General features: G+C 41.6%; 1 protein-coding gene across 1 annotated transcript; it reads right to left on the bottom strand.

Moving 5' to 3' along the window:
* Positions 1 to 23256: 23256 nt before the first annotated feature.
* LOC106612930 (2-(3-amino-3-carboxypropyl)histidine synthase subunit 1) lies at positions 23257 to 141931 on the bottom strand. The gene is made up of 9 exons (XM_045687017.1): positions 141913 to 141931; positions 141399 to 141553; positions 138885 to 139000; positions 86194 to 86262; positions 78230 to 78386; positions 45237 to 45337; positions 35853 to 35931; positions 26344 to 26478; positions 23257 to 25934 (listed from the first exon to the last, which is right to left on the bottom strand). Exons 1-9 carry the CDS (start codon positions 141929 to 141931, stop codon positions 25836 to 25838), a joined length of 930 nt encoding a protein of 309 aa, XP_045542973.1. The 3' UTR covers positions 23257 to 25835.
* Positions 141932 to 144179: the final 2248 nt, after the last annotated feature.

Here is a 144179-nt window from a genome sequence, read left to right as displayed (position 1 = left end):
CTCAACCTTTAAGTCTTCACTGAAGACATCTCTTCAGTAGGTCCTATGATTAAGTATAGTCTGGCCCAGGAGTGTGAAGGTGAACGGAAAGGCTGGAGCAACGAACCGCCCTTGCTGTCTCTGCCTTGCCGGTTCCCCTCTCTCCACTGGGATTCTCTGCCTCTAACCCTATTACAGGGGCTGAGTCACTGGCTTACTGGTGTTCTTCTATGCAGTCCATAGGAGGGGTGCGTCACTTGAGTGGGTTGAGTCACTGACGTGGTCTTCCTGTCTGGGTTGGCGCCCCCCCTTGGGTTGTGCCGTGGCGGAGATCTTTGTGGGCTATACTCGGCCTTGTCTTAGGACTAATTCTCTCTCTCGGAGGACCTGAGCCCTAGGACCATGCCTCAGGACTACCTGGCATGATGACTCCTTGCTGTCCCTAGTCCACCTGGCCGTGCTGCTGCTCCAGTTTCAACTGTTCTGCCTGCGGCTATGGAACCCTGACCTGTTCACCAGACGTGCTTGTTGCACCCTCGACAACTACTATTACTATTATTATTATTATTATTATTATTATTATTATTATTATTATTATACCATGCTGGTCATTTATGAACATTTTAACATCTTGACCATGTTCTGTTATAATATCCACCCAGCACAGCCAGAAGAGGACTGGCCACCCCTCAGCCTGGTTCCTCTCTAGGTTTCTTCCTAGGTTTTTGGCCTTTCTAGGGAGTTTTTCCTAGCCACCGTGCTTCTTTCACATGCATTGCTTGCTGTTTGGGGTTTTAGGCTGGGTTTCTATACAGCACTTTGAGATATCAGCTGATGAACAAAAGCTATATCAATAAATTTGATTTGATCAGTCTATAATTTTAATGGTAGGTTTATTTGATCAGTGAGAGACAGAAAAACAAAAAAAATCCAGAAAAACACGTGTCAAAAATGTTATAAATTGATTTGCATTTTAATGGAGGGAAATAAGTAGTTGACCCCCTCTCAAACAGAAAGATTTCTGGCCCCCAGGTGTCTTTTATACAGGTAACGAGCTGAGATTAGGAGCACACTCTTAAAGGGAGTGCTCCTAATCTCAGCTTGTTACCTGTATAACAGACACCTGTCCACAGAAGCAATCAATCAATCAGATTCCAAACTCTCCACCATGGCCAAGACCAAAGAGCTCTCCAAGGATGTCAGGAACAAGATTGTAGACCTACACAAGGCTGGAATGGGCTACAAGACCATCGCCAAGTAGCTTGGTGAGAAGGTGACAACAGTTGGTGCGATTATTCGCAAATGGAAGAAACACAAAAGAACTGTCAATCTCCCTTGGCCTGGGGCTCCATGCAAGATCTCACCTCGTGGAGTTGCAATGATCATGAGAACGGTGCGGAATCAGCCCAGAACTACACGGGAGGATCTTGTCAATGATCTCAAGGCAGCTGGGACCATAGTCACCAAGAAAACAATTGGTAACACACTACGCCGTGAAGGACTGAAATCCTGCAGCGCCCGCAAGGTCCCCCTGCTCAAGAAAGCACATATACATGCCCGTCTGAAGTTTGCCAATGAACATCTGAATGATTCAGACGACAACTGGGTGAAAGTGTTGTGGTCAGATGAGACCAAAATGGAACTCTTTGGCATCAACTCGCCGTGTTTGGAGGAGGAATGCTGCCTATGACCCCAAGAACACCATCCCCACCGTCAAACATGGAGGTGGAAACATTATGCTTTGGGGGTGTTTTTCCTGCTAAGGGGACAGGACAACTTTGCCGCATCAAAGTGACAATGGACGGGGCCATGTACCGTCAAATCCTGGGTGAGAACCTCCTTCCCTCAGCCAGGGCATTGAAAATGGGTCGTGGATGGGTATTCCAGCATGACAATGACCCAAAACACACGGCCAAGGCAACAAAGGAGTGGCTAAAGAAGATGCACATTAAGGTCCTGGAGTGGCCTAGCCAGTCTCCAGACCTTAATCCCATAGATAATCTGTGGAGGGAGCTGAAGGTTCGAGTTGCCAAACGTCAGCCTCGAAACCTTAAGATGTGTGCAAACCTGGTGGCCAACTACAAGAAACGTCTGACCTCTGATTGCCAACAAGGGTTTTGCCACCAAGTACTAAGTAATGTTTTGCAGAGGGGTCAAATACTTATTTCCCTCATTAAAATTCAAATCATTTTAGAACATTTTTGACATGCGTTTTTCTGGATTTTTCTGTTGTTATTCTGTCTCTTACAGTTCAAATAAACCTACCATTAAAATTATAAACTGATCATTTCTTTGTCAGTGGGCAAACGTACAAAATCAACAGGGGATCAAATACTTTTTTCCCCTCACTGTACTCTGCTGCTACTCTTTATTATCTATTCTGTTGCCTAGTCACTTTATCTATACCTATATGTCCATATCTACCTCAATGACCTTGTACCCCTGCACATGGACTCGGTACTGCTACCCTGTGTATACAGTACAGACAAGTTATCACTACTCACTGTGGATTTATTTCTCCTCTTATTATGTTTCTATCTTTCTCTCTGCATTGTTGTGAAGGGCCCGTAAATCAGCATTTCACTGTTAGTCTACACCTGTTTACCAAGCATGTGACAAATAAAATAAAATAAATAATTGACTTATTGATACAGTATCTCTCTTGGCTATGTTTTGTTGTGCTACTCTGCAGATAGACGGAAACAATTGTCAATGTTTGCTTCAATGCAGGTAAAGCTACAGCTCCAGAGATTTGGTGTGTGTGTGTGTGTGTGTGTGTGCGTGTGTGTGTGCGAGCGAGCGAGCGAGCGAGCGAGAGAGATGGAAGGAGGAGAGGCAATGCAGAATACTGATGAGTGATGTTCCTTTCTGTGAGAGTGACGCGATGAGGAAAGGTGGAGATGATGGGAGGTGGAGGTGGAGATGAGGGGAGGTGGAGATGAAGGGAGGTGGAGATGAAGGGAGGTGGAGATGAAGGGAGGTGGAGATGAAGGGAGGTGGGGGTGGAGATGAAGGGAGGTGGAGATGAGGGGAGGTGGGGGTGGAGATGAAGATGAGGGGAGGAGATGAAGGGGGGTGGAGATGAAGGTGGAGATGAAGGGGGTGGAGATGAAGGGGGTGGAGATGAAGGGAGGTAGAAATGAGGGTGGAGATGAGGGGGGGGGTGGAGATGAGGGTGGGGGGTGGAGATGAGGGTGGGGGGTGGAGATGAGGGTGGGGGGTGGAGATGAGGGTGGGGGGTGGAGATGAGGGGGGGTGGGCAGCAGGAGCTCTGCTGGTGAATGCTGAGCCCTGTGGGGTCCCTCCCCTCTGCAGATGATGTGCATGTAACCAGCAGCAGGGAGGAATGAACAGAGCCAGGCTGGGGGGAGAGAGAAAGAGAGATTCACTAGTGATGCAGAGAGAAAATGACAGGGGATGGGGTGGGTGCTCAACACATACAGAAAGTGGCTTCCCCAATCCCTGCCTCTCCCTCTCTGACAGCTAGATGTGATTAGTGCTGCATTGGCAAACATTCTGTTGTAAGGAAATGGGGGGGGGGAGTGTAAAGGTAAGAGAAAAGGGGGGAGAGATATATGATGCTGAAGATCACACAGAGAGATTGGAGAAGAGGATCTAAGGAGTAGCAGGGAGGCAAAGCAGACCCGGTGACATATTTCCATTATACTTCAATCATGATCCCCTTAAGAGTGAACGTGTATACGTAGGTATGAATAAGAGAACTGACCAGCACTACCTTCGATATGGCATGACTTATTAAAGAAGGCTTCAACTCATCTACAACATCTTAGGTTTCTCTCTGACAGCTATTACTGTAGTTTTAGGAGGGATGTGTTATATGCTCTATTGAGAATGGGGGAAGAGGGGTTAACCGTTAAGATATCTCGGGTGTAGGAAATGAACAATTCCACTCGGACGGAGAGATGGTAAAAGAGGGAGAGAATAGAGACGGAGTGGAGAGATGAAAGCGATGGTGTGAATAAAGAGAACAAATGAAAAGATGTCTATCCACCATGTCAGAGCTGACTAAGCAATACTACTACACACTGGCCCTGTTCAATTAAACAGGTAGGTTAACTACATTTCCCCGGAAGTTTACACATTTTCTTGTAAAAAACATACAATTAGATCAATTTTCTTACAGTATACAATGTCAAAAAACCTTTAGTGGAAGTTGACTAAAACCGTCAGAAAGCACTTTGGTTAAATATGGTTCACATTGATCTGCAATACAAAGTAGAAGCATAGCTTCTATACAGTTCTATAGCTTCCCAGAGGTGCTTCTAGATATTAGATGGCATTATGTGATATCTGCAGGGCTGAAGAGGGAAGAGAAGAGGTGAACTCAGTGGCTTTACATATCATTTTCTTAACCACTGACCAGTGCTTTCAAGAACTTCCCTTTACTCATCTAACGTCCCTTTTCCGCTTTTATAAGACTTCACCATTTATAGTGTCAGTGTATTTTATACCCCTCAGTATCCCCTGGGCTTTTACTCCCTCCCTGTGTCACTTCCTACCTTCATTACTAATGAATCATCTGTCTCTTCCTCCATCCTCTCTCCTCGTTTCTCAGACACTGCATACTTTCTCACTAAAACTCATTAGACACATCAGCAGCCAACCAGAGTAGGAAGAAAACACAAATTAGCCTAGATATGTAGAAAGAGTGGTGGAGAAAGTGAGAGAGGAATATACAGATAAAGAGGAGAGAAAGAGAGCGCGATAGAGAGAGAGTGACAGAGAGGTGTCAATACCAAATGAAGAATATAATAAAAGCTTGGCAGTCAGGTTGACAGCATGATGAATAAATTACTAACAAGAACAATAAATGTGTCAAATATCACATGTAAAAGTAATGACAAGATTCTTTACTAAATACAGTTTCCGACAAGATCTCAAATCCAAAATGCTGGCGTATAGAACCAAATTCACAATTTAAACATCGCTGTCCAAATACATAGGTTGGGGATGGTATATGCAGAGCTATCTAAATGGTAATTTCGCTTTTTAAATGTGCCCTGCCTTTTGTGAGTTTCCGAGGGCTGGTCTGTCAGTAAATTGCATTTATTAAACACATTTGCAAATATCTGGCATACGGTATTTCAATGAATGAAGCCAGAATATATATTCTACAGTAATTATCTAATTTAGGATTATGACTGAACTTGATTTGGTCAGTGGCAAATACAGGACACGCATTTATGATCTGTGTGGTTTACCAATACCTCCTCCCCATAACAAGTACCATTATCACAAATAGGTAAAAGCCAGAGGGATTATTAAGGATCCCACTTGGGGGATATCTCTTCTGAGTAATCCATGATTTCTCAGAGCTGTGATGTACAGAGGAATGGCCTACAGGCCCGATCAAAAATAGTGCACTATATAGGAAATAGGGGGCCATTTGGGATGGTTCCATGGTTTTTGAGAGCTGTAATGAGATAGGTTTTATCCATGTAATAACTGGTGATTGGAGAGGTTGGTGCTAGTTAAATCTACAGCTCAGGTTACAGACACTGTTTACTATCACTTTACCCATCAGGGGTACATGTAACATCTATGACAGTTGAACAGCCTGGATTAAAAACATTTAATGGGAATCCAATGAGGATTGGTTCATGTTAAAATGACCTGTAAAACAATGTTCATACAGTTCATTGTTAATTCTTCATACATACACTCCCACTTATTAACATTATGCTTCAGTTTTTGTTACAATAACACAGCAATGATGCATCTTGTAAGATATTAACTGTAAATTAAACATGACGACTTCCTGTTATATCACAGGATTTCGTGTCTAATTAATTACAACTTGCTGATGAGTTGTCAGTCAACTTTGGCTAAACTTTTTTTTTTTTTATAAAAAAAAAAAATAAAACAGCCCAACTTCTCATCTTTCTCAATTGGAGTGTGCCCTTGGTTGTTCATCGATGTGTCATTCTGGTCATGCACGCCACGACTGATGTAACAAGTTCATTAGCGAAGCAAGCCACTTGTAGCTAGCCAGTAACTCCTCCAGTGTGATGTACTGTATACACAGTAAGTCAGGAAGCAGGTTCAAAAAGAGAGTTTAATAATAAGACAAGGTAGATGAACAAAACAGGAGTAGTGTACTGAATATGAAAACAAACCAATACTGCATGATGACTGAGGCTACTGAGGGCTAAATAAAGGGAAGGTAATCAAGGTGATGAAGAAGTCCAGGTGTGCGTAATGATGGGGAGCAGGTGTGCGTAATGATGGTTGCCAGGATCGGTGGTTAGTAGACTGGTGACGTCGAGCGCTGGAGAGGGGGAGTAGGCGTGACAGTACCTCTCCCCTACACGCAGGTCTAGCCGCAGGACAACGTCAGCCAGGAGGATGGCCACAAGGGCGAGGAGCGGGCCGGTTCAGACAGCAGAGATGGGACCCAACAGCGTTCCTCTGGACCGTACCCCTCCCAATCCATCAGATACTGAAGCCGACCCCCACAACGTCGGGAGTCCAGTAGGGACCTGACAGCATAGGCAGGGGTCCTATTGATGTCCAGGGGAGGTGAATGTGTATCGCAGGGGACGGCATCAGCTAGGGGACAAGGATCCACTGTCCAGAGGAGGGAAACATGAAGAGGGTGAGATCCTGTTGTTGTTGGGGTGTTGCAAACGGTATGTTACCTCGTGTTCCAAACCTCCTGGGGCCGGAACCACTCGTCCACAGCAGGGGCTTTGGTCTGGCTCGTTGTCCATGGGGCCAGGGTCAGCTGATATCCCAGGACGCACTGGAAGGGAGTCAGACTGATAGAGGAGTGACGAAGTGAGTTCTGGGCATACTCCTCCCCCCCCCCCCCCAGGGAAGGAACTGGGCCCACGCCCCCTGCTGGTCCTGACAGTGAGTCCTAAGGAACCTCCCCAGCTCCTGGTTGGTCCTCTCCACCTGCCCATTGGACTGCCGTGGCCCACAGCTTCTCCATGAAGGCTCTCCATACCAGTGACGTGAATTGGGGGCCATGGTCGAAGACAAGGCCATAGTGCCGGAAAACCTGCTGGAACAGTTCCTCAGCGACCTGGAGAGTGGTGGGGAGACCAGAGAGAGGGATAGAATGGCAGGATTTGGAAAATCTGTCCACAACAACCATAGTGGTAAATCCATCAAACGGAGTGAGATCAGTGATGAAATGAATGGACAGATGGGCCCAAGGCCTCTGAGGCACCGGAAGGAGTTTCCCTGCTGGAGAATGTTGAGGAGATTTGGTTTGGGCACATACGGAACAGGAGTTGACATAACGGGTGACGTCCTGCGCCAAGGTGGGCCACCAGCACTTATCGCAGATGGATTGAATTTTGCGGGTGATACCTGGGTGTCCAGTGGAGAGCGATGTGTGTCCCCAGGTCAACAGCTGATCTGTTACTCCCGTGGGGACATAGATGTGTTCAGGAGGGCAGGTAGCAGGAGTAGGTTCCCTCTCCAGAGCCAAGCCGATGTCCACATCTACATCCCAAAACACAGTACCAACGATAGAGGAGGACAGAATGATGGGCTGGAGGGCACTTACAGGACTCTTAACCGAAGTAGAACAGGGTACCGGAAAGCAGGTCTTCTGGCATCCTGGTGCCCAGGCGATGATTTTCATCCTCGACCAGGAGATGGTGGAGTTATGACGTTGGAGACACGGGAGGTTGACTTTGTGTACGGGTGTGGTGATGATGAGGAAGGGAAGGCTTTCCTAGTGCTTGGGTCCCACGGTGAGGGGTGCTGTGATGTGCGTGATTGTGCCAGATCCCAATGGTCCATTATCCAGGGCTTGGACTGGAAAAGGAGAGGACAGCGTATACGAGGTTATGTTCAGGGAGGCAAGGGCCTGGTCAATGAAATTCCCCACGGACCAGAGTCCACTAGAGCTGTAGAGACAACACCTGAGGGATAGCCTTCCAGTGAAATGGAAACCAGCAAGGGTTTGGTGGAAAATGATGTTGGAATACTCGTGCCTACCCTGGGAGAAGGAAGATCACGGGTCCGCCACTCTGCACTAGTGGACCCGGGTTGGGACTCACCGGACACCGCTGAAGCCCCTCCTGGCCGCAATAGGAACTAAGCCCCAGCTGTCTCAGGTGACGCCGCTCTGCCGTGGAGATGTGTGGCCTCTACCTCTATGGTTTCAGGCTCTGCCTCAGGACAGCCAAAGGAGGAAAATGAGGAAAGAGGTAGGCGCCGGCGCTCCCGAAGAAGATTGTCTAGACGTATGGCCATCGCGATGAGCGCGACCAAGGAAAGGTTGTCATCCAGGCACATCAACCCCGTCTGGACCTCCTCGCACAGTATGGAATAAATCAAATTTTACTTGGCACGCGCCGAATACAACAAGTGTAGACTTTACCGTGAAATGCTTACTTATAAGCCCTTAACCAACAGTGCAGTTCAAGAAGAAAATATTTACCAAGTAGGATAAATTAAAAAAAAAAAAAATAGTAACACAATAAGAAAAACAATAATGACACTATATACAGGGGGCAACGGTACTGAGTCAGTGTGCAGGGGTACAGGCTAGTTGAGGTAATCTGTACATGTATGTGGGGGCGAAGTGACTATGTATGTATAGTCACTTCGCCCCCACCTACATGTACAGATTACCTCAACTAGGTAACAAACAAACAGCGAGTAGCAGCAGTGTACAAGAGGGGGGGTGTCAATGTAAATTGTCCGGTGGCAATTTTAATGAATTGTTCAGCAGTCTAATGGCTTGGGGGTAGAAGCTGTTGAGGAGCCTTTTGGTCCTAGACTTGGCGCTCCGGTACCACTTGCCGTACCGTAGCAGAGAAAACAGTCAATAAATTAGGAGACTGGAAACTCTGACAATTTTACAGGCTCTTTTTTTTGTAATTTAGCAGATGCTCTTATCAAGAGCGACTTATAGTAGTGAATACATACATTTCATGCATTTTTATTTTTTAATTTGTATTTTTTGTACTGGCCCCCCGTGGGAATCGAACCCACAACCCTGGCGTTGCACACACCATGCTGGCGTTGCAAACACAATGCTCTACCAACTGAGACACAGGGAAGGCTCTGACACCGCCTATTATATAGGTCCTGGATGGCAGGAGCTTGGCCCCAGTGATGTACTGGACTGTTCGCACTAACCTCTGTAGCACCTTACGGTCAGATGCTGAGCAGTTGCCATACCAGGCGGTGATGCAACCGGTCAGGATGCTCTCGATGGTGCAGCTGTAGAACCTTTTGAGGATCTGGGGGCCCATGCCAAATCTTTTTAGTCTCCTGAGGGGGAAAAGGTTTTGTCGTGCCCTCTTTACGACTGTCTTGGTACGTTTGGACCATGATAGTTTGTTGGTGATGTGGACACCAAGGAACATGAAACTCTTGACCCGCTCCACTACAGCCCCATCGATGTTAATGGGGCCCTGTTTGGTTTGCCTTTTCCTGTAGTCCACGATCAGCTCCTTTGTCTTGCTCACATTGAGGGAGAGGTTGCTGTCCTGGCACCAAACTGCCAGTTCCCTGACCTCCTCCATATAGGTCGTCTCATCGATGTCGATGATCAAGCCTTCACTGTTGTGTCGTCAGCAAACTTAATGATGGTGTTGGAGTTGTGTTTGGCCATGCAGTCGTGGGTGAACAGGGAATGCTGTTGATGTGAGCCATGACCAGCCTTTCAAAGCACTTTATGGCTACCGACGTGAGTGCCACTGGGCGGTAATCATTTCGGCAGGTTACCTTTGCTTCCTTGGGCACAGGGACTATGGTGGTCTGCTTGAAACATGTAGGTATTACAGACTCGGTCAGGGAGAGGTTGAAGATGTCAGTGAAGACACTTGACAGTTGGCCCGCGCATGCTTTGAGTACACGTCCTCTTAATCCGTCTGGCCCAGTGGCCTTATGAATGTTGACCTGTTTAAAAGGTTTTGTTCACGTCGGCTACCAAGAGCGTTATCACACAGTCATCCAGAACAGAATTGCTTGCCTCAAAGCGAGCATAAAAGGCATTTAGCTCATCTGGTAGGCTCGCGTCACTGGGCAGCTCGCGTCTGGGTTTCCCTTTGTAGTCCATAATAGTTTTCAAGCCCTGCCACATCCGACGAGCATCAGAGCGGGTGTAGTAGGATTCAGTCTTAATCCTGTATTGACGATTTGCTTGTTTGATGAGTCGTCCGAGGGCATAGCTGGATTTCTTATAAGCGTCCGGATTAGTCTCCTGCTCCTTGAAAGCGGCAGCTCTAGGCTTTAGCTCGATGCGTATGTTGCCTGTAATCCATGGCTTCTGGTTGGCCCACTCCAACGCCCGCCCAGTCAGCAGGGAAATGACCGTGGCAACCTTGGGCCTTTCGTGGTGGGGGCTTCCATCTGGTGGGCGAAATAGAGGGAGCACTGGAGTAGGAAGCCAAGGCATTTGGATGGGGTGTCGTCATACTTGTCCGGGAGGGACAATCAAGCATCGCCTCCCTGGGCAGACTGCTGGGTAGGCTAGGGGACTGGCTCGCTGAGACGGCTCGTGGCAAAAGGCCCTCCGCTAGTTGAAAGTGAAACCTCTCGGGTGGTTGAGGCGGTGGAGGACATGGAGCCACACACAGTTGCACCATCTGATCGTGGTGTTGGCGGAGTAGGTATCCCTGATCACCAATTGTCTGAGAGAGGACTTTTTCTTCTGCTGCTTCCATAATACTGAAGCAGTATTCTGTGTGTATATGCAGTGAGTCAGGAAGCAGGTGCTGAAAAGAGAGTTTAATAAGACAAGGCAGATGAACAAAACCGCCTTGATTCAGTCTTATGTTGCAAAATTATTTAAAATTGTGTTTTTTACACTGGATAACCTGTTATGGCTAGGGGGCAGTATTTTCACAGCCAGATAAAAAACATACCCGATTTAATCTGATTATTACTCCTGCCCAGAAACTAGAATATGCATATAATTATTAGCTTTGGATAGAAAACACTCCAAAGTTTCTAAAACTGTTTGAATGGTGTCTGTGAGTATAACAGAACTCATTTGGCAGGCCAAAACCTGAGAAGATTCCATGCAGGAAGTGCCCTGTCTGACAATTTCTTGCCCTTCTTGATTATCTCTATCCATTACAGAGGATCTCTGCTGTTGCGTGACACTTCCTAAGGCTCCCATGGGCTCTCAGAAGGCGGCAAAAAGCTGAATCGTGGCTTTGCAGGCTCTGGCTGAAAAAAAGTAGCGCGTTTGGGTAGTGGCTGGTTACAGTACTGTGAGACTCAGGCGCGTGCCCGAGTCGACCCCATGCTTTGTTTTCTTTCGTCTGTTTACCTAAACGCAGATTCCCGGTCGGAATATTATCGCTTTTTTACAAGAAAAATTGCATAAAAATTGATTTTAAACAGCGGTTGACATGCTTCGAAGTACGGTAATGGAATATTTACAAATCTTTTGTCACGAAATGCGCCATGCTCGTGACCCTTATTTACACTTCGGATAGTGTCTTGAACGCATGAACAAAACGCCGCTGTTTGGATATAACTATGGATTATTTTGAACCAAACCAAAATTTGTTATTGAAGTAGCAGTCCTGGGAGTGCATTCTGACGAAGAACAGCAAAGGTAATCCAATTTTTCTTATAGTAAATCTGAGTTTTTTGTGAACGTTTATCGTGAGTAATTTAGTAAATTCACCGGAAGTGTTCGGTGGAAATGGTAGTTCTGAACGTCACATGCTAATGTAAAAAGCTGGTTTTTGATATATGTACTTGATTGAACAAAACATGCATGTATTGTATAACATAATGTCCTAGGAGTGTCATCTGATGAAGATCAAAGGTTAGTGCTGCATTTAGCTGTGGTTTTGGTTTTTGTGACATATGCTAGCTTGAAAAATGGGTGTCTGATTATTTCTGTCTGGGTACTCTGCTGACATAATCTATTGTTTTCCTTTCGTTGTAAAGCCTTATTGAAATCGGACAGTGTGGTTAGATAAAGGAGAGTCTTGTCTTTAAAATGGTGTAAAGTAGTCATATGTCTGAAAAATTGAAGTTTTCGGATTTTCGAGGAGTTTGTATTTCGCGCCACGCCCAATCATTGGATATTGGAGTGGTGTTCCGCTAGCGGAACGTCTAGATGTAAGAGGTTAACAACCAAAGATTAAGACTAAAAGTGATAAAAGTAGTAGCCTACAATAAGTAAACTCCAGGTACAAATACACTTTGTAGTCCTTGGCCTATATCCTAATCTGACTTTGGTGCATGTCATGTTGTTCTTCACATTACCGTTTCTGTTAAACACACACTATATCAAATAAAATCCTAATTTATTTGTCACATGCACAGGATACAGAAGGTGTAAATGGTACAGTGAAATGGTTACTTGCATAGTAGCAATAGCAAAAAGAGAAAGTGTCCAGCAAAACAATGAACCGGCATAATCCCAACTCAAACTACTACCAATACAAACATTGTCATAGCTGTAGTATGAATCTACAGGTAGCTAAAGCTAACCAACTACATTCAATGTTGGCTAGCTAACATTAGGTCATAACTTGCAATGCAAATGGATTTCTGATTCTAATAATAATACTACACAGATCATACATATAATGTTAGCTAGCAAGTCAGCAAGCTAATGTTCGCTAGCTAACAGTACACTTTAACTTGCAATGAAAACAACTTTGACAAAATTAGAAATGTATAATATCTGAAAATGTAGCTAGAATCTTACCCATATACATGGATGACTACTTCACGGCAGACTGGAACCTTTTAACTCTGCTTTGTTTGTAGTCAAGTCACTCCGTTTCACACTGACCGTGGCGTATGCAGAAAGTAGCCCATCACTTTTTCCAACTGATCTGTTGATAGCGCCTGCTAAATTCAGGGCATCCATGTTGTTGAGAAAAATAGCAAACTTTAGTGGTTCTCAATGGCTAACGTTATCTATTTGAAAATGGCGTGGTAGAAAGGTTTATCAACACATACTGAGCAGCTCACGTTGCAGACAGAAGCACGTTAAATGGCAGACCAATCCAAAGTCATCTCCTGACATGCCCAGCCCACCAATTATCTCTGCCAATCATGACTAACGGGAAGGTTCCTGGCTTTTTCCGTGGCTAAACCAACTAGGCTCATAATTGAACAATTGTATTCATATTTACAGATGGAATACACGTTTGTCATTAAGGCACATGAAAGTTCACATGTTCCAGATGGCATTTCTGCCAAAAAAACAAATTTTGATAAAAAAATAAAGAAATTACATTCAAATGCCTCTCCTGTGAAGTAGTAAGTTAAACAGTTTTCCTTCTAAATGTTTTTAATTAAGTATGTTAAAAAGCAGCTTTTCTTTGTTGGAATGGTGTGGGCGTACCCCAACAACAGAATGGTGTGGGTATATACCGGTCATTCAAAATATTAATGTGAGTAGACCATTGATTGGCCAGCTCATCCTCCTCAGGATGATGACATCCTTTATGAGGAAATAGCAAGCATTTTTGAGATACAAGTTTGTGGGGTTTTTGAAGTGTTTATTCTCCAATTGATGCTTTGGCTACAAATATGAGTATAGAATGAGTTAACATTATTTGTGTATGAGTTAACAGAATATTTTCACTGGACATTTACTTTAAAAGTGCAAAAACAATTCTCAGCCTCATGGCAACATGTGTAGAGCAGCAGGAAATGTGCATCATTTTCTCTCATCCTCATGGCAAAATGAAAATAATAGCATGAGATGAGCTATAAAACAACACATTTTTATCTCTGTCCTATGGCAAAATGTGTAGAATTGCATGAAATTAGCGTTAAAACTGCAAAAATGTATCTCAGACTCGTGATTAAATGTGTATTATAAAACTGCACATTTTTCTCTCTGCCCCATGGCAAAATTGTTGAAATGCGGGAAGTTAGCTGTTTTCCCAACAAACAAAAAAAGTCCCCCCCCAAACTTATCCTTCCACTTATAGTGTGATTTTAAAATACCCCTCCATATACTCCTCAAAATACCATGTCAGGAAATGCGTTTTAAAATGTCCAAAAAGTATCCAAGGGAGAACATCCAGACCCACCCCCCAATATCTACACCACAATTTCGCCCATGCCTCATAGTGAACAATGATGCTCATCACTGCCTTTCTAAAAGTGCAAATGAAGGTCCTTACTACACCCCATCCTCCCTTCATACCTCTCTCCCTTCCTTCCTCATAACGGAACCCTAAAGCGTCCTCCTGTTGACTACATTTCCTCAGTGACGTAGGAGTCTACGTACATAATCCATGTAGGTGATGCTTTTCGATGAATGAGTGCCCCCTCCCATCCCCATCACTAGTACTATGGCTTGTCTATAAAAACAGAACGCGGGGAGAGCCCACTTATTTTCACCGGTAGGCTATCCACGATGCAAGGGGGCAATGCATGTGGATCAAACAGAGAAGCTGTCACCTATTACAGATGATCTGTTCTTCTGATGTTCAGAATGATGATGCCATGCCTATGGTTTTATCTAATGCACTTACATTTCAATGGTGAGCTACAATCATAAAGAGAAGCATCGTTTTCAGTAGAATTGGGTCGGTTTCTACACAAGATGGGTAAGTGGCTTATTATTGTCAGTGGTTGTTTGCATAATATTTTATATTGATTGTCACAGCTGAAATAGTTTGTCAACCACGTTTTAAACAACAAATGTAAATAATTCACGACTGTTTAAATCAAGAAGACTAATTTGCAAGCAAAAAGTACTTTATTTCTTCGTGTGAGCCTTTTCCTAAAACTGCGGTAGATATAGAGGCTCAAAGTTACTGCAGTGTGAGTCACTTTGGCGCACATGTGCAGTGACAGTTGATAAAAAGAGACGAATTTCTTGCGTTTACGCTGACTGCACGTTATTAACCAGCCAGCCAGCATCCGAGACCGACCGCAGATAGCAAATCAATCACCAGTTGATGCGTTTCTGTTGTTTGGGTACCACCGAGTTAAGGCTATCTGTGTAAAACCCTGTGATTCATTCCCAATATTTAGCGTAGGCTACCACTTCGGTCTTGTTAAAAAGGTAAAGTAGGCTAAACAGGAGAATGAGATAAATATTCAAGTGCTATTCAGCAACAGGCCAATCATTATAACCTCTAGCCTATACATTAGATTGTAGGATACCAGGCTATTTTACATGTTGACACGACAGAATCCCATCAGAATGTCATTGAGTGCATCATCCTATGTCATTCTACCTGTGCCCGAGTGTTCATGTGATATTCCAGCAGCCTATCTATCGCTTAGGCATTAAGGGGCTCTCTTCATCTCTTCGCCAGCTATTTTTTTTCACGTTGACATGGCATCGTGACGCGTTCTCAATTCTGCGTCATTCCTGCGCACACGGAGACAACTTCCAATCACCCACCAGAAGTCTTTAAAGAGACAGCGCGAGGCGTGAATAAGTCCGCATGCTGCAGTGCGAGCTCACCCAGATCTGAGTGGAGCGCGGGAGATGAGAGGTGGGGGGGGCAGCGCCTGGGGGTCCTTTGAAATCTCCCAAGGTAACAACTGTAGAACTGCACTGAATGACAACGACTTTGGGTCGTAAAACTATTCTCTCTGCTGATTATAGTCTTTTTCCTGTTGCTGGCTTATATCCACACCCGTACAAATGATATGACATTGTAGGTTACTCAGAAGAAGAAAGTCCCTGTCTATGCTCCAGCGAAAATGTATCACTAGCTACAGTATCTCTATGGAAAACCGAATAGACAGGATACTCTGAGGTAGACTTCCATTTGATCGTAGCTGTCCATGGTGCTGAAAAGTTACCTAGCCTCTTGCTACTAAAACATTCAATCTCTTCGAAACAAGATATAGTACACCCTGAGCAGCAAGTCCCTCTGTATGCTCCGAGAAAAGAAACGAGTTTGTCCTGTGGGAAAACAAAACATAGGCTACTCAGACTGAGGTAGCCTACTAGAGTGGAGCTGAAAGACTGATACTCTCCTGCTACAGTGTCTTGAAACAAGAGGTGTACCTGGCTCCTGAATATTGATAGTCTTAGGAAATATAGGCTAATAAGACCATCAAATAGGTACTTAATTCTTCAAAAATAACAATTAGACTCAGACAACCGATGCATGCTGGTGTCCTACTGTTCCCGTTCTGATTTGGCCAAGTATCACTTCCGTCTGATCATTGAGTTTTAGCTTTTGGTTAGAAAATGGATTTGACCAGCAGTGCCCGTCAACATGCCCAATTCGGAACACACGTGCAAAGCTATCGAAAAGAAGGTGAGCATTTTTAGAGGTGTTTACGGTTCTCGTGACAGAAACTTGGCCAATGGGTCTCTGTCAGTGGGGTCCTTTCTCTGTGCCTCCTCAAATCCTATTGGAGAAGGTCAGAGGGCCGGAATCTCTGGCTTTCTCATCCAATGGGTTTTGAGAAGGAGGCGAGGAGAGAGGACCCAATGGGTATGCAATTGAGATTCTCCCAGTGCGACTGCATACTCGTGCGTAGGCACTGGTCAGGCGTTGGACAGCGACACAAAAAGCTCTAAAATCGCTGACTTTTGTAAAATTTTTGGTGTGGGAAATGTAAGGTTATAACTTCGAGTTCTCTCTTATCTTCTTAGATAAACCCCTATTATATATTCAGTGAAAAACAAATACAATAAATACCAATGAACTTTCAAACCATTGAGTCTCAAAATATAAGATAATGTGGGTATCTTGGTCATTATTTGTTCACTACTATGTTGTCACATTACATATTCTCTAGGTCAGACAGAACAGGAGCTATGGCCAGAGTAGGACAAGACAACTACATCAGCACCACTAAAACACTTGAAGCTGTATCACAGGGCCAGAGCCAGTACACTTACACAGCTTTTTAAGAATGGCTTCAAGCTTATTTCTAAAATACCAAAAGTAATTGATAATAATGTTGCATGGGTTTATGTTTTTGTTCCTATATGTTGTGATATTTCAGACGTAGAAATGCAATGTGACTGCTATTACAGTCAGTGCATCAATACCTTGGCTCTAGACTGCTTACTGCTTAAAACTCATTGTAACAGTCTACAGTCATGGCTACTGACGTCTGGCAAATCTCTACCCCGTCCGCCCACCAGGCCCATCCAGCTGTCTTCATGTGTATCCCTGGTGGATTGAGTGTCAGAGAGCTAACATGTGTAGTTAGATCAAGTGTGAAGGTTCTACTGCAAAGCCCTACTCTGCAGTCTGTGGGGTCCCTCCACACACCAACAAGCCAATCCTCATTCACTATGCGTTTCCACAGTAAATCCCGTTCTCCCACTGTCTCCATGGTTACCGTGGCATTAGATTGTTACTGTAGCAACAGCACCACTGGTAACAGTCTACAGCCATGGTCGCTAGGGGGCAAACCTGCATCACATTGACAGGGGTGTGTAAGGAAGGCTGTGTGACGAGTTCCTCAGAGAAAGACTGGAAACGCCTAAACACCTGCAGTGATGCTGTGACCTTTAACCTTAGAAAATTATTATATTGTTTGAGATTACCAGGTTGTGATGAGGGTAGTGTTTGTTACCAGCACTTTGGTGCATGGGCTGACTAGTGATACAAGTCTGTTTAGAATGCTGTGATTCGCTAATGAAGCAACCAAGAAATGTAGAGATCTACATTTAGACAAATAGATGGCTCTGTTCAGGACAAGCCTGACATTTCAGCAGTTAGACAGTGCAGAAAGAGCCCTATTTGCAGTAGCATAATACAGGACATTGATCCCCCAGGCCTGTGAAAGAGAGCAACGTGAACTTGATAACTTGTGCATGACAACAGTGGTGTTATCTGGATTCTGATGTATTCTGCCAATTGAGATATTACCCTTAATCATTCAAGGATCCGTCACAAATATATATTAAACACATATCCTTGAGGGGAGAGGAAAGAAGTGGAGCTGATGAAGGAGATTCCTGTAGTTACTGAGTGTTTATCATCAGAGCACAGCCCTGGGTTAGGTACACACTTATAAGCTAAAAATGAAAGACAGCGTGAAGCACAGGGAGTACACTGAACTCTAACATGTCATCTATTTTTCACCAGCCCACATAAGCCCTGGTAGGAACAGAGCAGTTCTGTAGAATACAGATCACGTCAACAGCTACAATCAGTTCTTCATGAGGATACTGAAGTATGTTTTTATCTCCATTATGTCTGTAGATCTTTTTCTGACTTCCTTCTTTATACAGGTGGTTCTGATCTTCTATTTCCTACTGTCTCTGGTTGTCCTGCTTCTTCTTCACCTAAAAGCAAAACAGTTTAATACAAATAAATGTTATGTATTCAATTAGCATTTTATAAAATGATGAACATGCATTTTGTCTTTGTCTTTTTTTTTACTCCTGTTGACCTGTCTGCTTTGGAGTAACAGCATATACAGATAACTGCCAAAATAATGGAAACACTTGAGTAAATGAAGGATACAAAGTATATGCCCCCATAGGGTGACAATGCCCCCATCCACAGGGCATGAATGGTAACTGAATGGTTTGATGAGCATGAAAATGATGTAAACCATATGCCATGGTCGTCTCAGTCACCAGATCTCAACCCAATTTAACATGCACGGGAGATTCTGGAGCCACGCCTGAGACAGCATTTTCCACCACCACTAACAAAACACCAAATGATATAATTTCTCATGGAAGAATGGTGTCGCATCCTTCCAATAGAGTTCCAGACACTTGTAGAAACTATGCCGAGGTGCATTGAAGCTGTTCTGGCGGCCCAATACCCTATTAAGACACTTTATGTTGGCGTTTCCTTTAGTTTGGGACCTGTATATAAAGCATCTCAGAGTAGGAGTGGTGATCTAGGATCAGGTCCCCCCTTATTCATTGTCATCGAAAAGGCAAAACAGACCCTAAAATTAGCAATACTACTCTGAGACGCTTGATACATAGGGCCCTTGATAGGATCTGCATTACGTACGCCTGTAGATGTGGTGTGAACGTCCTCCCAAGGCTGCTAGGCTGAGTGCAGTCCTCATGATTAGGAGTGGCCCTACTCCCTGTACTGTAAGAGGCTATATGCTGATGCTCCACTTTGACAGCACATAAGGTCTTACTGTTCAGAGAGGAGAGCTCAGACTAATGGTCGAACAGACAGACAGGGGATTGATGAGCACCAATTCCTTCTACACAGACAATATATACAAAAGTAAGTGGACACCCCTTCAAATTAGTGGATTCGGCTATTTCAGCCACACACGTTGCTAGCAAGTGTATAAAATGAAGCAAACAGCCATGCAATCTCCATAGACAAACATTGACAGTAGAATGGCCTTACTGAAGAGCTCAGTGACATTCAACATGGCACCGTCATAGGATGCCACCTTTCTAACATGTCAGTTTGTCAAATATCTGCCCTGTTAGAGCTGCCCCAGTCAACTGTAAGTGTTATTGTGAAGTGGAAACGTCTAGGAGCAACAACGGCTCAGCCGCGAAGTGGTAGGTAACACAAGCTCACAGAACAGGACTGCCGAGTGCTGAAGCGTGTAAAAATAATTTGTCCTCAGTTGCAATATAGCACAAGAATGGGTTTACATGGCCGAGCAGCTGCACACAAGCCTAAGATCACCATGCACAATGCCAAGGGTCGGCTGGAGTGGTGTAAAGCTCACCACCATTGGACTCTGGAGCAGTGGAAATGCCTTCTCTGGAGTGATGAATCACGCTTCACCACCTGGCAGTCCAACGAACTAATCAGGGTTTGGCGGATGCCAGGAGAACGCTACCTGTCCGAATGCATAGTGCTAACTGTAAAGTTTGGTGGAGGAGGAATAATAGTCTGGGCTATTTTTCATGGTTTGGGCTAGGCCCCTTAGTTCCAGTGAAGGGAAATCTTAAAGCTACAACAAACAATGACATTCTATACGATTCTGTGCTTCCAACTTTGTGGTTAGAACCTCCTAACAACCTTCCGTTCCTGTTTCAGCATGACAATGCCCCCGTGCAGAAAAGTGAGATCCATACAGAAATGGTTTGTCGAGATCGGTATGGAAGAACTTGCCTGGCCTGAACAAAGCCCTGACCTCAAACCCATTGAACACCTTTGGGATGAATTGGAATGCCGACTGCAAGCCAGGCCTATTCGCCCAACATCAGAGCCCGACCTCACTAATGCTCTTGTGGCTGAATGGAAGCAAGTCCTTGCAGCAATGTTCCAACATCTAGTGGAAAGCCTTCCCAGAAGAGTGGAGGCTCTTAGCAGCAAAGGCGGGGACCATCTCCATGCCCGTGATTTTGGAATGAGATGTTCGATGAGCAGTTGTCCACATACTTTTGGTCATTCAGTGTATCTTCAATACATGACAACTTAGGACACTGTGGGTGCATCCTAAATGGCCCTCTATGGGCCCTGCCCCAGGGCAAAAGGAGTGCACTATAGGAATATGGTGCCATTTGGGATGCAGCCTGTAACAAAGTGAATGGCAGTAGCCTGAATGCCAGTAGTGTCTTCTTACCAGTCCTGAGATAGGCTGACCTTTCATCAGACTGAGGGGCACGACAACCACATGGCAGTAATGCTAATGTCTACTAGGGATTCCCTGTGTGGACTCTCCATACTTCACCTAGGGGTTTTGTGTGTGTGTGTGTGTGTGCGCATAAATGCAGGGAAAATCATTCTCCAATTATTATTATTACTAAGGCACTATACCAGTTTACACTATGTCATGTCAGCACTTCAATAATGCCCTAAAGACACAGTTTGTCACTAAGGAGATTAAGTGTGAAAGAGAGTGTGAGGAAATTATTGAATTATAGAGAGACTATGAGAGAAGAAAAACACAGACAATGAAGCAGTCTTTTTCTACAGGTATTTAAAAGCACTAGAGGGATAATCCATGGCAGCATTGTGCTGGGCTGGCATTTGGAAGGCTGATAAGAGACAGGCTGACCTCCCACACAGAATTACTCATATCTTTACAACACTTCATTTTTCCTCCATCAAAGTTTTTTATCCAACCTCCTAACAACGTTCCTTCACATTCCTATCTATTCCGTCCGTGCCCACACACATTCTGCCCACACCCACACACATCAGCTTTTTCTCACATTAACACTTACAGATCCCGGTGGAGCTGAAAACACTGAATAATCATGAACATTTATGACAATAAACTTCCCCCTTAGTTAACTTCCATCTGATTGTATGCTGATGACACGTGTACTAATTATTTGGAACTGCAAATAAGTCAGGCCAAGATGGTCCTTTTACATTGTATTCTTCCTTGATCAATGTCATGTGACATATCTTACCCACTGAACTCGTCTAATTCCATCGTTCCTCCCCTCAGGAATGCCCACATTCAGCTGTTTGTTTTCCTACCAATGTGGCAAAGGCCTCACCCAGCCCTCAACCTCCCACCCCCCTCTCCCTCTCCCAACCCCCATCTGCCAGCCCTCAGCCTCCCACCCCCCTCTCCCAGTCTCAAGCTTCATCTTCCACCCCCCTCTTCGCTCTCCCACCCCCCTCTCCCAGCCCCAAGCTCCCTGTCCCCAGCCCGGGGTCTCTGTAACCGTCTCAAATGGCACCCTATTCCCTACATAGTGCACTACATAGGGAATAGCTTGTGATTTGGAATGCAAGCCTGCATTCTGAGTCTTTAGGCCTGCAGCCAGAGGGCCAGATGTGGCAGCAGGATACAGTAGAGTTGTTCTGCCAAGGCCCTGCCAGCCTTGCCCCAGGCCTTCATAGATATATCACCACACAGACCAGAGGCGTCAAGCATTTTGGGCACAGTGGGCCACATAACATTGGGGAAAGTAGACGATACTGGATAGTATTACACATTATACAGTAGCAATCTAATTTGACAGCAATACTCTTAAATTGAGACTGTTAGTATGCTTATAATCATATTTTTCCACTGTAGATACAACATTGAAAATGCTGCCACAAATGCCATGTTAACATACCAATGCTGCACAAAGAGTTGGGTTTCACAACATACAACACAATACCTACCCGTAGTCACACAGTCTTACCGACATAACGAACAACCAGGTCACCAAAATTCAGCAGTCAAATGAACCAGATCCTCTTCTTTGTAGTGATATAATATTCTAAATGGAATATTCCAGGTGTGGAGGGACGGAGAGACCTTGGGCTGACCGTTACCCTCGACAGGACAGGAGCCTCGCTCTTTTTATACAGTCTCCGGACACGCCTGCGCTCCTCCAGCCGTGGCTGGCCCAGTCACATGGTCTGGAGTCCACACACATAGCCTCCAAGTCACTTTGGCAGAAAAACAACAAAAACAAAGCTCCCTCACTCTCCCCTTTGTTGTTGTGCAACTTGTCAAAATAGCAAAAGTGTGTCTAGCGTTTGTAGATGAACAACCCCGGAAACAGAAGGATGACAAAATGAAAGAGGTGGAGCGAGGATGGCGCTAATGACGATCAGTCCCTCTAAAGATGTCTGACCTCTGAGTGAATGTTCTGTACACAGGAGGGCAACAGGGACTGATGGGGTCATTGGAGATGAAGGGAGAGGGGAAGCAGGCTACTGTGACTCAGCTTCTCCGCTGTCATGAAAATAAATGAGTAGATGAATACATCACGTGGAGTGTTGCCTCTTTCCTAACAGGTGACAAACACCCACCACCAGACCAGTTGTGGTCGGTGTCGTTTATGATGAGGACAATTTTTATTTTTCATGAGCTCATCTTATTTCTATTACAGCATATTGGATGACTGTCATTCATATTCCAGACACCCAGCTCAATGTAACAGTGATAAGTTTAGGTTACTACATGATTCTTGAATTTTCCCTGTACCCATCATGAGGTTGCTACAACCTAGCCTATGAATGATAGTTTACAACGTAGGTGGATACAGGTCCAGGGAAAATGTTGAGGTGACAGACAGTGACACATTCAATACCACCTTGCACACTCTTCCCTGCATCTAGCTGATCTAGGGTAGAATCATTAGTCCAAACCATATAACCACTACACACAGCCTACATTGTGGTCACCATATTAGCTAAAGTAACGTCATAGTCAACATAGCTAATAGAACTAACGCATTAGTAAACCCGCTACAATTATGCAGTAAAGTTACAGTGTACAGTCAGTAAGCAGTTCATTCATTCTCTGATCCTTTGATTGGGTGGACAACATGTCAGTTGATGCTGCAAGAGCTCTGATAGGTTGGAGGACATCCTCTGGACGTTGCCATAATTACTGTGTAAGTCTATGGAAGGGGGTGAGAACCATGAGACTCCTAGGTTTGGTATTGAAGTCAATGTACCCAGAGGAGGACAGAAGCTAGCTGTCCTCCGACTACACCATGGTGCTACCCTACAGAGTGCTGCTGAGGCTACTGTAGACCTTCATTGCAAAACAGTGTGTTTTAATAAATTATTTGGTGACATGAATATATTTAATACAGTTTTATCTGAAAAGGATCACTTTTTAAATGTTTTACAATTTTATTTGCATGAAATTCACTGAGGAGAATGGTCATCCCCTTCCTCCTCTGAGGAGCCTTCTCTGGACCAGAAAAACAAACAAGCACATACTAGGAGTCTGAAAGTAAGCAATCAGCTGGTGCAACACATCTTTGGGTTTTACAAAAGTGCTATTTAAGATATACTACAGTGGAGGCTGCTGAGGGGAGGACGGCTCATAATAATGTCTGGAACAGAGCAAATGGAATGTCCTCAAACACATAGAAACCATGAGTTTGATATATTTGATACCATTCCACTGATGCCGCTCCAGCTGTTACCCTGAGCCCGTCCTCCCCAATTAAGGTCCCACCAACCTCCTGCGATACACTATGACCTACATATTAACACATATCTTAAGAGGTCTCAAATGTTTTATTGTATTTGGGGGATATCGATATTGCAGAAGGTTTTATCACCATATAATGGTTTTGGGTGACCAACATAGGGTCTGAGGCTACAATAAACACCAGCTGACCGTACAACGCACACTGATAGCAGTCAAACCTTCCGTGATCCATGACACCTTTTGTCTTTGAGAAAGGAAAGGGAAATACCAAGACAGTTGTACAACTGAATGCATTCAACTGAAATGACTTAGCCACGTGACACATGTGCACAGGAAGCTCATAAGCAGTCAAAAGCAGTCATAACCCCTCTATAACCCCACCCTGGCCAATCCTGCCCTCCGGGACAGGAAATGGGGAGCTGCTGGCAGAAGAAACATGATGGCAAAAACATTTGGAGAGAGAGGGAGAGGGGGAGGGATGCCAAGGGAGATGGAAGAGAGTGGAGTCACATTCCCCAAACATCTGGAAACAATTACACACAGTGAATACAAAAAGCACACAGGGTTCTTGGAAGGACACCCCCAAGCACACTCACCCACTACACTGCCATACAAAACACTGATAAATCAATCCCCCATGAGCTCTGGTGATTTAGCAGCACTATCAGAGTGGGGCTAAAACACACTGGCTATGCAGAGAGCTCCATCTAGTGGCCACTGCCTCCCACTACATCTCTGGTCCAATGAACCAGTGGTGCAATAAGTCTGACAATACACCACATCATATGGGGAGACTTTTCTCACATAACATGTTTGCATTTGGCCATATATATGCATTGGATCAGAGTCTCTGTGGAAGGCAAGTCTGAGAGCGGAGGTGGTGCAAATACTTGGGTTACTTCAGTTACCAAGAAACAAAAGCAAATAGTTTGAAACAGAGGAAGTACTACCTAGACATATTGATTTAGCATGCTCATTTCTGTCTCCATTTCAAAACATTATTCCCTGCCTGTGCTTAATAAACATATCCCAGGGTTGTGGTAAGGTACAGTGCTATAGTGTTTATGTTTTCAAAGATGTAGGTAGGGATTCTCTGTGGGTAAGGATCCAGACACTGGACAATAAAGAAGTAAACGGCGAAGAGAGACACTAGAGAGGATATTCAGAGTTTGGCTTTGCAATCCACAAAAGTTTACTCAGCTTAATTAACTTTGATATTTTCTCTGCAGATCCTACAAGCATTAGGGAGGGAAGATTCTTTATTTAGCTGTTGAATGCAATCTCCTGCCAAATCCCCACCTCCCAATATGTCAATTATACCTCAACTGAAAGAACTCTGTTTTCCAATGCTTCTATTCAAACCAACAAGACAACAGCCAGCAAACAAACACCTTTATAACTCACTAGCTAGCCTTGTGAGGGAAATGTTGAGGTGTCGAGCATGGCGTAATGTGATATTATATACAGTGACGTAGCACGTTACCCAATACAACATCGAGGACCTGGGCATCTGGTGGGACAAGCCATATCTAGCACCTTTGCTTGTGTTTCGAATGAGATGCCGCTGTGACTGATCTGAGTAGAAGCTGCAGCACAGCAGCTCTTGTGACATCAGAGGGGTGCTGTACGTGTGACATCAAAGAGACTGTGGTAGATCACCTAGGGAGATGTACTCAGGGAACCAGCCTAGACCACATCACTCACTCACTCACACACCTCTAGTGAGTCACTCACAATGTTCCATTGAAAGACTCCCGTCATCAATAAATGATGAGTGGAGAGCAAGTCGTGACTGACTAATACACAGCCCTAACCAGGAGCTCCCTAACCAGGAGCACTCACTTCTAACTGCTACTGATTGGTAGACAAGTTGGTTAAAATATAGAATATCCTTCTGTATTATCCTCCTGTCTGTCTCGCTCTCTCTCAAACATTGATGCAGTACAGTCTATTCCATCAGGACAGTAAATATAATGGAGGGGTATGTGAGGTGAAGTGTCTCTGGTTCCCGGTCTCCTGGGGGAGGTGAGGTGTTGAGCAGGGCTCAGAGTGAAAGCCCTCCTGAGCGTGGTAGATAGACTCACTCTAGGCTGGCCTGGCTCCAACAGATAGCCATGATAAGAGCTGGTTGGCAGCCAGAAGTGGAGGTGTACATGTCATTCTCCCTGACAGCCAAAAGGGGCGCACTGGTTCTGTCCACACAGTTTAGACTGCTGTGAGGGAGTGGAGGTAGGGTCTGGCTGTGAGCCAGTCTTCTGTAGGGAAACAGTGGGAGAGAGTTAACATTTGGACTGTGACAGTGCCTACCCCTAATAGTAACTACCCCTGATACAATGACAAGAAAACTCACAAGGAATGTTCATAGCAAGGAAATATTCATCCAAAGGGAATGCATACATTTGATTGTTGACATTTACAAGTCATTAAACATAATTTCAAACAGGGTCAGATATGCAACTTTGAATCAACACAAATCAAAGAAGAAATGTAAAATCATTAAATGTTCTGTTGTCAGTGTACCGCTTGGTGTCACCATGGTGACGCGCTCGCTCTCAGTAAGTGCTTCCATTTAAGGCACATAACACACACACACGAGAGGCTTCAAGCATTTTGGACACACTTGATTTCACCCCCCCCATGTCATTCATCTTCTGCCCTACTCACCTGTGTCTGTTTGTGGGTGGGCCGAGCTGGTTGGTTGTCGGGGTGGTTGGGCGCCCATGGCCCCAGGCTCTGATTGGAGTAGAAGTCCATGGGGTACACCTCCTGCCAGCCCACCTGCTGCAGAGCCACAGCTGCCTGGTAGAGGAGAAGAGGGGAGGGAGAGCAGAGCAGAGAGGACAGGACAGCAGAGGGAAAGACAGGAGAGAAGACAGAGGTTAAACATAGATCATCTGCAAACACAAACAACACAAACAAGACAGAGGGCTTCTAGCAATCCATTCATTAGTCCTGTCCTTTTACTACAGACCAACATACTGCCCATCATACTGCCCAACATACTGCCCATCATACTGCCCATCATACTGCCCATCATACTTCCCAACATACTGCCCATCATACTGCCCATCATACTGCCCAACATACTGCCCAACATACTGCCCATCATACTGCCCATCATACTGCCCATCATACTGCCCAACATACTGCCCATCATACTTCCCAACATACTGCCCATCATACTTCCCAACACACTGCCCAACATACTGCCCATCATACTGCCCAACATACTTCCCAACATACTTCCCATCATACTGCCCATCATACTGCCCATCATACTGCCCAACATACTGCCCATCATACTTCCCATCATACTGCCCAACATACTGCCCATCATACTGCCCAACATACCGTACACACAGCCCATCATACTGCCCAACATACTGCCCATCATACTGCCCAACATACCGTACACACAGCCCATCATACTGCCCAACATAATGCCCATAATACCGTACACACAGCCCATCATACTGCCCATCCTACTGCCCATCATACTGCCCAACATACCATACACACTGCCCAACATACTGCCCAACATACCATACACACAGCCCAACATACTGCCCATCATACTGCCATCCTACTGCCCAACATACTGCCCAACATACCATACACACAGCCCAACATACTGCCCATCATACTTCCCATCATACTGCCCATCATACTTCCCAACATACTGCCCATCATACTTCCCATCATACTGCCCATCATACTGCCCATCATACTTCCCATCATACTGCCCATCATACTTCCCAACATACTGCCCATCATACTTCCCAACATACTTCCCAACATACTGCCCATCATACTTCCCAACATACTGCCCATCATACTTCCCAACATACTTCCCAACATAGTGCCCATCATACTTCCCAACATATTCCCATCATACTTCCCAACATACTGCCCAACATACTGCCCATCATACCGTTCACACAGCCCATCATACTGCCCATCATACTTCCCAACATACTGCCCAACATACTGCCCATCATACAGCCCATCATTCAGTACATACAGCCCATCATACAGCCCATCATTCAGTACATACAGCCGATCACACTGTACATACAGCCCATCATACAGCCCATCATTCAGTACATACAGCCCATCATACAGCCCATCATACAGCCCATCATTCAGTACATACAGCCCATCATACTGTAGATACAGCCCATCATACAGCCCATCATACTGTAGATACAGCCCATCATACTGTAGATACAGCCCATCATACAGCCCATCATTCAGTACATACAGCCCATCATACAGCCCATCATACTGTAGATACAGCCCATCATACAGCCCATCATACAGCCAATCATACTGAACATACAGCCCATCATACAGCCCATCATACTGTAGATACAGCCCATCATACTGAACATACAGCCCATCATACTGTAGATACAGCCCATCATACTGAACATACAGCCCATCATACTGAACATACAGCCCATCATACAGCCCATCATACTGTAGATACAGCCCATCATACTGAACATACAGCCCATCATACTGCACATACAGCCCATCATACAGCCCATCATACTGTAGATACAGCCCATCATACAGCCCATCATACTGAACATACAGCCCATCATACTGCACATACAGCCCATCATACAGCCCATCATACTGTACATACAGCCCATCATACTGTACATACAGCCCATCATACTGTACATACAGCCCATCATACTGTACATACAGCCCATCATACTGTAGATACAGCCCATCACACTGTAGATACAGCCCATCACACTGTACATACAGCCCATCATACTGTACATACAGCCGATCATACAGCCCATCATATTGTACATACAGCCCATCATACTGTACATACAGCCCATCATACTGTACATACAGCCCATCATACTGTACATACAGCCCATCATACTGTACATACAGCCCATCACACTGTACATAGTTCATAATCAAGGCTTGGGGCCAGTTCCATTGAAGTCATTTTCCATTGAGAACATGTATAGAATTTAATTACTGAGCTGCCTGTAGTTGTCATCAAGGTCCTTTTCAATTCATGATTTGAATTCCTACTAATTTCCACAAATGACTGCCATTGGTATGTCATTGAAGGAGGGAGTGGGCTGATGGAAAAGGCAGAAGTGTTAGTGTTGGCTGAGAAGGAACAGTGAGGGAGAAGAGTGCTGTATGGGGCACAGCTTTATTCAGAGAACCATGGGACAATGTCTAACTTCACAGATGCCAGACAGGCGTCAAAATACTGAGCGGAGATGTCACTTTATTTCTACCTACCTAACTGTCTGCTTCCTAAATGGCACCCTATTGCCTTAATAGTGCACTATATAGGGCTTTATAGTGCACTAGATAGGGAATAACCTTTATAGTGCACTATACAGGGAATCGCCTCTTTATAGTGCACTATATATGGAATAGCCTTTATAGTGCACTATATAAGGAATAGGGTGTCATTTAGGACACACACACTGTAGTGCAGAGAAAAACAGGTGTTGCAGAGGAACTAACACACAGTGCATTACCATGTGCGAGAATTACTTTGAGCCAATGATTCATACTGGCTATGAATGGCATTAGTGAACATTAAGATACAGATAAAAAGAGAATTCAATTTATAATACAGATTTTCCAATTATCTCTATTAAAAAGACACGGGTCATGGAGAGATTAAATTTGATAAACAATTATGTAAATGATAACAACTCTTGTATTGTACATGTTCTGCCTACAATTTCAATAATTTCCCCTTTGTTATCATGTTAAACCATGTCAATACTAGAGCCTGGACGATACCAGTATTGTGGCAAGGAAACAAAACACAAACCGGATTTAACTTCAGGAAAACAGCCCTAATGCTGGAAATAAACTTCATTTTGTTGTCATCCAGAGTAACATTTATTTATTTACCAAGATATATCACACAGTATTTTACATACAGCAGGTTTTTAAAGGACCAGAGTTGTCTGCTTCGTGTTTTCATTTTTGCCATGGAAAGAATAACGCAATACTGCTATCATCACAGCCCTAGTCAATAATGTAATGTATTCTTATCAATCACTCATTTTTCTTTCATCTCTTTTCCCCTTTCCTTTCCTCTCATCTCCCCTCTCCAGCTCCCATCCATCTCCTCCCTCCCTCCCTCCCTCCCTCCCTCCCTCCCTCCCTCCCTCCCTCTCCCTGTGTAAACTAGCTGCTCCTGCTAATCCCTTCACTGACAGGAGGCAAGTGTGTCTTATTGACTATAAATATAACATGAGACGCTCTGAAAATAACCACTGCTCCCTCTCCTCCCATCTCTCTCTTCCCTCTCCTCCCTCATCCCCCCATCTCTCTCTTCCCTCTCCTCCCTCATCCCCCCATCTCTCTCTTCCCTCTCCTCCCTCATCCCCCCATCTCTCTCTTCCCTCTCCTCCCTCATCCCCCATCTCTCTCTTCACTCTCCTCCCTCATCCCCCCATCTCTCTCCTCCCTCATCCCCCATCTCTCTCTTCACTCTCCTCCCTCTCCTCCCTCACCCCCATCTCTCTCTTCACATCTCTCTCTTCCCTCTCCTCCCTGTCACATCTCTCTCTTCCCTCTCCTCCCTCATATCTCTTTCTTCCCTCTCCTCCCATCTCTCTCTTCACTCTCCTCCCTCATCCCCATCTCTCTCTTCACATCTCTCTTCCCTCTCCTCCCTCATATCTCTCTCTTCCCTCTTCTCCCTCATATCTCTCTCTTCCCTCTTCTCCCTCATATCTCTCTCTTCCCTCTCCTCCCTCATATCTCTCTCTTCCCTCTCCTCCCTCATATCGCTCTCTTCCCTCTCCTCCCTCCCATCTCTCTCTTCCCTCTCCTCCCTCATCTCTCTCTTCCCTCATCTCCCTCATCTCTCTCTTCACTCTCCTCCCTCATATCTCTCTCTTCTCTCTCCCCCCATCTCTCTCTTCACTCTCCTCCCATCTCTCTCTTCACTCTCCTCCCTCATCCCGCCATCTCTCTCTCCTTCCACTCCTCTCATATATCTCGCTTCCCCTCCTCCCTCATCCCCCCATCTCTCTTCCCAGTCCTCCCATCTCTCTCCTCCCATCTCTCTCTTCCCTCTCCTCCCTCATCCCCCCATCTCTCTCTTCCCTCTCCTCCCATCTCTCACTTCCCTCTCCTCCCTCATCCCCCCCATCTCTCTCTTCCCTCTCCTCCCCCATCTCTCTCTTCCCTCTCCTCCCCCATATCTCTCTTCCCTCATATCTCTCTTCCCTCATATCTCTCTTCCCTCATATCTCTCTTCCCTCATATCTCTCTTCCCTCTCCTCCCCCATATCTCTCTTCCCTCATATCTCTCTTCCCTCATATCTCTCTTCCCTCATATCTCTCTTCCCTCATATCTCTCTTCCCTCATATCTCTCTTCCCTCTCCTCCATTATCTATCTACTCCCTCACCTCCCTCATCCCCCTATATCTCTCTTCCCTCTCCTCCCCATCTCTCTCTTCCCTCTCCTCCCCCATCTCTCTTCCCTCTCCTCCCCCATCTCTCTCTTCCCTCTCCTCCCTCCCATCTCTCTCTTCCCTCTCCTCCCATCTCTCTTCCCCCTCCTCCCTCCTCCCTCATCCCCCCATCTCTCTCTTCACTCTCCTCCCTCATATCTCTCTTCCCTCTTCTCCCCCATCTCTCTCTTCCCTCTCCTCCCCCCATATCTCTCTCTTCCCTCATATCTCTCTTCCCTCATATCTCTCTTCCCTCTCCTCCATTATCTATCTACTCCCTCACCTCCCTCATCCCCCTATATCTCTCTTCCCTCTCCTCCCCATCTCTCTCTTCCCTCTCCTCCCCCATATCTCTCTCTTCCCTCTCCTCCCCCATCTCTCTCTTCCCTCTCCTCCCCCCATATCTCTCTTCCTTCCCTCTCCCTCTCCCCCATATCTCTCTCTTCCCTCTCCTCCCCCATATCTATCTCTTCCCTCTCCTCCCCCCATATCTCTCTCTTCCCTCTCTCTCCCCCATATCTCTCTTCCCTCTCCTCCCCCATCTCTCTCTTCCCTCTCCTCCCCCCATATCTCTCTCTTCCCTCTCCTCCCCCATCTCTCTCTTCCCTCTCCTCCCCCCATATCTCTCTCTTCCCTCTCCTCCCCCCATATCTATCTCTTCCCTCTCCTCCCCCATATCTCTCTTCCCTCATATCTATCTCTTCCCTCTCCTCCCTCATCCCCATAACCATCTCCTCCTCCATCTCTCTCTTCCCTCTCCTCCCTCATCCCCCCATATCTCCCTCTTCCTCATCTCCCCAGCTCCTAATGCACCACAGAGGAAAGCGGGGCAAACAAACACAGATAGTCTATTAGCAGGGAAGAGAAGAGGTGAATTAACTTATCAAACGTACACTTATCATATCATAGCAGCAGCATAAACAGTGCACTATCACAGATATGGAATGTACTGACCTTGGACCATAGCTTAAAATAAGACCATGATGATGCTAATGCTAATCCTCATACGTGGGGCACCTTTCCCATTAGGAAACTAAACTAATATCTAAGACAATTAGTGTCTTAGTCACAAGGTAAACTGTACATTTTAAGCGTATGACTCATTTCTAAACAGTAATGTCTGACAGCGCTTACGTTAACACCTCTTCGTGTCTCTAAAATGTCTGACAGCGCTTACGTTAACACCTCTTCATGTCTCTAAAATGTCTGACAGCGCTTATGTTAACACCTCTTCGTGTCTCTAAAATGTCTGACAGCGCTTACGTTAACACCTCTTCGTGTCTCTAAAATGTCTGACAGCGCTTACGTTAACACCTCTTCGTGTCTCTAAAATGTCTGACAGCGCTTACGTTAACACCTCTTCGTGTCTCTAAAATGCAGCACACGTCATATTCATACTCCTGTGCTTGATATCACTGTGCAACCAAAGCCTGTCTTAAGGGACGCACTACCTCCATAGGAGTACAAAAAACAAACATTTGCTTGAGAGCCATCTCTTTCGAGTTAGAAAAACAAGCTGCAGCTGGGGTGCAGTGTGGCGAGGCCCCCAGCGAGGGGAGCTGGTCTGCTGTGCTGTGAGAGTACACCAGTCAGTCAGAGAGAGAGAGAGAGAAAAGAAAAGAGCAACCAGTGAAGAACAAACACCATTGTAAATATAACCCATATTTATGTTTATTTATTTTCCCTTTTGTACTTTAACTATTTGCACATCATTACAACACTGTATATAGACATAATATGACATTTGAAATGTATTTATTCATTTGGAACTAATGTTTACTGTTAATTTTATTTTTTATTTCACTTTCGTTAATTATCTATATCACTTGCTTTGGCAATGTAAAAATATGTTTCCCATGCCAATAAGCCCCTTACATTGAAATAAAAAATCTAATTGAGAGCAACAGAGCTGAAAGACAGAACATAGGGGCTCCTATTGAAGAGCTTTCTCCATGCCTGCCTCTCTTCCCAGCCCCATCCAGCCTGTCTCTCTCTCCCCAGCCCCATCCAGCCAGCATGCCTCTTTCCCCAGCCCCATACCAGCCTGCCTCGCTCCCCAACCTCATCCAGCCTGCCTGTCTCTCTCCCGAGCCCCATCCAGCCTTCCTGCCTCTTTCCCCAGATCCATTAAGCCCGCATGTCTCACCCCAGCCCCATCCAGCTTGCCTCTCTCCCCAGCCCCATTCAGCCAGCCTGCCTCTCTCCCCAGCCCCATTCAGCCAGCCTGCCTCTCACCCCAGCTCCATCCAGCCTGCCTCTCTCCTCAGCCCATTCAGCCAGCCTGCCTCTCTCCCCAGCCCCATTCAGCCAGCCTGCCTCTCTCCCCAGCCCAATCCAGCCAGCCTGCCTCTCTCCCCAAGCCCCATCCAGCCAGCCTGCCTCTCTCCCCAGCCCCATTCAGCCAGCCTGCCTCTCTCCCCAGCCCCATCCAGCCAGCCTGCCTCTCTCCCCCAAGCCCCATCCAGCCAGCCTGCCTCTCTCCTCAGCCCCATTCAGCCAGCCTGACTCTTCCCCTAGCCCCCATTCACGCTGCCTCTCTCCCCAGCCAGCCAGCCTGCCTTTCCCCCGCTCCATCCAGCCAGCCAACCTGCCTGCCTCTCTCCCCAGCCTCATCCAGCCAGCCTGCCTCTCTCCCCAGCCTCATCCAGCCAGCCTGCCTCTCTCCCCCCAGCCCCATTCAGCCAGCCTGCCTCTCTCCTCAGCCCCATTCAGCCAGCCTGACTCTTCCCCTAGCCCCCATTCACGCTGCCTCTCTCCCCAGCCAGCCAGCCTGCCTTTCCCCCGCTCCATCCAGCCAGCCAACCTGCCTGCCTCTCTCCCCAGCCTCATCCAGCCAGCCTGCCTCTCTCCCCCCAGCCCCATTCAGCCAGCCTGCCTCTCTCCCAAGCCCCATCAAGCCAGCCAGCCAGCCAGCCTCTCTCCCCAGCCAGTCTGCATGCCTCTCCCCAGCCCCAGCCTGCCTGCCTCTCTCCCCAGCCCCAGCCTGCCTCTTTCCCCAGCCCCATTCAGCCAGCCTGCCTCTCTCCTCAGCCCATTCAGCCAGCCTGCCTCTCTCCCCCCAGCCCCACCCGGCCTGCCGCTCTCCCCAGCCCAATCCAGCCAGCCTGCCTCTCTCCCCCAAGCCCCATCCAGCCAGCCTGCCTCTCTCCCCAGCCCCATTCAGCCGGCCTGCCTCTCTCCCCAGCTCCATTCAGCCGGCCTGCCGCTCTCCCCAGCCGGCCTGCCGCTCTCCCCAGCCGGCCTGCCGCTCTCCCCAGCCGGCCTGCCGCTCACCCCAGCCGGCCTGCCGCTCTCCTCAGCCCAAGCCAGCCAGCCTGCCTTTCCCCAGCCCCATCCAGCCAGCCTGACTCTCTCCCTAGCCCCATTCAGCCACCCTGCCTCTCTCCCCTGCCCCATCCAGCCAGCCTGTCTCTTTCCTAAACCCCGGCCTGCCTTCCTGCCTCTTTCCCCTAGCCCCATTCAGGTTGCCTCTCTCCCCAGCCCAAACCAGCCAGCCTGCCTTTCCCCAGCCAGCCTCCCTGCCTCTCTCCCCAGCCCCATTCAGCCAGCCTTCCTCTCTCCCCAGCCCCATGTAGCCAGCCTGCCTCTCTCCCCAGCCCCATGTAGCCAGCCTTCCTCTCTCCCCAGCCCCATGTAGCCAGCCTGCCTCTCTCCCCAGCCCCACCAAGCCTGCCTCTCAACCCAGCCCCATCAAGCCAGCCAGCCTGCCTCTCTCCCCAGCCACATCCAGTCAGCCAGCCTGCCTCTCCCCAGCCACAGCCAGCCTGCCTCTCTGCCCAGCCCCATCCAGCCTGCCTGCCTCTCTGCCCAGCCCCATCCAGCTTGCCTGCCTCTCTGCCCAGCCCCATCCAGCCTGCCTGCCTCTCTCCTCAGCCCCATCCAGCCTGCCTGCCTCTCTCCTCAGCCCCATCCAGCCTGCCCGCCTCTCTCCTCAGCCCCATCCATCCTGCCCGCCTCTCTCCTCAGCCCCATCCAGCCTGCCCGCCTCTCTTCCTAGCCCCATATAGCCAGCCTGCCCGCCTCTCTTCCTAGCCCCATATAGCCAGCCTGCCTCTCTCCCCAGCCCCATCCAGCCAGCCTGCCTCTACCCAGCCCCATCCAGCCTGCCTGCCTCTCTCCCTAGCCCCATCAAACCTGTCTGCCTCTCTCCCTCCCTAGCCCCATCCATCCAGCCAGCCTGCCTCTCTCCCTCCCTAGCCCCATCCATCCAGCCAGCCTGCCTCTCTCCTCAGCCCCATCCATCCAGCCAGCCTGCCTCTCCCCCTCCCTAGCCCCATCAAACCTGTCTGCCTCTCTCCCTTCCTAGCCCCATCCATCCAGCCAGCCTGCCTCTCTCCCTCCCTGGCCCCATCCATCCAGCCAGCCTGCCTCTCTCCCTTCCTAGCCCATCTATCCTACAGTACCTGCCTCTCTCCCTTCCTAGCCCATCTATCCTACAGCCCTGTCCTCAGTCCCATAAACCCTACCAGCCTGACTGCTACCTGCCTGCTCAGAGACAAGCAGCACTGATGAGCCCCTGCAATATTAACACCAGAACCAGACATTTTCCCACATTTATCACAGGGTACACAACACCGCCTGCTCTGAGGGAGAAAAGTCATCAGAAGTGTGTGTGTGCGTGCACGCTCTTGTCGTGCTTTGATAGTGAATGACAGCAGCAGACAGTATGGATCGAGGCGAGCTGTTGTAAGATGCCTGTTTACCTCATAGGGAGACAGCAGGGGTTTGGAGAAGGCTGTGCCCCAATCAATGGAGAGACACGGGCAAACGATCTGGACCCACCTGCAAGGAGAGAGACAGCAGAGAAAGAGGGAGATTGCATTAAAGAGGCAGTGCACATCTCAGATAGCAGGGTGGGTAGGCGCATGATGTGAATCTGTGCTGCTGCATTGGGCTGCAGGCAGCTCTGCCTCCACCTGATCTCCTGCATATGTTAGAGGATCTGTCCTGATTCACTCTGAACACACTCTACATTCATCATTCCAGGGGGAGAAAGAAAGAATGCTGAGAGGAGACAGGGGGAGAGAGGAGGGGAGAGGGGGAACACAAACAGGGAAACAGGGAGAGGTGCGAAGGTGTGAGAGGAGGATGAATAAGAGGTAAGACAAAGAGGAGAGGTTAGGTGAGCTTGAATAAAAAAGCTGCACTAGCCCAGTCTCCACGGAGCTAGCCTACATAGCAAGACAGACTGAGGGGAGGGGGGCTGGGAGTGTGTTACAGAGGGAGAGACATTAAGACAGATAGAGAGAGGGAGGGGGGGATGGAAAAGAAAGGTGGGGGGGTTGGCAGTGAGATATGTTTATCTTAGTGATTGTGAGAGTGAAGGATGAGGAGGATGTAAACAGCTGGGGGGAGGATGAAGAGGCAGAGCGGGGTTAGCTTCCACAAATCAATGCTATCCACAGCTCCATCTCCACGGTGACAGCCCCTCCCTGTACTGCCTATCCCCAAAGACAGACAGCCACCAGTAATACACCAGACACATTTATGGATTCAGCTGTATTCACATGGACACGGTGAGGAATGAGAGAGCATATATCTAGCTAGATTTCAATACAAATATATGGATTCAGAATCTGTGCACAGGTGTACAGAAAGTCGGAGACGGAGAAAGAAGCTAGCTCTAAAACACTGCATAGAGCTTCATCTTCAGGGATACTTTCACAAGTTTAACGTGTATCTCTGCATCCTCTCTCACTCTCCCACTCAGTTTGTTTCCTTGTAGCAGTACTGTACTGTGTCTTATATCATAGTTGCTTCCTTGAACAGTAGAATTGATTGGGGCTTCATCTGAACCACTGGAGGCCTCACTGCACTCCTCGTCTCTGTCACGATTAACTCAAATATTCCATCCCCTCAGGCAAAACGCATTACATTCTCTCATTTTTAAATCATAATACATTTTTTGGGGAAAAATACCTCCACAAAAACTTGATGAATTAGCATTCACAAGCCTAATTTGGAAGGCAGCTGAGTCAGATGTTTCCCCTTTAGTCTCAGAGGAGGAAGTTGGGATGCTGACGCCGAGTTCTGATTGGAACAGAGCTGTAGTTCTGATATGACCTTTAGGTATTTTCAGACTCTTAGGCTGTGTCCAAAATGGCACCCTATTGGCCCTAGTCAAAGATAGTGCACTATATAGGAGGCCCTTTAGCATAGCAAACACAGCACATGCATCAGACTGAACGGCCTGAGTACTATCCCCCACTCATTATGGGGGATAGTGTAGCTGAGTGTGTTTATCTTAAAACATGACTGGTAGCCTCAGGAAAGAGGGGTTACCCAGTACTAGCTAAGTAAAGCACAACATTTGCACAGAATACTTGGAGAGATTCTCTGGTATTTTGTATACTTTTTAGCCAATAGTTCTGAAAGTAGCGCTCACAAGCCAAAAGTGGTCCCCGAAAATGGTGTAGTACAACACGTGCAGATATGTGACCATGTCATTGCTCTCTCTCCCTCCCCCTCTTTCTGCTGTGTCCACTGAGCCATTGGACGCGCCCTGCAAAGTCATTGGATAATGCTGGGCAGGCCTCTTGCTAGCTGTGTACTCAAATGTGGGGGGTGAAGCTCATTGAATAGAACTCGAATTGCTAGGGGGGAAATGTATGGAAAATGGCCCAGCTTTAAGAAAACAGTCGCTTTCAAACTAGGGATTTCGTGGCTAACTGAGGTAAGACAGTAATTCTGCTCATAGAATATGGATGTATGAACTACCCATTGACACATCCAGCCCAAAGCAGGAGGTTTAAAACATACTTTCTTAGTAGCCAAAGTACTGGATCATGTCTTTAAGACAAGCAATGAGTGGATGGGAGTGCAGGAGAGAGAAGCGAAGGATAGAAGACGAGGGGAGAAAGACTGGACAATCCCTACCTCCCTCTTTAGGAGCAGTATCTTAACAGATTGGCCTGGGAACATGCGCTGTGCCACGCTGGCTAGGCCCCCAGCACGCCACACAATTCAATTTACAGCCAATATCGGAGCTAAGATCTGCCTAGCGCACCGCAGATCCCTCACCACGGAGCATAGACAGAGAGAGATGGAGAAAAAGAGAGAGTGAGGGAGGGTGAGACAGGGGGAGAGAAAGAGAGGAGAAAAAGAGAAAGGGGGAAAGAGACAGAAGAGGAAAACAGAGGGGTTGCTACAGGGAGGTAAAAGCTAACTCCAGTCACAGTCAAATCAAATCAAATTTTATTGGTCACAAACACATGGTTAGCAGATGTTATTGTGAGTGTAGCGAAATGCTTGTGCTTCTAGTTCTGACAGTGCAGCAATATCTAACATGTAATCTAACAATTCCTCAACAACTACCTAATACACACAAATCTAAGTAAAGGAATGGAATAACAATATATACATAAAAATATATGGATGAGCAATGACAGAGCGGCATATGCAAGATGCAATAGATGGTATAAAACACAGTATATACATATGAGATGAGTAATGCAAGATATGTAAACATTATTAAAGTGGCATTGTTAAAGTGACTAGAGATCCATTTGTTAAAGTGGCCAATGATTTCAAGTCTGTATGTAGGGAGCAACCTCTCTGTGTTAGTGATGGCTGTTTAACAGTCTGATGGCCTTGAGATAGAAGCTGTTATTCAGTCTCTCGGTCCCAGCTTTGATGCACCTGTACTGACCTTGCCTTCTGGATGGTAGTGGGTTGAACAGGCAGTGGCTCGGGTGGTTGTTGTCCTTGATGATCTTTTTGGCCTTCCTGTGACATCGGGTGCTGTAGGTGTCCTGGAGGGCAGGTAGTTTGCCCCCGGTGATGCGTTGTGCAGGCCGCACCACCCTCTGGAGAGAATTGCGGTTGTGGGCAGTGCAGTTGCTGTACCAGGCGGTGATGCAGCCTGACAGGATGCTCTCAATTGTGCATCTGTAAAAGTTTGTGAGGGTTTTAGGTGACAAGCCAAATTTCTTCAGCCTCCTGAGGTTGAAGAGGCACCGTTGCGCCTTCTTCACCACGCTGTCTGTGTGGATGGACCATTTCAGCTGGTCCATGATGTGTACGCCACGGAGAAGGAGAGTCCACAGTACTTGGTAGCGGGTATCTTCGGTGGCACTGTACTATCCTCAAAGCGGGCAAAGAAGGTGTTTAGTTTGGAAGCAAGACGTTGGTGTCCGTGACGTAGCTGGTTTTCTTTTTGTAGTCTGTGATTGTCTGTAGACCCTGCCACATACATCTTGTGTCTGAGCCGTTGAATTGCGACTCCACTTTGTCTCTATACTGACATTTCACTTGTTTGATTGCCTTGCGGAGGGAATATTGTATTTGGCTATAATCCCAGTCACCTTTCCATGGTTAAATGCGGTGGTTCGCGCTTTCAGTTTTGCACAAATGCTGCCATCTATCCACGGTTTCTGGTTAGGGTAGGTTTTAATAGTCACCGTGGGTACAACATCTCCTATGCACTTCCATATAAACTCACTCACCGAATCAGCGTATACGTTGATATTATTCTCTGAGGCTGTCCCAGTCGGGGTGATCAAAACAATCTTGAAGCGTGGATTCCGATTGGTCAGACCAGCGTTGAATAGTTCTTAATACGAGTACATCCTGTTTGAGTTTCTGCTTATTGGAAGGAAGGAGAAAAATGGAGTCGTGGTCAGATTTGCCAAAAGGAGGGCGGGGGAGGGCCTTGTATGCATCGCGGAAGTTATATAGTGATCCAGAGTTTTGCGAGCTCAAGTACTACAGTCAATATGCTGATAGAATTTAGGTACCTTGTTCTCAAATTTGCTTTGTTAAAATCCCCAGCTACAATAAATGCTGCCTCAGGATATATGGTTTCCAGTTTGCATAAAGTCCAGTGAAGTTCCTTGAGGGCCGTCGTGGTATCGGCTTGAGGGGGGGATATACACGGCTGTGACAATAACAGCGGATAATTATCTTGGGAGATAATACGGACAGCATTTGATTGTGAGGAATTCTAGGTCAGGTGAACCAAGGACTTGAGTTCCTGTATGTTGTTACAATTACACCATAAGTCGTTAATCATGAAACATACACCCCTGCCCTTCTTCTTCCTGGAGAGATATTTTTTCCCGTCAGCGCGTCGTACAGAGAATCCCGGTGGCTGTATCGACTCCGAGAGCTTATCCCGAGTGAGCCATGTTTCCATGAAACAGAGTATGTTACAATCCCTGATGTCTCTCTAGAAAGCAACTCTTGCCCTAATTTCATCTTCCTTGTTATCTAGAGACTGGACATTAGCGAGTAATATACTCGGAAGCGGTGAGTGGTGTGCGCGCCTCCGAAGCCTGACCAGAAGACCGCTCCATCTACCTCTTCTCCGGCGGCATTGTTTTGGGTCAGCCTCTGGAATCAGTTCAAATGCCCTGAGTAGTTCGGACAAAGGATCCGCTTCGGAAAAGTCATATTCCTGGTCGTAGTGCTGGTAAGTTGACACCACTCTGATATCTAATAGTTCTTCCTGGCTGTATGTAATAACACTTAAGATTTTCTGGGCTAACAATGTAAGAAATAATACATAATAAAACAAAATACTGCAGATTTTCCTAAGTACTAGAAACGAGGCAGCCCTCTCTGTCGGCGCCATTTTACGTCTATCTACTACAGCCGCTGCCTCTGAACGTGTCACCATTTCCCCTGTCCATTTCCTAGCAGTCCTCTGGGTGTAGGGGAACAGGAAGGAGAGCAGGGTGCCATGCTGATGCCTCAAGTCATGCCCTGTGAAGAAGACCATCAGTAAGTGAATAGAATCCTGATGACTCTCTGTGAATGGGGGACCCTGCAGTGAGCTGGGGTAGAGGGAGGATAGCCTCAGAAGCAGACCTAATTAGAGGGAAGGGGGGTGCCACACAGAGCTTGCATCCCAAATGGCACCTTTTCCCTATATAGTGCCCTAGAGGCCCTGGTCAAAAGTAGTACACCAAATAGGGAGCCATTTGGGAGGCAGTCAGGGACGAGCAGGGTTGAGGTGACCACAGGACCTGAAGGGTTCCCCAGTGTTCCCAGTGTGAACTAAGGTCCTGTCCACACCCTGCTACATTAGCTTCTCTGCTCCATTAGCCCCAGTAACAGTTAGCATGCATCCCAAATGACACCCTATTCCCTTTACAGCAAACGGCTCTCGTCAAAAGTAGTGCACAATATAGGGAATAGGGTGACATTTGTGATGCACCCTTAGGCAGATCTCCCTCCACCTATAAGGCTGCTGCCTTTCAATTATTCTAGCAGCCTGAACCAAGACTGGCAAAAACAATTAACCTCTTCTCTCGATATCTCAGGACAATGGACTAGAGTGAGTCACTTGAATAAAATAAAAAAGATTAAAACAGGAACGTTGATTGGCATATGGATGAAAAGGAAACGCAGATGATTTGCGGTAAAATGGCATTAGACATTGCAATGTATTTGCGATCCAGTTGATATAAGTGTGTGTGTGTGTGTGTGTGTGTGTGTGTGTGTGTGTGTGTGTGTGTGTGTGTGTGTGTGTGTGTGTGTGTGCCATATAACTACACAACGGTTCAAAACCAGCCTGGGGACAGTCTAATTACACACTTTAAAGTGTTTGCTAATGGTCTCTCTGTATGTGGAAGTGTGTGTGGTGTGTCACTAATGGGAGAGAAAGGCTGGGGGGTGGACCCTCTCTGCTGCACTGTGTGGGCTAGTACACCTTCCCTCTCTCCCTCCCTTCTCTTTCTGCACTCCTCTCCACAGCCAGACTGTGCTGCCTTTGATTCTGTGCCCACAGGTAAGCACTGTCCCCAATGTGGGATCAGAACACAAACCAAACTTCCTATTTCTGTCTCCTTCAGGGTGTTTGTGTTTTTGTCTAACGCAGGAATCAATGGAGGTAGAAACTCTCCACCAAAACTAATTCCAAATACTGGTAGGCTAAATAGAGGAAAGTTCAGAAAATCACAACCAACACTGAGTTAGTTAGTCCAGTGGTTAAAGTATCTGTCTAGGCTAGTCATCTCCTGCTGTGGGCCAATCCCACTCATCTTGCTGAGCATTCCAGATTGACTTTTTTAGGTAGGCAAATCTCATACACCTAACTAACACCCCCCCCTAGTCACTTCTAGCCCTCTCATACACAGACAAATGTACCACGCCTGCTTCTTTTAACCTGCCACCTAAAGACTTAGTCATGACTCCTGCATTTCCACAGACACTGTAATCAAAACACAGGTGTCAGGTCTGTGTAAATGCCTTAACACCTCACATTGTTTAACACCTCTCTAATTTGCAATGCAAACAGCCTCTAGGTTATGACAACACGCCCCTCCCAATTTGCCAGTTGTATAAAAGGGGTATACCTGCAAGAAAGTGGTAAATAAGGGGATGTTTGAAAGGGGGTCATATAAACATTGCCTTATATTTATTTTTTACATGTAATATACCGCATCTTCTGTCTGAAATGGGTATTTCTGATCAGGCCATTACTGGCCCTCTAACACCTCTGCAGAGCCACCTCAGGACCAGTCTCATTACCAGGGGTCCTGCTGAGAGCCTTGTAGCACTGAGATAAGCCCTGTAATGTCAGCCGTCACGCCATTCCTATCACGCCTTCCCTGCAACAGAATTCCTTTAATGTCATCACTGCGATGCCAGTCCGCCCTTTGGTGTCATATGGCTGAAACGAAAGGGATGACTATGTACTGACTGCGAGCCCTTTTGAGTCATCCCTGCTAGGTCAACCCTGTGAGATCATGAACTTTGTGTCTGTGCTGTGCAGGGGCGGAAACCCTGGGGGGGACGGGGGGGACACGACCCCCCCATCCTGGGAAAAATATGATTTGTCCCCCCCAATATATCACTGAAACGTAACTATGTAATTTAAATAATATTAATAATACGCAATGAAAGCAATTGTGCTGATTATAGACACTTAATAGCTCGTTTTTAAGTTTCAAAAGATTGCGACCCCCCCACCCTTTGCCTCACAATGGTTTGATCCACTGCCAGTTCCTTAGCTTGCGAGGTAACATAGAGGTCGTATCTACTGTCTGAAAGGCACTCAATGCACGTAACTGACGTGAGGTTAATCCAGTCAATCGCGCACACACACTAGCTGAATATGCAGAGCTAGCGCGCAAATATTAACTATTAAGCTAGCTAGTACCTATTCCATTTATGTGGCGTCGTCAAAGACGGAATCTTTGCTATCGTCAATTTATTCCAAGATCAGCATGCATGTAAGTTAGTGCTTCAAAGTCCCTGTGATAAGGTTAGCGATAAACTGAACAGAACTACACTCTCTTCTACCATTGTTTTAAATATATTTAATGGTCTCGTTGCAAAAGCTAAATTGTCGCAAGGGAACTTTTATTTATATATTTTATTTCACCTTTATTTAACCCGGGTAGCAAAGATTATAGCAAACACCACTGAATTGGTGCTCGCTAGCTTTGCAAATTCAGCTATTGTTAGAAGCCAGCCAATATGAAACAAACGATTAAAATTACAAAAGGTTGCAGCATATGTTGTGTAAATGGTGAACTCATACAGCTGTCAACTCTTGTCACTGCAATCCGTTTCACATTTGCTAGCTACCTTTTAGATCGAAGCCCATATAGAATGATAGACGATAAGATGATAGAAGCCCATCTCCTACTGTAAATAACCTACATACTGTGTGTGTGTAGCCAACCAGGTAGAAAAATGGCAGAAAAATGGCAGAAAAAAGACATCAGAGTATTTTTCAGTACACCAAAACGCAAAGTAAGAACCCTAGTAGCCTAATATCTCAAAGACTAGTTGATAAAATGTTCATAAGAAAGAAATGAAATTCTAATGGAAATGTTTCACAATGATGTCATTAGGCAGAGCAGGCAACAGATGGCACACAGACAGCAGAGTTGGGGACAGATATGCAGGGACAGACTGGCAGAGACAGGGAGTCTCAGGTAAGTTTGTTGAGTCTTTGTTTGGCAACATTATGAAAGGTTCTCCATTTTTTTTTACTTGTAAAATAGGAACATAATTGGAAAATGCCATGGATACCCCCACTCTCAACTTAAACTGGTGACTGAACTAAGATTTGTTAAAGGCAATGGTATTGCTGTTGTGATTAGTTGTGTAGTTTTGGGTACCGGTAGTTAGGAGTACGGCAAACACCTTATTTCTTTGGTTCCTCAATATACATTTACCATATTAAACGTAGGCTATGTGTTACAGCACTACTTTTGGTGTCCCCCTCAGGAATTGCTCTTAAGAAAATGTAATGTAATTGTCCCCTCCAAAGTTGATATCAGATTTTCGCCCCTGGTGCTGTGACGTCTGTCAGAGCCATGACGCCGGTCAGCCCTGTCACACCACTCTAACTACTGACTGAGCGACCCCACTCTGGCAGCTCTCTGCATTTCAAAAGCACTTATTGTCCTTCCCTCCCTGAGTACTTCATCTGCGGCCACTGAGCTGTCTAAACAGGTGCCTGTGAATCGCCTCGGGTGAGGGGTGTGAATATTTTGCCGGTTTGAGTCGTGCCGGGCTTATGAATTCACTGTTGTGTGTAACTGCCTTGGAGTGGTGAGATCAGATCAGAGCCAAAAAAACAAGAGCAGCAAACAACTCATTTTATCATGCTCTCTCCCGTTTCAACACAACCTCCTCAACTACCTCCGCGTCCCCGATCTCTCTCCCTCCTTCTATCTCTCCATCTCTTTCAGACCTTCTGTCCCTCCTTCACCCACTCCTCCCTCACACATCGCAGTACTCATTACTCCACAGTGAGAGGCCAATCTGCTGAGTGTGTGGACTGTGGAGAATGTGTGTATTTGTGTCTCAAATATACAAATACACACTCCTCCTTTCCTTCTTTCTGCCAGACAGTCATAGAAAACAAAGCAACTGGAGCTTGAAGCACGAGCGGTTGACATTTCACTTAAGAAACTTTTGGAGTTTTCTATTAAAGACATTTATGACTGTGCCTCGCTGGATAACAGAGAGCCTTTCACTGTGTGTGTGTGTGTGTGTGTGTGCGTGTGTGTGTGTGTGTGTGTGTGCGTGCATGCATGTGTGCATGCGTGTGTGAGCGTGTGTGCGTGTGTGTGCATGCGTGTATGCATGTGTGTGGGCATGTGTGTGTGTGTGTGCTGTAGACTCACGCATCCACTAATGCCATCAGGTCCAGCTTGCTGGGGAAAATCTCAGACAGCAGCACTCGAGTGAAGGACTTGCCAAGAGACTCAAGCTTGGATTCCAGGTGCTATAATGGAGAGAGAAAGTGAGAGAGAGAGAGAGAGAGAGAGAGGGAGGGAGAGAAATACAAAGAGTGAGGGAGTAATGAGAGTAGGAGGACGTAGAGAGGGAGAGGATGGTCACATTAGCTTTGTGCCGAGTCCACATGGAGAACAAGTGTGTGTTTGTGCAGGTCTTGGACTCACAAGGGACCTGGCTATGTTGCCTGCCCATACTGCTACTACACTCAGACACTCAACGACACACACCCCCACTCCTCCTCCCTTTCAATAGATGTTCTGCTGTTCCAGTGGAGGGTCCTTCACAGGTCCTTTAGAGCTCCAAAGTCTAGTGTTTCCTAGTTAAACAGCTAATAATTACAATATGGCTAATTAACCCAACTGGCTCTCAATGATGGAGCCCAGCAACACTGGAGAAAACCACCCAATAACATCACTAGATAAAACACATCAACACCCAATAACATCACTAGATAAAACACATCACCACCCAATAACATCACTAGATAAAACACATCACCACCCAATAACATCACTAGATAAAACACATCACCACCCAATAACATCACTAGATAAAACACATCACCACCCAATAACATCACTAGATAAAACATCACCACCCAATAACATCACCACCCAATAACATCACTAGATAAAACACATCACCACCCAATAACATCACTAGATAAAACACATCACCACCCAATAACATCACTAGATAAAACACATCACCACCCAATAACATCACTAGATAAAACACATCACCACCCAATAACATCACTAGATAAAACATCAGCACCCAATAACATCACTAGATAAAACACATCACCACCCAATAACATCACTAGATAAAACACATCACCACCCAATAACATCACTAGATAAAACACATCACCACCCAATAACATCACTAGATAAAACACATCACCACCCAATAACATCACTAGATAAAACACATCACCACCCGATAACATCACTAGATAAAACACATCACCACCCGATAACATCACTAGATAAAACACATCACCACCCAATAACATCACTAGATAAAACACATAACCACACAATAACATCACTAGATAAAACACATCACCACCAAATAACATCACCACCCAATAACATTTCCAGATAAAACACATCACCACCCAATAACATCACCACCCAATAACATCACTAGATAAAACACATCACCACCCAATAACATCACTAGATAATACACATTACCACCCAATAACATCACTAGATAAAACACATCACCACCCAATAACATCACCACCCAATAACATCACTAGATAAAACACATCACCACCCAATAACATCACTAGATAAAACACATCACCACCCAATAACATCACTAGATAAAACACATCACCACCCAATAACATCACTAGATAAAACACATCACCACCCAATAACATCACTAGATAAAACACATCACCACCCAATAACATCACCAGATAAAACACATAACCACCCAATAACATCACTAGATAAAACACATAACCACACAATAACATCACTAGATAAACCATCACCACCCAATAACATCACCAGATAAAACACATAACCACCCAATAACATCACTAGATAAAACACAACACCACCCAATAACATCACTAGATAAAACACATCACCACCCAATAACATCACTAGATAAAACACATCACCACCCAATAACATCACTAGATAAAACACATCAACACCCAATAACATCACTAGATAAAACACATCACCACCCAATAACATCACTAGATAAAACACATCACCACCCAATAACATCACTAGATAAAAAACCTCACCACCCAATAACATCACTAGATAAAACACCTCACCACCCAATAACATCACTAGATAAAACACATCACCACCCAATAACATTACTAGATAAAACACATCACCACCCAATAACATCACTAGATAAAACATCACCACCCAATAACATCACCACCCAATAACATCACTAGATAAAACACATCACCACCCAATAACATCACTAGATAAAACACATCACCACCCGATAACATCACTAGATAAAACACATCACCACCCAATAACATCACTAGATAAAACACATAACCACACAATAACATCACTAGATAAAACACATCACCACCAAATAACATCACCACCCAATAACATTTCCAGATAAAACACATCACCACCCAATAACATCACCACCCAATAACATCACTAGATAAAACACATCACCACCCAATAACATCACTAGATAATACACATTACCACCCAATAACATCACTAGATAAAACACATCACCACCCAATAACATCACAACACTCACCCAATAACATCACTAGATAAAACACATCACCACCCAATAACATCACTAGATAAAACACATCACCACCCAATAACATCACTAGATAAAACACATCACCACCCAATAACATCACTAGATAAAACACATCACCACCCAATAACATCACTAGATAAAACACATCACCACCCAATAACATCACTAGATAAAACACATAACCACCCAATAACATCACTAGATAAAACACATCACCACCCAATAACATCACTAGATAAAACACATCACCACCCAATAACATCACTAGATAAAACACATCACCACCCAATAACATCACTAGATAAAACACATCACCACCCAATAACATCACTAGATAAAACACATCACCACCCAATAACATCACTAGATAAAACACATCACCACCCAATAACATCACTAGATAAAACACATCACCACCCAATAACATCACTAGATAAAACACATCACCACCCAATAACATCACTAGATAAAACACATCACCACCCAATAACATCACTAGATAAAACACATCACCACCCGATAACATCACTAGATAAAACACATCACCACCCAATAACATCACTAGATAAAACACATAACCACACAATAACATCACTAGATAAAACACATCACCACCAAATAACATCACCACCCAATAACATTTCCAGATAAAACACATCACCACCCAATAACATCACCACCCAATAACATCACTAGATAAAACACATCACCACCCAATAACATCACTAGATAATACACATTACCACCCAATAACATCACTAGATAAAACACATCACCACCCAATAACATCACCACCCAATAACATCACTAGATAAAACACATCACCACCCAATAACATCACTAGATAAAACACATCACCACCCAATAACATCACTAGATAAAACACATCACCACCCAATAACATCACTAGATAAAACACATCACCACCCAATAACATCACTAGATAAAACACATCACCACCCAATAACATCACCAGATAAAACACATCACCACCCAATAACATCACTAGATAAAACACATCACCACACAATAACATCACTAGATAAAACATCACCACCCAATAACATCACCAGATAAAACACATAACCACCCAATAACATCACTAGATAAAACACATCACCACCCAATAACATCACTAGATAAAACACATCACCACCCAATAACATCACTAGATAAAACACATCACCACCCAATAACATCACTAGATAAAACACATCACCACCCAATAACATCACTAGATAAAACACATCACCACCCAATAAAATCACTAGATAAAACACATCACCACCCAATAACATCACTAGATAAAAAACCTCACCACCCAATAACATCACTAGATAAAACACCTCACCACCCAATAACATCACTAGATAAAACACATCACCACCCAATAACATCACTAGATAAAACACATCACCACCCAATAACATCACTAGATAAAACATCACCACCCAATAACATCACCACCCAATAACATCACTAGATAAAACACATCACCACCCAATAACATCACTAGATAAAACACATCACCACCCAATAACATCACTAGATAAAACACTCACCACCCAATAACATCACCACCACTAGATAAAACACATCACCACCCAATAACATCACTAGATAAAACACATCACCACCCAATAACATCACTAGATAAAACACATCACCACCCAATAACATCACTAGATAAAACACATCACCACCCAATAACATCACTAGATAAAACACATCACCACCCAATAACATCACTAGATAAAACACATCACCACCCAATAACATCACTAGATAAAACACATCACCACCCAATAACATCACCAGATAAAACACATCACCACCCAATAACATCACTAGATAAAACACATCACCACCCAATAACATCACCAGATAAAACACATCACCACCCAATAACATCACTAGATAAAACACATCACCACCCAATAACATCACTAGATAAAACACATCACCACCCAATAACATCACTAGATAAAACACATCACCACCCAATAACATCACCACCCAATAACACCACTAGATAAAACACATCAGCACCCAATAACATCACTAGATAAAACACATCACCACCCAATAACATCACTAGATAAAACACATCACCACCCAATAACATCACCAGATAAAACACACCACCACCCAATAACATCACTAGATAAAACACATCACCACTCAATAACATCACTAGACAAAACACATCACCACCCAATAACATCACTAGATAAAACACATCACCACCCAATAACATCACTAGATAAAACACATCACCACCTAGATAAAACACATCACCACCCAATAACATCACTAGATAAAACACATCACCACCCAATAACATCACTAGATAAAACACATCACCACCCAATAACATCACTAGATAAAACACCACAACATCACCACCCAATAACATCACTAGATAAAACACATAACCACCCAATAACATCACTAGATAAAACACATCACCACCCAATAACATCACTAGATAAAAACACATCACCACCCAATAACATCACTAGATAAAACACCTCACCACCCAATAACATCACTAGATAAAACACATCACCACCCAATAACATCACTAGATAAAACACATCACCACCCAATAACATCACTAGATAAAACATCCCCCCATCACCACCCAATAACATCACTAGATAAAACACATCACCACCCAATAACATCACTAGATAAAACACATCACCACCCAATAACATCACTAGATAAAACACATCACCACCCAATAACATCACTAGATAAAACACATCACCACCCAATAACATCACTAGATAAAACACATCACCACCCAATAACATCACCACCCAATAACATCTCAGATAAAACACATCACCACCCAATAACATCACCACCCAATAACATCACTAGATAAAACACATCACCACCCAATAACATCACTAGATAAAACACATAACCACCCAATAACATCACTAGATAAAACACATCACCACCCAATAACATCACCACCCAATAACATCACTAGATAAAACACATCACCACCCAATAACATCACTAGATAAAACACATCACCACCCAATAACATCACTAGATAAAACACATCACCACCCAATAACATCACTAGATAAAACACATCACCACCCAATAACATCACTAGATAAAACACATCACCACCCAATAACATCACCAGATAAAACACATAACCACCCAATAACATCACTAGATAAAACACATCACCACCCAATAACATCACTAGATAAAACACATCACCACCCAATAACATCACTAGATAAAACACATAACCACCCAATAACATCACTAGATAAAACACATCACCACCCAATAACATCACTAGATAAAACACATCACCACCCAATAACATCACTAGATAAAACACATCACCACCCAATAACATCACTAGATAAAACACATCACCACCCAATAACATCACTAGATAAAACACATCACCACCCAATAACATCACTAGATAAAACACATCACCACCCAATAACATCACTAGATAAAACACATCACCACCCAATAACATCACTAGATAAAACACATCACCACCCAATAACATCACTAGATAAAACACATCACCACCCAATAACATCACTAGATAAAACACATCACCACCCAATAACATCACTAGATAAAACACATCACCACCCAATAACATCACCACCCAATAACATCACTAGATAAAACACATCACCACCCAATAACATCACTAGATAAAACACATCACCACCCAATAACATCACTAGATAAAACACATCACCACCCAATAACATCACTAGATAAAACACATCACCACCCAATAACATCACTAGATAAAACACATCACCACCCAATAACATCACTAGATAAAACACATCACCACCCAATAACATCACTAGATAAAACACATCACCACCCAATAACATCACTAGATAAAACACATCACCACCCAATAACATCACTAGATAAAACACATCACCACCCAATAACATCACTAGATAAAACACATCACCACCCAATAACATCACTAGATAAAACACATCACCACCCAATAACATCACTAGATAAAACACATCACCACCCAATAACATCACTAGATAAAACACATCACCACCCAATAACATCACTAGATAAAACACATCACCACCCAATAACATCACTAGATAAAACACATCACCACCCAATAACATCACTAGATAAAACACATCACCACCCAATAACATCACTAGATAAAACACATCACCACCCAATAACATCACTAGATAAAACACATCACCACCCAATAACATCACTAGATAAAACACATCACCACCCAATAACATCACTAGATAAAACACATCACCACCCAATAACATCACCACCCAATAACATCACTAGATAAAACACATCACCACCCAATAACATCACTAGATAAAACACATCACCACCCAATAACATCACTAGATAAAACACATCACCACCCAATAACATCACTAGATAAAACACATCACCACCCAATAACATCACTAGATAAAACACATCACCACCCAATAACATCACTAGATAAAACACATCACCACCCAATAACATCACTAGATAAAACACATCACCACCCAATAACATCACTAGATAAAACACATCACCACCCAATAACATCACTAGATAAAACACATCACCACCCAATAACATCACTAGATAAAACACATCACCACCCAATAACATCACTAGATAAAACACATCACCACCCAATAACATCACTAGATAAAACACATCACCACCCAATAACATCACTAGATAAAACACATCACCACCCAATAACATCACCACCCAATAACATCACTAGATAAAACACATCACCACCCAATAACATCACTAGATAAAACACATCACCACCCAATAACATCACTAGATAAAACACATCACCACCCAATAACATCACTAGATAAAACACATCACCACCCAATAACATCACTAGATAAAACACATCACCACCCAATAACATCACTAGATAAAACACATCACCACCCAATAACATCACTAGATAAAACACATCACCACCCAATAACATCACTAGATAAAACACATCACCACCCAATAACATCACTAGATAAAACACATCACCACCCAATAACATCACTAGATAAAACACATCACCACCCAATAACATCACTAGATAAAACACATCACCACCCAATAACATCACTAGATAAAACACATCACCACCCAATAACATCACTAGATAAAACACATCACCACCCAATAACATCACTAGATAAAACACATCACCACCCAATAACATCACCACCCAATAACATCACTAGATAAAACACATCACCACCCAATAACATCACTAGATAAAACACATCACCACCCAATAACATCACTAGATAAAACACATCACCACCCAATAACATCACTAGATAAAACACATCACCACCCAATAACATCACTAGATAAAACACATCACCACCCAATAACATCACTAGATAAAACACATCACCACCCAATAACATCACTAGATAAAACACATCACCACCCAATAACATCACTAGATAAAACACATCACCACCCAATAACATCACTAGATAAAACACATCACCACCCAATAACATCACTAGATAAAACACATCACCACCCAATAACATCACTAGATAAAACACATCACCACCCAATAACATCACTAGATAAAACACATCACCACCCAATAACATCACTAGATAAAACACATCACCACCCAATAACATCACTAGATAAAACACATCACCACCCAATAACATCACTAGATAAAACACATCACCACCCAATAACATCACTAGATAAAACACATCACCACCCAATAACATCACTAGATAAAACACATCACCACCCAATAACATCACTAGATAAAACACATCACCACCCAATAACATCACTAGATAAAACACATCACCACCCAATAACATCACTAGATAAAACACATCACCACCCAATAACATCACTAGATAAAACACATCACCACCCAATAACATCACTAGATAAAACACATCACCACCCAATAACATCACTAGATAAAACACATCACCACCCAATAACATCACTAGATAAAACACATCACCACCCAATAACATCACTAGATAAAACACATCACCACCCAATAACATCACTAGATAAAACACATCACCACCCAATAACATCACTAGATAAAACACATCACCACCCAATAACATCACTAGATAAAACACATCACCACCCAATAACATCACTAGATAAAACACATCACCACCCAATAACATCACTAGATAAAACACATCACCACCCAATAACATCACTAGATAAAACACATCACCACCCAATAACATCACTAGATAAAACACATCACCACCCAATAACATCACTAGATAAAACACATCACCACCCAATAACATCACTAGATAAAACACATCACCACCCAATAACATCACTAGATAAAACACATCACCACCCAATAACATCACTAGATAAAACACATCACCACCCAATAACATCACTAGATAAAACACATCACCACCCAATAACATCACTAGATAAAACACATCACCACCCAATAACATCACTAGATAAAACACATCACCACCCAATAACATCACTAGATAAAACACATCACCACCCAATAACATCACTAGATAAAACACATCACCACCCAATAACATCACTAGATAAAACACATCACCACCCAATAACATCACTAGATAAAACACATCACCACCCAATAACATCACTAGATAAAACACATCACCACCCAATAACATCACTAGATAAAACACATCACCACCCAATAACATCACTAGATAAAACACATCACCACCCAATAACATCACTAGATAAAACACATCACCACCCAATAACATCACTAGATAAAACACATCACCACCCAATAACATCACTAGATAAAACACATCACCACCCAATAACATCACTAGATAAAACACATCACCACCCAATAACATCACTAGATAAAACACATCACCACCCAATAACATCACTAGATAAAACACATCACCACCCAATAACATCACTAGATAAAACACATCACCACCCAATAACATCACTAGATAAAACACATCACCACCCAATAACATCACTAGATAAAACACATCACCACCCAATAACATCACTAGATAAAACACATCACCACCCAATAACATCACTAGATAAAACACATCACCACCCAATAACATCACTAGATAAAACACATCACCACCCAATAACATCACTAGATAAAACATCACCCCCCAGATAAAACACATCACCACCCAATAACATCACTAGATAAAACACATCACCACCCAATAACATCACTAGATAAAACACATCACCACCCAATAACATCACTAGATAAAACACATCACCACCCAATAACATCACTAGATAAAACACATCACCACCCAATAACATCACTAGATAAAACACATCACCACCCAATAACATCACTAGATAAAACACATCACCACCCAATAACATCACTAGATAAAACACATCACCACCCAATAACATCACTAGATAAAACACATCACCACCCAATAACATCACTAGATAAAACACATCACCACCCAATAACATCACTAGATAAAACACATCACCACCCAATAACATCACTAGATAAAACACATCACCACCCAATAACATCACTAGATAAAACACATCACCACCCAATAACATCACTAGATAAAACACATCACCACCCAATAACATCACTAGATAAAACACATCACCACCCAATAACATCACTAGATAAAACACATCACCACCCAATAACATCACTAGATAAAACACATCACCACCCAATAACATCACTAGATAAAACACATCACCACCCAATAACATCACTAGATAAAACACATCACCACCCAATAACATCACTAGATAAAACACATCACCACCCAATAACATCACTAGATAAAACACATCACCACCCAATAACATCACTAGATAAAACACATCACCACCCAATAACATCACTAGATAAAACACATCACCACCCAATAACATCACTAGATAAAACACATCACCACCCAATAACATCACCACCCAATAACATCACTAGATAAAACACATCACCACCCAATAACATCACTAGATAAAACACATCACCACCCAATAACATCACTAGATAAAACACATCACCACCCAATAACATCACTAGATAAAACACATCACCACCCAATAACATCACTGGATAAAACACATCACCACCCAATAACATCACTAGATAAAACACATCACCACCCAATAACATCACTAGATAAAACACATCACCACCCAATAACATCACTAGATAAAACACATCACCACCCAATAACATCACTAGATAAAACACATCACCACCCAATAACATCACTAGATAAAACACATCACCACCCAATAACATCACTAGATAAAACACATCACCACCCAATAACATCACTAGATAAAACACATCACCACCCAATAACATCACTAGATAAAACACATCACCACCCAATAACATCACTAGATAAAACACATCACCACCCAATAACATCACTAGATAAAACACATCACCACCCAATAACATCACTAGATAAAACACATCACCACCCAATAACATCACTAGATAAAACACATCACCACCCAATAACATCACTAGATAAAACACATCACCACCCAATAACATCACTAGATAAAACACATCACCACCCAATAACATCACTAGATAAAACACATCACCACCCAATAACATCACTAGATAAAACACATCACCACCCAATAACATCACTAGATAAAACACATCACCACCCAATAACATCACTAGATAAAACACATCACCACCCAATAACATCACTAGATAAAACACATCACCACCCAATAACATCACTAGATAAAACACATCACCACCCAATAACATCACTAGATAAAACACATCACCACCCAATAACATCACTAGATAAAACACATCACCACCCAATAACATCACTAGATAAAACACATCACCACCCAATAACATCACTAGATAAAACACATCACCACCCAATAACATCACTAGATAAAACACATCACCACCCAATAACATCACTAGATAAAACACATCACCACCCAATAACATCACTAGATAAAACACATCACCACCCAATAACATCACTAGATAAAACACATCACCACCCAATAACATCACTAGATAAAACACATCACCACCCAATAACATCACTAGATAAAACACATCACCACCCAATAACATCACTAGATAAAACACATCACCACCCAATAACATCACTAGATAAAACACATCACCACCCAATAACATCACTAGATAAAACACATCACCACCCAATAACATCACTAGATAAAACACATCACCACCCAATAACATCACTAGATAAAACACATCACCACCCAATAACATCACTAGATAAAACACATCACCACCCAATAACATCACTAGATAAAACACATCACCACCCAATAACATCACTAGATAAAACACATCACCACCCAATAACATCACTAGATAAAACACATCACCACCCAATAACATCACTAGATAAAACACATCACCACCCAATAACATCACTAGATAAAACACATCACCACCCAATAACATCACTAGATAAAACACATCACCACCCAATAACATCACTAGATAAAACACATCACCACCCAATAACATCACTAGATAAAACACATCACCACCCAATAACATCACTAGATAAAACACATCACCACCCAATAACATCACTAGATAAAACACATCACCACCCAATAACATCACTAGATAAAACACATCACCACCCAATAACATCACTAGATAAAACACATCACCACCCAATAACATCACTAGATAAAACACATCACCACCCAATAACATCACTAGATAAAACACATCACCACCCAATAACATCACTAGATAAAACACATCACCACCCAATAACATCACTAGATAAAACACATCACCACCCAATAACATCACTAGATAAAACACATCACCACCCAATAACATCACTAGATAAAACACATCACCACCCAATAACATCACTAGATAAAACACATCACCACCCAATAACATCACTAGATAAAACACATCACCACCCAATAACATCACTAGATAAAACACATCACCACCCAATAACATCACTAGATAAAACACATCACCACCCAATAACATCACTAGATAAAACACATCACCACCCAATAACATCACCACCCAATAACATCACTAGATAAAACACATCACCACCCAATAACATCACTAGATAAAACACATCACCACCCAATAACATCACTAGATAAAACACATCACCACCCAATAACATCACTAGATAAAACACATCACCACCCAATAACATCACTAGATAAAACACATCACCACCCAATAACATCACTAGATAAAACACATCACCACCCAATAACATCACTAGATAAAACACATCACCACCCAATAACATCACTAGATAAAACACATCACCACCCAATAACATCACTAGATAAAACACATCACCACCCAATAACATCACTAGATAAAACACATCACCACCCAATAACATCACTAGATAAAACACATCACCACCCAATAACATCACCAGATAAAACACATCACCACCCAATAACATCACCAGATAAAACACAACACCACCCAATAACATCACTAGATAAAACACCTCACCACCCAATAACATCAATAGATAAAACACATCACCACCCAATAACATCACTAGATAAAACACATCACCACCCAATAACATCACTGGATAAAACACATCACCACCCAATAACATCACTAGATAAAACACATCACCACCCAATAACATCACTAGATAAAACACACATCACCACCCAATAACATCACTAGATAAAACACATCACCACCCAATAACATCACTAGATAAAACACATCACCACCCAATAACATCACTAGATAAAACACATCACCACCCAATAACATCACTAGATAAAACACATCACCACCCAATAACATCACTAGATAAAACACATCACCACCCAATAACATCACTAGATAAAACACATCACCACCCAATAACATCACTAGATAAAACACATCACCACCCAATAACATCACTAGATAAAACACATCACCACCCAATAACATCACCCTACACTAGATAAAACACATCACCACCCAATAACATCACTAGATAAAACACATCACCACCCAACAACATCACTAGATAAAACACATCACCACCCAATAACATCACTAGATAAAACACATCACCACCCAATAACATCACTAGATAAAACACATCACCACCCAATAACATCACTAGATAAAACACATCACCACCCAATAACATCACTAGATAAAACACATCACCACCCAATAACATCCCCCAATAACATCACTAGATAAAACACATCACCACCCAATAACATCACCACCCAATAACATCACTAGATAAAACACATAACCACCCAATAACATCACTAGATAAAACACATCACCACCCAATAACATCACTAGATAAAACACATCACCACCCAATAACATCACTAGATAAAACACATCACCACCCAATAACATCACTAGATAAAACACATCACCACCCAATAACATCACTAGATAAAACACATCACCACCCAATAACATCACTAGATAAAACACATCACCACCCAATAACATCACTAGATAAAACACATCACCACCCAATAACATCACTAGATAAAACACATCACCACCCAATAACATCACTAGATAAAACACATCACCACCCAATAACATCACTAGATAAAACACATCACCACCCAATAACATCACTAGATAAAACACATCACCACCCAATAACATCACTAGATAAAACACATCACCACCCAATAACATCACTAGATAAAACACATCACCACCCAATAACATCACTAGATAAAACACATCACCACCCAATAACATCACTAGATAAAACACATCACCACCCAATAACATCACTAGATAAAACACATCACCACCCAATAACATCACTAGATAAAACACATCACCACCCAATAACATCACTAGATAAAACAATCACCACCCAATAACATCACTAGATAAAACACATCACCACCCAATAACATCACTAGATAAAACACATCACCACCCAATAACATCACCACCCAATAACATCACTAGATAAAACACATAACCACCCAATAACATCACTAGATAAAACATCACCACCCAATAACATCACTAGATAAAACACATAACCACCCAATAACATCACTAGATAAAACACATCACCACCCAATAACATCACTAGATAAAACACATCACCACCCAATAACATCACTAGATAAAACACATCACCACCCAATAACATCACTAGATAAAACACATAACCACACAATAACATCACTAGATAAAACACATAACCACCCAATAACATCACTAGATAAAACACATCATCACCCAATAACATCACTAGATAAAACACATAACCACACAATAACATCACTAGATAAAACACATCACCACCCAATAACATCACTAGATAAAACACATAACCACCCAATAACATCACTAGATAAAACACATCACCACCCAATAACATCACTAGATAAAACATCACCACCCAATAACATCACTAGATAAAACACATCACCACCCAATAACATCACTAGATAAAACACATCACCACCCAATAACATCACTAGATAAAACACATCACCACCCAATAACATCACTAGATAAAACATCACCACCCAATAACATCACCACCCAATAACATCACTAGATAAAACACATCACCACCCAATAACATCACTAGATAAAACACATCACCACCCAATAACATCACTAGATAAAACACATCACCACCCAATAACATCACTAGATAAAACACATCACCACCCAATAACATCACTAGATAAAACATCAGGACCCAATAACATCACTAGATAAAACACATCACCACCCAATAACATCACTAGATAAAACACATCACCACCCAATAACATCACTAGATAAAACACATCACCACCCAATAACATCACTAGATAAAACACATCACCACCCAATAACATCACTAGATAAAACACATCACCACCCAATAACATCACTAGATAAAACACATCACCACCCAATAACATCACTAGATAAAACACATCACCACCCAATAACATCACTAGATAAAACACATAACCACACAATAACATCACTAGATAAAACACATCACCACCAAATAACATCACCACCCAATAACATTTCCAGATAAAACACATCACCACCCAATAACATCACCACCCAATAACATCACTAGATAAAACACATCACCACCCAATAACATCACTAGATAATACACATTACCACCCAATAACATCACTAGATAAAACACATCACCACCCAATAACATCACCACCCAATAACATCACTAGATAAAACACATCACCACCCAATAACATCACTAGATAAAACACATCACCACCCAATAACATCACTAGATAAAACACATCACCACCCAATAACATCACTAGATAAAACACATCACCACCCAATAACATCACTAGATAAAACACATCACCACCCAATAACATCACCAGATAAAACACATAACCACCCAATAACATCACTAGATAAAACACATAACCACACAATAACATCACTAGATAAAACATCACCACCCAATAACATCACCAGATAAAACACATAACCACCCAATAACATCACTAGATAAAACACAACACCACCCAATAACATCACTAGATAAAACACATCACCACCCAATAACATCACTAGATAAAACACATCAACACCCAATAACATCACTAGATAAAACACATCACCACCCAATAACATCACTAGATAAAACACATCACCACCCAATAACATCACTAGATAAAAAACCTCACCACCCAATAACATCACTAGATAAAACACCTCACCACCCAATAACATCACTAGATAAAACACATCACCACCCAATAACATTACTAGATAAAACACATCACCACCCAATAACATCACTAGATAAAACATCACCACCCAATAACATCACCACCCAATAACATCACTAGATAAAACACATCACCACCCAATAACATCACTAGATAAAACACATCACCACCCAATAACATCACTAGATAAAACATCACCACCCAATAACATCACCACCCAATAACATCACTAGATAAAACACATCACCACCCAATAACATCACTAGATAAAACATCAGCACCCAATAACATCACTAGATAAAACACATCACCACCCAATAACATCACTAGATAAAACACATCACCACCCAATAACATCACTAGATAAAACACATCACCACCCAATAACATCACTAGATAAAACACATCACCACCCAATAACATCACTAGATAAAACACATCACCACCCAATAACATCACCAGATAAAACACATCACCACCCAATAACATCACTAGATAAAACACATCACCACCCAATAACATCACTAGATAAAACACATCACCACCCAATAACATCACTAGATAAAACACATAACCACCCAATAACATCACCACCCAATAACACCACTAGATAAAACACATCAGCACCCAATAACATCACTAGATAAAACACATCACCACCCAATAACATCACTAGATAAAACACATCACCACCCAATAACATCACCAGATAAAACACACCACCACCCAATAACATCACTAGATAAAACACATCACCACTCAATAACATCACTAGACAAAACACATCACCACCCAATAACATCACTAGATAAAACACATCACCACCCAATAACATCACTAGATAAAACACATCACCACCCAATAACATCACTAGATAAAACACATCACCACCCAATAACATCACTAGATAAAACACATCACCACCCAATAACATCACTAGATAAAACACATCACCACACAATAACATCACTAGATAAAACACATCACCACCCAATAACATCACTAGATAAAACATCACCACCCAATAACATCACTAGATAAAACACATCACCACCCAATAACATCACCACCCAATAACATCACTAGATAAAACACACCACCACCCAATAACATCACTAGATAAAACACATCACCACCCAATAACATCACTAGATAAAACACATCACCACCCAATAACATCACTAGATAAAACACATCACTAGATAAAACACATCACCACCCAATAACATCACTAGATAAAACACACCACCACCCAATAACATCACTAGATAAAACACATCACCACCCAATAACATCACTAGATAAAACACATCACCACCCAATAACATCACTAGATAAAACACATCACTAGATAAAACACATCACCACCCAATAACATCACTAGATAAAAACATCACCACCCAATAACATCACCACCGAATAACATCACTAGATAAAACACATCACCACCCAATAACATCACTAGATAAAGCACATCACCACCCAATAACATCACTAGATAAAACATCACCACCCAATAACATCACTAGATAAAACACATCACCACCCAATAAAATCACTAGATAAAACACATCACCACCCAATAACATCACTAGATAAAACACATCACCACCCAATAACATCACTAGATAAAACACATCACCACCCAATAACATCACTAGAAAAAATACATCACCACCCAATAACATCACCAGATAAAACACATCACCACCCAATAACATCACCAGATAAAACACATCACCACCCAATAACATCACCAGATAAAACACAACACCACCCAATAACATCACTAGATAAAACATCACCACCCAATAACATCACTAGATAAAACACATCACCACCCAATCACATCACTAGATAAAACACATCACCACCCAATAACATCACTAGATAAAACACATCACCACCCAATAACATCACCACCCAAAACACATCACCACCCAATAACATCACTAGATAAAACACATCACCACCCAATAACATCACCACCCAATAACATCACTAGATAAAACACATCACCACCCAATAACATCACTAGATAAAACACATCACCACCCAATAACATCACTCGATAAAACACATCACCACCCAATAACATCACTAGATAAAACACATCACCACCCAATAACATCACTAGATAAAACACATCACCACCCAATAACATCACTAGATAAAACACATCACCACCCAATGACATCACCAGATAAAACACATCAACACCCAATAACATCACTAGATAAAACACATCACCACCCAATAACATCACTAGATAAAACACATCACCACCCAATAACATCACGACCCAATAACATCACTAGATAAAACACATCACCACCCAATAACATCACTAGATAAAACACATCACCACCCAACAACATCACTAGATAAAACACATCACCACCCAATAACATCACTAGATAAAACACATCACCACCCAATAACATCACTAGATAAAAAACATCACCACCCAATAACATCACTAGATAAAACACATCACAACCCAATAACATCACTAGATAAAACACATCACCACCCAATAACATCACCACCCAATAACATCACTAGATAAAACACATCACCACCCAATAACATCACTAGATAAAACACATCACCACCCAATAACATCACCACACAATAACATCACTAGATAAAACACATAACCACACAATAACATCACTAGATAAAACATCACCACCCAATAACTTCACCAGATAAAACACATAACCACACAATAACATCACTAGATAAAACATCACCACCCAATAACATCACTAGATAAAACACATAACCACCCAATAACATCACTAGATAAAACACATAACCACCCAATAACATCACTAGATAAAACACATCACCACCCAATAACATCACTAGATAAAACACATAACCACACAATAACATCACTAGATAAAACACATAACCACCCAATAACATCACTAGATAAAACACATCATCACCCAATAACATCACTAGATAAAACACATAACCACACAATAACATCACTAGATAAAGCACATCACCACCCAATAACATCACTAGATAAAACACATAACCACCCAATAACATCACTAGATAAAACACATCACCACCCAATAACATCACTAGATAAAACATCACCACCCAATAACATCACTAGATAAAACACATCACCACCCAATAACATCACTAGATAAAACACATCACCACCCAATAACATCACTAGATAAAATACATCACCACCCAATAACATCACCAGATAAAACACATCACCACCCAATAACATCACCAGATAAAACACATCACCACCCAATAACATCACCAGATAAAACACAAAACCACCCAATAACATCACTAGATAAAACATCAACACCCAATAACATCACTAGATAAAACACATCACCACCCAATAACATCACTAGATAAAACCCACACCACCCAATAACATCACTAGATAAAACACATCACCACCCAGTAACTTCACCACCCAAAACACATCACCACCCAATAACATCACTAGATAAAACACATCACCACCCAATAACATCACTAGATAAAACACATCACCACCCAATAACATCACTAGATAAAACACATCACCACCCAATAACATCACTAGATAAAACACATCACCACCCAATGACATCACCAGATAAAACACATCAACACCCAATAACATCACTAGATAAAACACATCACCACCCAATAACATCACTAGATAAAACACATCACCACCCAATAACATCACGACCCAATAACATCACTAGATAAAACACATCACCACCCAATAACATCACTAGATAAAACACATCACCACCCAACAACATCACTAGATAAAACACATCACCAACCAATAACATCACTAGATAAAACACATCACCACCCAATAACATCACTAGATAAAAAACATCACCACCCAATAACATCACTAGATAAAACACATCACAACCCAATAACATCACTAGATAAAACACATCACCACCCAATAACATCACCACCCAATAACATCACTAGATAAAACACATCACCACCCAATAACATCACTAGATAAAACACATCACCACCCAATAACATCACCACACAATAACATCACTAGATAAAACACATAACCACACAATAACATCACTAGATAAAACATCACCACCCAATAACTTCACCAGATAAAACACATAACCACACAATAACATCACTAGATAAAACATCACCACCCAATAACATCACTAGATAAAACACATAACCACCCAATAACATCACTAGATAAAACACATAACCACCCAATAACATCACTAGATAAAACACATCACCACCCAATAACATCACTAGATAAAACACATAACCACACAATAACATCACTAGATAAAACACATAACCACCCAATAACATCACTAGATAAAACACATCATCACCCAATAACATCACTAGATAAAACACATAACCACACAATAACATCACTAGATAAAACACATCACCACCCAATAACATCACTAGATAAAACACATAACCACCCAATAACATCACTAGATAAAACACATCACCACCCAATAACATCACTAGATAAAACATCACCACCCAATAACATCACTAGATAAAACACATCACCACCCAATAACATCACTAGATAAAACACATCACCACCCAATAACATCACTAGATAAAATACATCACCACCCAATAACATCACCAGATAAAACACATCACCACCCAATAACATCACCAGATAAAACACATCACCACCCAATAACATCACCAGATAAAACACAACACCACCCAATAACATCACTAGATAAAACACATCATCACCCAATAACATCACTAGATAAAACACATAACCACACAATAACATCACTAGATAAAACACATCACCACCCAATAACATCACTAGATAAAACACATAACCACCCAATAACATCACTAGATAAAACACATCACCACCCAATAACATCACTAGATAAAACATCACCACCCAATAACATCACTAGATAAAACACATCACCACCCAATAACATCACTAGATAAAACACATCACCACCCAATAACATCACTAGATAAAATACATCACCACCCAATAACATCACCAGATAAAACACATCACCACCCAATAACATCACCAGATAAAACACATCACCACCCAATAACATCACCAGATAAAACACAACACCACCCAATAACATCACTAGATAAAACATCAACACCCAATAACATCACTAGATAAAACACATCACCACCCAATAACATCACTCGATAAAACACATCACCACCCAATAACATCACTAGATAAAACACATCACCACCCAATAACATCACTAGATAAAACACATCACCACCCAATAACATCACTAGATAAAACACATCACCACCCAATGACATCACCAGATAAAACACATCAACACCCAATAACATCACTAGATAAAACACATCACCACCCAATAACATCACTAGATAAAACACATCACCACCCAATAACATCACGACCCAATAACATCACTAGATAAAACACATCACCACCCAATAACATCACTAGATAAAACACATCACCACCCAACAACATCACTAGATAAAACACATCACCACCCAATAACATCACTAGATAAAACACATCACCACCCAATAACATCACTAGATAAAAAACATCACCACCCAATAACATCACTAGATAAAACACATCACCACCCAATAACATCACTAGATAAAACACATCACCACCCAATAACATCACCACCCAATAACATCACTAGATAAAACACATCACCACCCAATAACATCACCACACAATAACATCACTAGATAAAACACATAACCACACAATAACATCACTAGATAAAACATCACCACCCAATAACATCACCAGATAAAACACATAACCACACAATAACATCACTAGATAAAACATCACCACCCAATAACATCACTAGATAAAACACATAACCACCCAATAACATCACTAGATAAAACACATAACCACCCAATAACATCACTAGATAAAACACATCACCACCCAATAACATCACTAGATAAAACACATAACCACACAATAACATCACTAGATAAAACACATAACCACCCAATAACATTTTTTTTTTACATTTTAGTCATTTAGCAGACGCTCTTATCCAGAGCGACTTACAAATTGGTGCATTCACCTATAATATCCAGTGGAACAACCACTTTACAATAGTGCATCTAAATCTTTTAAGGGGGGGGTTAGAAGGATTACTTTATCCTATCCCAGGTATTCCTTGAAGAGGTGGGGTTTCAGGTGTCTCCGGAAGGTGGTGATTGACTCCGCTGTCCTGGCGTCGTGAGGGAGCTTGTTCCACCATTGGGGTGCCAGAGCAGCGAACAGTTTTGACTGGGCTGAGCGGGAACTGTGCTTCCTCAGAGGTAGGGAGGCGAGCAGGCCAGAGGTGGATGAACGGAGTGCCCTTGTTTGGGTGTAGGGCCTGATCAGAGCCTGAAGGTACGGAGGTGCCGTTCCCCTCACAGCTCCGTAGGCAAGCACCATGGTCTTGTAGCGGATGCGAGCTTCGACTGGAAGCCAGTGGAGAGAGCGGAGGAGCGGGGTGACGTGAGAGAACTTGGGAAGGTTGAACACCAGACGGGCTGCGGCGTTCTGGATGAGTTGTAGGGGTTTAATGGCACAGGCAGGGAGCCCAGCCAACAGCGAGTTGCAGTAATCCAGACGGGAGATGACAAGTGCCTGGATTAGGACCTGCGCCGCTTCCTGTGTGAGGCAGGGTCGTACTCTGGGTCGTACTCTGCGAATGTTGTAGAGCATAGATAAAACACATCATCACCCAATAACATCACTAGATAAAACACATAACCACACAATAACATCACTAGATAAAACACATCACCACCCAATAACATCACTAGATAAAACACATCACCACCCAATAACATCACTAGATAAAACACATCACCACCCAATAACATCACTAGATAAAACACATCACCACCCAATAACATCACTAGATAAAACACATCACCACCCAATGACATCACCAGATAAAACACATCAACACCCAATAACATCACTAGATAAAACACATCACCACCCAATAACATCACTAGATAAAACACATCACCACCCAATAACATCACGACCCAATAACATCACTAGATAAAACACATCACCACCCAATAACATCACTAGATAAAACACATCACCACCCAACAACATCACTAGATAAAACACATCACCACCCAATAACATCACTAGATAAAACACATCACCACCCAATAACATCACTAGATAAAAAACATCACCACCCAATAACATCACTAGATAAAACACATCACCACCCAATAACATCACTAGATAAAACACATCACCACCCAATAACATCACCACCCAATAACATCACTAGATAAAACACATCACCACCCAATAACATCACCACACAATAACATCACTAGATAAAACACATAACCACACAATAACATCACTAGATAAAACATCACCACCCAATAACATCACCAGATAAAACACATAACCACACAATAACATCACTAGATAAAACATCACCACCCAATAACATCACTAGATAAAACACATAACCACCCAATAACATCACTAGATAAAACACATAACCACCCAATAACATCACTAGATAAAACACATCACCACCCAATAACATCACTAGATAAAACACATAACCACACAATAACATCACTAGATAAAACACATAACCACCCAATAACATCACTAGATAAAACACATCATCACCCAATAACATCACTAGATAAAACACATAACCACACAATAACATCACTAGATAAAACACATCACCACCCAATAACATCACTAGATAAAACACATAACCACCCAATAACATCACTAGATAAAACACATCACCACCCAATAACATCACTAGATAAAACATCACCACCCAATAACATCACTAGATAAAACACATCACCACCCAATAACATCACTAGATAAAACACATCACCACCCAATAACATCACTAGATAAAACACATCACCACCCAATAACATCACTAGATAAAACACATCACCACCCAATAACATCACTAGATAAAACACATAACCACACAATAACATCACTAGATAAAACACATCACCACCCAATAACATCACTAGATAAAACACATCACCACCCAATAACATCACTAGATAAAACACATAACCACACAATAACATCACTAGATAAAACACATCACCACCCAATAACATCACTAGATAAAACACATCACCACCCAATAACATCACTAGATAAAACACATCACCACCCAATAACATCACTAGATAAAATACATCACCACCCAATAACATCACCAGATAAAACACATCACCACCCAATAACATCACCAGATAAAACACATCACCACCCAATAACATCACCAGATAAAACACAACACCACCCAATAACATCACTAGATAAAACATCACCACCCAATAACAACACTAGATAAAACATCACCACCCAATAACATCACTAGATAAAACACATCACCACCCAATAACATCACTAGATAAAACACATCACCACCCAATAACATCACTAGATAAAACATAATCACCACCCAATAACATCACCACCCAAAACACATCACCACCCAATAACATCACTAGATAAAACACATCACCACCCAATAACATCACCACCCAATAACATCACTAGATAAAACACATCACCACCCAATAACATCACTCGATAAAACACATCACCACCCAATAACATCACTAGATAAAACACATCACCACCCAATAACATCACTAGATAAAACACATCATCACCCAATAACATCACCACCCAATAACATCACTAGATAAAACACATCACCACCCAATGACATCACCAGATAAAACACATCAACACCCAATAACATCACTAGATAAAACACATCACCACCCAATAACATCACTAGATAAAACACATCACCACCCAATAACATCACGACCCAATAACATCACTAGATAAAACACATCACCACCCAATAACATCACTAGATAAAACACATCACCACCCAACAACATCACTAGATAAAACACATCACCACCCAATAACATCACTAGATAAAACACATCACCACCCAATAACATCACTAGATAAAACACATCACCACCCAATAACATCACCACCCAATAACATCACTAGATAAAACATATCACCACCCAATAACATCACTAGATAAAACACATCACCACCCAATAACATCACTAGATAAAACACATCACCACCCAATAACATCACTAGATAAAACACATCACCACCCAATAACATCACCACCCAATAACATCACTAGATAAAACACATCACCACACAATAACATCACTAGATAAAACACATAACCACAAAATAACATCACTAGATAAAACATCACCACCCAATAACATCACCAGATAAAACACATAACCACACAATAACATCACTAGATAAAACATCACCACCCAATAACATCACTAGATAAAACACATAACCACCCAATAACATCACTAGATAAAACACATAACCACCCAATAACATCACTAGATAAAACACATCACCACCCAATAACATCACTAGATAAAACACATAACCACACAATAACATCACTAGATAAAACACATAACCACCCAATAACATCACTAGATAAAACACATCATCACCCAATAACATCACTAGATAAAACACATAACCACACAATAACATCACTAGATAAAACACATCACCACCCAATAACATCACTAGATAAAAACATCACCACCCAATAACATCACTAGATAAAACACATCACCACCCAATAACATCACTAGATAAAACACATCACCACCCAATAACATCACTAGATAAAACACATAACCACACAATAACATCACTAGATAAAACACATCACCACCCAATAACATCACTAGATAAAACACATCACCACCCAATAACATCACTAGATAAAACACATCACCACCCAATAACATCACTAGATAAAACACATCACCACCCAATAACATCACTAGATAAAACACATCACCACCCAATAACATCACTAGATAAAACACATAACCACACAATAACATCACTAGATAAAACACATCACCACACAATAACATCACTAGATAAAACACATCACCACCCAATAACATCACTAGATAAAACACATCACCACCCAATAACATCACTAGATAAAACACATCACCACCCAATAACATCACTAGATAAAACACATCACCACACAATAACATCACTAGATAAAACACATAACCACACAATAACATCACTAGATAAAACATCACCACCCAATAACATCACCAGATAAAACACATAACCACACAATAACATCACTAGATAAAACATCACCACCCAATAACATCACTAGATAAAACACATAACCACCCAATAACATCACTAGATAAAACACATAACCACCCAATAACATCACTAGATAAAACACATCACCACCCAATAACATCACTAGATAAAACACATAACCACACAATAACATCACTAGATAAAACACATAACCACCCAATAACATCACTAGATAAAACACATCATCACCCAATAACATCACTAGATAAAACACATAACCACACAATAACATCACTAGATAAAACACATCACCACCCAATAACATCACTAGATAAAACACATAACCACCCAATAACATCACTAGATAAAACACATCACCACCCAATAACATCACTAGATAAAACATCACCACCCAATAACATCACTAGATAAAACACATCACCACCCAATAACATCACTAGATAAAACACATCACCACCCAATAACATCACTAGATAAAACACATCACCACCCAATAACATCACTAGATAAAACACATAACCACACAATAACATCACTAGATAAAACACATCACCACCCAATAACATCACTAGATAAAACACATCACCACCCAATAACATCACTAGATAAAACACATAACCACACAATAACATCACTAGATAAAATAATCACCACCCAATAACATCACTAGATAAAACACACGACCACCCAATAACATCACTAGATAAAACACCTCACCACCCAATAACATCACTAGATAAAACACATCACCACCCAATAACATCACTAGATAAAACACATCACCACCCAATAACATCACTAGATAAAACACATAACCACACAATAACATCACTAGATAAAACACATCACCACCCAATAACATCACTAGATAAAACACATCACCACCCAATAACATCACTAGATAAAACACATCACCACCCAATAACATCACTAGATAAAACACATAACCACCCAATAACATCACTAGATAAAACACATAACCACCCAATAACATCACTAGATAAAACACATAACCAGACAATAACATCACTAGATAAAACACATAACCACCCAATAACATCACTAGATAAAACACATCACCACCCAATAACATCACTAGATAAAACACATAACCACCCAATAACATCACTAGATAAAACACATCACCACCCAATAACATCACTAGATAAAACACATAACCACACAATAACATCACTAGATAAAACACATCACCACCCAATAACATCACTAGATAAAACACATCACCACCCAATAACATCACCAGATAAAACACATCACCACCCAATAACATCACTAGATAAAACACAACACCACCCAATAACATCACTAGATAAAACATCACCACCCAATAACATCACTAGATAAAACACATCACCACCCAATAACATCACTAGATAAAACACATCACCACCCAATAACATCACTAGATAAAACACATCACCACCCAATAACATCACTCGATAAAACACATCACCACCCAATAACATCACTAGATAAAACACATCACCACCCAATAACATCACTAGATAAAACACATCACCACCCAATAACATCACTAGATAAAACACATCACCACCCAATGACATCACCAGATAAAACACATCAACACCCAATAACATCACTAGATAAAACACATCACCACCCAATAACATCACTAGATAAAACACATCACCACCCAATAACATCACTAGATAAAACACATCACCACCCAATAACATCACTAGATAAAACACATCACCACCCAACAACATCACTAGATAAAACACATCACCACCCAATAACATCACTAGATAAAACACATCACCACCCAATAACATCACTAGATAAAACACATCACCACCCAATAACATCACTAGATAAAACACATCACCACCCAATAACATCACCACCCAATAACATCACTAGATAAAACATATCACCACCCAATAACATCACTAGATAAAACACATCACCACCCAATAACATCACTAGATAAAACACATCACCACCCAATAACATCACTAGATAAAACACATCACCACCCAATAACATCACCACCCAATAACATCACTAGATAAAACACATCACCACACAATAACATCACTAGATAAAACACATAACCACAAAATAACATCACTAGATAAAACATCACCACCCAATAACATCACCAGATAAAACACATAACCACACAATAACATCACTAGATAAAACATCACCACCCAATAACATCACTAGATAAAACACATAACCACCCAATAACATCACTAGATAAAACACATAACCACCCAATAACATCACTAGATAAAACACATCACCACCCAATAACATCACTAGATAAAACACATAACCACACAATAACATCACTAGATAAAACACATAACCACCCAATAACATCACTAGATAAAACACATCATCACCCAATAACATCACTAGATAAAACACATAACCACACAATAACATCACTAGATAAAACACATCACCACCCAATAACATCACTAGATAAAACACATAACCACCCAATAACATCACTAGATAAAACACATCACCACCCAATAACATCACTAGATAAAACATCACCACCCAATAACATCACTAGATAAAACACATCACCACCCAATAACATCACTAGATAAAACACATCACCACCCAATAACATCACTAGATAAAACACATAACCACACAATAACATCACTAGATAAAACACATCACCACCCAATAACATCACTAGATAAAACACATCACCACCCAATAACATCACTAGATAAAACACATCACCACCCAATAACATCACTAGATAAAACACATCACCACCCAATAACATCACTAGATAAAACACATCACCACCCAATAACATCACTAGATAAAACACATAACCACACAATAACATCACTAGATAAAACACATAACCACACAATAACATCACTAGATAAAACACATCACCACCCAATAACATCACTAGATAAAACACATCACCACCCAATAACATCACTAGATAAAACACATCACCACCCAATAACATCACCACCCAATAACATCACTAGATAAAACACATCACCACACAATAACATCACTAGATAAAACACATAACCACACAATAACATCACTAGATAAAACATCACCACCCAATAACATCACCAGATAAAACACATAACCACACAATAACATCACTAGATAAAACATCACCACCCAATAACATCACTAGATAAAACACATAACCACCCAATAACATCACTAGATAAAACACATAACCACCCAATAACATCACTAGATAAAACACATCACCACCCAATAACATCACTAGATAAAACACATAACCACACAATAACATCACTAGATAAAACACATAACCACCCAATAACATCACTAGATAAAACACATCATCACCCAATAACATCACTAGATAAAACACATAACCACACAATAACATCACTAGATAAAACACATCACCACCCAATAACATCACTAGATAAAACACATAACCACCCAATAACATCACTAGATAAAACACATCACCACCCAATAACATCACTAGATAAAACATCACCACCCAATAACATCACTAGATAAAACACATCACCACCCAATAACATCACTAGATAAAACACATCACCACCCAATAACATCACTAGATAAAACACATCACCACACAATAACATCACTAGATAAAACACATCACCACCCAATAACATCACTAGATAAAACACATCACCACCCAATAACATCACTAGATAAAACACATCACCACCCAATAACATTACTAGATAAAACACATCACCACACAATAACATCACTAGATAAAATAATCACCACCCAATAACATCACTAGATAAAACACATCACCACCCAATAACATCACTAGATAAAACACATCACCACCCAATAACATCACTAGATAAAACACATCACCACCCAATAACATCACTAGATAAAACACATCACCACCCAATAACATCACTAGATAAAACACATAACCACACAATAACATCACTAGATAAAACACATAACCACACAATAACATCACTAGATAAAACACATCACCACCCAATAACATCACTAGATAAAACACATCACCACCCAATAACATCACTAGATAAAACACATAACCACCCAATAACATCACTAGATAAAACACATAACCACCCAATAACATCACTAGATAAAACACATAACCACCCAATAACATCACCACCCAATAACATCACTAGATAAAACACATAACCACACCATAACATCACTAGATAAAACACATAACCACCCAATAACATCACCACCCAATAACATCACTAGATAAAACACATAACCACACAATAACATCACTAGATAAAACACATAACCACCCAATAACATCACTAGATAAAACACATCACCACCCAATAACATCACTAGATAAAACACATCACCACCCAATAACATCACCAGATAAAACACATCACCACCCAATAACATCACTAGATAAAACACATAACCACACAATAACATCACTAGATAAAACACATCACCACCCAATAACATCACTAGATAAAACACATCACCACACAATAACATCACTAGATAAAACACATAACCACACAATAACATCACTAGATAAAACACATCACCACCCAATAACATCACTAGATAAAACACATCATCACCCAATAACATCACTAGATAAAACACATCACCACCCAATAACATCACCACCCAAAACACATCACCACCCAATAACATCACTAGATAAAACACATCACCACCCAATAACATCACCACCCAATAACATCACTAGATAAAACACATCACCACCCAATAACATCACTAGATAAAACACATCACCACCCAATAACATCACTCGATAAAACACATCACCACCCAATAACATCACTAGATAAAACACATCACCACCCAATAACATCACTAGATAAAACACATCATCACCCAATAACATCACCACCCAATAACATCACTAGATAAAACACATCACCACCCAATAACATCACTAGATAAAACACATCACCACCCAATAACATCACCAGATAAAACACATCACCACCCAATAACATCACTAGATAAAACACATCACCACCCAATAACATCACCACCCAATAACATCACTAGATAAAACACATCACCACCCAATAACATCACTAGATAAAACACATCACCACCCAACAACATCACTAGATAAAACACATCACCACCCAATAACATCACTAGATAAAACACATCACCACCCAATAACATCACTAGATAAAACACATCACCACCCAATAACATCACTAGATAAAACACATCACCACCCAATAACATCACTAGATAAAACACATCACCACCCAATAACATGACTAGATAAAACACATCACCACCCAATAACATCACTAGATAAAACACATCACCACCCAATAACATCACTAGATAAAACACATCACCACCCAATAACATCACTAGATAAAACACATCACCACCCAATAACATCACTAGATAAAACACATCACCACCCAATAACATGACTAGATAAAACACATCACTAGATAAAAGTGTTGAGCCAGTTCTGGGACTGAACTTCCTTCTGTGTTGGTGAACGTCTTTGAAGAGGGCCCGCTGGACCAAAAGTGTTACCACAGAGTGTCAACACACACACGCAGTGCATTAAAAGGTGAGTGGATGTTTTTCCCCTCAGAACGTCGACTTCAAAAAGATCCCCTAATGGTTAGTATAGAGAGAGGTAAACCTCTGCAGCCAGCTACACTGTGATTCTCCGTTCCCTGGTGGGTTAGTTCTCACCCTTTACTATGACAGCCTGGGTTGTTATCTGAGATGATCCAGTCCTGTCCAGACAAAGGCCTATCACACAACTCAACCACTTAATATACACAGTGGCCCAACGAGGGGTAGAACCAGTGGGACAGATTCAAATCCAGCTCTGTAAAAAAATTACATTATTTTGGAATAACTTAATCTCTCTGTCTGACTACTGTATGTGGATAAGAGAAGAGGTTTTCATACAGGTTTGAAAATTGTGGGGAAAAGGTTTGGTTTTAAAATATAATCTGACAGCAAGAGGAGAGGAGAGATGCCAGAGAACGCTATGATTCTCTCAGTCTCACCCCCCCCCTGTCTCTTCCTTCCAGCATACCAATTAGAGAAAAGGATGAGGCGAGGACGTGGAGGAAGAATCCCAAACAAAGTCAAACACAACGCATGAGAGGAAAACAAGAAGCGGACAGATCAAACGGAGGAGAGAACAAAGAGAAGAGTGCTGAGAGGAGGAAGGAGGGGGGAAGAAGAGGGCTTGAGAGCAGGCTAGAATGGGATTCAATAACCCCCCCATGTAGGACCGATTAAGAACCCCAGGCACACGCGCACAGAACATCCAAATGCCAACTGTTGGAGGGGTGAGGTTTGGCTTTACACTATAGTCTCCACAGGTGCATTTAGCTGCTTGTCTGAGTAACTAAGAGAAGCTGTGCCCCACAAAATGTATTACACATTATTGCATAAGTGAAGGTCTCAGGGTGTGAGAGAGGGGTAGAATCAGGATAAGTATGAGATCTCCAAGATGCAGGCTCATACCTCCATGACCTTAGGGTTGCCCTGCCGGCCCAGCGTGCCCAGGATCAGGCCCCATCTCTTGGCAGAGTGAGCCTTGTCGATGGCCTGGAGCCGGATGGACCGCATGGCTTCATGTTCATAGTACTCCCTGGAGAATATCTTACTGTACGGGTCGTACCTAAACACACACATACACACAAGCACACAGACATACACACAAAAGCACAGGCATTTGCAATCATACACAAACACACAAAACATGCACATCAGCGTGTATTGTTCACAACTGGTATCTACCTCGAGGATAGAAGCGCAAGAGAAAATCCAATCATGAAAATCCATCAAGTATTAAGGCAGTTATATGAGAGAAAAGAGGCATTTTAGAGAAACAAATCTTTCTCTCTCTACCAGGAGAGCTCAGCTCAGCACATCTTGAGATGATCATGTTGTTTATTAGAGACCGAGAGGTGGGCAGTAGTGCATACATGTATACAACAAACACCATCTCATATAAATAGTTTCCCACCAATACAGCTGAGTGGCAATGACACCATAATGACAACCTCCTACAAGGTGAACCACATCACTCCTGTATACAGTCCTTTCGGAAAGTATTCAGACCCCTTGATTTCTTTCCACATTTTGTTACAGCCTTATTCTAAAATTAATGAAATGTTTTTTTCTTCATCAATCTACACACAATACCCCATATTTACAAAGCAAAAACAGGTTCTTAGAAATTTTTGCAAATGTATTAAAAATAAACTGAAATATCACATATACATAGGTACTCAGTACTTTGTTGAAGCACCTTTGGCAGCAACAACAACCTTCTGCCTTCTTGGGTATGACGCTACAAGGTTGGAACACCTGCATTTAGGGAGTTCCCCCCATTCTTCTCTGCAGATCCTCTCAAGCTCTGTCAGGTTGGATGGGGAGCGTCGCTGCACAGCTATTTTAAGCTCTCTCCAGAGATGCTAGATCGGGTTCAAGTCTGGGCTCTGGCTGGGCCACTCAAGAACATTCAGAGACTTGTTCCAAAGCCACTCCTGCATTGTATTGGCTGTGTGCTTAGGATTGTCTCCCCAGTCTGATCACCGACAACAATGAGACAGTGGTGCCAGGACAACAACCTCTCCCTCAACAGGATCAAGACAAAGGAGATGATGTGGACTACAGGAAAAAGGAGGGCCAAGCACACCCCCAATCTCATCGACAGGGCTGTTGCGGAGCAGGTTGAGAGCTTCAAGTTCCTTGGTGTCCACATCACCAACAAACTAACATGGTCCAAGCACACCAAGACAGACGTGAAGAGGGCACGACAAAGCCTATTCCCACTCAGGAGACTGAAAAGATTTGGCATGGGTCCTCAGATCCTCAAAAAGCTCTACAGCTGCACCACCGAGAGCATCCTGACTGGTTGCATCACCGCCTGGTATGGCAACTGCTTCTCCTCCGATCGCAAGTCACTACATACGGCCAAGATCATCACCGGGGCCAAGCTTCCTGCCATCCAGGACCTCTATACCAGGCGGTGTCAGAGAAAGGCCCTAAAAATTGCCAACGACGCCAGACACTCTAGTCATAGACTGTTCTCTCTGTTACCACACGGCAAGCGGTACCGAAGTGCCAAGTCTAGGTCCAATAGGCATCTTAAGAGATTCTACCCCCAAGCTATAAGACTCCTGAACAGCTAATCAAATGGCAACTCAGACTATTTGTATCCCCCCACCCCCATGTTCACGCTGCTGCTACTCTCTGTTTATTATCCATGCATAGTCCCTCTACCTCTACCTACATGTACATATTAACTCAATTACCTTGAATAACCTGTTCCCCCGCCCATTGACTCTGTACCGGTACCCCCTGTATATAGCCTCGCTACTGTTATATTATGACATTATATCACCTTAATTATTTGTTATTTTTCTAATTAATTATCATTTTATTTATTTTTACTTCAGTTTATTTTTGTAAATACTTTAACACTTATTTTTCTTAAAACTGCATTGTTGGTTAAGGGCTTATAAGTAAGCTTTTCACTGTAAAGTCAACTACACCTGTTGTATTCGGCACATGTGACAAATAAAATGATAGTTTTGATACTCCCAGTCCCGGCCGCTGAAAAACATCCCCACAGCATGATGCTGCCACCACCACGCTTCACCGTAGGGATGGTGCCAGGTTTCCTCCAGACTTGGCATTCAGGCTTAATAGTTCAATCTTGGTTTCATCAGATCAGAGAATCTTGTTTCTCATGGTCTGACAGTCCTTTAGGTGGCTGAGGAGTGGCTTCCGTCTGGCAATGGCCTGATTTGTGGTGTGCTGCAGAGATGGTTGTCCTTCTGGAAGGTTCTCCCATCTCCAGAGGAACTCTAGAGCTCTGTCAGAGTGACCATCGGGTTATTGGTCCCCTCTGACCAAGGCCCTTCACCCCCGATTGTTCAGTTTGGCCAGGCGAGTTGAGTCTCATAGCAAAGAGTCGGAACACTTACAGTACCAGTCAAAAGTTTGGACACCTACTCATTCAAGGGTTTTTCTTTCATTTGACTATTTTCTACATTGTAGAATAGTGAAGACATCAAAACTATGAAATAACACATATGGAATCATGTAGTAACCAAAAAAGTGTTAAACAAATCAAAATATATTTTAGATTCTTCAAAGTAGCCACCCGTTGCCTTGATGACAGCTTTGCACACTCCTGGCATTCTCTAAACCAGCTTCATGAGGTAGTCACCTGGAATGCATTTCAATTAACAGGTGTGCCTTGTTAAAAGTTAATTTGTTGAACTTCTTTCCTTCTTAATGTGTTTTAGCCAATCAGTTGCGTTGTGACAAGGCAGGTGTGGTATACAGAAGATAGCCCTATTTGGTAAAAGACCAAGTCCATATTATGGCAAGAACAGCTCAAATATGCAAAGAGAAACAACAGTCCATCATTACTTTAAGACATGAAGGTCAGTCAATCCGGAAAATGTAAAGAACTTTTAAAGTTTCTTCATGTGCAGTCACAAAAACAATCAAGCTCTATGATGATATTGGCTCTCATGAGGACCGCCACAGGAAAGACCGAGACTTACCTCTGCTGCAGAGGATAAGTTCATTAGAGTTAACAGCACCTCAGAATGCAGCCCAACTAAATTCTTCACAGAGTTCAGGTAACAGACACATCTCAACATCAACTGTTCAGAGGAGACTACTTGAATCAGGCCTTCATGGTTAAATTGCTGCAAAGAAACCACTACTAAAGTACACCAATAAGAAGAAGAGACTTGCTTGGGCCAAGAAACACGAGCAATAGACATTAAACCGGTGGAAATCTGTCATTTTGACTGATGAGTCCAAATTAGAGATTTTTGGTTGCAACCGCCATGACTTTGTGAGACGCAGAGTAAGTGAGCGGATGATCTCCGCATGTGTGGTTCCCACTGTGAAGCATGGAGGAGGAGGTGTGATGGTGTGGGGTTGTTTGGTAGTGACACTGTCGTGATTTATTTAGAATTCAAGGCACACTTAACCAGCACGGCAACCACAGCATTCTGCAGTGATACGCCATCCCATCTGGTTTGCGCTTAGTGGGACTATCATTTGTTTTTCAACTGGACAATGACCCAAAACACACCTCCATGCTGTATAAGGGCTATTTGACCAAGAAGGAGAGTGATGGAGTGCTGCATCAGATGACCTGGCCTCCACAATCACCCAACCTCAACCCAATTGAGATGGTTTGGTATGAGTTGGACTGCAGAGTGAAGGAAAAGCAGTCAACAAGTGCTCAGCATGTGTGGGAACTCCTTCAAGATGGTTGGAAAAGCATTACTCATGAAGCTGGTTAAGAGAATACCAAGAGTTTGCAAAGCTGTCATCAAGGCAAAGGGTGGCTACTTCGAAGAACTTAAAATATAAAATATATTTTGATTTGTTTAACACATTTTTGGTTACTACGTGATTCCATATGTGCTATTTCATAGAAAATAGTAAAAAATTAAGAAAAACACTGGAATGAGTAGGTGTGTCCAAACTTTTGACAGGTACTGTATGTAAATAAGGTATGCGGGTTTTTGTTTTTTTCTGATGCATTTGCAAAAATTCCCACCATTTATTTCTGATACATTTGCAATGTTCCCACCAAATGTTTTCCAGGAACTAAGCAAATTTCAGGTCTGCTGAAACGTGATAATTCTGTGCGACTTCCAGTGTGTGTTTACTGTGAACACTGAGGCTCTACCCGCTTTAAGTTACAGTTTTAACAGAGGTCATGTAGGCTACTGTGGCTATTTGATCATAATGTAGGACCTACCAGAGTGGCCTACCATCAAAAACTATAGAGAAAATGCATCCCATAACATTTTAACATGGAAATAGCTGTTCTATCATTCAGCCTACAGTAGCAGCCAGTGTGTAGTGTTCAATGTAGGCCTACATTCTATGAGACTTTTGAAACAAACATGCAGGGCTTGACTGTTTATCCACTTGTTCTTCAGACAAGGAGGTGACTGAGAATGTTGTTGTGTTGTTTGATGCAAGGAACCACTTTACAAAATAAAATGCATTATTAATCCCATAGCATTATTACAGAGAATCAGACAAATGATGCTACCCTCTGCCTATTGGCTACTTAGCTTATTTAAGCCTGTCTCAAAATACAACACTGCCTCTAAGACCAAAAAAAGCTCTTTACCTGACTGGCTTTTTAAAGACGTCTAGAAATGAACACATTTTGTGCTCTTGTAGAGAGCAATCATGCTTCTATTTCTGACTACAAATGATCAATAACTGGGCTAATAACCCACCAAATAGCAAAGGACATGAACAAAATGTGCACACTTGGCTACACGCAGCTCTCGCTTTGATCTCAAAACAACTGCATCTATTCACGACCCCTCATGCTGTAAACACAGTCCAGTTCAACGTAAATGGCACAGATACATATATGGCAATGGTGTATTTGCATATAGACCTACTGCAGCTCTGATTGGTTATGCCGCACCTGTCTGTGTAGAGTACGGACCGAGTCCTGCGCAATAGAAATCCTACGCCGATGTGTTCTGCCGACAACATAATCTCTTGCATAGTTAGTTTTGTTTCAGTATGTTGCATTGAAAGTGGCTAATATTGCGTTGATTCGATCACAAATGCCACATTGAAGGGAAACGTTGATAGTGTTAAAACCTGTTGGGGCTAGGGGGCAGTATTGAGAATTTTGAAAAAAATATGTGCCCATTTTTAACTGCCTCCTACACCAACTCAGAAGCTAGGATATGCATATTATTAACAGATTTGGATAGAAAACACTCTGAATTTTCTACAACTGTTTGAATGGTGTCTGTAAGTATAACAGAACTCATATGGCAGTCAAAACCCTGAGACAAATTCTAACAGGAAGTGGATATCTGATGTGTTGAATTACTTTTAAGCCTATGCCATTGAAACACACAGGGACTTATTAATCATTGAGCACTTCCTACGCCAACCACTAGATGTCAACAATCTTTACAAAGTGGTTTGAGTCTTCTACTGTGAAAACTGACCGAACGAGAGACTTGGAAAGTTGGTCATAAGCGGATGGCCTATACTACTCTGGCGCGCGAGTGCATGTTTGGGTACTCTCGTTCCAATACGTTTTAAAAGAGAATGCAATCGTCCGCCTTGAATATTACTGAAGTTCTGATTGAAAAAGGCCCTAATGATTTATGCTATACAACGTTTGACATGTTTGAACGAACGTAAATATTTTTTTTCCCCTCTTTGGTGAAGACAAGTCCGGCGGGCGACGTTCATGTTTTTGAGTAGCCTACAGGACGCGCTAACAACACGGAGCTTTTTGGACATAAATTATGAGCTTTTTCGAACAAAACTACATTTGTTATGGACCTGGGATTCCTGGAAGTGCCTTCTGATGAAGATAATCAAAGGTAAGGGAATATTTACATTGTATTTTTTAATTTAGATCTCTCCAACATGGCGCCTAGTCTGTATCGCCAAGCCTATTTTTCTGAGCACAGGACCTCGTTTACTGCAAAGTGTGATTTCCCAGTAAAGTTATTTTTAAATCTGGCAATGCGGTTGCGTTCACGAGATGTTAATCTATAATTCTTTGAATGACAATATAATATTTTACCAATGGTATCGAATAGAAATTATTTAATTTGTTGTGCTGATTGACTGGCGGTATTGGAGGGAAAATATTTTCTCAACATCAACGCCATTGTAAAATGCTATTTTTGGATATAAATATGAACTTGATAGACAATACATACATTTTTTGTTCTAACATAATGTCCTAGGAGTGTCATCTGATGAAGATTGTCAAAGGTTAGTGCATAATTTTAGCTGGTTTTCTGCTTTTGGTGATGCCTGTCTTTGCATTGACAAAACATTACACACAGCTATTTTCAATTTACTGTCCTAACATAATCTAACTTTATGCTTTCGCCGTAAAGCCTTTTTGAAATCGGACAACGGGGTTAGATTAAGGAGATGTTTATCTTTCAAAGGGTGTAAGATAGTTGTATGTTTGAGAAATTTGAATTATGACATTTAATTGTTTTCAAATTTGGCGCTCTTGATATTTCACCTGCTGTTGATAGGGTGTACCAGGGGTGGGACGCTTGATATTCTTCTGTGCTCTGCACGGCAGTCGAAGAGAGCAGCGCGGCAGTCCAGGGGAGCTGCGCGGCAGTCTTTGGGCTACCACTCGCCCGTGCAGCTCCCCTTGACTGCATGCAGCTTAGAGGGAACAGTGCTGATAAGCGCCTAAATTGGAAAGCAGTGGCTGTACAGTAACATACAATACATCATGTCAGAGCTCAAGGTCTCCGCTTCACAGCGCAGAATTGGTTTTGACTGACAGCCATTCTGAACTTGAGCACCGCACACGACAAGAAGTTGCCCCATCCCTCCCGCTAATTAGGCAACTTTTGTACATTTTGGTTGTCAGAGAAGGAAATGCTGTAAATAAAGAGGACTCGATGTAGTTTGAAAGATGAGACATTGAGGATTATAACAAATGCTGCTTTGATGTCATAGAAGCAAGCCAAACACCTGTTAGTCCAGATGTGCACTTCACATTTCCATATCATAAAACTCATGCAATATACAGTGTCATCGTTCATATTCACAATGCTTGATGTACAGATAGAAGATGACATGGCGTCATACCCTGGGTTGTCCTGAACAGAATGAGCCTGTTTGTGGTATTGTAAAGACATTTGGCGGGGAACACACACCTGAATGCACTCGTGACTCTATTCTATGCACACCAAAATGATGATCTGCTTCTCTGAATTGCCTTGTGAAAGCCTAACACTGTGAGATCATATTTTGTAACTTAGCTAGCCATGTTGGCAATAAAACACGCTTTCAAATCATGCCCAACTGACCAGATTGCAATTTATAATGGACCATTTTTGGAATGTGTAAACAGTAATTGTGTAAAGGCAGGGATGCAGGGCTGTGCTCCAAATAAAATGACCAGTCTGCTTGCTCTAGTTCCTCAACCGCACAGCAAGGAGAGCTCAAAATAGCACCTTATAGCTGAAGACTCTTCTTTGAGTCATAAAAGTGCATTGAAATGACTTAGGAACTGTGTCGACTGGAGAGGTGTGTTGCCACTTGGAGACACCAGTTAGTCCTCTCACTCAGACCCTTATGTTGCACCTGCCCCCAATGTTCCATTAATATTCTTATCATGTTACTGAATGTATCCAGAGTATTTTCTAATTTCGTTATCAACAAATGTTGCGAAAAGTACAGTAGATGTAAAACACTAATAAAATCAACAGTGTAATGTTTGGATTCAGTCTTGTTCCAGATTCATTGTTTTGTCCTCACTTTTAGTCTAATCATTTTCCCCATAATCTCCAAACTTATGCATATGCTTTCCATATTTCTTCTGTAAGACATATTTCAATTTAGCCCTATAGGCCAATTGGAACGACTGTAAGGAGGTAAAGGGTTATTATATGTATGCTATTATTTACCTGTAGGCATGTATCTCTGGGTTGGCAATCATGATGGACTCCAGGTGGAACCTGCCATCTCCCAGGTAGCTATAAATACAAACACAACACACAGAGAGGCACAGGATGAGAGAGATACAAACACAGTAAGACAGACACACTCCCTGCATACCTGCTGTGGAACAACAATTCTCTCTCTCCATCCCTCCCTCCCTATCTCTCCTTCCTCTCCACCCCCCACCCCTCTCTCCTGGTGAAACAAAGTGGTCTCAGAGGACCTATGCCTGGGGTTCAGGGGTTCAAGGTGTGACCAGGGGCTGCTGATGTATAGGAACACTGCCACACACCACCCCTGTGATGACCCTATGTTGTTTATCCACTACCAGGCTTTTCAATTAACCCAGGGGTGTTATTAGTTGGCCCACCGAGACCAGTGATGGGGCAGGGTTCAAGGGGCGCACGCACAAACATAATTATCATCCCATGGGGTGTTCTGGGAGGAGGCCTGCTATTGGCTGAGTGAAGGGTCCAGGCCTCTGTTACCGTGGCGAGTTCACGGAGGCCCAAGGGGAGACAGACAATTAGAGGATCTAATTAGCCAGCATTTAGGAAAGTGTGTTTGGAACAGGCTGTGGGTGAGCATCCAGAGGGACCCCCAGGAGCCACAACTACCCTCCACACAGACAGACAGGCCTGCACGCATAGACACACACCCAAAATAACACACACCCACGCACTAGTGGTGCGCGGGTTGACTCATAACCTGCAGTCCCCGCGGTTATATCTGGGTTTAGGGTCATGAAATATTGTGTGGATGAAGGGCGGGTGGGTTGAATAAAGAGAAAGTGATGCATAAAAAAATCCATAAATGTATAATTATTGTGCAATTCACATTTATAGGCTACATTGAGGTTTTTCTTTCATTATTTGTAACTGCCATTAGCGTATAAGCCTAAGCTTTAGGGCCTAACTGTACGGACACCAAATACACGGCAATCACCAAATACACGGCAATCACCAAATGCTTTTGGGAATCTGGGCAGAAAAAGTTAACATCGATCCACTGAGGCAAAAAGGACATTGTCAGAGTTGAATTAAATAAGAGAAAAGCTGTAAAATGGAGATTTGAAAATAAAGAGAAGGGAGGGCCAGAACAGTAGTCTAATGTTTGGGAAACATGTTGTGTGCCGACTACAAATTCAACAGTCACAAGATGGGGACTTCAAATACAGAACGTCAAGGAGCTATACTGTTCTGAAATCATCATGAGAGGCCGCAGTGGCTCGCGTACATCCATACCCACATATCAGTCAGTGCCGGTCCTAGCCTTTTCTACACATTTTACCATAGGTTGTAGAGAAAATGTTGCAGTTTTAAACAAAGTTTGCTGAAATTCTACAAATTTTGCCTTGGGGCGAAGATTTTTTCTCTCTCACATAGCCTAATACAATATTAACTCCTGCAGAAAAATGATACATCTTTTTATTTGGGAACAGGAGTGGTGAAATATGATTTATTTACCGTCTGTAACGGTGCTATCTTTATCAGTATCATAAAAGCGATCTGAAATCTTGTCAGAAACATGTTGGGTCGTTTTTCACAGCATTTAATTCCCTTCAAATCTATCAAACTGATGTCATTTGGACATTTACAGATTTCACCTAGATTGAAGCATTCATTCTATCGATGTATGACATTTTCTTGTGAGGAAGGGTTTATTTAGATAATCTGCATGTATCTAATTACAGACTAAAATCAACAGACTAACATACTATAAATAGCCTACCAAAATGTTGGCAACTATAAACAAAAACATAGCTTAGGTTTAAAAAACACAGGCCTCAGATTTTCAATTTATCACATAGTCAGGCGGTTGTGGATGGTTTATTAGCAATAGCGGTTGGGTGAACAAACAGCTGACCCGCGCACCACTAACACGCACACACTCAGTCACTGAGACTAGATGGTGTGTGTGGGGATGTGTGTTCGTGTGTGAGCGCGTGTGCATCTGTGTCTTTGTGTGTATAGCAGGGTAAAAGCAGGGTAATTGTGAGCCAAGAAGAAAATTAAAGACGAGTGATGACTATTGTGCCGAGTGCCGGGTGCTTGCTTTTCAATAATATCCAAGGTCCCTCTATAATCACACTGGCTACAATGAGCCTCCTGCTTTTCAACATCACACCCTGTATGTGTTTCTCTGTTTTAAGAGGTTAGCGTTCTATAGCACTCCTATGAGGGCCTTTGTTATCCTATCATTCATATTGCATTGTCCTTTGTAGGTGAGCTGAGTGATGCTGTGCTATAATGGTGAACAGACTGCACTTGTGAAGGTGGTAAATGACCTTTTAATGGCATCAGACTGAGGCTCTGCATCTGTCCTCGTGCTACTAGATCTTAGTGCTGCTTTTGATACCATCGATCACCACATTCTTTTGGAGAGATTGGAAACCCACATTGGTCTACACGGACAAGTTCTGGCCTGGTTTAGATCTTATCTGCCGGAAAGATATCAGTTTGTCTCTGTGAATGGTTTGTCCTCTGACAAATCAACTGTAAATTTCGGTGTTCCTCAAGGTTCCGTTTTAGGACCACTATTGTTTTCACTATATATTTTACCTCTTGGGGATGTCATTCGAAAACATAATGTTAAATTTCACTGCTATGCGGATGACACACAGCTGTACATTTCAATGAAACATGGTGAAGCTCCAAAATTGCCCTCGCTATAAGCCTGTGTTTCAGACATAAGGAAGTGGATGGCTGCAAACGTTCTACTTTTAAACTCGGACAAAACAGAGATGCTTGTTCTAGGTCCCAAGAACCAAAGAGATATTCTGTTGAATCTGACAATTAATCTGGATGGCTGTACAGTCGTCTCAAATAAAACTGAAGGACCTCGGCGTTACTCTGGACCCTGGACCCTGATCTCTCTTTTGAAGAACATATCAAGACTGTTTCAAGGACAGCTTTTTTCCATCTACGTAACATTGCAAAAATCTGAAACTTTCTGTCCAAAAATGATGCTTTTGTTACTTGTAGGTTAGACTACTGCAATGCTCTACTTTCCAGCTACCTAGATAAAGCACTAAATAAACTTCAGTTAGTGCTAAATACGACTGCTAGAATCCTGACTAGAACCAAAAAATTTGATCATATTACTCCAGTGCTAGCCTCCCTACACTGGCTTCCTGTTAAGGCTAGGGCTGATTTCAAGGTTTTACTGCTAACCTACAAAGCATTACATGGGCTTGCTCCTACCTATCTTTCCGATTTGGTCCTGCCGTACATACCTACACATACGCTACGATCACAAGACGCAGGCCTCCTAATTGTCCCTAGAATTTCTAAGCAAACAGCTGGAGGCAGGGCTTTCTCCTATAGACCATTTTTATGGAATGGTCTGCCTACCCATGTGAGAGATGCAGACTCGGTCTCAACCTTTAAGTCTTTAATGAAGACTCATCTCTTCAGTAGGTCCTATGATTGAGTGTAGTCTGGCCCAGGAGTGTGAAGGTGAATGGAAAGGCTCTGGAGCAACGAACCGCCCTTGCTGTCTCTGCCTTGCCGGTTCCCCTCTCTCCACTGGGATTCTCTGCCTCTAACCCTATTACAGGGGCTAAGTCACTGGCTTACTGGTGTTCTTCCATGCCGTCCCTAGGAGGGGTGCGTCACTTGAATGGGTTGAGTCACTGACTTGGTCTTCCTGTCTGGGTTGGCGCCCCCCCTTGGGTTGTGCCGTGGCGGAGATCTTTGTGGGCTATACTCGGCCTTGTCTCAGGATGGTAAGTTGGTGGTTGAAGATATCCCTCTAGTGGTGTGGGGGCTATGCTTTGGCAAAGTGGGTGGGGTTATATCCTGCCTGCTTGGCCCTGTCCGGGGGTATCGTCGGATGGGACCACAGTGTCTCCTGACCCCTCCTGTCTCAGCCTCCAGTACTTATGCTGCAGTAGTTTATGTGTCGGGGGGCTAGGGTCAGTCTGTTATATCTGGAGTATTTCTCCTGTCTAATCGGGTGTCCTATGTGAATTTAAGTATGCTCTCTCTAATTCTCTCTTTCTTTCTTTCTCTCTCTCTCTCGGAGGATCTGAGCCCTAGGACCATGCCTCAGGACTACCTGGCATGATGACTCCTTGCTGTCCCCAGTCCACCTGGCCGTGCTGCTGCTCCAGTTTCAACTGTTCTGCCTGCGGCTATGGAACCCTGACCTGTTCACCGGACGTGCTACCTGTCCCAGACCTGCTGTTTTCAACTCTCTAGAGACAGCAGGGGCGGTAGAGATACTCTCGATGATCGGCTATGAAAAGCCAACTGACATTTACTCTTGAGGTGCTGACTTGTTGCACCCTCGACAACTACTGTGATTATTATTATGTGACAATGCTGGTCATTTATGAACATTTGAACATCTTGGCCATGTTCTGTTATAATCGCCACCCGGCACAGCCAGAAGAGGACTGGTCACCCATCATAGCCTGGTTCCTCTCTAGGTTTCTTCCTAGGTTTTGGCCTTTCTAGGGAGTTTTTCCTAGCCACCGTGCTTCTACACCTGCATTACTTGCTGTTTGGGGTTTTAGGCTGGGTTTCTGTACAGCACTTTGAGATATCAGCTGATGTAAGAAGGGCAATATAAATACATTTGATTTGAACACTGTCCTTCCTGTATGTCCTGCATTATGCATCAACACACTCCGATTCTGCTCTTAATGTCTGCAGACATTAGCAGCAGGGTCTGAGAGAGGAGAGCCAGGAGTCAGGATTAGACCTGAGGGCATCTGCTACTACAGATATTCATATAGCTGCTCTGTTCTAAAGCATTCAACCATTTTAACATACTTCTCAATTACTGGAATCATATAGATTCTATAACGTATTAAAGACATAGGGCATCTCAGAGACTAATATTCCATCCCTCATCCCACAATGTCCCAGCTACACTCAACTGAAGTCATTTCAACATCTACATAATAGATATCGCAGCAATAGGTCCCTCCGATGCACTTTTACAAATAAACTTTTGAACACAATAAGAGACAACCATTTAGGTGACATTTAGGTGACCTAAACATTTAGGTGACTGAGAGATATTTCAAACTATTCATAAATGTCAAATCTGGTATATGCAAACTAAAATGAATGAAGCGAAATGTAATCCATGGACCATGATACTTCAACAGCCCTTATTTCTATCCATTATTACTGACGCCTCCTGCTGGTTTCCCGTTTCCAGGGTGTGTACTGTTCTGTACTCAGGTATGAGCTGGTTGTATGCTGCCCCTCAGAGCCACTGACATGAGGAGAGAGGGAGAGAGGGAGGGAGAAGGAGAGAGGGGAAAGAAAGGGTGAGAGACTCCGGGAGCTAATTCTCAGTCAAGATAATCAATTATTTCTCCCATCTCACCCCCACCCGCCCCTACACACACATCAAAGACATCCACTTTAGATTAGTGGACGAAGTACAAACCCACCCCTGGCACACACACACGAGCATGGCTATTATTAGGAACCCACTATGTCTTAAAATGCATAGGATTGTGTGTCTATGTTAATACACTGGGGTCGTTTTCTATGTGTACTCACTGTTGCCTGAGTAACAGTGAGTACACAAGCTAGACAGGCTACTTGCAGCATGCATCTGACACAGGGCAAGCCACCTTTGAGAAGCAAGCGAGAGGAGAGAGCAAATGCAGACACCATGGATTCTTTTAACAAAAATATCATACCTCCACACCCTCAGCTTGTATATAAAACTGGCTGCAGAAGCAAACTAAGGGAATATTTTGATTACAGAGCAGATGATGAGGGTCAACCCATCGAAACTAAGGGAATATTTTGATTACAGAGCAGATGATGAGGGTCAACCCATCGAAACTAAGGGAATATTTTGATTACAGAGCAGATGATGAGGGTCAACCCATCGAAACTAAGCAAAAGGTGCTACAAAAAAGCAGTGCAATGCGAGGGCTGTTTCGTTCCAAAAGGAAATAAAAAAACTATTTTACAGATGACATTTGCATTGTAACATTGTCGTTATTCTACTAAATTTGAATAATTTTTGAATGACAATTAAAATAACATATATTCAGCATGACAATCATGTGAGCATTATAATAGAATACACAAACTAAAAGTCTAGAAATGCGCTCATAGCTTGACAGCAATAATATATTAGACTACTTCGCGATTGTCTGGGCTTGCTACTAGTAGTAGTCACTAGCCAGCCAGCAGCCCTGGGTGGAGCATTGCACCCTGGGAAGGGAAATGCATTCTGGGAATTGCAGTAAAAATCCATGCTGTGTAAAATCCATTGTATTTCTATGGTGTACAGACTAATGTAGAAGCTTCAGAAATTAGCTTAAGTCTTTTTGTGTCATTTAATACATTAAATGATTTAGCTGTAATGAATAATGAATCATAGATAATGAATGTCATTTGACCCAATATTTTATCTATAGAAGAGCAAATAACCCTGATATTGTATGTATCAAATTACATTGTAAAACAGTTAGATGTAATGTAATTTTGTCTGCTCCGAGTCACCGATATGTTTTGCATAAGGAAAATTGAAGGGTATTCTTCTGTTATTTAATATGGTGTTGTATTTTTGAAAGACATTGAACAGAAGATATTCTTTGTGTTATTTTATTTGTTCGACCAGGTATCAAAACATTGTTCAATGTGTAAAAATAATAAAGCCCAGCGGTTATTCAGTGTCTTCAGTAATAAATTTATTTATTTTTTTGCAATGGTATCGTTTTGATATCGAGTATCATTTCGGTATTGAGTATCGTTACGGTATCGAGTGATACTAAACCTGGCATCAAAAGTCAAAGATTTGGTACCGAGGCAACACTAACAGGTAGATGACAGAGAGTCAGGGACTGAGGATGGGGAAGGTAGGTTTAACAATGTCTGGGGAACTGTTGGGTAGGAAGGTAATGTATGACAGACTGACTGTGTAATATAGGTCTGACAGACTGACTGTGTAATATAGGTCTGACAGACTGACTGTGTAATATAGGTCTGACAGACTGACTGTGTAATATAGGTCTGACAGACTGACTGTGTAATATAGGTCTGACAGACTGACTGTATAATATAGGTCTGACAGACTGACTGTGTAATATAGGTCTGACAGACTGACTGTGTAATATAGGTCTGACAGACTGACTGTGTAATATAGGTCTGACAGACTGACTGTGTAATATAGGTCTGACAGACTGACTGTGTAATATAGGTCTGACAGACTGACTGTGTAATATAGGTCTGACAGACTGACTGTATAATATAGGTCTGACAGACTGACTGTGTAATATAGGTCTGACAGACTGACTGTGTAATATAGGTCTGACAGACTGACTGTGTAATATAGGTCTGACAGACTGACTGTGTAATATAGGTCTGACAAACTGTGACTGTGTAATATAGGTCTGACAGACTGTGACTGTGTAATATAGGTCTGACAAACTGACTGTGTAATATAGGTCTGACAAACTGTGACTGTGAAATATAGGTCTGACAGACTGACTGTATAATATAGGTCTGACAAACTGTGACTGTGTAATATAGGTCTGACAAACTGTGACTGTGTAATATATAGGTCTGACAAACTGTGACTGTGTAATATAGGTCTGACAAACTGTGACTGTGTAATATAGGTCTGACAAACTGTGACTGTGTAATATAGGTCTGACAGACTGTGACTGTGTAATATAGGTCTGACAGACTGTGACTGTGTAATATAGGTCTGACAGACTGTGACTGTGTAATATAGGTCTGACAAACTGTGACTGTAATATAGGTCTGACAAACTGTGACTGTGTAACATAGGTCTGACAAACTGTGACTGTGTAATATAGGACTGACAGACTGTGACTGTGTAATATAGGTCTGACAGACTGTGACTGTGTAATGTAGGTCTGAGAGACTGTGACAGTGTAAGGTAGGTCTGACAGACTGTGACTGTGTGAAATAGGTCTGACAGACTGTGACTGTGTAATATAGGTCTGACAGACTGTGACTGTGTGAAATAGGTCTGACAAACTGTGACTGTGTAATATAGGTCTGACAGACTGACTGTGTAATATAGGTCTGACAGACTGACTGTGTAATATAGGTCTGACAGACTGTGACTGTGTAATATAGGTCTGACAAAACTGTGACTGTGTAATATAGGTCTGACAGACTGACTGCGTAATATAGGTCTGAAACTGTGACTGTGTAATATAGGTCTGACAGACTGTGACTGTGTAAGGTAGGTCTGACAGATTGTGACTGTGTAATATAGGTCTGACAAACTGTGACTGTGTAATATAGGTCTGACAGACTGACTGTGTAATATAGGTCTGACAGACTGACTGTATAATATAGGTCTGACAGACTGACTGTATAATATAGGTCTGACAGACTGTGACTGTAACATACGTCTGACAAACTGTGACTGTAACATAGGTCTGACAAACTGTGACTGTGTAATATAGGTCTGACAGACTGTGACTGTAACATAGGTCTGACAAACTGTGACTGTAACATAGGTCTGACAAACTGTGACTGTGTAACATAGGTCTGACAAACTGTGACTGTAACATAGGTCTGACAAACTGTGACTGTGTAATATAGGTCTGACAGACTGACTGTGTGAAATAGGTCTGACTGACTGTGACTGTGTGAAATAGGTCTGACAGACTGTGACTGTGTAACATAGGTCTGACAAACTGTGACTGTGTAATATAGGTCTGACAGACTGACTGTGTAATATAGGTCTGACAAACTGTGACTGTGTAATATAGGTCTGACAGACTGACTGTGTAATATAGGTCTGACAAACTGTGACTGTGTAATATAGGTCTGACAGACTGTGACTGTGTAATATAGGTCTGACAGACTGACTGTGTAATATAGGTCTGACAAACTGTGACTGTGTAATATAGGTCTGACAGACTGACTGTGTAATATAGGTCTGACAGACTGTGACTGTGTAATATAGGTCTGACAGACTGTGACTGTGTAATATAGGTCTGACAGACTGTGACTGTGTAATATAGGTCTGACAAACTGTGACTGTGTAATATAGGTCTGACAAACTGTGACTGTGTAATATAGGTCTGACAAACTGTGACTGTGTAATATAGGTCTGACAAACTGTGACTGTGTAATATAGGTCTGACAAACTGTGACTGTGTAATATAGGTCTGACAGATTGACTGTGTAATATAGGTCTGACAAACTGTGACTGTGTAATATAGGTCTGACAGACTGTGACTGTGTAACATAGGTCTGACAGATTGTGACGGTGTAATATAGGTTTGACAAACTGTGACTGTGTAATATAGGTCTGACAGACTGACTGTATAATATAGGTCTGACAACCTCTGACTGTGTAATATAGGTCTGACAGACTGACTGTATAATATAGGTCTGACAAACTGTGACTGTGTAATGTAGGTCTGACAAACTGTGACTGTGTTACATAGGTCTGACAAACTGTGACTGTGTAATATAGGTCTGACAAACTGTGACTGTGTAATATAGGTCTGAGAAACTGTGACTGTGTAATATAGGTCTGACAGACTGTGACTGTGTAACATAGGTCTGACAGATTGTGACTGTGTAATATAGGTCTGACAAACTGTGACTGTGTAATATAGGTCTGACAAACTGTGACTGTGTTACATAGGTCTGAAAAACTGTGACTGTGTTACATAGGTCTGACAAACTGTGACTGTAATATAGGTCTGACAAACTGTGACTGTGTAATATAGGTCTGACAAACTGTGACTGTGTAATATAGGTCTGACAAACTGTGACTGTGTAATATAGGTCTGACAAACTGTGACTGTGTAATATAGGTCTGACAGACTGACTGTATAATATAGGTCTGACAAACTGTGACTGTGTAATATAGGTCTGACAAACTGTGACTGTGTTACATAGGTCTGACAAACTGTGACTGTGTAATATGGGTCTGACAAACTGTGACTGTGTAATATAGGTCTCAGAAACTGTGACTGTGTAACATAGGTCTGACAGACTGTGACTGTGTAACATAGGTCTGACAGACTGTGACTGTGTAATATAGGTCTGACAAACTGTGACTGTGTAATATAGGTCTGACAAACTGTGACTGTGTAATATAGGTCTGACAGACTGTGACTGTGTAACATAGGTCTGACAGATTGTGACTGTGTAATATAGGTCTGACAAACTGTGACTGTGTAATATAGGTCTGACAAACTGTGACTGTGTTACATAGGTCTGACAAACTGTGACTGTGTTACATAGGTCTGACAAACTGTGACTGTAATATAGGTCTGACAAACTGTGACTGTGTAATATAGGTCTGACAAACTGTGACTGTGTTACATAGGTCTGACAAAACTGTGACTGTGTTACATAGGTCTGACAAACTGTGACTGTAATATAGGTCTGACAAACTGTGACTGTGTAATATAGGTCTGACAAACTGTGACTGTGTTACATAGGTCTGACAAACTGACTGTGTAATATAGGTCTGAGCGACTGACTGTGTAATATAGGTCTGACAAACTCTGACTGCGCAATATAGGTCTCACAGACTGACTGTGTAACATAGGTCTGACAAACTGTGACTGTGTAACATAGGTCTGACAAACTGTGACTGTGTAATATAGGTCTGACAAACTGTGACTGTGTAATATAGGTCTGACAAACTGTGACTGTGTAATATAGGTCTGACAAACTGTGACTGTGTAATTTAGGTCTGACAGACTGTGACTGTGTAATATAGGTCTGACAAACTGTGACTGCGTAATATAGGTCTGACAGACTGACTGTATAATATAGGTCTGACAAACTGTGACTGTGTAATATAGGTCTGACAGACTGACTGTGTAATATAGGTCTGACAGACTGACTGTGCAATATAGGTCTGACAGACTGTGACTGTGTAATATAGGTCTGACAGACTGTGACTGTGTAACAAAGGTCTGACAGACTGACTGTGTAATATAGGTCTGACAAACTGTGACTGTGTAATATAGGTCTGACAAACTGTGACTGTGTAATATAGGTCTGACAGACTGTGACTGTGTAATATAGGTCTGACAGACTGTGACTGTGTAATATAGGTCTGACAAACTGTGACTGTGTAATATAGGTCTGACAAACTGTGACTGTGTAATATAGGTCTGACAAACTGTGACTGTGTTACATAGGTCTGACAGACTGACTGTGTAATATAGGTCTGACAGACTGACTGTGTAATATAGGTCTGACAGACTGTGACTGTAATATAGGTCTGACAAACTGTGACTGTGTAATATAGGTCTGACAGACTGTGACTGTGTTATATAGGTCTGACAGACTGTTACTGTAATATAGGTCTGACAAACTGTGACTGTGTAATATAGGTCTGACAAACTGTGACTGTATTACATAGGTCTGACAAACTGTGACTGTGTAATATAGGTCTGACAAACTGTGACTGTGTAATATAGGTCTGAGAAACTGTGACTGTGTAATATAGGTCTGACAGACTGTGACTGTGTAACATAGGTCTGACAGATTGTGACTGTGTAATATAGGTCTGACAAACTGTGACTGTGTAACATAGGTCTGACAGATTGTGACTGTGTAATATAGGTCTGACAAACTGTGACTGTGTTACATAGGTCTGACAAACTGTGACTGTGTTACATAGGTCTGACAAACTGTGACTGTAATATAGGTCTGACAAACTGTGACTGTGTAATATAGGTCTGACCAACTGTGACTGTGTTACATAGGTCTGACAAACTGACTGTGTAATATAGGTCTGACAAACTGTGACTGTGTAATATAGGTCTGACAAACTGTGACTGTGTAATATAGGTCTGACAAACTGTGACTGTGTAATATAGGTCTGACAGATTGTGACTGTGTAATATATGTCTGACAATCTGTGACTGTGTAATATAGTTCTGACAAACTGTGACTGTGTAATATAGGTCTGACAGACTGTGACTGTGTAACATAGGTCTGACAGATTGTGACTGTGTAATATAGGTCTGACAAACTGTGACTGTGTAATATAGGTCTGACAAACTGTGACCGTGTTACATAGGTCTGACAAACTGTGACTGTGTTACATAGGTCTGACAAACTGTGACTGTGTAATATAGGTCTGACAAACTGTGACTGTGTAACATAGGTCTGACAGATTGTGACTGTGTAATATAGGTCTGACAAACTGTGACTGTGTAATATAGGTCTGACAGACTGACTGTATAATATAGGTCTGACAAACTGTGACTGTGTAATATAGGTCTGACAAACTGTGACTGTGTTACATAGGTCTGACAAACTGTGACTGTGTAATATAGGTCTGACAAACTGTGACTGTGTAATATAGGTCTGAGAAACTGTGACTGTGTAATATAGGTCTGACAGACTGTGACTGTGTAACATAGGTCTGACAGATTGTGACTGTGTAATATAGGTCTGACAATCTGTTACTGTGTAATATAGGTCTGACAAACTGTGACTGCGCAATATAGGTCTCACAGACTGACTGTGTAACATAGGTCTGACAAACTGTGACTGTGTAACATAGTTCTGACAAACTGTGACTGTGTAATATAGGTCTGACAAACTGTGACTGTGTAATATAGGTCTGACAAACTGTGACTGTGTAATATAGGTCTGACAAACTGTGACTGTGTAATATAGGTCTGACAGATTGTGACTGTGTAATATATGTCTGACAATCTGTGACTGTGTAATATAGTTCTGACAAACTGTGACTGTGTAATATAGGTCTGACAGACTGTGACTGTGTAACATAGGTCTGACAGATTGTGACTGTGTAATATAGGTCTGACAAACTGTGACTGTGTAATATAGGTCTGACAAACTGTGACCGTGTTACATAGGTCTGACAAACTGTGACTGTATTACATAGGTCTGACAAACTGTGACTGTGTAATATAGGTCTGACAAACTGTGACTGTGTAATATAGGTCTGAGAAACTGTGACTGTGTAATATAGGTCTGACAGTTTGTGACTGTGTAACATACGTCTGACAGATTGTGACTGTGTAATATAGGTCTGACAAACTGTGACTGTGTAACATAGGTCTGACAGATTGTGACTGTGTAATATAGGTCTGACAAACTGTGACTGTGTTACATAGGTCTGACAAACTGTGACTGTGTTACATAGGTCTGACAAACTGTGACTGTAATATAGGTCTGACAAACTGTGACTGTGTAATATAGGTCTGACCAACTGTGACTGTGTTACATAGGTCTGACAAACTTACTGTGTAATATAGGTCTGACAGACTGACTGTGTAATATAGGTCTGACAAACTGTGACTGCGCAATATAGGTCTCACAGACTGACTGTGTAACATAGGTCTGACAAACTGTGACTGTGTAACATAGGTCTGACAAACTGTGACTGTGTAATATAGGTCTGACAAACTGTGACTGTGTAATATAGGTCTGACAAACTGTGACTGTGTAATATAGGTCTGACAAACTGTGACTGTGTAATATAGGTCTGACAGATTGTGACTGTGTAATATATGTCTGACAATCTGTGACTGTGTAATATAGTTCTGACAAACTGTGACTGTGTAATATAGGTCTGACAGACTGTGACTGTGTAACATAGGTCTGACAGATTGTGACTGTGTAATATAGGTCTGACAAACTGTGACTGTGTAATATAGGTCTGACAAACTGTGACCGTGTTACATAGGTCTGACAAACTGTGACTGTGTTACATAGGTCTGACAAACTGTGACTGTGTAATATAGGTCTGACAAACTGTGACTGTGTAACATAGGTCTGACAGATTGTGACTGTGTAATATAGGTCTGACAAACTGTGACTGTGTAATATAGGTCTGACAGACTGACTGTATAATATAGGTCTGACAAACTGTGACTGTGTAATATAGGTCTGACAAACTGTGACTGTGTTACATAGGTCTGACAAACTGTGACTGTGTAATATAGGTCTGACAAACTGTGACTGTGTAATATAGGTCTGAGAAACTGTGACTGTGTAATATAGGTCTGACAGACTGTGACTGTGTAACATAGGTCTGAAAGATTGTGACTGTGTAATATAGGTCTGACAATCTGTTACTGTGTAATATAGGTCTGACAAACTGTGACTGCGCAATATAGGTCTCACAGACTGACTGTGTAACATAGGTCTGACAAACTGTGACTGTGTAACATAGGTCTGACAAACTGTGACTGTGTAATATAGGTCTGACAAACTGTGACTGTGTAATATAGGTCTGACAAACTGTGACTGTGTAATATAGGTCTGACAGATTGTGACTGTGTAATATATGTCTGACAATCTGTGACTGTGTAATATAGTTCTGACAAACTGTGACTGTGTAATATAGGTCTGACAGACTGTGACTGTGTAACATAGGTCTGACAGATTGTGACTGTGTAATATAGGTCTGACAAACTGTGACTGTGTAATATAGGTCTGACAAACTGTGACCATGTTACATAGGTCTGACAAACTGTGACTGTGTTACATAGGTCTGACAAACTGTGACTGTGTAATATAGGTCTGACAAACTGTGACTGTGTAACATAGGTCTGACAGATTGTGACTGTGTAATATAGGTCTGACAAACTGTGACTGTGTAATATAGGTCTGACAGACTGACTGTATAATATAGGTCTGACAAACTGTGACTGTGTAATATAGGTCTGACAAACTGTGACTGTGTAATATAGGTCTGACAAACTGTGACTGTGTAATATAGGTCTGACAAACTGTGACTGTGTAATATAGGTCTGACAGATTGACTGTGTAATATAGGTCTGACAAACTGTGACTGTGTAATATAGGTCTGACAGACTGTGACTGTGTAACATAGGTCTGACAGATTGTGACGGTGTAATATAGGTTTGACAAACTGTGACTGTGTAATATAGGTCTGACAGACTGACTGTATAATATAGGTCTGACAAACTGTGACTGTGTAATATAGGTCTTACAGACTGACTGTATAATATAGGTCTGACAAACTGTGACTGTGTAATATAGGTCTGACAAACTGTGACTGTGTTACATAGGTCTGACAAACTGTGACTGTGTAATATAGGTCTGACAAACTGTGACTGTGTAATATAGGTCTGAGAAACTGTGACTGTGTAATATAGGTCTGACAAACTGTGACTGTGTAATATAGGTCTGACAAACTGTGACTGTGTTACATAGGTCTGACAAACTGTGACTGTGTTACATAGGTCTGACAAACTGTGACTGTGTTACATAGGTCTGACAAACTGTGACTGTAATATAGGTCTGACAAACTGTGACTGTGTAATATAGGTCTGACAAACTGTGACTGTGTAATATAGGTCTGACAAACTGTGACTGTGTAATATAGGTCTGACAAACTGTGACTGTGTAATATAGGTCTGACAGACTGACTGTATAATATAGGTCTGACAAACTGTGACTGTGTAATATAGGTCTGACAAACTGTGACTGTGTTACATAGGTCTGACAAACTGTGACTGTATAATATGGGTCTGACAAACTGTGACTGTATAATATAGGTCTGAGAAACTGTGACTGTGTAATATAGGTCTGACAGACTGTGACTGTGTAACATAGGTCTGACAGATTGTGACTGTGTAATATAGGTCTGACAATCTGTGACTGTGTAATATAGGTCTGACAAACTGTGACTGTGTAATATAGGTCTGACAGACTGTGACTGTGTAACATAGGTCTGACAGATTGTGACTGTGTAATATAGGTCTGACAAACTGTGACTGTGTAATATAGGTCTGACAAACTGTGACTGTGTTACATAGGTCTGACAAACTGTGACTGTGTTACATAGGTCTGACAAACTGTGACTGTAATATAGGTCTGACAAACTGTGACTGTGTAATATAGGTCTGACAAACTGTGACTGTGTTACATAGGTCTGACAAACTGTGACTGTGTTACATAGGTCTGACAAACTGTGACTGTAATATAGGTCTGACAAACTGTGACTGTGTAATATAGGTCTGACAAACTGTGACTGTGTTACATAGGTCTGACAAACTGACTGTGTAATATATGTCTGAGCGACTGACTGTGTAATATAGGTCTGACAAACTGTGACTGCGCAATATAGGTCTCACAGACTGACTGTGTAACATAGGTCTGACAAACTGTGACTGTGTAACATAGGTCTGACAAACTGTGACTGTGTAATATAGGTCTGACAAACTGTGACTGTGTAATATAGGTCTGACAAACTGTGACTGTGTAATATAGGTCTGACAAACTGTGACTGTGTAATTTAGGTCTGACAGACTGTGACTGTGTAATATAGGTCTGACAAACTGTGACTGCGTAATATAGGTCTGACAGACTGACTGTATAATATAGGTCTGACAAACTGTGACTGTGTAATATAGGTCTGACAGACTGACTGTGTAATATAGGTCTGACAGACTGACTGTGCAATATAGGTCTGACAGACTGTGACTGTGTAATATAGGTCTGACAGACTGTGACTGTGTAACAAAGGTCTGACAGACTGACTGTGTAATATAGGTCTGACAAACTGTGACTGTGTAATATAGGTCTGACAAACTGTGACTGTGTAATATAGGTCTGACAGACTGTGACTGTGTAATATAGGTCTGACAGACTGTGACTGTGTAATATAGGTCTGACAAACTGTGACTGTGTAATATAGGTCTGACAAACTGTGACTGTGTAATATAGGTCTGACAAACTGTGACTGTGTTACATAGGTCTGACAGACTGACTGTGTAATATAGGTCTGACAGACTGACTGTGTAATATAGGTCTGACAGACTGTGACTGTAATATAGGTCTGACAAACTGTGACTGTGTAATATAGGTCTGACAGACTGTGACTGTGTTATATAGGTCTGACAGACTGTTACTGTAATATAGGTTATGACAAACTGTGACTGTGTAATATAGGTCTGACAAACTGTGACTGTATTACATAGGTCTGAAAAACTGTGACTGTGTAATATAGGTCTGACAAACTGTGACTGTGTAATATAGGTCTGAGAAACTGTGACTGTGTAATATAGGTCTGACAGACTGTGACTGTGTAACATAGGTCTGACAGATTGTGACTGTGTAATATAGGTCTGACAAACTGTGACTGTGTAACATAGGTCTGACAGATTGTGACTGTGTAATATAGGTCTGACAAACTGTGACTGTGTTACATAGGTCTGACAAACTGTGACTGTGTTACATAGGTCTGACAAACTGTGACTGTAATATAGGTCTGACAAACTGTGACTGTGTAATATAGGTCTGACCAACTGTGACTGTGTTACATAGGTCTGACAAACTGACTGTGTAATATAGGTCTGACAATCTGTTACTGTGTAATATAGGTCTGACAAACTGTGACTGCGCAATATAGGTCTCACAGACTGACTGTGTAACATAGGTCTGACAAACTGTGACTGTGTAACATAGGTCTGACAAACTGTGACTGTGTAATATAGGTCTGACAAACTGTGACTGTGTAATATAGGTCTGACAAACTGTGACTGTGTAATATAGGTCTGACAAACTGTGACTGTGTAATATAGGTCTGACAGATTGTGACTGTGTAATATATGTCTGACAATCTGTGACTGTGTAATATAGTTCTGACAAACTGTGACTGTGTAATATAGGTCTGACAGACTGTGACTGTGTAACATAGGTCTGACAGATTGTGACTGTGTAATATAGGTCTGACAAACTGTGACTGTGTAATATAGGTCTGACAAACTGTGACCGTGTTACATAGGTCTGACAAACTGTGACTGTGTTACATAGGTCTGACAAACTGTGACTGTGTAATATAGGTCTGACAAACTGTGACTGTGTAACATAGGTCTGACAGATTGTGACTGTGTAATATAGGTCTGACAAACTGTGACTGTGTAATATAGGTCTGACAGACTGACTGTATAATATAGGTCTGACAAACTGTGACTGTGTAATATAGGTCTGACAAACTGTGACTGTGTTACATAGGTCTGACAAACTGTGACTGTGTAATATAGGTCTGACAAACTGTGACTGTGTAATATAGGTCTGAGAAACTGTGACTGTGTAATATAGGTCTGACAGACTGTGACTGTGTAACAAAGGTCTGACAGATTGTGACTGTGTAATATAGGTCTGACAATCTGTTACTGTGTAATATAGGTCTGACAAACTGTGACTGTGTAATATAGCTCTGACAGACTGTGACTGTGTAACATAGGTCTGACAGATTGTGACTGTGTAATATAGGTCTGACAAACTGTGACTGTGTAATATAGGTCTGACAAACTGTGACTGTGTTACATAGGTCTGACAAACTGTGACTGTGTTACATAGGTCTGACAAACTGTGACTGTAATATAGGTCTGACAAACTGTGACTGTGTAATATAGGTCTGACAAACTGTGACTGTGTTACATAGGTCTGACAAACTGTGACTGTGTTACATAGGTCTGACAAACTGTGACTGTAATATAGGTCTGACAAACTGTGACTGTGTAATATAGGTCTGACAAACTGTGACTGTGTTACATAGGTCTGACAAACTGACTGTGTAATATAGGTCTGAGCGACTGACTGTGTAATATAGGTCTGACAAACTGTGACTGCGCAATATAGGTCTCACAGACTGACTGTGTAACATAGGTCTGACAAACTGTGACTGTGTAATATAGGTCTGACAAACTGTGACTGTGTAATATAGGTCTGACAGATTGTGACTGTGTAATATATGTCTGACAATCTGTGACTGTGTAATATAGTTCTGACAAACTGTGACTGTGTAATATAGGTCTGACAGACTGTGACTGTGTAACATAGGTCTGACAGATTGTGACTGTGTAATATAGGTCTGACAAACTGTGACTGTGTAATATAGGTCTGACAAACTGTGACCGTGTTACATAGGTCTGACAAACTGTGACTGTGTTACATAGGTCTGACAAACTGTGACTGTGTAATATAGGTCTGACAAACTGTGACTGTGTAACATAGGTCTGACAGATTGTGACTGTGTAATATAGGTCTGACAAACTGTGACTGTGTAATATAGGTCTGACAAACTGTGACTGTGTTACATAGGTCTGACAAACTGTGACTGTAATATAGGTCTGACAAACTGTGACTGTGTAATATAGGTCTGACAAACTGTGACTGTGTTACATAGGTCTGACAAACTGTGACTGTGTTACATAGGTCTGACAAACTGTGACTGTAATATAGGTCTGACAAACTGTGACTGTGTAATATAGGTCTGACAAACTGTGACTGTGTTACATAGGTCTGACAAACTGACTGTGTAATATATGTCTGAGCGACTGACTGTGTAATATAGGTCTGACAAACTGTGACTGCGCAATATAGGTCTCACAGACTGACTGTGTAACATAGGTCTGACAAACTGTGACTGTGTAACATAGGTCTGACAAACTGTGACTGTGTAATATAGGTCTGACAAACTGTGACTGTGTAATATAGGTCTGACAAACTGTGACTGTGTAATATAGGTCTGACAAACTGTGACTGTGTAATTTAGGTCTGACAGACTGTGACTGTGTAATATAGGTCTGACAAACTGTGACTGCGTAATATAGGTCTGACAGACTGACTGTATAATATAGGTCTGACAAACTGTGACTGTGTAATATAGGTCTGACAGACTGACTGTGTAATATAGGTCTGACAGACTGACTGCAATATAGGTCTGACAGACTGTGACTGTGTAATATAGGTCTGACAGACTGTGACTGTGTAACAAAGGTCTGACAGACTGACTGTGTAATATAGGTCTGACAAACTGTGACTGTGTAATATAGGTCTGACAAACTGTGACTGTGTAATATAGGTCTGACAGACTGTGACTGTGTAATATAGGTCTGACAGACTGTGACTGTGTAATATAGGTCTGACAAACTGTGACTGTGTAATATAGGTCTGACAAACTGTGACTGTGTAATATAGGTCTGACAAACTGTGACTGTGTTACATAGGTCTGACAGACTGACTGTGTAATATAGGTCTGACAGACTGACTGTGTAATATAGGTCTGACAGACTGTGACTGTAATATAGGTCTGACAAACTGTGACTGTGTAATATAGGTCTGACAGACTGTGACTGTGTTATATAGGTCTGACAGACTGTTACTGTAATATAGGTTATGACAAACTGTGACTGTGTAATATAGGTCTGACAAACTGTGACTGTATTACATAGGTCTGACAAACTGTGACTGTGTAATATAGGTCTGACAAACTGTGACTGTGTAATATAGGTCTGAGAAACTGTGACTGTGTAATATAGGTCTGACAGACTGTGACTGTGTAACATAGGTCTGACAGATTGTGACTGTGTAATATAGGTCTGACAAACTGTGACTGTGTAACATAGGTCTGACAGATTGTGACTGTGTAATATAGGTCTGACAAACTGTGACTGTGTTACATAGGTCTGACAAACTGTGACTGTGTTACATAGGTCTGACAAACTGTGACTGTAATATAGGTCTGACAAACTGTGACTGTGTAATATAGGTCTGACCAACTGTGACTGTGTTACATAGGTCTGACAAACTGACTGTGTAATATAGGTCTGACAGACTGACTGTGTAATATAGGTCTGACAAACTGTGACTGCGCAATATAGGTCTCACAGACTGACTGTGTAACATAGGTCTGACAAACTGTGACTGTGTAACATAGGTCTGACAAACTGTGACTGTGTAATATAGGTCTGACAAACTGTGACTGTGTAATATAGGTCTGACAAACTGTGACTGTGTAATATAGGTCTGACAAACTGTGACTGTGTAATATAGGTCTGACAGATTGTGACTGTGTAATATATGTCTGACAATCTGTGACTGTGTAATATAGTTCTGACAAACTGTGACTGTGTAATATAGGTCTGACAGACTGTGACTGTGTAACATAGGTCTGACAGATTGTGACTGTGTAATATAGGTCTGACAAACTGTGACTGTGTAATATAGGTCTGACAAACTGTGACCGTGTTACATAGGTCTGACAAACTGTGACTGTGTTACATAGGTCTGACAAACTGTGACTGTGTAATATAGGTCTGACAAACTGTGACTGTGTAACATAGGTCTGACAGATTGTGACTGTGTAATATAGGTCTGACAAACTGTGACTGTGTAATATAGGTCTGACAGACTGACTGTATAATATAGGTCTGACAAACTGTGACTGTGTAATATAGGTCTGACAAACTGTGACTGTGTTACATAGGTCTGACAAACTGTGACTGTGTAATATAGGTCTGACAAACTGTGACTGTGTAATATAGGTCTGAGAAACTGTGACTGTGTAATATAGGTCTGACAGACTGTGACTGTGTAACATAGGTCTGACAGATTGTGACTGTGTAATATAGGTCTGACAATCTGTTACTGTGTAATATAGGTCTGACAAACTGTGACTGCGCAATATAGGTCTCACAGACTGACTGTGTAACATAGGTCTGACAAACTGTGACTGTGTAACATAGGTCTGACAAACTGTGACTGTGTAATATAGGTCTGACAAACTGTGACTGTGTAATATAGGTCTGACAAACTGTGACTGTGTAATATAGGTCTGACAAACTGTGACTGTGTAATATAGGTCTGACAGATTGTGACTGTGTAATATATGTCTGACAATCTGTGACTGTGTAATATAGTTCTGACAAACTGTGACTGTGTAATATAGGTCTGACAGACTGTGACTGTGTAACATAGGTCTGACAGATTGTGACTGTGTAATACAGGTCTGACAAACTGTGACTGTGTAATATAGGTCTGACAAACTGTGACCGTGTTACATAGGTCTGACAAACTGTGACTGTGTTACATAGGTCTGACAAACTGTGACTGTGTAATATAGGTCTGACAAACTGTGACTGTGTAACATAGGTCTGACAGATTGTGACTGTGTAATATAGGTCTGACAAACTGTGACTGTGTAATATAGGTCTGACAGACTGACTGTATAATATAGGTCTGACAAACTGTGACTGTGTAATATAGGTCTGACAAACTGTGACTGTGTTACATAGGTCTGACAAACTGTGACTGTGTAATATAGGTCTGACAAACTGTGACTGTGTAATATAGGTCTGAGAAACTGTGACTGTGTAATATAGGTCTGACAGACTGTGACTGTGTAACATAGGTCTGACAGATTGTGACTGTGTAATATAGGTCTGACAATCTGTTACTGTGTAATATAGGTCTGACAAACTGTGACTGTGTAATATAGGTCTGACAGACTGTGACTGTGTAACATAGGTCTGACAGATTGTGACTGTGTAATATAGGTCTGACAAACTGTGACTGTGTAATATAGGTCTGACAAACTGTGACTGTGTTACATAGGTCTGACAAACTGTGACTGTGTTACATAGGTCTGACAAACTGTGACTGTAATATAGGTCTGACAAACTGTGACTGTGTAATATAGGTCTGACAAACTGTGACTGTGTTACATAGGTCTGACAAACTGTGACTGTGTTACATAGGTCTGACAAACTGTGACTGTAATATAGGTCTGACAAACTGTGACTGTGTAATATAGGTCTGACAAACTGTGACTGTGTTACATAGGTCTGACAAACTGACTGTGTAATATAGGTCTGAGCGACTGACTGTGTAATATAGGTCTGACAAACTGTGACTGCGCAATATAGGTCTCACAGACTGACTGTGTAACATAGGTCTGACAAACTGTGACTGTGTAATATAGGTCTGACAAACTGTGACTGTGTAATATAGGTCTGACAGATTGTGACTGTGTAATATATGTCTGACAATCTGTGACTGTGTAATATAGTTCTGACAAACTGTGACTGTGTAATATAGGTCTGACAGACTGTGACTGTGTAACATAGGTCTGACAGATTGTGACTGTGTAATATAGGTCTGACAAACTGTGACTGTGTAATATAGGTCTGACAAACTGTGACCGTGTTACATAGGTCTGACAAACTGTGACTGTGTTACATAGGTCTGACAAACTATGACTGTGTAATATAGGTCTGACAAACTGTGACTGTGTAACATAGGTCTGACAGATTGTGACTGTGTAATATAGGTCTGACAAACTGTGACTGTGTAATATAGGTCTGACAGACTGACTGTATAATATAGGTCTGACAAACTGTGACTGTGTAATATAGGTCTGACAAACTGTGACTGTGTTACATAGGTCTGACAAACTGTGACTGTGTAATATAGGTCTGACAAACTGTGACTGTGTAATATAGGTCTGAGAAACTGTGACTGTGTAATATAGGTCTGACAGACTGTGACTGTGTAACATAGGTCTGACAGATTGTGACTGTGTAATATAGGTCTGACAATCTGTTACTGTGTAATATAGGTCTGACAAACTGTGACTGTGTAATATAGGTCTGACAGACTGTGACTGTGTAACATAGGTCTGACAGATTGTGACTGTGTAATATAGGTCTGACAAACTGTGACTGTGTAATATAGGTCTGACAAACTGTGACTGTGTTACATAGGTCTGACAAACTGTGACTGTGTTACATAGGTCTGACAAACTGTGACTGTAATATAGGTCTGACAAACTGTGACTGTGTAATATAGGTCTGACAAACTGTGACTGTGTTACATAGGTCTGACAAACTGTGACTGTGTTACATAGGTCTGACAAACTGTGACTGTAATATAGGTCTGACAAACTGTGACTGTGTAATATAGGTCTGACAAACTGTGACTGTGTTACATAGGTCTGACAAACTGACTGTGTAATATAGGTCTGAGCGACTGACTGTGTAATATAGGTCTGACAAACTGTGACTGCGCAATATAGGTCTCACAGACTGACTGTGTAACATAGGTCTGACAAACTGTGACTGTGTAACATAGGTCTGACAAACTGTGACTGTGTAATATAGGTCTGACAAACTGTGACTGTGTAATATAGGTCTGACAAACTGTGACTGTGTAATATAGGTCTGACAAACTGTGACTGTGTAATTTAGGTCTGACAGACTGTGACTGTGTAATATAGGTCTGACAAACTGTGACTGCGTAATATAGGTCTGACAGACTGACTGTATAATATAGGTCTGACAAACTGTGACTGTGTAATATAGGTCTGACAGACTGACTGTGTAATATAGGTCTGACAGACTGACTGTGCAATATAGGTCTGACAGACTGTGACTGTGTAATATAGGTCTGACAGACTGTGACTGTGTAACAAAGGTCTGACAGACTGACTGTGTAATATAGGTCTGACAAACTGTGACTGTGTAATATAGGTCTGACAAACTGTGACTGTGTAATATAGGTCTGACAGACTGTGACTGTGTAATATAGGTCTGACAGACTGTGACTGTGTAATATAGGTCTGACAAACTGTGACTGTGTAATATAGGTCTGACAAACTGTGACTGTGTAATATAGGTCTGACAAACTGTGACTGTGTTACATAGGTCTGACAGACTGACTGTGTAATATAGGTCTGACAGACTGACTGTGTAATATAGGTCTGACAGACTGTGACTGTAATATAGGTCTGACAAACTGTGACTGTGTAATATAGGTCTGACAGACTGTGACTGTGTTATATAGGTCTGACAGACTGTTACTGTAATGTAGGTCTGACAAACTGTGACTGTGTAATATAGGTCTGACAAACTGTGACTGTATTACATAGGTCTGACAAACTGTGACTGTGTAATATAGGTCTGACAAACTGTGACTGTGTAATATAGGTCTGAGAAACTGTGACTGTGTAATATAGGTCTGACAGACTGTGACTGTGTAACATAGGTCTGACAGATTGTGACTGTGTAATATAGGTCTGACAAACTGTGACTGTGTAACATAGGTCTGACAGATTGTGACTGTGTAATATAGGTCTGACAAACTGTGACTGTGTTACATAGGTCTGACAAACTGTGACTGTGTTACATAGGTCTGACAAACTGTGACTGTAATATAGGTCTGACAAACTGTGACTGTGTAATATAGGTCTGACCAACTGTGACTGTGTTACATAGGTCTGACAAACTGACTGTGTAATATAGGTCTGACAGACTGACTGTGTAATATAGGTCTGACAAACTGTGACTGCGCAATATAGGTCTCACAGACTGACTGTGTAACATAGGTCTGACAAACTGTGACTGTGTAACATAGGTCTGACAAACTGTGACTGTGTAATATAGGTCTGACAAACTGTGACTGTGTAATATAGGTCTGACAAACTGTGACTGTGTAATATAGGTCTGACAAACTGTGACTGTGTAATATAGGTCTGACAGATTGTGACTGTGTAATATATGTCTGACAATCTGTGACTGTGTAATATAGTTCTGACAAACTGTGACTGTGTAATATAGGTCTGACAGACTGTGACTGTGTAACATAGGTCTGACAGATTGTGACTGTGTAATATAGGTCTGACAAACTGTGACTGTGTAATATAGGTCTGACAAACTGTGACCGTGTTACATAGGTCTGACAAACTGTGACTGTGTTACATAGGTCTGACAAACTGTGACTGTGTAATATAGGTCTGACAAACTGTGACTGTGTAACATAGGTCTGACAGATTGTGACTGTGTAATATAGGTCTGACAAACTGTGACTGTGTAATATAGGTCTGACAGACTGACTGTATAATATAGGTCTGACAAACTGTGACTGTGTAATATAGGTCTGACAAACTGTGACTGTGTTACATAGGTCTGACAAACTGTGACTGTGTAATATAGGTCTGACAAACTGTGACTGTGTAATATAGGTCTGAGAAACTGTGACTGTGTAATATAGGTCTGACAGACTGTGACTGTGTAACATAGGTCTGACAGATTGTGACTGTGTAATATAGGTCTGACAATCTGTTACTGTGTAATATAGGTCTGACAAACTGTGACTGCGCAATATAGGTCTCACAGACTGACTGTGTAACATAGGTCTGACAAACTGTGACTGTGTAACATAGGTCTGACAAACTGTGACTGTGTAATATAGGTCTGACAAACTGTGACTGTGTAATATAGGTCTGACAAACTGTGACTGTGTAATATAGGTCTGACAAACTGTGACTGTGTAATATAGGTCTGACAGATTGTGACTGTGTAATATATGTCTGACAATCTGTGACTGTGTAATATAGTTCTGACAAACTGTGACTGTGTAATATAGGTCTGACAGACTGTGACTGTGTAACATAGGTCTGACAGATTGTGACTGTGTAATATAGGTCTGACAAACTGTGACTGTGTAATATAGGTCTGACAAACTGTGACCGTGTTACATAGGTCTGACAAACTGTGACTGTGTTACATAGGTCTGACAAACTGTGACTGTGTAATATAGGTCTGACAAACTGTGACTGTGTAACATAGGTCTGACAGATTGTGACTGTGTAATATAGGTCTGACAAACTGTGACTGTGTAATATAGGTCTGACAGACTGACTGTATAATATAGGTCTGACAAACTGTGACTGTGTAATATAGGTCTGACAAACTGTGACTGTGTTACATAGGTCTGACAAACTGTGACTGTGTAATATAGGTCTGACAAACTGTGACTGTGTAATATAGGTCTGAGAAACTGTGACTGTGTAATATAGGTCTGACAGACTGTGACTGTGTAACATAGGTCTGACAGATTGTGACTGTGTAATATAGGTCTGACAATCTGTTACTGTGTAATATAGGTCTGACAAACTGTGACTGTGTAATATAGGTCTGACAGACTGTGACTGTGTAACATAGGTCTGACAGATTGTGACTGTGTAATATAGGTCTGACAAACTGTGACTGTGTAATATAGGTCTGACAAACTGTGACTTTGTTACATAGGTCTGACAAACTGTGACTGTGTTACATAGGTCTGACAAACTGTGACTGTAATATAGGTCTGACAAACTGTGACTGTGTAATATAGGTCTGACAAACTGTGACTGTGTAATATAGGTCAGACAAACTGTGACTGTGTAACATAGGTCTGACAGATTGTGACTGTGTAATATAGGTCTGACAAACTGTGACTGTGTAATATAGGTCTGACAAACTGACTGTGTAATATAGGTCTGACAAACTGTGACTGTGTAACATAGGTCTGACAAACTGTGACTGTGTAATATAGGTCTGACAAACTGTGACTGTGTAATATAGGTCTGACAAACTGTGACTGTGTAATATAGGTCTGACAAACTGTGACTGTGTAATTTAGGTCTGACAGACTGTGACTGTGTAATATAGGTCTGACAAACTGTGACTGCGTAATATAGGTCTGACAGACTGACTGTATAATATAGGTCTGACAAACTGTGACTGTGTAATATAGGTCTGACAGACTGACTGTGTAATATAGGTCTGACAGACTGACTGTGCAATATAGGTCTGACAGACTGTGACTGTGTAATATAGGTCTGACAGACTGTGACTGTGTAACAAAGGTCTGACAGACTGACTGTGTAATATAGGTCTGACAAACTGTGACTGTGTAATATAGGTCTGACAAACTGTGACTGTGTAATATAGGTCTGACAGACTGTGACTGTGTAATATAGGTCTGACAGACTGTGACTGTGTAATATAGGTCTGACAAACTGTGACTGTGTAATATAGGTCTGACAAACTGTGACTGTGTAATATAGGTCTGACAAACTGTGACTGTGTTACATAGGTCTGACAGACTGACTGTGTAATATAGGTCTGACAGACTGACTGTGTAATATAGGTCTGACAGACTGTGACTGTAATATAGGTCTGACAAACTGTGACTGTGTAATATAGGTCTGACAGACTGTGACTGTGTTATATAGGTCTGACAGACTGTTACTGTAATGTAGGTCTGACAAACTGTGACTGTGTAATATAGGTCTGACAAACTGTGACTGTATTACATAGGTCTGACAAACTGTGACTGTGTAATATAGGTCTGACAAACTGTGACTGTGTAATATAGGTCTGAGAAACTGTGACTGTGTAATATAGGTCTGACAGACTGTGACTGTGTAACATAGGTCTGACAGATTGTGACTGTGTAATATAGGTCTGACAAACTGTGACTGTGTAACATAGGTCTGACAGATTGTGACTGTGTAATATAGGTCTGACAAACTGTGACTGTGTTACATAGGTCTGACAAACTGTGACTGTGTTACATAGGTCTGACAAACTGTGACTGTAATATAGGTCTGACAAACTGTGACTGTGTAATAAAGGTCTGACCAACTGTGACTGTGTTACATAGGTCTGACAAACTGACTGTGTAATATAGGTCTGACAGACTGACTGTGTAATATAGGTCTGACAAACTGTGACTGCGCAATATAGGTCTCACAGACTGACTGTGTAACATAGGTCTGACAAACTGTGACTGTGTAACATAGGTCTGACAAACTGTGACTGTGTAATATAGGTCTGACAAACTGTGACTGTGTAATATAGGTCTGACAAACTGTGACTGTGTAATATAGGTCTGACAAACTGTGACTGTGTAATATAGGTCTGACAGATTGTGACTGTGTAATATATGTCTGACAATCTGTGACTGTGTAATATAGTTCTGACAAACTGTGACTGTGTAATATAGGTCTGACAGACTGTGACTGTGTAACATAGGTCTGACAGATTGTGACTGTGTAATATAGGTCTGACAAACTGTGACTGTGTAATATAGGTCTGACAAACTGTGACCGTGTTACATAGGTCTGACAAACTGTGACTGTGTTACATAGGTCTGACAAACTGTGACTGTGTAATATAGGTCTGACAAACTGTGACTGTGTAACATAGGTCTGACAGATTGTGACTGTGTAATATAGGTCTGACAAACTGTGACTGTGTAATATAGGTCTGACAGACTGACTGTATAATATAGGTCTGACAAACTGTGACTGTGTAATATAGGTCTGACAAACTGTGACTGTGTTACATAGGTCTGACAAACTGTGACTGTGTAATATAGGTCTGACAAACTGTGACTGTGTAATATAGGTCTGAGAAACTGTGACTGTGTAATATAGGTCTGACAGACTGTGACTGTGTAACATAGGTCTGACAGATTGTGACTGTGTAATATAGGTCTGACAATCTGTTACTGTGTAATATAGGTCTGACAAACTGTGACTGCGCAATATAGGTCTCACAGACTGACTGTGTAACATAGGTCTGACAAACTGTGACTGTGTAACATAGGTCTGACAAACTGTGACTGTGTAATATAGGTCTGACAAACTGTGACTGTGTAATATAGGTCTGACAAACTGTGACTGTGTAATATAGGTCTGACAAACTGTGACTGTGTAATATAGGTCTGACAGATTGTGACTGTGTAATATATGTCTGACAATCTGTGACTGTGTAATATAGTTCTGACAAACTGTGACTGTGTAATATAGGTCTGACAGACTGTGACTGTGTAACATAGGTCTGACAGATTGTGACTGTGTAATATAGGTCTGACAAACTGTGACTGTGTAATATAGGTCTGACAAACTGTGACCGTGTTACATAGGTCTGACAAACTGTGACTGTGTTACATAGGTCTGACAAACTGTGACTGTGTAATATAGGTCTGACAAACTGTGACTGTGTAACATAGGTCTGACAGATTGTGACTGTGTAATATAGGTCTGACAAACTGTGACTGTGTAATATAGGTCTGACAGACTGACTGTATAATATAGGTCTGACAAACTGTGACTGTGTAATATAGGTCTGACAAACTGTGACTGTGTTACATAGGTCTGACAAACTGTGACTGTGTAATATAGGTCTGACAAACTGTGACTGTGTAATATAGGTCTGAGAAACTGTGACTGTGTAATATAGGTCTGACAGACTGTGACTGTGTAACATAGGTCTGACAGATTGTGACTGTGTAATATAGGTCTGACAATCTGTTACTGTGTAATATAGGTCTGACAAACTGTGACTGTGTAATATAGGTCTGACAGACTGTGACTGTGTAACATAGGTCTGACAGATTGTGACTGTGTAATATAGGTCTGACAAACTGTGACTGTGTAATATAGGTCTGACAAACTGTGACTTTGTTACATAGGTCTGACAAACTGTGACTGTGTTACATAGGTCTGACAAACTGTGACTGTAATATAGGTCTGACAAACTGTGACTGTGTAATATAGGTCTGACAAACTGTGACTGTGTAATATAGGTCAGACAAACTGTGACTGTGTAACATAGGTCTGACAGATTGTGACTGTGTAATATAGGTCTGACAAACTGTGACTGTGTAATATAGGTCTGACAAACTGACTGTGTAATATAGGTCTGACAAACTGTGACTGTGTAATATAGGTCTGACAAACTGTGACTGTGTTACATAGGTCTGACAAACTGTGACTGTGTTACATAGGTCTGACAAACTGTGACTGTAATATAGGTCTGACAAACTGTGACTGTGTAATATAGGTCTGACAAACTGTGACTGTGTTACATAGGTCTGACAAACTGACTGTGTAATATAGGTCTGACAGACTGACTGTGTAATATAGGTCTGACAAACTGTGACTGCGCAATATAGGTCTCACAGACTGACTGTGTAACATAGGTCTGACAAACTGTGACTGTGTAACATAGGTCTGACAAACTGTGACTGTGTAATATAGGTCTGACAAACTGTGACTGTGTAATATAGGTCTGACAAACTGTGACTGTGTAATATAGGTCTGACAAACTGTGACTGTGTAATATAGGTCTGACAATCTGTGACTGTGTAATATAGTTCTGACAAACTGTGACTGTGTAATATAGGTCTGACAGACTGTGACTGTGTAACATAGGTCTGACAGATTGTGACTGTGTAATATAGGTCTGACAAACTGTGACTGTGTAATATAGGTCTGACAGACTGACTGGATAATATAGGTCTGACAAACTGTGACTGTGTAATATAGGTCTGACAAACTGTGACTGTGTTACATAGGTCTGACAAACTGTGACTGTGTAATATAGGTCTGACAAACTGTGACTGTGTAATATAGGTCTGAGAAACTGTGACTGTGTAATATAGGTCTGACAGACTGTGACTGTGTAACATAGGTCAGACAGATTGTGACTGTGTAATATAGGTCTGACAAACTGTGACTGTGTAATATAGGTCTGACAGACTGACTGGATAATATAGGTCTGACAAACTGTGACTGTGTAATATAGGTCTGACAAACTGTGACTGTGTTACATAGGTCTGACAAACTGTGACTGTGTAATATAGGTCTGACAAACTGTGACTGTGTAATATAGGTCTGAGAAACTGTGACTGTGTAATATAGGTCTGACAGACTGTGACTGTGTAACATAGGTCTGACAGATTGTGACTGTGTAATATAGGTCTGACAATCTGTGACTGTGTAATATAGGTCTGACAAACTGTGACTGTGTAATATAGGTCTGACAGACTGTGACTGTGTAATATAGGTCTGACAGACTGTGACTGTGTAACATAGGTCTGACAGATTGTGACTGTGTAATATAGGTCTGACAAACTGTGACTGTGTAATATAGGTCTGACAAACTGTGACTGTGTTACATAGGTCTGACAAACTATGACTGTGTTACATAGGTCTGACAAACTGTGACTGTAATATAGGTCTGACAAACTGTGACTGTGTAATATAGGTCTGACAAACTGTGACTGTGTAACATAGGTCTGACAGATTGTGACTGTGTAATATAGGTCTGACAAACTTTGACTGTGTAATATAGGTCTGACAAACTGACTGTGTAATATAGGTCTGACAGACTGTGACTGTGTAACATAGGTCTGACAGATTGTGACTGTGTAATATAGGTCTGACAAACTGTGACTGTGTAATATAGGTCTGACAAACTGTGACTGTGTTACATAGGTCTGACAAACTGTGACTGTGTTACATAGGTCTGACAAACTGTGACTGTAATATAGGTCTGACAAACTGTGACTGTGTAATATAGGTCTGACAAACTGTGACTGTGTTACATAGGTCTGACAAACTGACTGTGTAATATAGGTCTGACAGACTGACTGTGTAATATAGGTCTGACAAACTGTGACTGCGCAATATAGGTCTCACAGACTGACTGTGTAACATAGGTCTGACAAACTGTGACTGTGTAACATAAGTCTGACAAACTGTGACTGTGTAATATAGATCTGACAAACTGTGACTGTGTAATATAGGTCTGACAAACTGTGACTGTGTAATATAGGTCTGACAAACTGTGACTGTGTAATATAGGTCTGACAGACTGACTGTGTAATATAGGTCTGACAAACTGTGACTGTGTAATTTAGGTCTGACAGACTGTGACTGTGTAATATAGGTCTGACAAACTGTGACTGCGTAATATAGGTCTGACAGATTGACTGTATAATATAGGTCTGACAAACTGTGACTGTGTAATATAGGTCTGACAGACTGACTGTGTAATATAGGTCTGACAGACTGACTGTGTAATATAGGTCTGACAGACTGTGACTGTGTAATATAGGTCTGACAGACTGTGACTGTGTAACATAGGTCTGACAGACTGACTGTGTAATATAGGTCTGACAAACTGTGACTGTGTAATATAGGTCTGACAAACTGTGACTGTGTAATATAGGTCTGACAGACTGACTGTGTAATATAGGTCTGACAAACTGTGACTGTAATATAGGTCTGACAAACTGTGACTGTGTAATATAGGTCTGACAAACTGTGACTGTGTTACATAGGTCTGAAAGACTGACTGTGTAATATAGGTCTGACAGACTGACTGTGTAATATAGGTCTGACAAACTGTGACTGTAATATAGGTCTGACAAACTGTGACTGTGTTACATAGGTCTGAAAGACTGACTGTGTAATATAGGTCTGACAGACTGACTGTGTAATATAGGTCTGACAAACTGTGACTGTAATATAGGTCTGACAAACTGTTACTGTGTAATATAGGTCTGACAAACTGTGACTGTGTAATATAGGTCTGACAGACTGTGACTGTGTAACATAGGTCTGACAGATTGTGACTGTGTAATATAGGTCTGACAAACTGTGACTGTGTAATATAGGTCTGACAAACTGTGACTTTGTTACATAGGTCTGACAAACTGTGACTGTGTTACATAGGTCTGACAAACTGTGACTGTAATATAGGTCTGACAAACTGTGACTGTGTAATATAGGTCTGACAAACTGTGACTGTGTAATATAGGTCAGACAAACTGTGACTGTGTAACATAGGTCTGACAGATTGTGACTGTGTAATATAGGTCTGACAAACTGTGACTGTGTAATATAGGTCTGACAAACTGACTGTGTAATATAGGTCTGACAAACTGTGACTGTGTAATATAGGTCTGACAAACTGTGACTGTGTTACATAGGTCTGACAAACTGTGACTGTGTTACATAGGTCTGACAAACTGTGACTGTAATATATGTCTGACAAACTGTGACTGTGTAATATAGGTCTGACAAACTGTGACTGTGTTACATAGGTCTGACAAACTGACTGTGTAATATAGGTCTGACAGACTGACTGTGTAATATAGGTCTGACAAACTGTGACTGCGCAATATAGGTCTCACAGACTGACTGTGTAACATAGGTCTGACAAACTGTGACTGTGTAACATAGGTCTGACAAACTGTGACTGTGTAATATAGGTCTGACAAACTGTGACTGTGTAATATAGGTCTGACAAACTGTGACTGTGTAATATAGGTCTGACAAACTGTGACTGTGTAATATAGGTCTGACAATCTGTGACTGTGTAATATAGTTCTGACAAACTGTGACTGTGTAATATAGGTCTGACAGACTGTGACTGTGTAACATAGGTCTGACAGATTGTGACTGTGTAATATAGGTCTGACAAACTGTGACTGTGTAATATAGGTCTGACAGACTGACTGGATAATATAGGTCTGACAAACTGTGACTGTGTAATATAGGTCTGACAAACTGTGACTGTGTTACATAGGTCTGACAAACTGTGACTGTGTAATATAGGTCTGACAAACTGTGACTGTGTAATATAGGTCTGAGAAACTGTGACTGTGTAATATAGGTCTGACAGACTGTGACTGTGTAACATAGGTCAGACAGATTGTGACTGTGTAATATAGGTCTGACAAACTGTGACTGTGTAATATAGGTCTGACAGACTGACTGGATAATATAGGTCTGACAAACTGTGACTGTGTAATATAGGTCTGACAAACTGTGACTGTGTTACATAGGTCTGACAAACTGTGACTGTGTAATATAGGTCTGACAAACTGTGACTGTGTAATATAGGTCTGAGAAACTGTGACTGTGTAATATAGGTCTGACAGACTGTGACTGTGTAATATAGGTCTGACAGACTGACTGTGTAATATAGGTCTGACAAACTGTGACTGCGCAATATAGGTCTCACAGACTGACTGTGTAACATAGGTCTGACAAACTGTGACTGTGTAACATAAGTCTGACAAACTGTGACTGTGTAATATAGATCTGACAAACTGTGACTGTGTAATATAGGTCTGACAAACTGTGACTGTGTAATATAGGTCTGACAAACTGTGACTGTGTAATATAGGTCTGACAGACTGACTGTGTAATATAGGTCTGACAAACTGTGACTGTGTAATTTAGGTCTGACAGACTGTGACTGTGTAATATAGGTCTGACAAACTGTGACTGCGTAATATAGGTCTGACAGATTGACTGTATAATATAGGTCTGACAAACTGTGACTGTGTAATATAGGTCTGACAGACTGACTGTGTAATATAGGTCTGACAGACTGACTGTGTAATATAGGTCTGACAGACTGTGACTGTGTAATATAGGTCTGACAGACTGTGACTGTGTAACATAGGTCTGACAGACTGACTGTGTAATATAGGTCTGACAAACTGTGACTGTGTAATATAGGTCTGACAAACTGTGACTGTGTAATATAGGTCTGACAGACTGACTGTGTAATATAGGTCTGACAAACTGTGACTGTAATATAGGTCTGACAAACTGTGACTGTGTAATATAGGTCTGACAAACTGTGACTGTGTTACATAGGTCTGAAAGACTGACTGTGTAATATAGGTCTGACAGACTGACTGTGTAATATAGGTCTGACAAACTGTGACTGTAATATAGGTCTGACAAACTGTGACTGTGTTACATAGGTCTGAAAGACTGACTGTGTAATATAGGTCTGACAGACTGACTGTGTAATATAGGTCTGACAAACTGTGACTGTAATATAGGTCTGACAAACTGTTACTGTGTAATATAGGTCTGACAAACTGTGACTGTGTAATATAGGTCTGACAGACTGTGACTGTGTAACATAGGTCTGACAGATTGTGACTGTGTAATATAGGTCTGACAAACTGTGACTGTGTAATATAGGTCTGACAAACTGTGACTTTGTTACATAGGTCTGACAAACTGTGACTGTGTTACATAGGTCTGACAAACTGTGACTGTAATATAGGTCTGACAAACTGTGACTGTGTAATATAGGTCTGACAAACTGTGACTGTGTAATATAGGTCAGACAAACTGTGACTGTGTAACATAGGTCTGACAGATTGTGACTGTGTAATATAGGTCTGACAAACTGTGACTGTGTAATATAGGTCTGACAAACTGACTGTGTAATATAGGTCTGACAAACTGTGACCGTGTAATATAGGTCTGACAAACTGTGACTGTGTTACATAGGTCTGACAAACTGTGACTGTGTTACATAGGTCTGACAAACTGTGACTGTAATATAGGTCTGACAAACTGTGACTGTGTAATATAGGTCTGACAAACTGTGACTGTGTTACATAGGTCTGACAAACTGACTGTGTAATATAGGTCTGACAGACTGACTGTGTAATATAGGTCTGACAAACTGTGACTGCGCAATATAGGTCTCACAGACTGACTGTGTAACATAGGTCTGACAAACTGTGACTGTGTAACATAGGTCTGACAAACTGTGACTGTGTAATATAGGTCTGACAAACTGTGACTGTGTAATATAGGTCTGACAAACTGTGACTGTGTAATATAGGTCTGACAAACTGTGACTGTGTAATATAGGTCTGACAATCTGTGACTGTGTAATATAGTTCTGACAAACTGTGACTGTGTAATATAGGTCTGACAGACTGTGACTGTGTAACATAGGTCTGACAGATTGTGACTGTGTAATATAGGTCTGACAAACTGTGACTGTGTAATATAGGTCTGACAGACTGACTGGATAATATAGGTCTGACAAACTGTGACTGTGTAATATAGGTCTGACAAACTGTGACTGTGTTACATAGGTCTGACAAACTGTGACTGTGTAATATAGGTCTGACAAACTGTGACTGTGTAATATAGGTCTGAGAAACTGTGACTGTGTAATATAGGTCTGACAGACTGTGACTGTGTAACATAGGTCAGACAGATTGTGACTGTGTAATATAGGTCTGACAAACTGTGACTGTGTAATATAGGTCTGACAGACTGACTGGATAATATAGGTCTGACAAACTGTGACTGTGTAATATAGGTCTGACAAACTGTGACTGTGTTACATAGGTCTGACAAACTGTGACTGTGTAATATAGGTCTGACAAACTGCGACTGTGTAATATAGGTCTGAGAAACTGTGACTGTGTAATATAGGTCTGACAGACTGTGACTGTGTAACATAGGTCTGACAGATTGTGACTGTGTAATATAGGTCTGACAACCTGTGACTGTGTAATATAGGTCTGACAAACTGTGACTGTGTAATATAGGTCTGACAGACTGTGACTGTGTAATATAGGTCTGACAGACTGTGACTGTGTAACATAGGTCTGACAGATTGTGACTGTGTAATATAGGTCTGACAAACTGTGACTGTGTAATATAGGTCTGACAAACTGTGACTGTGTTACATAGGTCTGACAAACTATGACTGTGTTACATAGGTCTGACAAACTGTGACTGTAATATAGGTCTGACAAACTGTGACTGTGTAATATAGGTCTGACAAACTGTGACTGTGTAACATAGGTCTGACAGATTGTGACTGTGTAATATAGGTCTGACAAACTTTGACTGTGTAATATAGGTCTGACAAACTGACTGTGTAATATAGGTCTGACAGACTGTGACTGTGTAACATAGGTCTGACAGATTGTGACTGTGTAATATAGGTCTGACAAACTGTGACTGTGTAATATAGGTCTGACAAACTGTGACTGTGTTACATAGGTCTGACAAACTGTGACTGTGTTACATAGGTCTGACAAACTGTGACTGTAATATAGGTCTGACAAACTGTGACTGTGTAATATAGGTCTGACAAACTGTGACTGTGTTACATAGGTCTGACAAACTGACTGTGTAATATAGGTCTGACAGACTGACTGTGTAATATAGGTCTGACAAACTGTGACTGCGCAATATAGGTCTCACAGACTGACTGTGTAACATAGGTCTGACAAACTGTGACTGTGTAACATAAGTCTGACAAACTGTGACTGTGTAATATAGATCTGACAAACTGTGACTGTGTAATATAGGTCTGACAAACTGTGACTGTGTAATATAGGTCTGACAAACTGTGACTGTGTAATATAGGTCTGACAGACTGACTGTGTAATATAGGTCTGACAAACTGTGACTGTGTAATTTAGGTCTGACAGACTGTGACTGTGTAATATAGGTCTGACAAACTGTGACTGCGTAATATAGGTCTGACAGATTGACTGTATAATATAGGTCTGACAAACTGTGACTGTGTAATATAGGTCTGACAGACTGACTGTGTAATATAGGTCTGACAGACTGACTGTGTAATATAGGTCTGACAGACTGTGACTGTGTAATATAGGTCTGACAGACTGTGACTGTGTAACATAGGTCTGACAGACTGACTGTGTAATATAGGTCTGACAAACTGTGACTGTGTAATATAGGTCTGACAAACTGTGACTGTGTAATATAGGTCTGACAGACTGACTGTGTAATATAGGTCTGACAAACTGTGACTGTAATATAGGTCTGACAAACTGTGACTGTGTAATATAGGTCTGACAAACTGTGACTGTGTTACATAGGTCTGAAAGACTGACTGTGTAATATAGGTCTGACAGACTGACTGTGTAATATAGGTCTGACAAACTGTGACTGTAATATAGGTCTGACAAACTGTGACTGTGTAATATAGGTCTGACAGACTGTGACTGTGTTATATAGGTCTGACAGACTGTTACCGTAATATAGGTCTGACAAACTGTGACTGTGTAATATAGGTCTGACAAACTGTGACTGTGTTACATAGGTCTGACAAACTGTGACTGTGTTATATAGGTCTGACAAACTGTGACTGTGTAATATAGGTCTGACAAACTGTGACTGTGTAATATAGGTCTGACAGACTGTGACTGTGTAACATAGGTCTGACAGATTGTGACTGTGTAATATAGGTCTGACAATCTGTGACTGTGTAATATAGGTCTGACAAACTGTGACTGTGTAATATAGGTCTGACAAACTGTGACTGTGTTACATAGGTCTGACAAACTGTGACTGTGTTACATAGGTCTGACAAACTGTGACTGTGTTACATAGGTCTGACAAACTGTGACTGTAATATAGGTCTGACAAACTGTAACTGTGTAATATAGGTCTGACAAACTGTGACTGTGTAACATAGGTCTGACAGATTGTGACTGTGTAATATAGGTCTGACAAACTGTGACTGTGTAATATAGGTCTGACAGACTGACTGTGTAATATAGGTCTGACAAACTGTGACTGTGTAATTTAGGTCTGACAGACTGTGACTGTGTAATATAGGTCTGACAAACTGTGACTGCGTAATATAGGTCTGACAGACTGACTGTATAATATAGGTCTGACAAACTGTGACTGTGTAATATAGGTCTGACAGACTGACTGTGTAATATAGGTCTGACAGACTGACTTTGTAATATAGGTCTGACAAACTGTGACTGTGTAATATAGGTCTGACAAACTGTGACTGTGTTACATAGGTCTGACAAACTGTGACTGTGTTACATAGGTCTGACAAACTGTGACTGTAATATAGGTCTGACAAACTGTGACTGTGTAATATAGGTCTGACAAACTGTGACTGTGTTACATAGGTCTGACAAACTGACTGTGTAATATAGGTCTGACAGACTGACTGTGTAATATAGGTCTGACAAACTGTGACTGCGCAATATAGGTCTGACAGACTGACTGTGTAACATAGGTCTGACAAACTGTGACTGTGTAACATAGGTCTGACAAACTGTGACTGTGTAATATAGGTCTGACAAACTGTGACTGTGTAATATAGGTCTGACAAACTGTGACTGTGTAATATAGGTCGGACAAACTGTGACTGTGTAATATAGGTCTGACAGACTGACTGTGTAATATAGGTCTGACAAACTGTGACTGTGTAATATAGGTCTGACAAACTGTGACTGCGTAATATAGGTCTGACAGACTGACTGTATAATATAGGTCTGACAAACTGTGACTGTGTAATATAGGTCTGACAGACTGACTGTGTAATATAGGTCTGACAGACTGACTGTGTAATATAGGTCTGACAGACTGTGACTGTGTAATATAGGTCTGACAGACTGTGACTGTGTAACATAGGTCTGACAGACTGACTGTGTAATATAGGTCTGACAAACTGTGACTGTGTAATATAGGTCTGACAAACTGTGACTGTGTAATATAGGTCTGACAGACTGTGACTGTGTAATATAGGTCTGACAGACTGTGACTGTGTAATATAGGTCTGACAAACTGTGACTGTACTATAGGTCTGACAAACTGTGACTGTGTAATATAGGTCTGACAAACTGTGACTGTGTTACATAGGTCTGACAGACTGACTGCGTAATATAGGTCTGACAGACTGACTGTGTAACATAGGTCTGACAAACTGTGACTGTGTAACATAGGTCTGACAAACTGTGACTGTGTAATATAGGTCTGACAAACTGTGACTGTGTAATATAGGTCTGACAAACTGTGACTGTAATATAGGTCTGACAAACTGTGACTGTGTAATTTAGGTCTGACAGACTGTGACTGTGTAATATAGGTCTGACAAACTGTGACTGCGTAATATAGGTCTGACAGACTGACTGTATAATATAGGTCTGACAAACTGTGACTGTGTAATATAGGTCTGACAGACTGACTGTGTAATATAGGTCTGACAGACTGACTGTGTAATATAGGTCTGACAGACTGTGACTGTGTAATATAGGTCTGACAGACTGTGACTGTGTAACATAGGTCTGACAGACTGACTGTGTAATATAGGTCTGACAAACTGTGACTGTGTAATATAGGTCTGACAAACTGTGACTGTATAATATAGGTCTGACAGACTGTGACTGTGTAATATAGGTCTGACAGACTGACTGTGTAATATAGGTCTGACAAACTGTGACTGTAATATAGGTCTGACAAACTGTGACTGTGTAATATAGGTCTGACAAACTGTGACTGTGTTACATAGGTCTGACAGACTGACTGTGTAATATAGGTCTGACAGACTGACTGTGTAATATAGGTCTGACAGACTGTGACTGTAATATAGGTCTGACAAACTGTGACTGTGTAATATAGGTCTGACAGACTGTGACTGTGTTACATAGGTCTGACAGACAGACTGTGTAATATAGGTCTGACAGACTGACTGTGTAATATAGGTCTGACAGACTGTGACTGTAATATAGGTCTGACAAACTGTGACTGTGTAATATAGGTCTGACAGACTGACTGTGTAATATAGGTCTGACAAACTGTGACTGCGCAATATAGGTCTGACAGACTGACTGTGTAACATAGGTCTGACAAACTGTGACTGTGTAACATAGGTCTGACAAACTGTGACTGTGTAATATAGGTCTGACAAACTGTGACTGTGTAATATAGGTCTGACAAACTGTGACTGTGTAATATAGGTCGGACAAACTGTGACTGTGTAATATAGGTCTGACAGACTGACTGTGTAATATAGGTCTGACAAACTGTGACTGTGTAATATAGGTCTGACAAACTGTGACTGCGTAATATAGGTCTGACAGACTGACTGTATAATATAGGTCTGACAAACTGTGACTGTGTAATATAGGTCTGACAGACTGACTGTGTAATATAGGTCTGACAGACTGACTGTGTAATATAGGTCTGACAGACTGTGACTGTGTAATATAGGTCTGAGAAACTGTGACTGTGTAATATAGGTCTGACAGACTGTGACTGTGTAACATAGGTCAGACAGATTGTGACTGTGTAATATAGGTCTGACAAACTGTGACTGTGTAATATAGGTCTGACAGACTGACTGGATAATATAGGTCTGACAAACTGTGACTGTGTAATATAGGTCTGACAAACTGTGACTGTGTTACATAGGTCTGACAAACTGTGACTGTGTAATATAGGTCTGACAAACTGTGACTGTGTAATATAGGTCTGAGAAACTGTGACTGTGTAATATAGGTCTGACAGACTGTGACTGTGTAACATAGGTCTGACAGATTGTGACTGTGTAATATAGGTCTGACAATCTGTGACTGTGTAATATAGGTCTGACAAACTGTGACTGTGTAATATAGGTCTGACAGACTGTGACTGTGTAATATAGGTCTGACAGACTGTGACTGTGTAACATAGGTCTGACAGATTGTGACTGTGTAATATAGGTCTGACAAACTGTGACTGTGTAATATAGGTCTGACAAACTGTGACTGTGTTACATAGGTCTGACAAACTATGACTGTGTTACATAGGTCTGACAAACTGTGACTGTAATATAGGTCTGACAAACTGTGACTGTGTAATATAGGTCTGACAAACTGTGACTGTGTAACATAGGTCTGACAGATTGTGACTGTGTAATATAGGTCTGACAAACTTTGACTGTGTAATATAGGTCTGACAAACTGACTGTGTAATATAGGTCTGACAGACTGTGACTGTGTAACATAGGTCTGACAGATTGTGACTGTGTAATATAGGTCTGACAAACTGTGACTGTGTAATATAGGTCTGACAAACTGTGACTGTGTTACATAGGTCTGACAAACTGTGACTGTGTTACATAGGTCTGACAAACTGTGACTGTAATATAGGTCTGACAAACTGTGACTGTGTAATATAGGTCTGACAAACTGTGACTGTGTTACATAGGTCTGACAAACTGACTGTGTAATATAGGTCTGACAGACTGACTGTGTAATATAGGTCTGACAAACTGTGACTGCGCAATATAGGTCTCACAGACTGACTGTGTAACATAGGTCTGACAAACTGTGACTGTGTAACATAAGTCTGACAAACTGTGACTGTGTAATATAGATCTGACAAACTGTGACTGTGTAATATAGGTCTGACAAACTGTGACTGTGTAATATAGGTCTGACAAACTGTGACTGTGTAATATAGGTCTGACAGACTGACTGTGTAATATAGGTCTGACAAACTGTGACTGTGTAATTTAGGTCTGACAGACTGTGACTGTGTAATATAGGTCTGACAAACTGTGACTGCGTAATATAGGTCTGACAGATTGACTGTATAATATAGGTCTGACAAACTGTGACTGTGTAATATAGGTCTGACAGACTGACTGTGTAATATAGGTCTGACAGACTGACTGTGTAATATAGGTCTGACAGACTGTGACTGTGTAATATAGGTCTGACAGACTGTGACTGTGTAACATAGGTCTGACAGACTGACTGTGTAATATAGGTCTGACAAACTGTGACTGTGTAATATAGGTCTGACAAACTGTGACTGTGTAATATAGGTCTGACAGACTGACTGTGTAATATAGGTCTGACAAACTGTGACTGTAATATAGGTCTGACAAACTGTGACTGTGTAATATAGGTCTGACAAACTGTGACTGTGTTACATAGGTCTGAAAGACTGACTGTGTAATATAGGTCTGACAGACTGACTGTGTAATATAGGTCTGACAAACTGTGACTGTAATATAGGTCTGACAAACTGTGACTGTGTTACATAGGTCTGAAAGACTGACTGTGTAATATAGGTCTGACAGACTGACTGTGTAATATAGGTCTGACAAACTGTGACTGTAATATAGGTCTGACAAACTGTTACTGTGTAATATAGGTCTGACAAACTGTGACTGTGTAATATAGGTCTGACAGACTGTGACTGTGTAACATAGGTCTGACAGATTGTGACTGTGTAATATAGGTCTGACAAACTGTGACTGTGTAATATAGGTCTGACAAACTGTGACTTTGTTACATAGGTCTGACAAACTGTGACTGTGTTACATAGGTCTGACAAACTGTGACTGTAATATAGGTCTGACAAACTGTGACTGTGTAATATAGGTCTGACAAACTGTGACTGTGTAATATAGGTCAGACAAACTGTGACTGTGTAACATAGGTCTGACAGATTGTGACTGTGTAATATAGGTCTGACAAACTGTGACTGTGTAATATAGGTCTGACAAACTGACTGTGTAATATAGGTCTGACAAACTGTGACTGTGTAATATAGGTCTGACAAACTGTGACTGTGTTACATAGGTCTGACAAACTGTGACTGTGTTACATAGGTCTGACAAACTGTGACTGTAATATATGTCTGACAAACTGTGACTGTGTAATATAGGTCTGACAAACTGTGACTGTGTTACATAGGTCTGACAAACTGACTGTGTAATATAGGTCTGACAGACTGACTGTGTAATATAGGTCTGACAAACTGTGACTGCGCAATATAGGTCTCACAGACTGACTGTGTAACATAGGTCTGACAAACTGTGACTGTGTAACATAGGTCTGACAAACTGTGACTGTGTAATATAGGTCTGACAAACTGTGACTGTGTAATATAGGTCTGACAAACTGTGACTGTGTAATATAGGTCTGACAAACTGTGACTGTGTAATATAGGTCTGACAATCTGTGACTGTGTAATATAGTTCTGACAAACTGTGACTGTGTAATATAGGTCTGACAGACTGTGACTGTGTAACATAGGTCTGACAGATTGTGACTGTGTAATATAGGTCTGACAAACTGTGACTGTGTAATATAGGTCTGACAGACTGACTGGATAATATAGGTCTGACAAACTGTGACTGTGTAATATAGGTCTGACAAACTGTGACTGTGTTACATAGGTCTGACAAACTGTGACTGTGTAATATAGGTCTGACAAACTGTGACTGTGTAATATAGGTCTGAGAAACTGTGACTGTGTAATATAGGTCTGACAGACGGTGACTGTGTAACATAGGTCAGACAGATTGTGACTGTGTAATATAGGTCTGACAAACTGTGACTGTGTAATATAGGTCTGACAGACTGACTGGATAATATAGGTCTGACAAACTGTGACTGTGTAATATAGGTCTGACAAACTGTGACTGTGTTACATAGGTCTGACAAACTGTGACTGTGTAATATAGGTCTGACAAACTGTGACTGTGTAATATAGGTCTGAGAAACTGTGACTGTGTAATATAGGTCTGACAGACTGTGACTGTGTAATATAGGTCTGACAGACTGACTGTGTAATATAGGTCTGACAAACTGTGACTGCGCAATATAGGTCTCACAGACTGACTGTGTAACATAGGTCTGACAAACTGTGACTGTGTAACATAAGTCTGACAAACTGTGACTGTGTAATATAGATCTGACAAACTGTGACTGTGTAATATAGGTCTGACAAACTGTGACTGTGTAATATAGGTCTGACAAACTGTGACTGTGTAATATAGGTCTGACAGACTGACTGTGTAATATAGGTCTGACAAACTGTGACTGTGTAATTTAGGTCTGACAGACTGTGACTGTGTAATATAGGTCTGACAAACTGTGACTGCGTAATATAGGTCTGACAGATTGACTGTATAATATAGGTCTGACAAACTGTGACTGTGTAATATAGGTCTGACAGACTGACTGTGTAATATAGGTCTGACAGACTGACTGTGTAATATAGGTCTGACAGACTGTGACTGTGTAATATAGGTCTGACAGACTGTGACTGTGTAACATAGGTCTGACAGACTGACTGTGTAATATAGGTCTGACAAACTGTGACTGTGTAATATAGGTCTGACAAACTGTGACTGTGTAATATAGGTCTGACAGACTGACTGTGTAATATAGGTCTGACAAACTGTGACTGTAATATAGGTCTGACAAACTGTGACTGTGTAATATAGGTCTGACAAACTGTGACTGTGTTACATAGGTCTGAAAGACTGACTGTGTAATATAGGTCTGACAGACTGACTGTGTAATATAGGTCTGACAAACTGTGACTGTAATATAGGTCTGACAAACTGTGACTGTGTTACATAGGTCTGAAAGACTGACTGTGTAATATAGGTCTGACAGACTGACTGTGTAATATAGGTCTGACAAACTGTGACTGTAATATAGGTCTGACAAACTGTTACTGTGTAATATAGGTCTGACAAACTGTGACTGTGTAATATAGGTCTGACAGACTGTGACTGTGTAACATAGGTCTGACAGATTGTGACTGTGTAATATAGGTCTGACAAACTGTGACTGTGTAATATAGGTCTGACAAACTGTGACTTTGTTACATAGGTCTGACAAACTGTGACTGTGTTACATAGGTCTGACAAACTGTGACTGTAATATAGGTCTGACAAACTGTGACTGTGTAATATAGGTCTGACAAACTGTGACTGTGTAATATAGGTCAGACAAACTGTGACTGTGTAACATAGGTCTGACAGATTGTGACTGTGTAATATAGGTCTGACAAACTGTGACTGTGTAATATAGGTCTGACAAACTGACTGTGTAATATAGGTCTGACAAACTGTGACCGTGTAATATAGGTCTGACAAACTGTGACTGTGTTACATAGGTCTGACAAACTGTGACTGTGTTACATAGGTCTGACAAACTGTGACTGTAATATAGGTCTGACAAACTGTGACTGTGTAATATAGGTCTGACAAACTGTGACTGTGTTACATAGGTCTGACAAACTGACTGTGTAATATAGGTCTGACAGACTGACTGTGTAATATAGGTCTGACAAACTGTGACTGCGCAATATAGGTCTCACAGACTGACTGTGTAACATAGGTCTGACAAACTGTGACTGTGTAACATAGGTCTGACAAACTGTGACTGTGTAATATAGGTCTGACAAACTGTGACTGTGTAATATAGGTCTGACAAACTGTGACTGTGTAATATAGGTCTGACAAACTGTGACTGTGTAATATAGGTCTGACAATCTGTGACTGTGTAATATAGTTCTGACAAACTGTGACTGTGTAATATAGGTCTGACAGACTGTGACTGTGTAACATAGGTCTGACAGATTGTGACTGTGTAATATAGGTCTGACAAACTGTGACTGTGTAATATAGGTCTGACAGACTGACTGGATAATATAGGTCTGACAAACTGTGACTGTGTAATATAGGTCTGACAAACTGTGACTGTGTTACATAGGTCTGACAAACTGTGACTGTGTAATATAGGTCTGACAAACTGTGACTGTGTAATATAGGTCTGAGAAACTGTGACTGTGTAATATAGGTCTGACAGACTGTGACTGTGTAACATAGGTCAGACAGATTGTGACTGTGTAATATAGGTCTGACAAACTGTGACTGTGTAATATAGGTCTGACAGACTGACTGGATAATATAGGTCTGACAAACTGTGACTGTGTAATATAGGTCTGACAAACTGTGACTGTGTTACATAGGTCTGACAAACTGTGACTGTGTAATATAGGTCTGACAAACTGCGACTGTGTAATATAGGTCTGAGAAACTGTGACTGTGTAATATAGGTCTGACAGACTGTGACTGTGTAACATAGGTCTGACAGATTGTGACTGTGTAATATAGGTCTGACAACCTGTGACTGTGTAATATAGGTCTGACAAACTGTGACTGTGTAATATAGGTCTGACAGACTGTGACTGTGTAATATAGGTCTGACAGACTGTGACTGTGTAACATAGGTCTGACAGATTGTGACTGTGTAATATAGGTCTGACAAACTGTGACTGTGTAATATAGGTCTGACAAACTGTGACTGTGTTACATAGGTCTGACAAACTATGACTGTGTTACATAGGTCTGACAAACTGTGACTGTAATATAGGTCTGACAAACTGTGACTGTGTAATATAGGTCTGACAAACTGTGACTGTGTAACATAGGTCTGACAGATTGTGACTGTGTAATATAGGTCTGACAAACTTTGACTGTGTAATATAGGTCTGACAAACTGACTGTGTAATATAGGTCTGACAGACTGTGACTGTGTAACATAGGTCTGACAGATTGTGACTGTGTAATATAGGTCTGACAAACTGTGACTGTGTAATATAGGTCTGACAAACTGTGACTGTGTTACATAGGTCTGACAAACTGTGACTGTGTTACATAGGTCTGACAAACTGTGACTGTAATATAGGTCTGACAAACTGTGACTGTGTAATATAGGTCTGACAAACTGTGACTGTGTTACATAGGTCTGACAAACTGACTGTGTAATATAGGTCTGACAGACTGACTGTGTAATATAGGTCTGACAAACTGTGACTGCGCAATATAGGTCTCACAGACTGACTGTGTAACATAGGTCTGACAAACTGTGACTGTGTAACATAAGTCTGACAAACTGTGACTGTGTAATATAGATCTGACAAACTGTGACTGTGTAATATAGGTCTGACAAACTGTGACTGTGTAATATAGGTCTGACAAACTGTGACTGTGTAATATAGGTCTGACAGACTGACTGTGTAATATAGGTCTGACAAACTGTGACTGTGTAATTTAGGTCTGACAGACTGTGACTGTGTAATATAGGTCTGACAAACTGTGACTGCGTAATATAGGTCTGACAGATTGACTGTATAATATAGGTCTGACAAACTGTGACTGTGTAATATAGGTCTGACAGACTGACTGTGTAATATAGGTCTGACAGACTGACTGTGTAATATAGGTCTGACAGACTGTGACTGTGTAATATAGGTCTGACAGACTGTGACTGTGTAACATAGGTCTGACAGACTGACTGTGTAATATAGGTCTGACAAACTGTGACTGTGTAATATAGGTCTGACAAACTGTGACTGTGTAATATAGGTCTGACAGACTGACTGTGTAATATAGGTCTGACAAACTGTGACTGTAATATAGGTCTGACAAACTGTGACTGTGTAATATAGGTCTGACAAACTGTGACTGTGTTACATAGGTCTGAAAGACTGACTGTGTAATATAGGTCTGACAGACTGACTGTGTAATATAGGTCTGACAAACTGTGACTGTAATATAGGTCTGACAAACTGTGACTGTGTAATATAGGTCTGACAGACTGTGACTGTGTTATATAGGTCTGACAGACTGTTACTGTAATATAGGTCTGACAAACTGTGACTGTGTAATATAGGTCTGACAAACTGTGACTGTGTTACATAGGTCTGACAAACTGTGACTGTGTTATATAGGTCTGACAAACTGTGACTGTGTAATATAGGTCTGACAAACTGTGACTGTGTAATATAGGTCTGACAGACTGTGACTGTGTAACATAGGTCTGACAGATTGTGACTGTGTAATATAGGTCTGACAATCTGTGACTGTGTAATATAGGTCTGACAAACTGTGACTGTGTAATATAGGTCTGACAAACTGTGACTGTGTTACATAGGTCTGACAAACTGTGACTGTGTTACATAGGTCTGACAAACTGTGACTGTGTTACATAGGTCTGACAAACTGTGACTGTAATATAGGTCTGACAAACTGTAACTGTGTAATATAGGTCTGACAAACTGTGACTGTGTAACATAGGTCTGACAGATTGTGACTGTGTAATATAGGTCTGACAAACTGTGACTGTGTAATATAGGTCTGACAGACTGACTGTGTAATATAGGTCTGACAAACTGTGACTGTGTAATTTAGGTCTGACAGACTGTGACTGTGTAATATAGGTCTGACAAACTGTGACTGCGTAATATAGGTCTGACAGACTGACTGTATAATATAGGTCTGACAAACTGTGACTGTGTAATATAGGTCTGACAGACTGACTGTGTAATATAGGTCTGACAGACTGACTTTGTAATATAGGTCTGACAAACTGTGACTGTGTAATATAGGTCTGACAAACTGTGACTGTGTTACATAGGTCTGACAAACTGTGACTGTGTTACATAGGTCTGACAAACTGTGACTGTAATATAGGTCTGACAAACTGTGACTGTGTAATATAGGTCTGACAAACTGTGACTGTGTTACATAGGTCTGACAAACTGACTGTGTAATATAGGTCTGACAGACTGACTGTGTAATATAGGTCTGACAAACTGTGACTGCGCAATATAGGTCTGACAGACTGACTGTGTAACATAGGTCTGACAAACTGTGACTGTGTAACATAGGTCTGACAAACTGTGACTGTGTAATATAGGTCTGACAAACTGTGACTGTGTAATATAGGTCTGACAAACTGTGACTGTGTAATATAGGTCGGACAAACTGTGACTGTGTAATATAGGTCTGACAGACTGACTGTGTAATATAGGTCTGACAAACTGTGACTGTGTAATATAGGTCTGACAAACTGTGACTGCGTAATATAGGTCTGACAGACTGACTGTATAATATAGGTCTGACAAACTGTGACTGTGTAATATAGGTCTGACAGACTGACTGTGTAATATAGGTCTGACAGACTGACTGTGTAATATAGGTCTGACAGACTGTGACTGTGTAATATAGGTCTGACAGACTGTGACTGTGTAACATAGGTCTGACAGACTGACTGTGTAATATAGGTCTGACAAACTGTGACTGTGTAATATAGGTCTGACAAACTGTGACTGTGTAATATAGGTCTGACAGACTGTGACTGTGTAATATAGGTCTGACAGACTGTGACTGTGTAATATAGGTCTGACAAACTGTGACTGTACTATAGGTCTGACAAACTGTGACTGTGTAATATAGGTCTGACAAACTGTGACTGTGTTACATAGGTCTGACAGACTGACTGCGTAATATAGGTCTGACAGACTGACTGTGTAACATAGGTCTGACAAACTGTGACTGTGTAACATAGGTCTGACAAACTGTGACTGTGTAATATAGGTCTGACAAACTGTGACTGTGTAATATAGGTCTGACAAACTGTGACTGTAATATAGGTCTGACAAACTGTGACTGTGTAATTTAGGTCTGACAGACTGTGACTGTGTAATATAGGTCTGACAAACTGTGACTGCGTAATATAGGTCTGACAGACTGACTGTATAATATAGGTCTGACAAACTGTGACTGTGTAATATAGGTCTGACAGACTGACTGTGTAATATAGGTCTGACAGACTGACTGTGTAATATAGGTCTGACAGACTGTGACTGTGTAATATAGGTCTGACAGACTGTGACTGTGTAACATAGGTCTGACAGACTGACTGTGTAATATAGGTCTGACAAACTGTGACTGTGTAATATAGGTCTGACAAACTGTGACTGTATAATATAGGTCTGACAGACTGTGACTGTGTAATATAGGTCTGACAGACTGACTGTGTAATATAGGTCTGACAAACTGTGACTGTAATATAGGTCTGACAAACTGTGACTGTGTAATATAGGTCTGACAAACTGTGACTGTGTTACATAGGTCTGACAGACTGACTGTGTAATATAGGTCTGACAGACTGACTGTGTAATATAGGTCTGACAGACTGTGACTGTAATATAGGTCTGACAAACTGTGACTGTGTAATATAGGTCTGACAGACTGTGACTGTGTTACATAGGTCTGACAGACAGACTGTGTAATATAGGTCTGACAGACTGACTGTGTAATATAGGTCTGACAGACTGTGACTGTAATATAGGTCTGACAAACTGTGACTGTGTAATATAGGTCTGACAGACTGACTGTGTAATATAGGTCTGACAAACTGTGACTGCGCAATATAGGTCTGACAGACTGACTGTGTAACATAGGTCTGACAAACTGTGACTGTGTAACATAGGTCTGACAAACTGTGACTGTGTAATATAGGTCTGACAAACTGTGACTGTGTAATATAGGTCTGACAAACTGTGACTGTGTAATATAGGTCGGACAAACTGTGACTGTGTAATATAGGTCTGACAGACTGACTGTGTAATATAGGTCTGACAAACTGTGACTGTGTAATATAGGTCTGACAAACTGTGACTGCGTAATATAGGTCTGACAGACTGACTGTATAATATAGGTCTGACAAACTGTGACTGTGTAATATAGGTCTGACAGACTGACTGTGTAATATAGGTCTGACAGACTGACTGTGTAATATAGGTCTGACAGACTGTGACTGTGTAATATAGGTCTGACAGACTGTGACTGTGTAACATAGGTCTGACAGACTGACTGTGTAATATAGGTCTGACAAACTGTGACTGTGTAATATAGGTCTGACAAACTGTGACTGTGTAATATAGGTCTGACAGACTGTGACTGTGTAATATAGGTCTGACAGACTGTGACTGTGTAATATAGGTTTGACAAACTGTGACTGTACTATAGGTCTGACAAACTGTGACTGTGTAATATAGGTCTGACAAACTGTGACTGTGTTACATAGGTCTGACAGACTGACTGCGTAATATAGGTCTGACAGACTGACTGTGTAACATAGGTCTGACAAACTGTGACTGTGTAACATAGGTCTGACAAACTGTGACTGTGTAATATAGGTCTGACAAACTGTGACTGTGTAATATAGGTCTGACAAACTGTGACTGTAATATAGGTCTGACAAACTGTGACTGTGTAATTTAGGTCTGACAGACTGTGACTGTGTAATATAGGTCTGACAAACTGTGACTGCGTAATATAGGTCTGACAGACTGACTGTATAATATAGGTCTGACAAACTGTGACTGTGTAATATAGGTCTGACAGACTGACTGTGTAATATAGGTCTGACAGACTGACTGTGTAATATAGGTCTGACAGACTGACTGTGTAATATAGGTCTGACAGACTGTGACTGTGTAATATAGGTCTGACAGACTGTGACTGTGTAACATAGGTCTGACAGACTGACTGTGTAATATAGGTCTGACAAACTGTGACTGTGTAATATAGGTCTGACAAACTGTGACTGTGTAATATAGGTCTGACAGACTGTGACTGTGTAATATAGGTCTGACAGACTGACTGTGTAATATAGGTCTGACAAACTGTGACTGTAATATAGGTCTGACAAACTGTGACTGTGTAATATAGGTCTGACAAACTGTGACTGTGTTACATAGGTCTGACAGACTGACTGTGTAATATAGGTCTGACAGACTGACTGTGTAATATAGGTCTGACAGACTGTGACTGTAATATAGGTCTGACAAACTGTGACTGTGTAATATAGGTCTGACAGACTGTGACTGTGTTATATAGGTCTGACAGACTGTTACTGTAATATAGGTCTGACAAACTGTGACTGTGTAATATAGGTCTGATAAACTGTGACTGTGTATTATAGGTCTGACAGACTGACTGTGTAATATAGGTCTGACAGACTGACTGTGTAAGGTAGGTCTGACCGAGGCTGAGAGTGGGATGGGTTTATAATGATAAAGGCTGAGTCACTCACATGACGGCGTTGAGGTTTCGGTAGAGGCGGGGGAGGTGCATCCCAGGATCTCTCCAGGGGACAGGGGTCGACACTGGGGAACCACCACCTCATACTCTGGTCTCAGAGCTGCACTCACCGCCTGGAGGGGAGGGGACAAACAACCATTGATAGATGTAAAATAACACCTACATCTTCTCTGTTCACACAAAGTGAGAGGCTGAGAGCGAGTGCCAACAATTTAGGCAAGAAAGAAGAAGCAGCATGCTCGGAGGCGGAGGAATCATGTGTTCTTTTCAGTTGGAGGTAAACAGGGAATATGGAGGCTGACCTGATGATCCCCCCACTCCATCTTGTATGACCTACACAAACCTACACACACTGTGAGCAAGAGGCGCACACACTCACTCACACACACCCAAACCGCCCCCAACACACAACAAACACATCAGCACGTCAGCGTGTATAAATAACACTGGTTACATTAGCAGGGGCCTGAACTAGTGTTGGTCATGTACTGACAGAGGGGAGCAGCAGAGAGGAGATGGAGGCGGTAGCTAGCTCTACTGTGGATCTAGAACTGCTTATGTAAAGGCCTGAGATGAGCAGAGAGTTCACTCACTCCTCCTTGTAAGTCCAAAATAACTGCAGCTGGGTTTTCATACCCACACTTGAACTGAACTTTAAGAGGCAGGCAGGAGGCTGGCTCACACAGGTACAGAGCTTCTCTATGTACAGTTGAAGTCGGAAGGTTACATACACTTAGGTTGGAGTCATTAAAACTCGTTTTTCAACCACTCCACAAATGTCTTGTTAACAAACTATAGTTTTGGCAAGTCAGTTAGGACATCTACTTTGTGCATGACACAAGTCATTTTACCAACAATTGTTTACAGACAGATTATTTCACTTATAATTCACTGTATCACAATTCCAGTGGGTCAGAAGTTTACATACACTAAGTTGACTGTGCCTTTAAACAGCTTGGAAAATTCCAGAAAATTATGTCATGGCTTTTGAAGCTTCTGATAGGCTATTGACATCATTTGAGTCAATTGGAGGTGTACCTGTGGATGTATTTCAAGGCCTACCTTCAAACTCAGTGCCTCTTTGCTTGACATCATGGGAAAATCAAAAGAAATCAGCCAAGACCTCAGAAAAAAAATCTGTAGACCTCCACAAGTCTGGTTCATCCTTGGGAACAATTTCCAAACGCCTGAAGGTACCACGTCCATCTGTACAAACAACAGTACGCAAGTATAAACACCATGGGACCACGCAGCCGTCATACCGCTCATGAAGGAGACATGGTCTGTCTCCTAGAGATGAACGTACTTTGGTGCGAAAAGTGCAAATCAATCCCAGAACAGCAAAGGACCTTGTGAAGATGCTGGAGGAAACAGGTACAATAGTATCTATATCCACAGTAAAACGAGACCTATATCGACATAACCTGAAAGGCTGCTCAGCAAGGAAGAAACCACTGCTCCAAAACTGCCATAAAAAAGCCAGACTACGGTTTGCAACTGCACATGGGGACGAAGAACATACTTTTTGGAGAAATGTCCTCTGGTCTGATGAAACAAAAATAGAACTGTTTGGCCATAATGACCATCGTTATGTTTGGAGGAAAAAGGGGGACGCTTGCAAGCCGAAGAACACCATCCCAACCGTGAAGCACGGGGGTGGCAGCATCATGTTGTGCGGGTGCTTTGGTGCAGGAGGGACTGGTGCATTTCACAAAATAGATGGCATCATGAGGTGGGAAAATGATGTGGATATATTGAAGCAACATCTCAAGACATCAGTCAGGAAGTTAAAGCTTGGTTGCAAATGGGTCTTCCAAATGGACAATGATCCCAAGCACACTTCCAAAGTTGTGGCAAAACGGCTTAAGGACAACAAAGTCAAGGTATTGGAGTGGCCATCACAAAGCCCTGACCTCAATCCTATAGAAAGGTTGTGGGCAGAACTGAAAAAGCGTGTGCGAGCAAGGAGGCCTACAAACCTGACTCAGTTACACCAGCTCTGCCAGGAGGAATGCGCAAAAATTCACCCAACTTATTGTGGGAAGCTTATGGAAGGCTACCCGAAAGGTTTGACCCAAGTGAAACAATTGAAGGGCAATGCTACCAAATACTAATTGAGTCTATGTAAACTTCTGACCCACTGGGAATGTGATGAAAGAAATAAAAGCTGAAATAAATCATTCTCTCCACTATTATTCTGACATTTCACATTCTTAAAATAAATTGGTGATCCTAACTGACCTAAAACAGGGATTTTTTACTAGGATTAAATGTCAGGAATTGTGAAAAACTGAGTTTAAATGTATTTGGCTAAGGTGTATGTAAACTTCCGACTTCAACTGTATACAGTAATCATGTAGGCTTATATACATGTACACAGAGACACAAGCAGTCCCCACAAAGAGGCACACACACACACACACACACACACACACACACACACACACACACACACACACACACACACACACACACACACACACACACACACACACACACACACACACACACCTTCAGTGCAGCCACAAACTGGATAGTGCTGACAAGTGCCAGAGAGTGTCCAGGGGGGAAGTTGAACTTGACCGTGTCCAGAAAGTGTGCGTTGTCCATCTGGATATCCACAAACACGTACAGCATCTTAATGCCTGCTGTGTAGTCTATAGGGACTGCAGGGAGTCAGACAGGGTTAGGATTAATCATTGAATATGTTATGTTAGTTTTATACCATGGACATGGGGTACTCCTCATATAGCTAGCATTAAACTACAGTCACACACTGCACACACCCACTTTTGCAATAGAGCTGAAACCCTTTCCGTTTGATTGAGCCGGTGTTGGGTGCTGATGCAAATACCTCAGTTATTTCAGGAAGGAGAGGGACACATGCAATTACTATTAATTTCACAGGCCATTTATGCCAGACCCGCCTGGGCTTAGGAAAGCCAGAGACTTAGGGACGGGGGGAGCGGGATGGAGGAGGTGGGAGAGAGGGCCGAGGGAGATGGGGGGCAAAGGGCACGGATACCATCTTTGGTTTTGATCATGGTAATTACAGTTCCTCGTGTTACATGCAATTTACATTTACAAATCTTGAGTAAAGGACATTTATGCTGTGATTAAGCAAATGGGCCATTGTCATTTAAACGTTGAAACATTTGTAACGTAGCTCATTTGATGCCGCAGACGTATGAATAAGAGATAAAAGCGGAGAAGGCATGACAGGGAGAGGACAAGAGAGAGAAGGATGGAAGATTACAACACTTTACTAGTAGATAGTTTGTGGTTTGAAAGATAGAAGCAGAAATGAAGAGGAGACTAGTGATGGGGGACAACAATACAGCTACATATCACAATATTATTTTGGACAATATTATATCGATACTTTGACTTCAAGTACCGAATTGTAAAAAAAATTAAATTAAAATAAAAATAATTCAACCAAAAAAATAATACATTTGCTAGGTTGCGCTAATTGGCTGGACCTGCGCCGAAACGCTGGTATCCTTCATCCTATTGCTTGTCCTCCATCTTATTTTTAAATAGTGAGGCAACATGTTTACAGCACTTTTATTTCCATGAGTGATAAAAACACATTTTCTCATGGTCTCTCGCCTCTCTGTAGCAGACATACACAGAGTATACCAGACATTAGGAACACCTTCCTAATATTGAGTTGCACCGCCGTTTACCCTCAGAATAGCCTCAATTCGTCGGGACATGGACTCTACAAGGTGTTGAAAGTGTTCCACAGGGATGCTGGCCCATGTTGACTCCAATGCTTCCCACAGTTGTGTTAAGTTGGCTGGATGTCCTTTGGGTGTTGGACCATTTTTGATGCACATGGGAATCTGTTGAGCATGAAAAACCCAGCAGCGTTGCAGTTCTTGACACAAACCAGTGCTCCTGGCATCTACTACTATACTCCGTTCAAAGGCACTTAACTTTTTTGTCTTGCCCATTCACCCTCTGAATGACACACAATCCATGTCTCAATTGTCTCAAGGCTTAAAAGTCTCCTCCTGTTCATCTACACTGATTGAAGTGGATTTAACAAGAGACATCAATAAGGGATCATAGCTTTCACCTGGATTCACCTGGTCAGTCAGTCATGGAAAGAGCAGGTGTTCTTAATGTTTTCTACACTCAGTGTAGAGTGAGCAATATGTTTGGAACATCACATCGTAATAAAATCTAATCGCAATCAATCTAATCGTGAGAATCACAATACATATCGGCACCTAAGTATCGTGATAATACCGTATCGTGAGGTCCCTGGTTATTCCCAGTCCTACTAGCTATAGAAGTGGGCTGAAGAAAACACATTGTCATTCAATTTTGGGTGGGATAGGGAGAGGTAATGTACTGTATATATTAAAATAGAGGGGTAACGAGAGAAAGGAGGGGAAAGAGAACGAGAGAATTTGGAATTGTCAATTACCAGGCACCAGGAGTGATGAATGGGTAGCAGTATCAGGAATGAAGGACGGAGAGAGATGGATAGTAAGAAACAGGTCCAGGTGGGAGACAGAGAGAAGTTACAAATACCAGGTGGTTGGAATGGGGAGATGTTGTGGAATTGGGGACAGACAAGGAGTAAAGACTCCACTTGCCCAGCTAGGCAGGCAGACAGACAAACATGTAGGCAGACAGACAGCAGACAGGCAGGCAGACAGCAGGGATGGTAGGCAGGCAGAGACAGACAGACAGACAACAGACAGACAGCAGGCAGGGAGACAGCAGGCAAACAGACAGAGACAGACAGACAGACCGCAGGTACGTAGGCAGACCGCAAGCAGGCAGGCAGACAACAGGCAGGGAGACAGCAGGCAGACAGTAAACAGAGAGGCAGACAGCAGGCAGGGAGACAGACAGACAGACAGACAACAGGCAGGGAGGGAGACAGACAGACAGCAGGCAGGCAGACAGACAGACAGCAGGCAGAAAGGGAGACAGCAGGCAGACAGACAGACAGACAGAGCGAGAGGGAATACCAGGCGGCTGGGCTGAGGAGATGACGGGCTGTGGCGGTGATAAGTGACTAAGGGAACACTGAGTCAAGTCCCCACGCGAAGCAGTGTCATGACGTTGGCCTGTGGGTAACGTTTATGACCCCCCATAAATACCTTTCTCCCTTTTCTCTCTTGACTCTACTGAAGGACTCTTGAAAAGCCTTTGTTAAACATAGAGAGTCGGGGAACATCAAAAGTTGGGGGGAAAGGAACCATATTTCGGTAATCCAACCAGTTGAAAATATGCGTTGGTACTTAATGAATATGATGTCAGTTCAGTTGT

The sequence above is a fragment of the Salmo salar genome, chromosome ssa09 (assembly GCF_905237065.1).
Source record: "Salmo salar chromosome ssa09, Ssal_v3.1, whole genome shotgun sequence".
Lineage (NCBI taxonomy): Eukaryota > Metazoa > Chordata > Actinopteri > Salmoniformes > Salmonidae > Salmo > Salmo salar.
The sequence above is the reverse complement of the archived record's forward strand: the minus strand, read 5'-3'. Positions and strand labels throughout refer to the sequence as shown.

Excerpts from the sequence above, each read along its gene's own strand:
- LOC106612930 (XM_045687017.1), bottom strand. Across the intron at positions 139,001-141,398 it reads AGTTTGTGGCTGCACTGAAG|GCGGTGAGTGCAGCTCTGAG; the intron begins GTGTGTGTGTGT and ends CCTCCCCTCCAG. Across the intron at positions 78,387-86,193 it reads CCAGAGATACATGCCTACAG|GTACGACCCGTACAGTAAGA; the intron begins GTAAATAATAGC and ends GTGTGTGTTTAG.